This window comes from Monodon monoceros, unplaced genomic scaffold (genome assembly GCF_005190385.1).
Source record: "Monodon monoceros isolate NGI ecotype Baffin Bay Population unplaced genomic scaffold, NGI_Narwhal_1 Super_Scaffold_3, whole genome shotgun sequence".
Taxonomy (NCBI): Eukaryota; Metazoa; Chordata; class Mammalia; order Artiodactyla; family Monodontidae; genus Monodon; species Monodon monoceros.
Window position 1 is genome coordinate 41,557,130 of NW_021703780.1, and position 144,179 is coordinate 41,701,308.

General features: G+C 37.1%; 1 protein-coding gene across 2 annotated transcripts; it reads left to right on the plus strand.

The window, feature by feature from the left end:
* The first annotated feature begins 24,914 nt into the window (after positions 1-24,914).
* Positions 24,915-119,282, plus strand: TINAG (tubulointerstitial nephritis antigen). 2 transcript variants are annotated; one of them, XM_029243051.1, is made up of 11 exons: positions 24,915-25,415; positions 33,538-33,601; positions 34,217-34,306; positions 40,048-40,162; positions 58,400-58,523; positions 62,284-62,434; positions 64,725-64,905; positions 66,416-66,461; positions 81,974-82,097; positions 103,802-103,847; positions 118,648-119,282. In XM_029243051.1, the coding sequence occupies exons 1-11, from the start codon at positions 25,061-25,063 to the stop codon at positions 118,780-118,782; spliced, it is 1,431 nt and encodes a 476-aa protein (XP_029098884.1). In that variant the 5' UTR covers positions 24,915-25,060; the 3' UTR covers positions 118,783-119,282. The 2 variants fall into 2 exon arrangements, with proteins under 2 accessions (XP_029098884.1, XP_029098885.1); XM_029243052.1 differs by lacking the exons at positions 81,974-82,097; positions 103,802-103,847; positions 118,648-119,282 and adding an exon at positions 68,290-68,585 and having other exon boundaries at positions 25,000-25,415.
* Positions 119,283-144,179: the final 24,897 nt, after the last annotated feature.

Genomic DNA, 144,179 nt, shown 5'->3' on the forward strand with positions numbered 1-144,179 from the left:
TATATATATATATTACATTTTGGGGACTTTCCACATATTCCTGTGGTATGTCATAAAATTATAATTCCCTCATACTGTAGAACATATTATTCTCAATATATTTGACTAGAAATCCTTTTTCTTTATTTTATACTTTAATGAACACACTTTATTTTTGTAAAGGTTTTCTAATGGATTTATTTGGAATTGTTCAATATCACTTAGGCACCTGAGTCTAGACTTTCCTTAACTGAAAACTCTGGGAATAAATATTAAAAAAATGAAACTATACAACAGGTAAAGGAAGCTTAGTAAATAATGTAAATAAAAGACAAAATTTTTCCAGGGGGCTACAGATGGTGACTCAGATACTGAACAGAATCTCTAAAATGAAAACAGTGACAGATTCAACCCAATGGACAAAAGAAATCCCTGTGCAATATTTAGCTGAAAGCATGCTTCATGGCAGTACCAATAGAGAGGCAAAATTGTGGATAATAATGGGGATGAGACTGAAAAACATTCCTCTGTCAAGTTCTCCCTCATCGCCAGGCCCCCTTCAGATTAGCAACCTGAATTTGAAACTCATCCTAGGCTCTGACCTGACGCTTGCCTGAGGGGCTGATCCCTTAACTCTAGGGACCTCTATGCTAGAAAATTTGCCATATTCAGGTCTCTGGTGCAGCTGTGATCTCAAGCCCCAGGGCTAACCTACACAGCAAAGGGGATGGGGGAGACTTGACCTTAGACTTGAACCGTTTGGGAGTCTCAATTTGTGGTTATGAATTGAATGATAAGCTATGGTGAAGGGGATCTGTGCTTTTCACTCTGTCTCAGAGTATGGGGAGAAACAGTGCAAAGTGCTTTGGGATGAAGTGAGAGAGTGGCATGGACATATATACACTACCAAATGTAAAATAGATAGCTAATGGGAAGCAGCCGCACAGCACAGGGAGATCAGCTCGGTGCTTTGTGTCCACCTAGAGGGGTGGGATAGGGAGGGTGTGAGGGAGATGCAAGAAGGAGGAGATATGGGGATATATGTATATGTATAGCTGATTCACTTTGTTATACAGCAGAAACTAACACATCATTGTAAAGCAATGATATGTCAATAAAGATGTTAAAAATAATGCACTTGACTATCTGGAAAAAACTTTTTTGTTTCTATTGACTGGCTACGTGAGAGGTGTGCTTCCTTTAGAAGATCTAAATGGAGCAGAATATACAAAGCTGAGGTTGCCTGTCAGTTGTGAAACCCAAAGTCACGTTTGTTTTATAAGATACATTTTTAGGCTTATTACCAGTATTTCATGTCAGGCCCTCTCCTGAGTAGTAAGTGATTTATCTCTACAATTAATAGGAAATATAAATGGAAACCTGCAGCTGACTGAATAGTACTTTCACTTGCATCATACTTCCATATATGCCTGGAGACAGAATTTAACTAAGAAAATATGCTTTGTACGCCTGATAAGGTTATGCTTTGTTGAATTGCCCTGGGGAGTGAGTTTCAAATATTTCCTGCGAAGAGTGTCCTTGGCTGTCAGGGCCAGTCCATACACAACCTCAGTGAAGGTTTTCCTTGCAGACACTTCCCAGGCAGCTCTCAGGGCAGGAAAGCTGTTCAAGCCGACATCTCACGGCCTGGGCATTGGCAGTGTCACAGCCTGTTAGCACTATCACCAGATTTGGGGATGGGAGTAGGGTAGATAGGGAACAAAAGCAGATGGGGTGTCAAATCAATCTTTCATTTTTAATTCAATCACAATTCTCCAGTTTCTGAGTGCTTCTCAACTTACAAACTTACATCACAACACACACACACACACACACACACGCACATGCACACTCTCACACACACACATTCTCTCCCTCACATACCTATACACACACACTAATAGATACACTGTACTTCATCACTGGCAGCTGAGTTATAAGTATTCTTTTTTTTCCATTCTGATGGCTCTAGAATAATCTAAACTTCCTCCTGAACATTTCAATACAAACCAGTGAGCACCAATATGATGGTTTATGTAAGCTTTTATAGAGATCCAAGGTGTAAGGGGTTGAGACAACTCTTCTCAGCCAGAGTGGAAAACATCTGACATCAGTTTCCCCAACCCCCATCCAGTACTCATGAAGAATCCTTTCCTAATCATGGTCTTGAGCTACGGGGTCTAGGTTTGGGTTCAGAATCTCCCACACAGAGGTCCAGGCAGCCATAATCCAATGGCTGTAGTTCACGTTCAAGAGGAAACCTGTTATGACTCCTGCCCTGATGTATTGCAAGTTAGCTCTTGGACAACACTTTCCTCTGTGCTCTTATTCCTCCTCCCAAGGACTGTTCCCTCTGATTGTCTAAATCAACCCAGATCCCCTGTACTCCCCTTATCCCTGGGCAACTGGGGCTGATGCTCTGGAATCTCCAGTTTAGGGGTGGCTGAGCTTTGAACTGCTTTCTTCAAAAATGTCTGGACCCCTCTTTAGTTGCTGGAATGAGTACAGGTCAACAACACCACCCAAATGGGGCATCCTGAGTTTGGGTAGGAAACATCATAGGCTCTAGCTAGACCCTGTATCTCCCTTTCAGGGTATCTCAATCATCTACATCATGCTTGGGGCAGCTAGGTCCTCTAAGATGCATAGAGATTTATGCCTAGACTGTTGTCCCATGGTTCTGCAGCCAGGCCCCAGTTTTAGGAAACTGGTCTGGTGAATGGATCATTCTGGCTGCCCTATGTGTTATTTCTTCCCCAGAATCATGCAAGATTGGACCTCTACAGGGTGCTGACAGGCTGATTTCTGCTGACTCAAATTGCTTATATAGGTACAGGCTTCACAAAACATAGTCTTCCTGAAATGTTGACACCTTTTGTGTTCTACTGCATCTTTCCTTCCTCCCAATTTCTAAAATCCACTATTTTTTTTTTCTGCAGAAAAGTTCTCCCAATATTTTGCTTCTAAAATTAAAACCTACTTGTCCTAGCTCCTAGTGCCATTGGAACCCACTGTTATTGATGGTGTAAGAAGAGACTTAATTCTGGTCCATGAAATTTAAGAGGAAATCTGCTCAGGGTCTTCTAGTAAGAATTACTTAGCTCTTAGAAAGAGACACAATGGAGTGGGGGGGAGGGGGGAAGTCAGCAAGATGGCAGAGTGGTGATGCCAAAACCCAGCCTCTGTGCACCTACGCCAAATTGAATCTCGGAGACAGAGTTTTGGGCGAATTAGAAAAGAATAGCTTTATTGCAGGCGCCAAGCAGAGTCCAGGCAGCTAGCGCTTAAAAGACCCAAACTCTCTGAAGGCTTTCAGAGAAAGATTTATAAAGACAGGATGAGCCAGGGGGTTTGTGAGGTGTGTGATAAGCTCCTGGACATTCTTCTCATTGGCTGGTGGTGAAGTAATTGGGAGTCAGAATCATCAGCCTTCTGCCTCCAACCGGTCTGGGGTCTATGAGCTTGTGAGCAGCGCACAGTTAACTTCTTCCACCTGGTGAGGGTTTCAGTATCTGCAAAACTACTCAAGAGACATGGCTCAGAATATTATCTATAGTCCTTGAGGAGGAACTGAAGGTCCTTGACTTTGTTTAATGGCTAAAGTGTTATTATTTTCTCTTGCTTGACTGTTTTCCTTTCTTTCTGCCTTTTCTCACTTCTCTGATTAAATATATTCTTTGACTAAAGTTTTTCTACAGACAAAACGCAGGCGGAGGGCATGGGGGTCTATTTTGGAAGGCCTCATATGGTCTCTCTCCATTACAGTAGGAGGCCCTACTTCCTCCTTCCTGCCATGGAGACACCGATTCAATAACAATACAGGGACCAGTTCTCTTTGTGAGAGATCCAGAAGCCAGTTAAGAGGCTCCCACCCTCCGGACAAGCACAAAACCGGGTGCATCAAAGCCAGTAGGAAAATTCATGGCTCTTAACAATCCCTACCCTGGAGGTAGTGCCACGTTGAGAGGAAAACTCTCAACTCCTGGCTTCTCCCTGGAGATGGAAAGAGAATACTGGACTTACAGCCAACATTCTGACTTTTGTGGGGCTACTCAAAGGACTGATTTCTGTTTCAAATCTCTTGGAGAATGTATGGGAACTGGAATAATCGAGATGTCTGGGGCCTGTTGAGAATGAAAAAAGAGCTGGTTGGTGTGCTACTGTTTCACAATCCATAATCCACCCACCCTAAGTATATCACCCATATAATCATCCATCGATATACTACTATGCTCACAATAGACTGGTTCAAATTAAACGAGTTCTTATTATATGCCAAGAATTACTGTAACTTCTTTATTTGTATTATGTCATCATTTGCTATTGTTATTTTCATTATATAGATGAGAAAACTGAGGCACAAAGATGTTAAGTAACATGACTGAACTCACATCATTACTAGACCTCCTTGGGGTCAAATATTCTTCACCTAAGGAAAGATTTCTGGCTAACTCAGGTAGCAAAAGCAGCTTTCAAGGAGGATGGGTTTGGGGTTTATTAATTAATTGATTCATTCCATTATTTTACAATTTTTTGTTGTTGTTGTCGAATATCTGCTCTGTGCCAAGCAGTGTGCTGAGCTGGGCTGCAGTTACCTCCAGACTCTCCGGTTGCTTGCAGACTCACAGAAAGACAGAAGTTACCACGGAGTGCTTAGCAGTGGAATGGGGTGTGGTTTCATTGAGGAATGGAGGTGAGGCTGAGACTGAAGGATGAAGTACGGTCGGCCAAGGCCAAGGAGGATGGACAGATTAGCAGAGAGGGCACTGCAGGTGTAAAGGCATTGGGGGCACAGATGACAAGGGTGCATTCTAGGAACCATGGAAAGAGTTTCTGAGTCTTCCTGGTATTTAAGCTTCAGCCCTTTCTTTGCAGAACCTATTTAAGGACGAGTGACATTAGAAAAGCAAAACCAAACCAAAGCTAAAACCAAACATTTGCATCCAAAGTGAACCTGGAATGAACTGAACTTGCAACAAATGACAATCTCTCATTCTGCCTCTCTGTCTCTTATTATAACTGAATTACATACCGAGTCAAAAAATTTGGGAGAATGAGCTGAAGGCTATGAATCAAGCTGAATTGAAACTAAACTAAGTTCTGGCTTACTCAGTGTGGAACTGGAGGGCTGAGTTAGTGCCAGTGCAAGGGCATTCATGGTTTCATGTATCATTGTATTATTAAAAGTTTCAAAGCAGCACTATTCACAATAGCCAAGACATGGAAGCAACCTAAGTGTCCATTGACAGATGAATGGATAAAGAAGATGTGGTACATACACACAGTGGAATACTACTCAGCCATAAAAAGAATGAAATAATGCCATTTGCAGCAACAAGGATGGACTTAGAAATTATCATACTAAGTGAAGTAAGCCAGACAAAGATCATATGATATCACTTATATGTGATATGTGTATCAAAAAAATGATACAGATGAACTTATGTACAAAACAGAAAGAGACTCACAGGCATAGAAAACAAACTTATGGTTACCAAAGGGGAAAGGTGTGGTGGGGGGAGAGATAAATTAGGGGATTGAGATTAACGGATACACTCTACTATATATAAAATAGATAGTCAACAAGGTCCTATTGTAAAGCACAGGGAGCTACATTCAATATCTTGTAGTAACCTATAATGGAAAATAAACTGAAAAAAATGTATACTTTGCTGTACATCTGAAACATTGTAAATCAAGTATACTTCAATTAAAAAAAAAGGTTAAGCATTTTAATTAAAAATGTTTCAGAAAAGAGAGGTAAAAAGGCTCCATCAAAGGAGGCGATTGAAAGACTAGATCACCATATGGCCACAGTCCCTGTGTTGGGGAGGAGATCAGCCTTGGTGAACTGAAATCTTCTGTCCAATTGTTTTTCCTAAAATAAGAACATTAGACTATTCTCAGAACTGAACAACAGTTGAACATGACTATTTCATTAAGGGTGAGGACCTCTGGAGGCTCTGAGCTGTGTTTTGATAACTGGCTTTATACTTGAAGTGGCTGGTTTGAGGACCGTGCCCTCTGACCTCAGATTCAGGGCCCTTCCACTGCCAGCATGGACTCGTCCTCTATTTGGGGACACACTGGCCCTGCCTTCGGCTCAGCCTTTTCCCTTCTTGGTGTGCTGGTAGGAGGTAGGACAATGGCTCTACCCCTGAGGCTTGGTGTGAGTGTGGCTGAGTCAGTGTTTCTGTTTGTGCCTCAGTTTCTTCATCTGTGAAGTGAGGATTCTACCCCTTCCCTCACTGAGTGATAGCTCAGAATCTTCCTGGAATTTATACTCAGAGATTCTCTGATTAATATGTACCAGATAATGTTTCACTAAGCAAAAATGATTGAATGAGGTTGTTAACCCTGGCAACTAGGCCGAGGGAACTGTGGTCAGAGCTTCAGAGTTCACTAGCAGACTATTCATTAACCAGGCTGGCTGTCCAAGTCCTGACTTATATGACATGATTTTCCTAGGCAATGGTCAGTGGAAATCCTGAACTAGTTACCAAGCATGTCTTACAGATTCCATCACTACACGGTCAGTCTTGCCTTTATACTCCCAGATCCTGAGCTTTTTCATTAGCTAAGGCTTTTCTCCTTTCCTTCTTTCCCTGATGTTTTCTCCATCTATATGATTTACTATATTATTTGTATTTTATATTTTGCTGCCCAAATTCTTCAGAGCTTGAATTTTTGTTTCCCTTCTTATTCTAAAATGCATTTCTGTGTGCATTTCTCTGAGCCTGTGCTCTAGAGCCCGTGAGCCACAACTACTGAGCCCGTGAATCACAACTACTGAAGCCTGCATGCTCAGAGCCAGTGCTCCACACAAGAGAAGCCACCACAGTGAGAAGCCCACGCACTGCAATGAAGAGTAGCCCCCGCTTGCCGCTACTAGTGAAAGCCGGCGCACAGCAATGAAGACCCAACACAGCCAAAAATAAATAAATAAAAAATTGATAATAAAAAAAAATTGATTTTAAGAAAGTTATTACCTCTTTTAGGTAATTTCACATCTGCTAAATGGAGAAACTATAGACCACTTTATACATAAAAATATTGCTGTGAGGATTAAATGAGATAATAAGTGAAAAGAGCTGATATTGTACCCTACACAATAAAGATTAGTTTTCTTGTGCCTTCCTTTGGATTACCAAGAACAAGTCCCATTAAGTGTCTTTGTCCTTTATTTTTCCTTTAGCGTCACTCATACTCAGCCAATCTCTGCATCAGATACAGGAAGGTGTACACCATGTATACGCTCATTCATGGGTGTTTGAGGTTGTGATTCTTTTATTCTTCAAAGTCTATGACATACACAAACAAGTTTGAGAATTATAGCTATGCTTTCCACCTTTCTTGTTTGAGGTGAACATCTATTAATTTACCCAACACATACTCTTTTTTTCTAGGAACTCCCAGCCTTCTACCTACACAGTTCTTGCAGGGGCATTGGTGCACATACAACTGTGATGATGCCCCCAGCTCCCAGTTCAATTGTAGAGAAACAAAATCCGAGCTCAAGAATATATCTCAATCCACATCTAGTTGGTCATAATGAGCACATGTTTCAGGCTGGACTAATACATTTCTTCCCCATAAATTTGGATTTTGACCTGAGAGAATTAATTTCACCTCCTATGTAGGTGGCTGGATGTTGAATTGTCTCAGAAGCTTTCAGGGTCCTTTTCCACACTGGATACAGATAAACACAGAAATGTGATTTGAAATGAGAGTCAAAAGAAGGAAAGGCATGGAGGGAAATATGATGAGAGGGACTCATCTGAATTCCCTCTGGCTTTGCAGCCACTGGTCCCACTGACTCTTAAGGGGCACCTGCCTCCCTGCTTACATTAGCTCTCCATGTGCCCTTCCAATGATGTTCTTATTTTTACCTTCATTAGTTCAACTTGCATTCTGTTACATGTAACCAAAAGAAGTTTAACCTGACTGATAGTGATATTAAAACTCACAGCTGCGGCTTCTTGGGTGGCCGCAGCAGCGCTTAGAGACAAAAGATCTCTTTTCAAAGATTTCCTTGTACATATGTTTCCTGCAGCAGCCTTTACTCCTAATAAGTATGTCCATGTTCTAATTATATTCAGATATAGGTTTTCCAGGTTACTTTTAGCTTAGCTTAGACTTATTAAGGAGGGTGGTTGGTTAGAATAAATTGGAACATTTTGGGGGAACTTTCATTAAAACACACCCTAAGAAGAGATAGCCTGGGTTTAAAGCAGAGGACTCAAACTGGGGTTCAAGCACCATACTCTTAGAGTCCATTTAAATCACCTCACTGCATAACAACCCTTTCATCACATTAGAAAACTAGTATGTAGAGTAGAAGGTGTGTTTCATAGAAATAACAGAAAGATTCCTCAGATATGCAGAAAGTAGCCAGTGTTGTACTGTAATATTTAAAATCATGGATTATAGACTAAAATGTCTTAATCTGAATTATGATTTTGACACTTAGCAACTGTGTGACTTTGAACAAGTTATTTAAACTCACCTGTAAAATAGTAACATTTCCAGTAGTAATGTTCTAAGATGCTGTGAAGTAGTACATGTAAAATTATTAATACATGGTCTGGTTTAGAGTAATAGTTCAAAAAATGTTATCTATTATTTTGATTGTTACAGCTATGTAGCCTTAGCCAGGTTTAGAAATTCATTTGTGCCTCAACCCCTAATTGGAATCAATATCTTGAAGTTATTCACGATTCTAAAGTCTAACTCCTTTACTTATATATTTCTGTGTGCTGGTTAACATTATTTTTATTGTATGCAGAAAAAATTTATACCAGTCAAAGACAAGTGACATAAAAACTAATTTTCTGTCTTTGGAGATTAGAGTCTGGGCAGTAGTTAAAGAAGATTAAAAAGTAAATTATTAATAAACAAAAATAAATACATTGAATGTATACCACAAGTGCAAATATTTACTATATGTACAAGGATCTAGCCTGTTTTTCTTATTAATCCAAATGTGTGGATTACTGGTGAAAATGGAGGAGACCAGTATCTCAGAGTATACATTTTAACTGAAGTTAAAAGAGAAGAGGCAATATTTGCAGCAATATGGATGGACCTGGAGATTATTATACTAAAGGAAGGTAAGTCAGACAAAGACAAATATTGCTTATATGCAGAATCTAAAAAAAATTATAAAAATTAACTTATTTACTAAACAAAAAGAGTCTCATAGACTTAGAGAATGAACTTATGGCTATAGGGGGGAAAAATGGGGGGGAGGGATAGACTGGGAGTTTGGGATTGACATATACACACTGCTACATTTAAAATAGATAACCAACAAGGACCTAATGTATAGCACAGGGAATGGGAAAAGAATTTGAAAAAGCATAGATACAAGTGTATGTATAGCTGAATCATTTTGCTGTACACCTTAAACTAACACAACATTGTTAATCAACTATACGCCAATACAAAATAAAATTATAAGCAGTTCCTAACTTTGAAGAAAAAAATAAATAAAAGAGAAGAAGCAAGAGTTTAAAGAGATAGAAGATGGAGCTCTTCAGAACAGGAGAAATATTGTAATAGACCTGAAGTCAGAGGTGGAGATATTCTGAATGTATTTCAACAAATAATGTTTGCACACCTGCCATGTACTATGCACTTTATTAGTCACTAAATTTTCAAGGACAAATAAAAATACTTACTGCTGACAGGACACTTATACTCTGGAGCAGCAGACACATGAATAGATGTGACGTGGGACATTTTTTTTGCAAATATGAAACCCACACATTTTCATATCCTTCCTGAACGTGTTTCCTTGCAGCTCTTCTGCAGCTCAAGCTGAGCCTCCAGGCTTCTTGTTTCAAGGAAGAAGGGAAGAAATTGCTTAAAAAAGAGGCCACTGATTGGTCTTAAATTTTAAAGCTGGCTTTCTTGACCTTTGTAGGTAGTCAGTAGCTCTGCAACAGAGAGAGAAAATGATTTTCTAAATGACTTTATTTTCATTTGTTACCAAACCAAACTTGGGTCCATTCACCCATGCACAGTAAAGCCAATCTACTGACAGTGGGTCAATATGAAGGAAGGTGCAGTGTTTACTGCAGGTACCAAGCAAGGAGTCCAGGGCAGCTAAGTGCTCAAAACATATGAACTCCCTGATGGGTTTCAGCAAGAATTTTTAAAGGCCTGGTGAGGGAAGGGCATCCCATGGTAAGTGGTCAGCTAGTGCACAGTTCTCTGATTGGTTCATGGTGAGGTAACAAGGGTTAGCATTATCAATCCTCAGGCTCCAGTAAGTCTAGTGGCTACGTGCTCATGATCATCAAGTAGTTAATTGCTGGGGTTTTGGCATCTGTAAAACAACTCAGGAAATGTGCATCAGATACTATTATCTAGGTACCTCAGAGAGGAGCTAAAGCAGAGGATATAGGGGAGGGGTCTGCCCCGGAAGACTCCCTAGGTCCTGCTCTATGCCCTTAGCATATCCAAAGATAAGTGGAAGACTTCACTGAAGAAGTAGAGAAAATCTCAGGGTATTGGGGGAAGATGGAGAAGGCCAGCTGCTACCCCTGAGGTTGGTGAGAGAAGAGAAAGGAAAGATGTAACATGGGAGAGGCTGAAGATGTCTGGATGAATCCTAGCCTTCAGCTTGCTGCCACATCCACATGCCCTATAAGTGATGGGGTGGAGGTGCAATAGGAGGAATCCAGGGAGATCTCTGTCTCCCCAAGGCCTCCATGCAAAGTTCTGAGGATTCAGAGGTTCCCAGGTCAGAAGAAGGTGCTAAGGGCCCAGGGTGCTAGCAAGGGCTATGTTCAGAATTTTAAAAAAAACAATGTATTTGAGCTTCAAGCCCAGAGCCAATAGCTGGGATCACAGATTTTATGGTAGGTCCATCCTGTCACTCCAAATGGTTTTCACTGTATATTTGAGAGTACACAGGACCCCACTTCACAGGGGACTATAATGCAATTTGATAAGATTGCATTGCTCAGAGTCTGGGTAAGTTCATTTTTTAAAAAAATAATTTTATTGGAGTATAGTTGATTTGCAATGTTGTGTTAGTTTCAGATGTACAGCATAGTGGTTCAGTTATACATATGCGTATATTCATTCTTTTTCAGATTGTTTTCCCACATACGTTATTGCAGAATATTGAGTAAAGTTCCCTGTGCTATACAGTAGGTAGGGTTTTGAGGGCAGAGGGAAATATATATATCCCCTAACTCAGTATGGACTTGATGAGAGGGCTTCTTTAGATTGTGATGTTCTTTGTTGACTTGATGTGATCTTCACGTCCTTAAGGATGAGTAGATCAGGCAAAATCAAGGAGGTGGGATTGGTGTTCCAGGCCTCAGGCATCACGTGAGCAAAGGTCTAGAAGGACTTTTCTAGGTGCTGTGAGTATTTCAAGTGGCTGCAGCACAGAGTTTGAGGCACGTTTTAGGTTCCCCCAGAAATGGAGTCAAAGACAGAGATGTCAGTGTAGGAAGTTATTGGAAAGTGTGTTCAGTTGACAGCACCTGTCATGGGGGGAGGGAGGCAGGACTGGGCAGTGGGAGAAGTTGGGATGTGATGAAGTTACAACAGGGATCTCAGGCTCCCACATAGTGTGTTCTAGAACCAGGATGGCTCTTTAAATGTATCACAGATTGAAGCAAGTAGAGGGCCTTTGTATCTTCCACTAACCCTGGATAATGTTGCCCGGGGAGTGGGGTGGCAGTGAAGGAGTAAACTAGGGTGAGGCAGCTTCCTTTGGTAGAAGGCAATTCTGGAAAAGGGTTTCAGCCACGAGCCGTTAGCTGGCCACCTTCTAGTGACTCGAGAGAAGGGCCTGGGACTTGAAGGGGCTCTGAGCAGCGCAGCACCGCACCCACTACAAGGCGTGAATTTGTAAAAGGTGCAGTTAGAGAGGTAAGCACATACCAAGTAATACAGGGTCTTATAAATCATATTTGCAGGTTTGGGCATTTTGTTTTAAAGCAACGGGGAGCTACTGAAGGATTTTAAGCTGGAGGTTAAGTCAACATGATCATGTTGGTATTTTTAAAGGATCACCATGGTTGCTGTGTAGATAATTGAATGGAGAGAATACTGTGGGCAGGGAGCCCTGTGAGAAAGTGGCTGTGGTCATCAAAGACAGAGGTGATATGAGTTTGAATTTACTAAGTGGGGGAATAAAGAAAAGTGGACTGATATAGAGAAAGCAAAATTAATGGTATCCACTTATGCATGGATGGAGTGTGGGGGTGATGGAGAGAAAGGGATGAAGTCATAGGTTCTGGCCTGGGAATCTGAAATTGGACATTTACTTAAAGATGATGCTGTGTGATTTTTATTTCCTGTTCCTTCTTTCTGCCACGTGGACAACTAGACTTGGCAACACCCTTGCAGTGAGGAGAGACCGTGTAACCATTGCCAGCTAATGAGACGTGAGTGGAGGTGATGACTGCTACTTCTGGGATGAAGCCATAGAAAGTTTGGTGCCATCCTCTCCTCTCTTTCTTCCTCTTTGGCAAGAAGCAGGGAGGCCATATGTGGAGATGGTAGAGCCACAGAATCAAAGCAGCTGAGAACCCTGAGTCACGCCGTGGAGGGCAGCTGCTCTGGATTGTTGCCCAGTCAAGAGAGGACTTTGTGTGAGCTGGAAATAAACTTCATATGTTATGCTTTGAGATTTGGGGGCTGTTTGTTCATACAGAATAAGGCTAGCCTATTCTGACAAATATTGGAACATAGAAAGAGTGTGTGTGTGTGTGTGTGTGTGTGTGTGTGTGTGTATGTGTGTGTGTGTTGTGGGTGGGAATGGAGGCAAAAAGAGAGGGGAATGGAAAAGGCAGAAGGTAAATTTAGTTTTACAAATGTTGAGTTTAAGATCACTGAGAGATGTTTAAGTGGACATATCCAGTATACAGTTAAAATGTGGATGAGGAACTTGAAGCAAAATCTAGATGGAGATATAGATTTCAAAAGACATCATAGCCAATAAATGAAGCTAATGTGAGGAATGAGATTCCTAAATAATCTGATCTAAAATCATCTGAGCATATCATTTTCCTGGGAATGGTCTCTGTTTGTTGGTAGGTCCTTTAGAGAAAGCAATAGAATTCCAGAAAACTTTACCTTTTACTTTTAAAATTGCATAAGTCAATCTCAATATTGTCATACAGTATAAAGCAATTTTCTCTTTTTCCCTTCTTCATGATACTGTAGGCATCTGGGTGCCTGAATGTAAGTGTAAGAACCAACTTCCACCTCACAGAAGGGCAGGCAAGCCAAAAAATTACTGTTAAAAATCTGCAACTAGTTTTTATCTAAGTGATGTCTCAAACTAAGAGTTGTTTTGAAAAATTATCTAAAAGGAACCTTTTAACATAAGTACCAAAATATTATTGTGGACAGCTATAAAATAAGCTGAATGTCATTATTTTAGACACAGAAGCTAGGAAAGCCATTTGGTGGTTTAAGTTTTACACGACTGAACTAGACTTTATAATGCTGAAGATTTTGTTGCCTTGGGGGTATAAAAATATAAGACAGAATCTGACACTAATTCATTAGATGTGATACCGAGCAGGACCCTGTTCGGCTCCTGAGCACAAAAGCCATTTTGTGTCCCCTGTTTCTTGATTACAGGAAATAGGCTTCATTCAGCCTCCATGACCTTCCCTGAGTTCCAATGGGCAGGTTCAAGCATTTATTAATCAGGGAAGGGAGAGGATGTGGAGACAAGGGAGGAGCAGTCAAGAAACAATAGTGCAGCCTTGGGGCAGGGTCCAGGTTCCCCCTCAAGGGATACACATAACGATATCTTTGGGCTGTTTTGCAGATACTGAAACCCCCACCAGGTGGGAGAAGTTAACTGTATGCTGCCCACAAGCACGTAGACCCCAGACTGGTTGGAACCAGAAGGTTGATGATTCTGACTCCCACTTACCTCACCATCAACCAATCAGAAAAATGTCCAGGAGTGGATCATGCCATCTTTGAACCATTACTATGAGACTCCTCACTGTCCCCTCCAGGTTGGGACGCACAGTTTTGAGGACATTAGTCCACTGTGGCCCTCTTTGCCTGGCAAAGCAATAAAGTTATTCTTTTCTACTTCACCCGAAACTCTGTCTCCAAGATTTAATTCAGTATTGGAATACAGAGGCTGATACAGCTTCAGATGGTCATTAGATGCCTAGACTGACTCTGAGTCCAGCAGCAAAAATGTATGGGCGTGAGATTTGCACCATGTTGGAGGAGGGGCAGAAACATGGAAGAAGGTTCAGCTTGGCTCATGGTCTTTACTGTTGATGTCCTTCACAGAGAACAGCCTGCATGGGAGAAAAATATGCTGAACTGGTCTATTTATTGTCATTTCACTTAGAAACTGATTCACAGAAGTATTAAGTGACGTCTAAAAAAAATACACCAAAATTTGAGGGCTAAAGTCGAAACCCAAGTTTGGTCCTCTTTAATTCCAAACACAACACTTTCTTTTCTTGAACACACTGCTTTGAACGAGATCATTTCAAGTGTGTTATTTATATCCCTCTGTATTGTGGAAGAGATGTGTTCCTGTTTCTTTCTTTCTTTTTTTTCCTTTTTTTTTTTTTGTTCTTGGAGCTTTGAAATATTTTAGTCCTTCATCTCCAATCTCCCTTTTGTTTGTGATAATGGAAACACTTCCCTTTCTCTCTCCTGGTTTTCACTAGAGCAACTGCTCAAAATGACTCAGGTTTTCCAATCAGCTGTGGTTCCTGCCTCACGCTGGGGAGGGAAGGACCCACAACATACGATGCCTGTAAAACACACAAAAAGGTGCCTATTTATGGGGAGAAACAGGGAGCCCTATCCTTGTCTGGAACCGTCATCCTTCCCTCAACTCACATACAACCATCTCATACAGTGTTTTATCTCATTTGCCTCATTCTGGTCTGATTGAACATCATCATTTTCTAATGGGTTGTTACCACTGTCTCTGTGAGTAATTGGGAAGTGAATGCCCTCAGGACCCCCACTTATGAATACAAATTCCCTTCTATTCTAAAAAATGAAGAAATAGGTTGCCGAATATTAATAGCCCACAAGAGTTTAGAATTTAAGGTTAGACAATTTAAGGTCTGCTTAATGCATATTTTTATCGAAAGGTGAATGATAGGAAAGGGAGGGGTGGAGCAAGGGCATAATCTAGAGAAGAAACTAATATATATTGAGTGACTATTATATATCTGGTACAGAAGCTTTTCTTTTTTTTTAAGTTGAAGTCTAGTTGATTTACAGTGTTGTGTTAATTTCTGCTGCACAGCAAAGTGATTCAGTTATACATATATATACATTCATTTTTTATATTCTTTTCCATTATAGTTATCACAGGATATTGAATATAGTTCCCAGTGCTATACAGTAGGAACTTGTTGTTTATTCATTCTATATCTAAAAGCTTACATCTGCTAACCCTAGCCTCCCACTCCATCCCTCCCCCAACCCCCTTGGCAATGACAAATCTGTTCTCTATGTCTGAGTCTGTTTCTGTTTCATAGATAGGTTCATTTGTGTCATATTTTAGATTCCACATATAAGTGATATATATAGTATTCTTCTTTCTCTTTCTGACTTACTTTAGTTAGTATGATCATCTCTAGTTATATCCATGTTGCTGAAAATGGCATTATTTCACAGAAACGTTTCCACTTATAAATTTTCAATTCATGGACTCTCACTCTGTGAATGAAATTACGCTGCAATTAAAAGCACCCATCACCAATAGATGGGGTTAGTAGTAATGTTAGGTCATTTTTGGTCATTGTGTTTCTTGAGTCATAGACAGGAAATCTGCCACTCACGTGTTAGTTTTGAGATAATTTATCATCATGATAAACCCCATTCTGGTAGATAAGTGCAAAATAAGTGCCAAAATGAAAAAGACATGATGGGATGGAAAGTAGAAATAATTTTTTTTTTTTTTGGCTGTACACGGGCCTCTCACTGTTGTGGCCTCTCCCATTGCAGAGCACAGGCTCCGGACGCGCAGGCTCAGTGGCCATGGCTCACGGGCCCAGCCGCTCCGCGGCATGTGGGATCTTCCCAGACCGGGGCACGAACCTGCGTCTCCTGCATTGGCAGGCGGACTCTCAACCACTGCACCACCAGGGAAGCCCAGAGATAATTTTTTTAAATTAAAAGTGATAAAGAAAATGATGAGTATTGCACAAGTATATGGAATGACTCATTTTTCAATGAATCCAGAGGACATATCACAAATCATGAAATACTTGAAGGAAGGCCCTGGGTCTGTAACATTGAAATTAATAGACAAGAGATGAAAAAAAGTGATTGAAAAAATGAAACAGCTTTTGAGTGTGTGGTTCCAGCAGCTGTTTTTGAGTTTTACCATATTTCATACTGTACCAATGAGATCATCATTTCTTGGGATAAGACCTGGAGACTGGTTTACTTTTATTTTTCATAATTTTTACTTCCTCGGTGATTCTATTCTACAGCCGGTGTGCAAACCACTGGGTTAGGAGTTCAGAGGGAGGTGATGGGTTTGTAATTGAAAGGGCTTTTAAACATTAGGTGTACTGGAATTGTACATTTAGGATGATTGCCTCAAGCTAGTTAGTGGAGATTCCACAGGCTCAAAGCTTTTTCACATTTTGCAAATTAAAAGTAGTGATGAGGCAGTAAATGCTATTGCCATATTCTAGGAATGCCCCTATCACTTGTGCAGAGATCATTGAAAAAGTGGCTGGCCTTATTCACACATTTTCATATAGATGAAACAATTAGGTTTTGAAAAAGATTTCTAAATAAATACAAATCAACAAAGAAGATAACATTAGGTTTAATTTTAAGTCATTTTAGAATGAATTAAGACCACAAGCTGAAACAGTGGAGTCCCTTTGGATTTTAAATACATTGGCTTAAGATCAGCATTTTGTGAACTAATCCTTTGCAAGGAAAGGAGCTTCTGCATGTTTCCAGTACTTTCTCATAGATTATTTTATTTAATCCTCAAAACAACTTTATAAGATTGGTATTATGCTTCCTATTTTGATACGTGAGTTAACCAAGAAGATAAAATAACTTGACTCATGTCACATGGCTGGTAAGGAATTTCAATCTACTTTTGACTTGAATCCAAAGCTAAGAATCATTCTGATATATCATGATGTCTCTCATAAAACAAATATCTGAGGAATATTTGGAATTTTCATATAGTTTATGAAAAAATTTATAAAAAAATCTTTCAGTATAGCCCATGAGATTCTAAAATAAAATTCCTTGCAAACACATTTACAAACACATTTAGACTATTCAAATAGCTTCCTTCCAGAGTCCTGCCTTAGCCCTGGCTGACCATGGGCACTGCCATTCATGTTCATGGCTCTTACTATATGTTGATGACTTGCAAATCTACACTCTAGCAAAGATGGAAGTCAATTTCTCATTAGACATCCCCATCTGGAGAAGCCGCCAGAAAATCAAAATAGATTCCAAACTGAGCTAACTTTTACCCCAAACTTCTTCTTCTGTAGCTACTGCTACTATCTAGTCATAAGTGCAAGAACCCTGGAACTCACCCTGGGTGACCCCTATTCCTTTATCTCCACATTCAGTGAAACATTTTACAAGTATTACCTGCTTCATATCTCTCTTATTTTACTCTATTTCAGAGCCACTTTTCAAGGCCAAGTTCTCATCATCCTTGCTGAGACTCCTGCAATAGTTTCCCAGTCTCCAGTCTCACCCTTATCTGATCCATCCTCTGTTTTGCTAGCATGATGATCTATCAAAAAATGCCATCCTGACCATATCCTTGTCTTGTTATGAATTTGGAATAACTTCCTGTCCCAAGGATTCATTAGTTAAAAATGACAGATACTGACTATGGTTAATTGAAGGTCTCCCCAAAAGAATTTTTTGAAGGATATTGGTATTCACAGAAATTAAAGAAAAGATGACTGACCGAGGATCTTGGTCAGTACCTCCTGGCCAGTTGTGGGGGTGTCAGTATCTGAATACCTCAAACCAGTCACTCCACTCAAGATTCAGTTCTCAGGAGAGAGTGACGGGCTCAGTTTATGTCACATGAGATCTCCAGAAGTGGTGAGATGAAGACCTATGATGGTCACCTTCACCAAGACTCCATGGCTTGGAGGAAGAGTAGATCCCTAAAGGAAAATGTATGCTGTTACTTAAAAATTTTGGGGGTGAGGGAAAACAACTGACTAATATTCCTTCTTATTTTTAAAGTGAAGTCTGTACTTGGTGTGTCCTTGTCATCCAAGATCCAAAAGTATCTGGCCTCTACTAATTTTTCAAATGTGTCCTGTGTTATGTTCTGTTTCTCAGTCTAGAATTATATCTACTTTACATGACAAATATCCTACTTACTTACTTTAAGCCTCAAATGAAATGTCATTTCCTTAGTATCATCCTTCCTAATTCCACCAGGAAGGGTTGGCCACTGCATCCTTTGTGCTCTTATTAAACCCTCTGACGGTCTCTGTAATAACAATTATCAAGCCTCCTTGCAAAGATGTTTTTACAAGCTGGCTTCCCTGGTTATACTGGGTTGCTCTGTAAGGATTAGGATTAGGTTTTATTAATCTGTGCATCCCCCAAATATAGTAGTGCCTGGATTACATTTGAAGTTTTATATATATATATATATATTTTATTGAATAAAATAATGAGTGACTAAAACTGCCTTTTCTCAAAGTGTTGTTCTGCTAAAAGCATGCTAAGAGAATTAGATGGCAGGCTTATTTCCTATTTTCAACTGCCTCATGTGAAATAAAGCATTAATTTAAAAAATTTTTATTAGCTCTAGAGGATAACTGTTTGCATCCCCTATTGTTTCCTGTTTAAGTATATTGAAATTAGAATTTTGATGTGAAAGAAAATTTTGTTCTCACTCATATGCACACCTTTTCCTCTAATAACTTTTTTTCTGTTAGCTTTTTCTCTGTTGTAGTCTTTTATGATCTCCTTTCCCTTCCTGAATTTTCTTTCATTTTCTTTGATTTTTTTTTCTTTCTTTTTGGGTCTTATCATTATGAGATTTCATAGGCTCCTCCCCTATTTACATCAAGGCAAAGAATGGGCAGCATACGGGCTTCCCTGATGGCGCAGTGGTTGAGAGTCTGCCTGCCGATGCAGGGAACACGGGTTCGTGCCCCAGTCCGGGAAGATCCCACATGCCACAGAGCGACTGGGCCCGTGAGCCATGGCCGCTGAGCCTGCACGTCCGGAGCCTGTGCTCCGCAACGGGAGAGGCCACAACAGTGAGAGGCCCGCGTACCGCAAAACAAAAACAAAAACAAAACAAAACAAAAAAAAGAATGGGCATCATAATCTCTGTAGGAGGTCTTTGAACCAGAGTCGAGACCAGGTGGGAGGTAAAATGTGGCCTTGGTCAGGGTCTCTTTTCCTTCCAGGCCCAAACTGGATGCATTCTCTTGACCCATTAGAGGTTTGCTTTGGTGCCTATTGGTCTAAATCAAATATTCCCACTAGGCTCTCTTAATCTGCAAATGCATGCTACATAAATAGCTGTACGTGCAATTCTATGTTGGAAAAAAAAAATTTAATGGAAAAAGATGTTGACATTGCTATTTCAAAAAAAGTAAAAGACAAGGGGAAAGTAGACCCAAAGTATCTGTTTAATTACTGTGAGAGGTGAGAAGATTTTGAGACAGATTGCTACATGCCTAGACCTGGGCCCAGCATCCTGAACTATTACTTGTTAGGGAGCTATTGTAAGATTCTCTTTTCCATTTCATGGATCTACTAATTTATTTTTTTTCAATTTTCTCAGTAATGTATAATTAGAGACCAAGTCTGCATTAACTGATAAACTTCCACAGAGGATTAGGGTTTCACTTGAGTGTTTTTACAATGTAGAACCAGTCAGTGAAAAACCCCATGATCCTTTGCTAGATCTCTACCCCTCTCATATTCTCTCCACCTCAGGACTCACTGGGTTGGAAAGAATCTGGATAGATTATCCATGTCATGGGCTAAGGGCAGGGTTTAGTCAAGATGACCAGGTGAATACTTAAACAGAAAGGCTGGATGGGGCAGGAATGTGTGCCCTGATCTTGGGGTCAACAGCTTCATCATTGGCTGTGTACTTGCATAGTCACTTGAGTCTTAGTTCTTCATTTGTAAAAATGAAAATAGGGATAATAATTATAAATTCTACCATCATGGACTACTGCAAGATGCAAAGAGATTATGTGCACTCTCTAACACACAACGTGTATTGTGTATTAAATAGACATATATATGTACATATACAGACATATATTGTAATTACAATGTGGAAAATCTTCCAGTCCCTCTTAGCAACCTAATCCAAAGACAACTACACCTTGTAGGCAAAAGTTTTCTTTATGTCTCATTGAAACTCTTTACTCTAAAATTTGAGTTTTCTCTCTTTCTCTCCCTCTCTCCCCATTTTTGCCTATTTAAATATATCTAAAAACTTCCAATTATGGTACTACCCTCTTAACCACAGGGCATACATTCTAAAAGCCCCAGTGAATGCCTGAAACCTTGGATAGTACCCACCTGTATGTATAATACTATGTTTTTTCCTATACATACGTACCTATGGTAAAGTTCAATTTATAAATTAGGCACAGTAAGAGAATATCTGAATTGCCAGTATCACTACTCTTGTGCTTTGGGGCCATTATAAGTAAGATAAGGGTTCCTGGAACACAAGAACTGGGATATCCCAACAGTCGATCTGATAACAGAGATGGCCACTATGGGATGAATAGGTGGGTAGCACATACAACCTGGGCACACCAGAAGGAGTGATGATTCATATACCGGGTGGGATGGAGCTAGTCGGTGTAAGATTTCATTACGCTACTCAGAACAGTGCACAATTTAAAACTTATGAATTGTTTATTTCTGGAATTTTCCATTTAATTTTGTCAGACCATGATTGACTGTGGGGAACTGAAACCACGGAAAGGGAAACTGTGGATAAGAGGGGACAATTGGACAAATGTGACTAAAATCTCCAGTGTCCAGTCCTTTTTCGTAGCATCTAGCTAAGATCTAGTGTTAAGACAACTTATTTGATTGCCTTCATTCTTTCCTAGGAAACATCCAAAGGTGCTGATTTCCTCCATTGTTCCTGTGTAATGAAGGTAGTAAAAATCACAAAAAGAGGAAATGCAGCACTTTCTTCTCATTGGAAATGAAGCTCATCCAAGGAGAATGGTCATGTTGAAAGAGAGTGTGGCATGGTGGACTCTAACCTTTCTAGTTATGCATATGTTACACCTCCAGTTTTTGAAAATCCACCCACTGTATTACAGTTATTGATTATTATGTTGAAGAATCATTTATTGGAGATTCATCTGATCAACCTTCATGTAAATCCAAATTGCAAGTAAATACGAGCATTTTATGTTTTTCTGATTTCTTGTTAGTTGTTTTAAAATGTTTGTAATGTGTCAATCAGCGTTAGTTGCCAGTGTCATTATGGACAATTTTGGCCAGATAATTCTCTGTTGTGTGTTCTGTCCTGTGCATTCTAGGAAGCTCTGCAGCTTCCCTAGCCTCCATCCACCAGATGCTTGTGGTCCAGACAATCAAAGCAGTCTCCAGACATTGTTAAACTTCTCTTGGGAGGCAAAGTCATCCCCTATTAAAAACTACTAGTCTAAAGGAATATATTAGTAGTAGAACTTGTGTCAAATATGTCACTTTCAATGTGAAGTTTCTTTGCAGGGATATTTGAAAGCTTTCGTAAATTTTGAGACAGTGAAATGATTGAAGTGAGATAGTATAATCAGTAGATACACTTAAACTGTAATATTCAACCATGTGCTATAAACAAATAAGTTAGGGCACCACTGTCAATCCCTTCTGACTGTGGGGCTCCCAACCTTACCTCAGGGTGAGAGTTATGTGTATGTGGGTATCAGACATAACCCATCAAAGAATAAGGAGAGTGGGGTACTTATACATCAACCCTTCCATGCATTATTTAAAGGGCTTCTTCTGGGTTACAGGGAGGGTGTTAATTCTTAGCACTTCTGGATTGTTATGCAGTGGGGCTGGGGAAGGAGGGAGCTCTGGTCACTAACTCATAGGGATGCAATTTCAGCCAGCTTTTCCTAAAATGGTACAGATGATGGGAATATGGACAGAGTGTCAACAGTATCTGCTGAATCCTACCCAGGGGCTGAAGTCATTGGATGAGAAAAGGGTTGAAGATGTATATGAACCAAGTGATAAGTGAAGGACTAAGAGAAATGGTGGAAGACTAAAAATCATAGATGGAAGAATTCCCCGGGAACAGGATGACACCTCATCTTCTGAGTCTGGAAGGAAGATGGGGAGGATGGCTGCAAATGTAGATTGGTTTATGAGTTTGATGACAGGAAGGCATGGGATTAACATTTGCTGTCTTTGTTTTCTTGGTAACCTCTGAGAGAATGTCTTCCCTAAAAGTGACATTCTCTAGGACGTTAGGAAATCAAGGTTTGTAATGGCTCCAAAGGGAACAAGTTAAAGAAATATGAGAAGCACTTAAGAGCTTAGCTGAGACCAAAGTCAAAAAATTTGTTGTGGTAGCAATTCTACAAGCTGGTGGATCATCTCCAACAGTAGACATAGTACAGGGGTAGAAAATGCAAATTGTAGGATTCATATATTTATTGAATAAATGCTTTTTGAGTGCCTAATATGTGTCAGGAACTAAGTGATGAAGATAAAATGGTCAACAGACAAATTATACACAGACACAATTCTATGATTTTGTAGAGCTTTCTGGAGAGGAAATACAGAAAATAAATAAGATTGATGAATATAATGTTAATATATCAGTAATAGGCACAGAGAATGGGGATAGAGTGAGCTGGGACTGGAGATGTGGTGTCATTTTAGGTAGGAAATGTAGGCAAGGTCTCTCTGAGAAGGTGTCACTTGAAAAAGGGCTCGAAAGAGATGAGAGATTGAGCCATGTGTATATCAGGGAAGCATGGTTCAGGTGGAAGGAACAGCAAGTGCAAGGGTCCTAAGATAGGAGTGTGCCTGGCATGGTGAGGAAGGGCAAGGTTATTGTGATGACCAGACCAATAAGATTGAGGGGTAAAATGGTTTAAATTGAGGCCAGAGAGATACCAGGTTTGGAGGTCCACCTCATACAGAGTCTTGTAACCTATGGCTTTTAGGTTGATTCAATGCTGGGTGTTTTGAGGAAAGATGATATGTGAGGACCAGGGAGGGAAAGGATTGAGGATATTGATGAGAACACTTTAAATGACCACAGAGAAGAGAAGGAAGTGAGTCCAAGAGTAAGCAGATAAATCGGGAGCTTTATGAGAAATGTGACGTGAAGCAGGAGAGCATGAAAGCATCGGATTTAAAGGAGGAAAGAGTTTTTAGTTGGAGAGTGTACTTTTGGATGATAACTGACATCTATTGAGCATGGATGATGTGCTAAGTACTTTATGTATTATCTCATCTAAGCTTCCCACCTACCTGATGCGATAATAAATATTGTTAGCTACATGTTTCAGATGATGAAATTGAAGTATAAAGAGACTAAGCCACTTTCTCAAAGACGTGCTGCTGGCCAGTGTTGGAACTAGGATTTGAACTTCATTAGTCTAACTCTTTGGCTCCTGTTCTTGACTAGTTCACTACACAGGGTTAAATGCTGCAAAGGGTTCAGGTGTGATCAAGATGGACACGGGTCAATGGGAATCGATGGTAGCGATGGTCGGTGGGACTGGAGACAGTATTTTGCAGTAGTTTAGTGACTCAGCTGGTGGCAAGGAAGTGGAGCCAGCAGTTTGGGGATTGGAGAGACAGTGGGATTATGGAAATTGACACCATGATGATGTAAAAGTAAAACGACAAAAGATAAAGAGACCTGCACTGGTTTATAGCCTGAGAGGAAGGTGCCAGAAGAAAGGGAAACAATGAAACTAGAAGTGTGAGTCAAATAATTTACAGAGCAAAGTCGGGGAACAAGTTCGAATGGTTGGCAATATGGATTAACCTTGGAGAGGAAGGCACTCATTTTATAGGAAAATAACTGAGGACCAGAGAAGAAAATTGTGAGCCCAAGATCATAAAGCCAATTCAGCAGTAAGCTCAGGGACAAGAGTCCAGGTTTTCTGATCATCAAGAGAAGTCCTTTCCTCTAGGCAACCTGGCCACTCTTGCTGAATCATCGTCTGCTGGTTATTTATCCACAACCCAAAGGGAGTTATTATAGTTAATGAATAAATACGGTATAGCAAACTGCACAGCTTTACAGAAACACGAAAGACATCTTGACATTTGAGTTTCCTTCACAACTGCCCCCTACCCGCACCCCCCGCCCAAGCTCTTTAGCACACAGGATTGACTTTTCTTGACTATAAGCTGCTTTTCAGATACTGCAGATTCCTGCATTGATGTCAAGTAGAGATTCAGGTAGAGAAAACTAAAGTCACCATCAGGGAATTTCTAGCTGAATTAGGCTCCACTAAGCCTTGAAATCAAAATGCTTCTGGTAGGTGACTGGGGTACACATGGAAAAATCAAGCCAGTGTGTGACTGGGCATGTGTTATTGTTATGACAGATCCTAGCAGACAACCTCAGGAGAGACTGGATTTTAGTTGCAGTGCAAGTAGGTGATGAAAAATTGTTTTTGACTTTTGAATTCCCTACACTTTGCCAGTAGTTATTACAGCCATAATTTGGGCCATGTGTATTCCAGAGAGGTTTTTGATTTAAGAATCTAGATTATTTTGGAAGCAAGCAATATTCAATATATCATCTATACCTAAGAGTTTTAGGTATTTATTTTCATGGCGATGGACATTTTTTCTCATTATATTAAATATAAAATTTAAACGTTGGAGGAATGACAATGGTCTATTTCTAACACTTACCTTATCTTGAGCAAACATTGAAATTCTTGATTAATGTTTAACTACAAGAAATACACTCAGTTCAAGTAAAGGATCAGTTTCAGGATTCAGGCTGAGTTGTCTTGATGATTAGAATTCAGGCTCTAAGGAGAAGCCCCAAGGCCAAGGGTATTGAATATAATAGCAAGTGGGAGCCACACCTGACCTCTGGAGAATGTGGACTGGATATAAGATTTTAATCCTTTCTTATCTCACCACAGAAATTTGGATGGAGAGACAGTATTTATCTCAAAGAGAAGTGGACCGAGGAGCTAATTTCACTAGGAATCACACCATTTTGGAAGGTACTCGATTCAAAAGAGCCATTTTCAAAGGGCAATACTGTAGAAGTTTTGGTTGTTGTGAAGACAGAGATGATGCCTGTGTGACTCAGTTCTATGAGACAAATGCACTGTGTTACTGTGATAAATTCTGTGAAAGGGAGAATTCTGATTGCTGTCCTGATTACAAGTCATTTTGCCGTGAAAAGAAGGAATGGCCTCCTCACACAAAGCCTTGGTATCCAGAAGGTAGGCTTTGGGAATGTGTTCAAGCATTATTCTGGTTCATAACAAGATCTGTCCAACTTTCTTTTTCTTTCTCTTTCTCTTTCTTCCCTCCCTCCCTCCCTCCCTCCCTTCCTTCCTCCCTTCCTTTTTTAAGTTGAAATGAAAAATGAATATTTCGATCACCAGAATAAATTTCTCAGGATTGCTAACGTGCTTTGGTTTAGATGCTGGGTACACACATCAGACTAGAGCCTTCAGGAAAGTTCTGCTGTGACAGCCACGAAGGCTGGTCTAGATTCTGTTCTGAATACTCACTCAACTTATATGAAAGTTACTTAAAATTCTTTATTTCTTTTTTTTGCAAAATGTATTGACAAGAAAAATATCGCTCACGCTTTTTTGAGTGTAACCTCTTAGATTCACAAGCCTGATCCTCTGCAGATTTATGTAACAGTTTACTTACTATTTCATGAGACTATTGGACCTCTTAGCATTAGAACCTATGTTATAGCAATGTCATTTAAACCAGCGCAAAGGCAAAATAAAGTTGGCCAACCTCTCTGCCTAAGTAATACCAAATACAGTCACGATGTGTGTTTTTGTTTTGTTTCATTTTGCCAATCTGGGGTTTTAAACTATTAAAAACAAAAGAGTGCTCCATATAAGGTAGTTTTAAAAGTCTAAGACTGAGCAAATAAATACTAATAATTCATAAGGAGAATGGTGGTATTTCCTGTATTGGTCTAATTATTGTAAAATGGCTATAGAATCTGAGCAATCGATATATCCAAAATTTGCCAAAAGCACAAAATAAAATTCTATTGCTCCACTTATACAGGCAGAAGTGCAGGTTTCCTCGGAGCTATGTCACATGACTTTAAATGGGTGATGGTGAGTGGGGATTACAATTAGAAGACAATGTAGGATAAGCTAGGATTTGGTATCCTTCCAGCAAGATCCAGATGCTGACTGTTGCCTTCATTCTCAGTAATGTCATCTTGTTTGTAAAATTGAGGAAGTACTCCTTAAAATGCACACGTATTATAAGCTTTTAGGTATAGGATGGATAAACAAGGTCCTACTGTATAGTACAGGGAATTATATTCAATGTTCTGTGATAAACCATATGGAAAAGAATATGAAGAAGAATATATATATGTATAACTGAATCACTTTGCTGTACAGCAGAAATTAACACAACATTGTAAATCAACTAATTTCAATAAAAAAAAATAATGCCAGGCCTTTGTCTTTACCAGTAAACAGTTCAGCAAACATTTATTTCACCCTAAAAAGTGGCAGAAAGTCTCTTAGAAATGGCAGACCTAGCCATTCATCAAAAAAATATTCATTGACTACCTCCACCAGGCCAGTCATTGTGCTTTTGCTGGGGGCAACCATGGGGAAGAAAAAAGACAAGACATTAACCTCATGGAAGTGACAGTCAAGTTACATGTGGGGGTTATAAGATATTTAACAAATTCACTGTACAATCGCAAATTGTGTTAAATTCTCCGAAGGAAACGCTTAGGGTGCGGTGAGAAAGTATGCCAGAATATAACATTAACATGTAAAATAATGCATAACTTTAGCTTGGGTGGGAGACTTGAGGAGTGAGGAGTGAGGTGACCTGAAGAAGGGCCAACAGAAAGGGATCTGGGAGCCAGGAGCTTGGTGTTGCCTAGGAATTGGATGGAGGCCACCACTTCCGGAGAGTCATGATCAGTGGAGGGTTGGGGGTGACATAAGATGAGGTTTGAGAGGCGAGTAGAGGTCAGATTTTGCCAGGATTTATAGGCCACATCAAGAGTTTAGGATTTTATCCTGTTATGAGAACTCATTGAGAGATGTTAAGTACGAATAGGGTCAGCTTCCTGGAAGTTGAGGATAAGTATTATGGATCAGCTGTGGTGCTTTTGATGTGATAAAACGTATTTGAGCTTTTCTTATTTGAATCATGTAACCCATTTGGAAAAGAAATTGCTGCTTCTTCAATGTCCATTTTTGCTTGAAACCTAGGATTTTGCTAAGACTTTAATTTAGGGTCATGTTTTAGGTAGAACTTATGTTCCCAGCATAGTTTTTATTCCATTCATGATGGAGGGAAGCAATTCATCAGTTTATTTAGTAGCAAATGTTCACAGTAAACTATATTTGCACTCATGAAGGTGATTTTTTTCTTTTGTTTTACCTTCCTTATGAAAGTAGCTGGTTAAAAGAAAATAGCACTACACAATATTTAAAAATTGTACAAAATTAACTAAAATAAATAGAAAATGATATACTATTTATACTATTTTTTTTGCCATATAAAGAGACTTTCCTCTGAGATGCTAGTAAAGCATCACTGACTTGTTAAATATTTTTCAGTTATTCACTGATTTATTAAATATTTTTCAGTTATCTACTTACATGGTATTGTCTAGTTCATTCACTAATTTATTAAATATTTTTCAAGTATCTAGTTACATGTTATTGTCTAGTCTCTTATACTGCATTTCTTTTTCAACCTGGGACTTAAAACTATGTATATTATCTTAAGGTTTAAAAATATGTCAAAAAATAAATAAATAGATATGTACCTTTTGTGTAAATTGGTTTGGACACGTGAGTAAACATCTTCCTTCTGGGTTTTGTCCCATCTCTGCTGGTTACTTCCAGTCATTGGAGGATTTCAAATGTCAGATACAGAAAACAAGTGATAGAGTTTGAGACAGAACCAGAGTGGTTTTTCCAGACAGAATCTCTTGGTGTGGCAGATCTTAAGAAAAGAGTCTAGTGGACCATGTGCTGTGAACAGACCTAAGCTAATTTGATTACACACAACTCTTATGTTCACATTGGTAAAAAATGGATGTAAACCACTGACACATTTGAATTGAATGAGGATTATTTATCCCTTCATGACCTCCTTAACCACATTACAATGAAGATAAATCACAGTCCAAATTCTGCCGTGCATACTGTTGCAAACATATATACTGGTAAGGAGATATACACTAATCCATAAACCTCTGTAAGCTCCATGAAGTCTCAGGTCCCCATCCTGTTAGATGTTCCCACATCTACCTTGCTTGAAAAATTTACTGGAGTTTTCCCATGTGATAATATTACAGAGGGTGTCAGGTTGTGATAAATCCTCCTACCCAGTGGCTGGACACAGGACCTTGTAAAGATCAATCCTAGGGCACCAGGTCTAAGAGTGAAGGCTTTTGACCTTAAGAGATACATAAAAACTGTGGAGTATGAGAGTGGGATGTGATTTTTAAGTGTTTTAGCTAATCTAATCTACATCAACTTATTGCTGTTAATTTAACCGATAAGAGCTGATTACTTATACCCATTATGCTGATTAATAAGCCACTAATTTTGCCAGTGAAAGCCCCTTTCTGATACTCATTATACTGCTACTCTAGTGTCCATTAAAAGATGGATAATGGAACCCCTTGTAGCAGCTTACCTGGAGTCTGGCCTTTCAGGATCAGTGCTACCGACCGCCCCTGGGATGCTGACTCCTGATTAGAGCAGGCAACTCCCTTCCCTGAAGTGACGTTGAGATCAGCACATTTATTAGAACACTTTATGATGAAGTTATTTTAAAATAAGTTACATCATATTGTCATCTTTTCTCAAATCAAGAGATGGATTTCACTTTCCAAATACCTGATTTGCCTCATTTTTGTATTAATGGCTGTTAAAGGTGCAAAACTCCTTTAATTTCAACAACCATTACTATCATCTATCTATCACCTATCTATCTATCTATCTATCTATCGATCTATCTATCTATCTATCGATCTATCATGTCAAGGTGTAATCGGTTTGATTAACTCACTCTGAAGTGCTTTATACATTTTTCCTTGAGGAAATAAAGCCACCAGGAATTTTCTCATCTCTCCATCATCATAATTTTCAAAGTACCCCCATATTGGTTACTGTTTCCACGGAGTAGATTCCTCCTCTTGAGCTCTAAATCCCACTGTCTCTTTTGTGTGTGTGTGTGTGTGTGTGTGTGTGTGTGTGTGTGTGTGAATATATCATTTATTCAAATGATGTATGGGCACTGTATTAGTTTCCTATTGCTATGACAAATTATCACAACACAAAATAATTATTTTACAGTTCTGGAAGCCGGGAGTTTGAAATGGGTCTCACTGGAAGAAAGTCAAGCTGTCAGCAGGGCTGCATTCCTTCTGGAGGGTCTAGGGGAGAATCCCTCTTCTTGCCTTTTCCAGTTTCTGAATTTCTTGGCTCATGTCTCCTTCCTCACTCTTTTTTTTTTTTAACATCTTTATTGGAGTATAATTGCTTTACAATGGTGTATTAGTTTCTGCTTTATAACAAAGTGAATCAGTTATACATATACATATGTTCTCATATCTCTTCCCTCTTGCGTCTCCCTCCTTCCCACCCTCCCTATCCCACCCCTCCAGGTGGTCACAAAGCATCGAGCTGATCTCCCTGTGCTATGCAGCTGCTTCCCACTAGCTATCTATTTTATGTTTGGTAGTGTATATATGTCCTTGCCACTCTCTCACTTTGTCACAGCTTACCCTTCCCCCTCCCCATATCCTCAAGTCCATTCTCTAGTAGGTCTGTGTCTTTGTTCCCACTGTCTCTTATCTTTTCAAAATCTCCACCCTTACAATTGTCCCTCCCTCCCTCCCTCCCTCTCTCTCCTCTTCTCTCCTCTCTCCTCTCCCTCTTTCTCTCCTAAAGCATCGTTTTTCCCTTTGTCTCCTGGATCAATCAATTTACAAAACTATTGATTTACAAAAATGTTTTTTTTTAACTCCCCCAATTTTTCTGCTACCTTTAAATGCCAATCATGTTCTCAAATTAGCATTTTAAAAGAAATACTTTTCATTCAAAACTAGTAGAATCCAAAAGAGGATTCAGGCATTGCTTGGGAGATGGTGCTAGACAGCATCAAAGGTTAATTTCTAACCCTGACTCTGTTTCCATGATGAGGTGGTACCTAACATGGGAACCAAAGTTACAGTCTATGCATTAAGGTGACACAGAATAACTCATTCATTCAACTGCTGGTGAATATAAATTGGTAAAATCATTCTGAAAAGAAAAAAAAAATGACGATATGAATTAAATGCCTTAAAGATGTCCAAACATCAATTTGGACCCAGAATTTCCACTTCTAGGGACTTTCCTCAAGGAAATAACTAAGAAAGTGAGCAAACATCATTTACAAGATATTCTCTTGCAGGAGGTTAGTAGGTAGTTGTAACTCCCAACTTTGAAAAAGCCCTCCCTCAACTCCATGTCCTTAACCAACTATTATCCCATTTCCTTCTTTCCTTTAATGGCAAAAATATCTGAAGGAAACATTTCACTTCCTGATTCCAAGCCTCTCATCAGCTCATTCTTACAAGATCTTGTTTCCTGCTACTTTACTGAGCTCTGTCTTGGCAGGGTTATTGAAGACTTCCATGTTTCCAAATGCAATATTAAGATGTCTGTTCTTTTCTTGATCCCTCAGTGGTACTCTGTGTAGGTGACCACTTTTGCTTGTTTGGAATACTTTCTTCTCTTACTTTTCAAGACTCTACCCTCAACTGAATTCCCTTCTTCCTCATAGGTCACTCCTTCCCTGTTTCTTCTTCTGAATGTCTGTTAGCTACAGAGTTTGAGCTCAGTCCTGGACGTCTTTCTCTTACCTACAAACCCTCTCTCAAGCAGCCTCTTATGTAGTCTCAAGGCTTTAAAGATATGTATGTTGCTGGCTCTCAAATTCATGCTCCAATCATGACTTAACTCTGAATTTCCAGTGCTACTCTACTTGATATTCTCCATTAGGATGGCTAACCTAGACTTAATCTAAATCTAAAATATGCAAAACAGAACTCTTGATTTCTTGCCATAAGCCTGTTCCTTATTTCAATATTAGCTTCATTGCCTCTCTGTGGTTCAGGCCAAAATCCTACTGAGACATCCTTGATTCCTCTTTTTCCTCATTCTCCAAACTCAATCCAAGAGCTAGTCCCATTTGCTTTGCCTCCAAATTATGTTCATCCACTTCTCTCCATCCTCATCAGTATCATGGAAAGCCTTTAGCCAGCAGAACAGGAGTGATGAGGACAAAGATTATGGAAGAGAGATTTTGGATAAGGTCTTATAGGTCATTGTAAGAAGTTTGGTTTTATTTTAAATTTGATGGGGAATAACTTGAGGATTTTAAGCAAGGAGTGACACAATGTAGACTTTAAAAGATCTCTCTAAATGCTGTTCAGGGGATGAGGGATACACTGGAGTGGGGAAGAGTGGAGGAAGGGAGTGGACTGCGTTTCTGTATTGTGTAGAAATTGATGCTTCACTTTGTTAGCACCTTGGCCAAACTCAGATGAACAGATTATGGTGTTTGTTCAAGAGGCCAACTCTCAAATGAGATTACAGCAAACGTTGTTTCTTATAGTCAACTCTGACTTGATATTAAGGAGGGAAGACCAAGAAATGGAACTTTTGCTAACACTAGACATAGTACTAATGATCTTGGGTGGGAACAGTGATAACATTCTCTTTAGTTCAAAATTAATAGCTGGGGGACAGGTTAGAGAAGGGACATCCTTTTTTTCATTAGGACCTTTGTGATTTCTCGTCCCTTTATCTATATAACTGGTATGCTGGACAAGCAACATTCATCGGTTTTGATTAAAAACCAGGTTTGATAACATATATATGTATAACTGAATCACTTTGCTGTACAGCAGAAATTAACCCAACATTGTAAATCAACTATACTTCAGTATAAATTTTTAAAAATCAGCTTTGATTTTGCCCCTCATCTCCTTTAGAACTAGTCAAGGAAGTACTTCCCTTGACTTTGAATAAAACTTGAATTGTTGCATGAATTTTCTGTTGCTTTCCTAGGTAGTAAAAATTCCGGGGTCTATGTAAGTTACAGACATAGAAATTCATTTACAAAAAGTGTTTAATCCTGGGTAGTAATTGAAACTCTGAACTTGATTTAAAGTTAAATCTTTCCCCTCCCCTGTGGTCCAGGAGAGAGGTGGTTTCCTTCTCTCTTCTTGTGAGAGTGGAATGTCAAAAATCCATGGAAAAGAGGTGGATAGATGCAAATACAAGGAGATTTTTAGATTCATTAAGCAAAAGATTGAACTGTGAGAACACAGTGCATGCTGAAGAGGGGCATTTGTAAAATATTTCCTGTGAAACAATTTTTGGAAAAATCGGAGGATAGCTAATTTGTAAGTGTCTTTTGTGACATTGTGGCTGGTGGTTAAGCCAGGTCCCTCGGAATGCTTTCTAAACATGTAGATTTCCTCCTATGATTGTATGAATAAAAAGTTAGAATTCATTTTATTTAACTGGGGGCCATTGTGATCTATCAGTGACATGTCTCCGTCAAAAAAGTTTTCACAAGACAAAGGAGCGAATTTTGCTACTTTTGCTAATTCAGCATGAATTTAAATTTGTGTAAGTTATATTTTCAAAAGGGATTTAATTTGTAGCCAGGGTATTATTTTCACCGTATCTTACTGATTGGTTTCATATAATGATAATTCACCATTCATCTCTTTGGAGTAGTTTATAGAGTCTGGTAGAATAGCAACGAGTTTTGGTTAATGGCTGAGAAACATTTGGACTTGGAACACAAAGGACTACAACCGTATAAACTTTTCTCCTGATCTAAATTTTGAAGAAAAAGTAGAGTTTATCTTTGTAAGGTGAATTCACTGAAATAGCTTTATATTTTGGTCCAACACTTTGAGCTCCTTCCTCTAAGCATATGTAATTAATCATATTTACATATGAGAGTTGATTAGATTTTTAAGATAAGAAATGCCATAAATTAATTCAAATACTGTTTTACTGCTTACTTACTCGAATACATTATTTTTTTGAGTGCGTTTAGTGATCAATACCTCAGTAATCTAGTTTTCATGCTTTACAAATCCTCTCAGTTGGAACAAATACACAATGTAAAGATAGAAGCTTATGGAACAAGCCCATAAGAATTCGATATACAAACCTTGACACAAACCCTATGTGGATTTCCTTCAGATGGGCACCAAATTTTTTTGCATATTTGAAAAAACTAAATACAATTTTAATTTACTTATTACTCAATTTAGAATTTTGATTTGTTTACATGGTATGTTGACAGGTTGCTACAGAGATGGTCAACGTTATGAAGAAGGATCAGTAATTAAAGAGAACTGCAATTCCTGGTAATGAATTTAAGTGGCACAGAACTGTCTGTGTATGTTTTCTTCAAAGGAACATTTGTGAAACAAAGCATATATTTAAATACAGATAGAATCATAAGTCATAAGATATCACATACCCATAGTTTTTATAAGCTTATTTAATTTTAATAAATGTTTAAAAGCTAATCATGAATATTTCTTTTAACATTTGAGTTTGGTGTTTGTGACAGTGGCCTGCTTTCACAAACCTCTTAATTTTAAACATTCTGATATACTACAGGAAAATCACGTGTTCTTGAACACAGTAACTATATATAAAACAAAGCTGCCTTGAAATTGATTATCCTGCAAAAAATTTACAATTACAAATGTGTCGAATCTACTGTCTCCATTGTCTTATGTTTTCAAACTCCAATGACTGGGTGATCATTTCATTTATTAATTGCCTGAAGTGGAAGATACTGAGTGGTAGCTAATGCACGTGTTGTGATTTATTTTTGCCAAGAATTAAAGTCATATGGTTAACATTAGTCAAAAATATCTTTTATGCCTTAACAAGGTGCAACTCTTGTTACTAATTTTATAAGTATACTCCCTAAAGACCAGGCCACTTTCATAACTTTTGTATCTTTACAGCACATGCTCAGGACAGCAATGGAAATGTTCCCAGCATGTATGCCTTGTTCAACCAGGATTAATTGAACATGTCAATAAAGGAGACTATGGGTGAGAGAAATCTTGCTTTCTAGGCTTTTTGGCGCCTCCCTCCCTCATTGCCCCTCAGGTTTCAAACAATGTATTTCCTATCATTTCCTTCTAAAAATGATCATTCTTTCAAAAACAAAAAAAAGAGTGGGTGAGAAATGGGGAGGGTGGTAGAACGGCATGTGAAATTGGAATGAACAGAGGTGAACATTAAATGATTAAAAATTAAAAGGCACAAAGAGGAAATATAGAGCATGGTCTTAAATTGTTTAGGAAGGAGCAGTGTCAAGGTGTGAGTGAGGCTAGTAGGGGGAGCTTTAGTTTAAATAAGTATTCAGGCAAAATCAGGAAGTAGGCAAACAGGTTCATTCATGTTCATCATCTTTCCTTCCGGTGCTGCCCTGACCCAGCCAATCATATGCTCATCTAACCTGGGTAGACTCCGACCTTCAGAAAGTAGTATTTTATCTCGATGATCCCCCAAACGACCAGTCCATCTAGACAGCGTCATCGACATGACTGATATCTAGCCAATTTCACTCATGGTTGAGTAAAAAGACTGGTTGAGCCATTTTACTTTGCTAATAAACAAAGCTTGAACTGATTGACAAAGGAAGTAACTGTTTGATGCTCTCTGATAGATTAATAAATTAAGTCACTTTTCCACTTACATAGAGGGAATTAGGTGTAGGTGCTGACACTGGCTTTCTTTACTGAACTGAAGGGAGAAGGGATGGGCCAGCTGTTTTCTGCTTCAGGATTTCTCCACTGTCACTGATCAAATTTCTATACACCCTCGAAAACATTTTCTACCTTCAGGAAAAGATTTCACGTGAGAAGACCTACTGTTAAGCAACTATAAAAGTGAAGTCATCCTGAAATGCATTTTTAAAACATAGAAATATCACTTCTTGCTACACCTAAGACATATGTTTCCCAGGACAGTGGGGACACTAATTTTCGATGTACCCAGAGTATTTTCTTGGAAGACACAAAAGACACTTGGAAGTCACATTTGTTGATATTAATATTCTTAAACCATTCTCAACTCCTCTGTGTGTGTGTATGTGTTTTGACAATATTTTAGGTGATAATATGATGACATTTTAAGTATTTCTAGGGAAAAACAATTATTTTCTATGGCTAAGTGATATTTAAATCATTAAAAGGACATGAGAGTATGTGTCATCATGAGAGATTATCTGAATCAGGTTCCTAAAAGGATTCAAATGCTTGAGCTAACAAGCACACACTTCCAAGAAGCCAAGATAAGCAGCCAAGCTTTCCACTGTCACAGAACCCAGGAGAAACCACAGTCTAAAGCAATGTGGCAAGAAAGTCATATAAGAGTACAGATCTGTTGGGAATGCTGACTTCCTTGGAAGGAAGAATTTTCTTTCCATCATTTGTTTATTCTGAGAGTACTCTAGGTCAATTTAAGAGGCACAGGATTTGCCTTTTAGTAGCAAACATAGATGACTTAAAAAAAAAAAGGTGAAGTAAAATTGCAGCAAAAGAAAATATACTCAGATCAAAGAAAAAAGTTACGTAAAAGAGACAAAGTATGAAGAAAAGGAGTAAAACTAAAATTATTTACCAGGGAACAACAGGAGGGAGTGTAGAAAGTCCTTGAATTTAAAAGAAAGTTCTAGGGCTATCCTGGTGGCGCAGTGGTTGAGAGTCTGCCTGCCGATGCAGAGGACACGAGTTCGTGCCCCGGTCCGGGAGGATCCCACATGCCGCTGAGCGGCTGGGCCCATGAGCCATGGCCACTGAGCCTGTGCGTCCGGAGCCTGTGCTCCGCAACGGGGAGAGGCCACACAGTGAGAGGCCCGCGTAACGCAAAAAAAAAAAAAAAAAGAAAGTTCTAATTCTCAGATATTTACTGTTCCTGATGTTTAAGTTGTTTTCATGTATGAAAACAGAGTCATATTATAGCATTCATTGTCTGTTTTAAGCGCTTTTTAAAATAGCCTATGTACAAATATACACAGCCTTTGCTTTAAAACATTTATTTCTGGCATCTTGGTAGTATTTAGATCCAAATCTTTATTCATTCTGCATAGCCCACTTCAGTGCTTATTTATTCCCTGTATTATGTTGTAATGCAATTAATATTAACAAAACATGTGTTTCCCTTTTGGCACTACTGAGGATACAAATAAATAATTTCTTAGAGGAATTTACAATCTAGCTGAGGAATCCACATATCATAACTTTGTAAAAGGATTTCTAGTGATAGGGCAGTTATAAGTGGCAAATTAGTAGCACAAATAATAATCAGCAAGTTAGTGGAACAAAGGGAGAGAGAGAACAGTCTCAGTCTATCTGATGCTGTGAAACAAACCACTTCAGAATTTAGCGCCCTGAAAGCACGAGCTTTTTTTTTGTTCATACCGGCAATTTGGGATGGACTTAGCTGAGGCTTTTTTCCTGGTCTCTCCTGGGGTTACTCATGTGTCCACAGACATCTAGGGCCTCAGCTGGGGCTGCATTGTCCAGGTGGCCCCCTGCCCATGTCTGGTGGTTGGTGCTGGTTGTTGGGGGCCCCATGTGTCTCCAGCAGGACAGCCTTGGTTTCTTCACATAATGACAGTGTTCAAGCAGGACATGAGGGGAGGATGGAAATGGCTCACGAGGCCAAAGCTTGAAATTTGCACATTGTCAATTTCACTGCATTCTACTGGACAAAGCAAGTTACCAGGCCAGCTCACATTCAACGGTTGGAAAAATGGACTCCATCTCTTGATGGAAAGAGCTACAAAGAATTTGTACCCATTTTTAATCCATCCTATCTCTAACCCTGATTTTTCTTATGAACTCAAAGTCTATAGACTATCTATTGAATAAGTTGACTCTGATTTCTTACTGATTTCTCAAAGTCAAAAATACCCCAAACCAAAAGGACTAACCTTTTGACTTGTCCTTGGTTACTGGCATCACCCGCTACCATGTCAACTAAGCCAGAAAATCTGAAGTTAGTTTGAGGCTTCTTTCCTCTTCACTCTCAGTCACTAGACTCTTGTAATCCCCACAAAGTTTACTTTAGAAATTTATTTCCTTTATTCTTATGCTATATTCTAGTGCATTTCTTTATCAAGCCTAGTTTGAAATGACCTGACTTTACTCTCTGTTCCCAGTCTGACCAAATTCCAACCAATCCTTTATACTTTCATGGTTATCCTTCTGAAACAAAGCTTTGATTCTGCCACTCAGGTTCTTAAAAAGTCTTCAATGACACTCCATTGCTTTAGAATATAATTTTACTCCTCAGCATAAATAACAATCTGTCCCAAATGCTTTACTGCCTCATCTTTTACACTCTTTCCAGCCCCTGTCTCTCTGCTCGCTCTCAGAGTTTAAGTGCTCTACTTATCTGCTATTCCCTAAATGTTATTCCAAATTTCAAACCTGCTTTGCTCCAGAGTTGCCTTTATTTAGAATAAATTATCTCTTTCCTCACATCTGGCTGTCTAATTCATTCTCATCCTTCCAGGCTGAGCACTAAAAAGTCGCTTTCTGTAAAAACTTCTTCTAACTCCTTCAGGAAGAGTTATGTTTCAGTCCTCTACTCTGATCAGATTTTGACCTATCGCTAATAAATTATGCATACTGAAGTCATTTCTCTTTTGTAGGCTTTTTTAGAGTATGAGCTTTCTGAAGGTAGAGAAATTTATTTCTATGTCCCCAGTGTTTACTGAAGAATGTGATAGATAAATTAAGAATGTTCAGTAAATGCTAACTTGGGTTAAAAGGAAAGTGATGACAGACATAGAGGACAGACTGGTTGTTGCCAAGGGATAGGTGGGGTAGGAGAAGGATGGATTGGGAGTTTGGGACTAGCAGATGCAAACTAGTATATATAGGATGGATAAACAGCAAGGTCCTACTGTATAGCACAGGGAACTATATTCAATATCCTGGGATAAAGCATAATGGAAAAGAATATGAAAGAGAATATATATATATATATGTATATATAACTGAATCACCTTGCTGTACAGCAGAAATTAACACGACATTGTAAATCAAATATACTTCAATTAAAAAAACAAAGTGATGAGCCTAGGTCAAAAAGGATGATGCAGAGCAGTGGTGCTATTCATGCTTTTCTGAGCATAAATTATAGTAATCATACATGTAACTTTATGACCTAGTACACACACACACACACACACACACACATGCACTTGTACATACACTTAAATGTATATAAATATTACTTACCCTCACTCTGTCCTATAAACTCTAATATTTCCTATTGTTTCTCTTATATTCTATTTTATCTTTTAAAATACTGATCCCTATTCACTAAATTGAATGATTAATTAAATGGCCCCAAAATGTCTCAATGTTTGAAAACTACTAGTGTAGGGCACCAAAAACATATTTTACTGTTGCGTGATTTCCTAAGGCTGATCCTGGTGGTCTCTTAAATAAACCTGCAATGTCTAATATATTCAAAAGTTTCTTTATTGAAATTCCCTGGAATGATGGAGATTACATTTAAAAATTGTGGCTCAAAGTTGCTTCAAGTTTTATGAACTAACAGATCTTGTAAAAGAAAAGAATTAACTTGCCAGGCATATTATTTTATTTTATTTTATTTTTTTGCGGTACGCGGGCCTCTCACTGTTGTGGCCTCTCCCGCTGCGGAGCACAGGCTCCGGACGCGCAGGCTCAGCAGACATGGCTCATGGGCCTAGCTGCTCCGCAGCATGTGAGATCTTCGCGCACCGGGGCACGAACCCATGTCCCTTGCATTGCCAGGCGGACTCTCAACCACTGCGCCACCAGGGAAGCCCACCAGGCATGTTATTGAAAATTGAGTCATATCTTCAATCATTCATAGGAGCCTTTCACACTGTAAACAATTTTGGTGATAAACACAACATGATAGAGTTTAGATTTGCCTTAAGTACTGAAAATATATTGTCCTTAAGTTGTAGCTAATTCAAATAAACAATGATTAAATTACTTTCATTTTTCTCATTTTTCATCTCCTATCATCTCTTAAGGAATTGTTATCTTGAAATCTCATCATTAGGTTTTGAAAATAAAGCTTACTTTTTTATGTAAGGGCACAAAATATGTCTCTAAAAAAAGGTACTTTTTGTTATCTAATTTTACATCAGTTGAATTTATATTATATTAATAATGACTAATATTATGGAGCATTTACCACAAATTAACTCATTTAATATATAATAGAATATTTCAATAAAATATTTCAATAAAATTAATTAGTGTTGCTGTAATCTTTTTAAGTATAACTATTTTATCCTCAATTTTTCATGGATACTTGTTTTTACATGGTCAGCTTCTTTTCAAATCTAAATTATAAATAAAACAGATTTCCCAATTTAACCTGTAAGTACATTTCTGAACATTCAAGCTTCTTTCTAAAATATATTTAATGACATTTAGAAGAAACTGCATATATTGGCCTTATTATCACTAAAATCCCTTTACTGTATGTGGAGATTCAATATTCTTAAATTTAGTCTATATTAATACAGCCTTAGGTTCCTCATTTGAGACACTAAAATAATTGATATAGACCTACTTTAAGAAGAGTGATATGCTTCCCTATTAGAGTAATCAATAATGCATCATTAATATAATGAATATCTAGCTTTCAGTAACAGTTCCAATTTTGTCAGATTTGCTTCTATATAATTTCAGAAATATAAATGAACATGTAATGATAAAAGTGACATCATGTAACCTGTACCTATTTTTCTCTTTCATTTGTAAGGCAGATGGACAGCCAAGAACTACAGCCAATTCTGGGGAATGACTTTGGAGGAGGGTTTCAAATATCGCCTTGGAACCCTGCCACCCAGCCCCTTGCTTCTGAGTATGAATGAAGTGGCAGTAGGTATCCTCTCTGTTTGACTCATGTATGTGTGTGTTTGTATAAGTGTGTTCATAGGTGCATATAAAGCAATTTTAAATAACTAAAATAGTGAGTTTAGTGCTTTCCGAGATAATTTTGTCATATAAATTAAAAAAACCTTTCCCCAAAATGGTTGTTACATACCCCCCAAATTTTCATGTGGACTTTGAAATTTCACTAATATTAATTAGATATAGTTTCCTCTCTTCAGGAATGATTGTGTTCATTTACATTGCTAATCATTGCAGAGAAATTCATGTTTCTGATGATTGGCTTGTCGGTGACCCAATGCTTAAGCAAGTCATTAGTTGTCCTTATTTTTCTTTTTCTAAGTAAACTTAGTTATTTTGTGAATTCATCAAAACAGAGTTTTGACAGCTCGTGGGTACTCCATTATGAAATGAAGATAAAATAAATGCCAGTAACTGCAGACATGTATGCTATGATGACTAGCAGAAGTTTATCCTCAAAAGTCCTCACATTTTCCATTTAAAGAACACCTTCAAATTTCCCTGATGAGCTGGCAAACTCCTTCATGAAATTGCCATGTTTCGTAACACCCTCATGTTTCTAATACTATTGTATTGGTTTTCCCTTTCATTTTCAAGTGGTGTTATCTTCTGATAATATGTACCTTGCATAAAGAATCTTCCACCTGTCTAGTTATCACAGATGTCTAACTTAGAGCTGCAGTTTTACCATCCCATTTGTGGTGTCTCTCAGTTGAGATTTTGATTGTATTCAAGGCCTGCTACAAATGCCCAAGGCATTTGTATCATTTTTTTTTTTTAGATTCCACATATAAGTGTTATCATATGATATTTGTCTTTCTCTGTCTGACTTACTTCAAAAACAAACTTTTGGTTACCAAAGGGGAAGGGTGGGAGGGAGGAATAAATTAGGAGTTTGGGATTAACATATGCACACTACTATATACAAAATAGATTGTCAACAAAGACCTACTCTATAGCACAGGGAACTATACTCAGTATTCTGTAATAACCTATATGGGAAAGAATCTGAAAAAGAATGGGTATGTGTATATGGATAAATGAATCACTTTGCTGTATACCTGAAACTAACACAGCACTGTAAATTAACTATACTCCAATATAAACTAAAAATTAAATTTAAAAAAATGTCCAGGGCAGAGAGGGGTTCCCTGGCTGCTGGAGAACTGGCTCTTCCCTCTGCAATGAAGGTGTCAGGTCCTGGCTGCCCGGAAGCTCTCAGCATCTCAGAGCAAGCAGGGCTGTTATTTATGCTGTTGGATGAGTTGTAAATCCACAAGTTCCTCATTAAATGTTCAATGCGCTTTGCTTTCAAAAGATGTAATCCCCTGACTTATTATTCCAGTTCAAATTCCAGTAGCAGGACCCGCTAAATTATGACTAGTATCAGAAAAGATCATAACAGCTGCCATGTATTGAGTAGTTGTGCGCCAATCACTCTTATCAGCACTTTCATACATTATCTCATCTAATTCCCAGCTTGATGTAGTGGGTACTGTAATTCTCCACATTTTAAAGACAAGAACATTGACACAGAGAGAGGCCAAGTCACACGGAGATGGAGAGGAGAGAAAAGCCACCATAGAATTACTTAAATGGCAGAGTCAGGACTTTAAAAGATCTGCCCCCAAATGGTTCCTAGGCTTCTGGTATAATCAGTTAGCTTTGGCCAGTTCAGTTTCAAAATAGCAAAAAGTCTTTTAATCTTGGAGCCAGAACTAACTTTATGAAATGATCAGCTTAGATATATTTTTGGATTTTTTCCACAATCATTGAGACATAACATCTTTAGAGGTGTGGCTCATATTCATAGCTTTTATTGACTTACTTATAAGATCAATTGGAAAAGAGTTATTTTTTCTGGCTGTTTACTTTTTCAATTTTGTCCTTATCTATCTGGAAAAAAAGAGACAGAAGTGTTTAGGAAAATAATAAGTTCACCCTCTTTATAAGGATTACTCTTTCTCTTGCTTTTAGTGAGGGTCCCAGTTAGCCAAATACACATTTGGGTGTCAATATACATTTTTTCTTGATTCTTTCTAACATTTCCTTTTGAAGCTTTATTTTTTTGCAATTTAGAGTATTTTATATTATAGAGAAAATGAGGTATGTTTCTTTCCCAGGTTGCCACTCACTGTAGCATAGAAAAAGGCAATCTAATTCTAAATCATTTATTGGCTCCTAGGGATTTGTTTGCATAAAAGTGACTATGGTGATATTTAAATGAAAAATCTTAATGACTAGTACTCTGGGAGAATTTAAATTACCTAGTGCTATGAATTAATGTAATAAAGTAGCTAAGTAATTCCAGGAAAGCAATAAGGAAAATTTGGCTGATCTGTAAGACTTCTGCTACACACAAGGACATAGATTCCCATTTCTAAGGCATAGTAGCTTGAGGGCTGAGGTCCTTTCAAAAAGTTTCTGAGTGTTTCCCTGGTGGCGCAGTGGTTGAGAGTCCGCCTGCCGATGCAGGGGACGCGGGTTCGTGCCCCAGTCCGGGAAGATCCCGCATGCCGCGAAGCGGCTGGGGCCGTGAGCCATGGCTGCTAAGCCTGCACGTCCGGAGCCTGTGCTCCGCAGCGGGAGAGGCCACAACAGTGAGAGGCACGCGTACGGCAAAAAAAAAAAAGTTTCTGAGTGTTGGAGTTGTCCTAATACCTGGTCAGAAGATATCAGAAAATCAGAAATACAACAAGAACTTCAATGAAGAATGTGGGGTCTATATGAACTAAGTTAAACTGGTAGCCACAGGAAGAGCTTAAAAAATAGATTAATTCTTTGCCTGGTGACTACATAGAAAATACCCTCAATACATCAAATTGCCTCTGAAGAGTGAAAATGAATTCTTTTGTGTGGGTATGCTTCTGGATAACTCCCTCCCCCCCAACTTTTCCCCAATTTTTTAAAATACCATTTTCAACATAGGATGGTATATATATATATACACTTAGGGTAGGCAGTTGCCAACAGTGGGAATGATTTTTCTGAGAAAATTCACTGCATCCCCAGCCTAAAACATCTCCCTTTCCTTGAGCCCATTACCTGGATGAGAACAGAGATTCACCAAATTCTTTATCTGGGTAGGAAAGATGAGCCATAAGTCATTCCCAGTTCCTGGGAAAGCTCTCCTTTAGCTGGTTCCCTAGCTACCTTGCTTGACTTCAGTCACTAGTCCCATAATGTGTCTGCTGAACGTACATTAGAAGAATATCAACAGGTCTTATACAAAGAGTTCCATGATTATATAAATATGAAAAAATCTGTTTAATCTGGATGAATTAGTTAAATTCAAATGATTTTTTGTGGAGTGTGATTCATAATAATGAGGAATAGAAATATGTTGATCATGGGAGGTTAGAAAAAACTAACTTAAGGATTTTGGGAGCCTTTCCTGGATGGCAGTCCTATGTGAGGGAAGACAAAAGGAAACAAAAACTTACTGTTTTCTCTGGGTACAAGCAGACTGGATGAGAGGAAGTGAGAAAAAGGGAAAGAAAGAAGGCCAAGAGGCTCCTGCCTAGACCATGCAGCTTATTGTTTTGTATGAAGATTCGCTTCACCCACTTTAAAATTATGCCTAGTGTCAGGTCAAAAATGCCAGCTGATCAATCTTTGCCTAACTTTTTCCTAAAAGCGTTTTCTTGAGATTGTTCAAAGCAATGCCTTGATTGGACAGCTCTGTTCCAAATTGTTGTACACTAAATATGTTAAGAATGATTAGACGATTCTCTGTCAGTCCATTGAGACTGTGTATTTGCTTGCATAGATTCACAACGGGACTGATGTAGCTCCCTACAGGAACTTTAAATTCTGCCACTTGAGCCTTTTGTCTCCTTATGGTACAAAACAGGTGATTACACGGTTAAAATCTTATTTCAATATTTCTCAACATTTGTGCCATGGGCCACCAATCCTGCAAGATTTGGAATAAAGGTGTCCTATCTGTGGTCAAATACACTTGTGAAATGGTGTATTGTATCTTTCTTCCGAAGAGGCACACTATTCATTAGTATATTGAGGACACTAAGAACTCTTCCTCCAATGACCTTTTTTCCACCCAGTGTTTCCTAAACTCATGACATCAGAGAACCTTTTCTTCTTTGTTTGTTTATAATGACTGTTAATACTTCCCAAGATTTAGATTCCACAGAACACACTTTAGGAGCTGCTAACATAAGGTAAAATATTGAAAGAAAAGTGCTGGAGAGAGCAGAAGTATATTCAGGGCTAAAACAGAACTTAATGTCTCAGAAAGAAAACAATTATTATGACTGTATGCAAAATTGGCATGGGCTGAGGTCCTTTGGAGCCAGCAGAAGCATCACAGTTGAAGTCTGTTAATAGGCACATGTAGGCAGTGCGTTTAGTCACATGGCCCCATTTCACATACCGAGATGGACATGAGCTCTGCATCCTGTGTGCTTGGCTCTTAGTCTGGCTGAAATGATGGTAGCAGTGGTACCCAGTTCACAGGGCTGTAAGAAGTCCATGAAATGATGAATAAGGAGTGTTTTAGCACACAGACTGTATAGTAGAGCACTAATGAAATGTTATTATATAATATACAAAGTGGTTCTTTCTCCCTTGGATTAAGCTTGGGAAACTAGCAAGTTTCTGAAACAGGTAAATTTTGTAAGAGCTAAATTACCCAGAACTTAATCATTTGGAGGATTTTCTTTCATAAAGAAAGGTGTAGCTCTGGGTTTATTGGCCTTGACAGAGATTATATATTTTTGATAACCTGAAAGTTCTTCTACTATGCTCCTAAATCAAATCAAATCAAATCATGTCAAATCAAATCTAATCAAAGCAACCGTTCTGTACCTGATTATTTTTCCAGGAATTTAAATTTGGGAGATAACTTCAAGAGGCTTCCCTGTGTTATATTATATTATAAATATTGCAAACGTTTTGAATAAAACATACTATTTTCAAACAGAGATAGGGAAATTCAGAGTTCATTTTTCTACTTGGCTTAGTTAAAAAATATGTTTTTAATAGTTTTGTTGTTCATTTCCCAGGGAGAACAATAAAGTTAACAAAGCTATCACAGATAAATATCACATCTTAGGTGGAGCTATCAATATTTAGAAATTATTAAAACATTAATAAGGCTGGTATAGCATTTAAAACCTATAGCTTTACTATATTATACAGTATCAGATTGATGTATGTAAAAATGTTCTAAATTTTTTTTTGTCAGCCTCATAGTTTACTAGTACATCTTTTCCCAGTCACCCAATACAGAAGATTTTAGTGTGTCTAAGTTGGCATTACCAACAAAGAAAAAATAACATCTTTTTCTATTGTTTTTTGGAAGTTAAAGTAAAATTGTATTTTATGTGTTATGTAATAACTTTTAAAACCAATGATCATTGAGACGAGAAAGGGAAATTTATTTCATTGTCTGGATACTTTATCATTATTTAGATAAGACATGGTATTTGATTGACTGGATCTATTTCTCTAGGAAGAATTTGTTTTTTCCTCTCTGAAATATATTTTAGTGATAGTAAGTACTGAGGGATGAAAGGTACCTTTGGAAAAAATCAGAGTGACTACTATCAGTTTTTGTTTTTACCTCTCATAGGTTATTGAAATTTTTTATTTGATTAGTTTTAATTTAATTATTTAATTAAAATTTAATTTAATTAACTAACCTACCTGAACAAACATCTACTTAATATCAATAATGTGTGTCACCCGTGTAAAGCATCTTGTAGAAACCAAAACACTGATTAGAAAAGTGAAAAACACAGTTCTATAGTTATATTCTTAATATATTATTGAACAAAAATGACTATTCTTTTCCATAAAATTGATGTTTAGCTCCACACATATGAACATGAGGCAAATGGCGTCAGGCTTTTATAATAATTGTATAGCATAGAGTAGGCGCCACTGATGCTGCAAAAGAGCATCACAGCCAGATGTTATGGTGGATTCTGTTTAAGTACATACTTCACTCAGCTCATTTCAGAATCTCCTCTGCTCAGTGGGTAAAGAACCAGGGACAGAATGATTTGTCTCTGAATTAAGAGTCTTAAAATTCAAATAGCATTGAAGCATTTCCTCATGTCTCCTCCAGGCTCTCTCCTTTCTTTCTCTCCTTCTCCAAATAGAACCTCAAACCCTTCAGCAAAGTTTAGGAAATACGCACTGTCCTCACTCCTTATCCGGCTGAACTTGTGGCAGAATGAATGTCTCATCTGTCAAATCAGTTTCCGAGTTGTCAGTTTATTTTCTTTACTAAGGTCTGATGCATAGCACTGTGATGTAATTGAGCATGACTTGACCAATGCCATGGGGCTGAATTGATCACTGCAGGACATATCTTCAAAAAGAAATGTGAAAAATCATTTTTTCCCTTCTCTGGGAACAAAAATTTGGGGCTGTTAAAAGGTAGATTCCTGAGGTGATTTGGTGTGTTGATATAAGGAGCCTGTGTGTTGATATCTGTTCACCAGTGCCGAATAGAAATGCAGAGACAGAGTTTTGGGTGAAGTAGAAAAGAATAGCTTCATTGCTTTGCCAGGCAAAGGGGGCCACAGCGGGCTAATGCCCTCAAAACCGTGTGTCCCGCCCTGGAGGGGGTAGTGAGGAGTCTTACAGTGTTCAAGGAGCAGGGCGTGGTCAGTTTGTAGACATTCTTCTCATTGGTTGGTGGTGAGGTAATTGGGAGTCAGCATTATCAACCTTCCAGCTCCAACCGGTCTGCAGTCTAAGTGCTTGTGGGCAGCATACAGTTAACTTCTTCCACCTGGTAAGGGTTTCAGTATCTGCAAAACAGCTCAAAGGACATGGCTCAGAATATTATCTCTAGTCCTTGAGAAAGAACTAAAGGTCCTTGACTTAGTTTAATGGTTAAAGTATTCTTATTTTGTCTTACTTGACTGTTTCCCTTTCTTTCTGCATTTTCACACCTCTCTGATTAAATTTATTCTTTGACTAAAGTTTTTCTAGAGACGAAAGGCAGGCAGAGGACATGGGTGTGGGTCTATTTTGGAAGGCCTCATATTGTCTGGCTTGGTTACATGGACTCCCCAAATTTGGGTCTGTCTAGTTCATACTGTGGTTCTTGCCAAAGTGCGTTCCATGAAACACTAGTCCTCTGATCTGCTTCACAATAAAACTGATGTGAAATCAAAGGAAAGTAAGTAAAATACTTTGCATTGGGTCATGCACATTAAAAATCACAAACATTATTTTCATTTCTTAGAGACTCTCAGCAGCACTTAGGTAGTTTATAAAAACTACTGCATTGAGGACAAAAATCTATTTAATTGTTAAAACCAGTTTCTCAGAACTGTTTGATTAATCAGCTCCTCCTTTTGTAGTTATCTATTACAATTTCTCAGAACTAGGGTTCTAATGAAGTCGTTTTAGGAAATATCAGTTCATCAATCTCCAGAGGCATATTTTCTTCACTTTTTTACAACTCTAAAATTGGGAGGCTTCTTACATTTGATGATGTCCTGGGTTCAATGAAATATGGTATTGCCCTACCATAGCATCTTTTTTTTTTTTTCTTTTGGGAATTATTTCTTTTTTATTTCTTTTTTATTTTTAACATCTTTATTGGAATATAATTGCTTTACAATGGTGTGTTAGTTTCTGCTTAATAACAAAGTGAATCAGTTATACATATATGTATGTTCCCATACTCTTCCCTCTTGTGTCTCCCTCCCTCCCACCCTCCCTATCCAACCCCTCTAGGTGGTCACAAAGCACCGAGCTGATCTCCCTGTGCTATGTGGCTGCTTCCCACTACCTATCTATTTTACGTTTGGTAGTGTACATATGTCCATGCCACTCTCTCACTTTGTAACAGCTTACCCTTCCCCCTCCCCATATCCTCAAGTCCATTCTCTAGTAGGTCTGTGTCTTTATTCCTGTCTTACCCCTAGGCTCTTCATGACATTTTTTTTTTAATTCCATATGTATGTGTTAGCATACGGTATTTGTCTTTCTCCTTCTGACTTACATCACTCTGTATGACAGAATCTAGGTCCATCCACCTCATTACAAATAGCTCAATTTCATTTCTTTTCATGGCTGAGTAGTATTCCATTGTATATATGTGGCACATCTTCTTTATCCATTCATCCGATGATGGACACTTAGGTTGTTTTCATCTCCTGGCTATTGTAGATAGAACTGCAATGAACATTTTGGTACATGACTCTTTTTGAATTATGGTTTTCTCAGGGTATATGCCCAGTAGTGGGATTGCTGGGTCATATGGTAGTTCTATTTGCAGTTTTTTAAGGAATCTCCCTACTGTTCTCCATAGTGGCTGTACCAATTCACATTCTCACCAGCAGTGCAAGAGTGTTCCCTTTTCTCCACACCCTCTCCAGCATTTATGGTTTCTAGATTTTATGATGATGCCACTCTGACTGGTGTGAGATGATATCACATTGCAGTTTTGATATGCATTGCCCTAATGATTAATGATGTTGAGCATTCTTTCATGTGTTTGTTGGCAGTCTGTATATCTTCTTTGGAGAAATGTCTATTTAGGTCTTCTGCCCATTTTTGGATTGGGTTGTTTGTTTTTTTGTTATTGAGCTGCATGAGCTGCTTGTAAATTTTGGAAATTAATCCTTTGTCAGTTGCTTCATTTGCAAATATTTTTTCCCATTCTGAGGGTTGTCTTTTGGATTTGTTTATGGTTTCCTGTGCTGTGCAAAAGCTTTGTAGTTTCATTAGGTCCCATTTGTTTATTTTTGTTTTTATTTCCGTTTCTCTAGGCGGTGGGTCAAAAAGGATCTTGCTGTGATTTGTGTCATAGAGTGTCCTGCCTATGTTTTTCTCTAAGGGTTTGATAGTTTCTGGCCTTACATTTAGGTCTTTAATCCATTTTGAGCTTATTTTTGTGTATGGTGATAGGGAGGGATCTAATCTCATATTTTTTCATGTACCTGTCCAGTTTTCCCAGCACCACTTATTGAAGAGGCTGTCCTTTCTCTACTGTACATTCCTGCCTCCTTTATCAAAGACAAGGTGACCATATGTGCGTGGGTCCATCTCTGGGCTTTCTATCCTGTTCCATTGATCTATATTTCTGTTTTTGTAACAGTACCATACTGTCTTGATTACTGTAGCTTTGCAGTATAGTCTGAAGTCAGGGAGCCTGATTCTTCCAGCTACTTTTTCCTTCTCAAGATTACTTTGGCTATTCGGGGTCTTTTGTGTTTCCATACAAATTATGAAATTTTTTGTTCTAGTTCTGTGAAAAATGCCAGTGATAGTTTGATAGGGATTACACTGAATCTGTAGATTGCTTTGGGTAGTAGAGTCATTTTCACAATGTTGATTTTTCCAATCCAAGAACATGGTATATCTCTCCATCTATTTGTATCACCTTTAATTTCTTTCATCAGTGTCTTATAATTTTCTGCATACAGGTCTTTTGTCTCCTTAGGTAGGTTTATTCCTAGATATTTTATTCTTTTTGTTGCAGTGGTAAATGGGAGTGTTTCCTTAATTTCTCCTTCAGATTTTTCATCATTAGTGTATAGGAATGCCAGAGATTTCTGTGCATTAATTTTGTATCCTGCTACTTTACCAAATTCATTGATTAGCTCTAGTAGTTTTCTGGTAGCATCTTTAGGATTCTCTATGTATAGTATCATGTCATCTGCAAACAGTGACAGCTTTACTTCTTATTTTCCGATTTGGATTCATTTATTTTCTTTTCTTCTCTGATTGCTGTCGCTAAAACTTCCAAAACTATGTTGAATAAGAGTGGTGAGAATGGGCAACCTTATCTTCTTCCTGATCTTAGTGGAAATGCTTTCAGTTTTTCACCATTGAGGATGATGTTGGCTGTGGGTTTGTCATATATGGCCTTTAATATGTTGAGGAAAGTTCCCTCTATGCCTACTCTCTGCAGGGTTTTCATCATAAATGGGCATTGAATTTTGTCAAAAGCTTTCTTTGCATCTATTGAGATGACCATATGGTTTTTCTCCCTCAATTAGTTAATACGGTGTATTACATTGATTGATTTGTGTATATTGAAGAATCCTTCCATTCCTGGGATAAACCCCACTTGATCATAGTGTATGATTCTTTTAATGTGCTGTTGGATTCTGTTTGCTAGTATTTTGTTGAGGATTTTTGCAACTATGTTCATCAGTGATATTGGCCTGTAGTTTTCTTTCTTTGTGACATCTTTGTCTGGTTTTGATATCAGAGTGATGGTGGCCTCGTAGAATGAGTTTGGGTGTGTTCCTCCCTCTGCTATATTTTGGAAGAGTTTGAGAAGGATAGGTGTTAGCTCTTCTCTAAATGTTTGATAGAATTTGCCTGTGAAGCCATCTGGTCCTGGACTTTTGTTTGTTGGAAGATTTTTAATCACAGTTTCAATTTCGGTGCGTGTGATTGGTCTGTTCATATTTTCTATTTCTTCCTGATTCAGTCTTGGCATGTTGTGCATTTCTAAGAATTTGTCCATTTCTTCCAGGTTGTCCATTTTATTGGCATATAGTTGCTTGTAGTAATCTCTCATGATCCTTTGTATTTCTGCAGTGTCAGTTGTTACTTCTCCGTTTTCATTTATAATTCTATTGATTTGAGTCTTCTCCCTTTTGTTCTTGATGAGTCTAGCTAATGGTTTATCAATTTTGTTTATCTTCTCAAACAACCAGCTTTTAGTTTTATTGATCTTTGTTATCGTTTCCTTCATTTCTTTTTCATTTATTTCTGATCTGACCTTTATGATTTCTTTCCTTCTGTTAACTTTGGGGTTTTTTTTGGTTCTTCTTTCTCTAATTCCTTTAGGTGCAAGGTTAGGTTGTTTATTCGAGATGTTTCCTGTTTCTTAAGGTAGGATTGTATTGCTATAAACTTCGCTCTTAGAACTGCTTTTGCTGCATCCCATAGGTTTTGGGTTGTCTTGTCTCCATTGTCATTTGTTTCTAGGTATTTCTTGATTTCCTCTTTGATTTCTTCAGTGATCACTATGGCTTAGCCTCCATGTGTTTGTATTTTTTACAGATCTTTTCCTGTAATTGATATCTAGTCTCATAGTGTTGTGGTCAGAAAAGATACTTGATACAATTTCAATTTTCTTAAATTTACCAAGGCTTGATTTGTGACCCAAGATATGATCTATCCTGGAGAATGTTCCATGAGTACTTGAGAATAAAGTGTATTCTGCTGTTTTTGGATGGAATGTCCTATAAATATCAATTAAGTCCATCTTGTTTAATGTATCATTTAAAGCTTCTGTTTCCTTATTTATTTTCATTTTGGAAGATCTTTCCATGGGTGAAAGTGGGGTTTTAAAGTCCCCTACTATGAATGTGTTACTGTCGATTTTCCCTTTTAGGGCTGTTAGTATTTGCCTTATGTATTGAGGTGCTCCTATGTTGGGTGCATAAATATTTACAATTGTTATATATTCTTCTTGGATCGATCCCTTGATCATTATGTGGTGATAATCTCTTCTAATAGCCTTTATTTTAAAGTCTATTTTTTCTGATATGAGAATTGCTACTCCAGCTTTCTTTTGGTTTCCATTTGCATGGAATATCTTTTTCCATCCCCTCACTTTCAGTCTGTATGTGTCTCTAGGTCTGAAGTGGGTCTCTTGTAGACAGCCTATATATGGGTCTTTTTTTTGTATCCATTCAGCCAATCTGTGTCTTTTGGTGGGAGCATTTAATCCATTTACATTTAAGGTAATTATTGATATGTATGTTCCTATTCCCATTTTCTTAATTGTTTTGTGTTTGTTATTGTAGGTCTTTTCCTTCTCTTGTGTTTCTTGCCTAGAGAAGATCCTTTAGCATTTTTTGTAAAGGTGGTTTTGTGGTGCTGAACTCTCTTAGCTCTTGCTTGTCTGTAAAGGTTTTAATTTCTCCATCAAATCTGAAAGAGATCCTTGCTGGGTAGAGTAAACTTGGTTGTAGGTTTTTCTCCTTCATTACTTTAAATATGTCCTGCCAGTCCCTCTGGTTTGCAGAGTTTCTGCTGAAAGGTCAGCTGTTAACCTTATGGGGATCCCCTTGTGTGTTATTTGTTGTTTTCCCCTTGCTGCTTTTAATATGTTTTCTTTGAAGTTAATTTTTGACAGTTTGATTAATATGTGTCTTGGCATGTTTCTCCTTGGATTCATCCTGTATGGGACTCTGTGCTTCCTGGACTTGATTAACTATTTCCTTTCCCATATTAGGGAAGTTTTCAACTATAATCTCTTCAAATATTTTCTCAGTCCCTTTCTTTTCTCTTCTTCTTCTGGAACCCCTATAATTCGAATGTTGGTGCGTTTAATATTGTCTCAGAGGTCTCTGAGACTGTCCTCAGTTCTTTTCATTCTTTTTTCTTTATTCTGCTCTGCAGTGGTTATTTCCACTATTCTATCTTCCAGGTCACTTATCCGTTCTTCTGCCTCAGTTATTCTGCTATTGATCTCTTCTAGAGTATTTTTAATTTCATTTATTGTGTTTTTCATCATTGCTTCTTTCATCTTTAGTTCTTCTAGGTCCTTGTTAAACGTTTTTCGCATTTTCTCTATTCTGTATCCAAGATATTGGATCATCTTTACTATCATTATTCTGAATTATTTTTCAGGTAGACTGCCTATTTCCTCTTCATTTATTAGGTCTGGTGGGTTTTTATCTTGCTCCTTCATCTGCTGTGTGTTTTTCTGTCTTCTCATTTTGCTTATCATATTGTGTTTGGGGTCTCCTTTTTGCAGGCTGCAGGTTCGTAGTTCCCATTGTTTTTGGTGTCTGTCCCCAGTGGCTAAAGTTGGTTCAGTGGGTTGTGTAGGCTTCCTGGTGGAGGGGGCTAGTGCCTGTGTTCTGGTGGATGAGGCTGGATCTTGTCTTTCTGGTAGGCAGGTCCATGTCTGGTGGTGTGTTTTGAGGTGTCTGTGGACTTATTTTGATTTTAGGCAGTCTCTCTGCTAATGGGTGGGTTTGTGTTCCTGTCTTGCTAGTTGTTTGGCATAGGGTGTCCAGCACTGTAGCTTGCTGGTCGTTGAGTGAAGCTGGGTGTTGGTGTTGAGATGGAGATCTCTGGGTGATTTTCGCCATTTGATATTATGTGGAGCTGGGAGGTGTCTTGTGGACCAGTGTCCTGAAGTTGGCTCTCCCACCTCAGAGGCACAACACTGACTCCTGGCTGGAGCACCAAGAGCCTTTCATCCACATGGCTCAGAATAAAAGGGAGAAAAAGTATAAAGAAAGAAAGAAAGAAAGAGGATAAAAAAAAAATAAAATAAAGTAAGGTAAAATAAAATAAAGTTATTAAAATGAAAAAATAATTACTCAGAAAGAAATTTTTTTAAAAAGTAGAAGACAAAACAAAACAAAACAAAACAAAAAACGGACAGATAGAGCCCTAGGACAAATGGTGAAAGAAAAGCTATACAGACAAAATCTCACCCAGAAGCATACACATACACACTCACAAAAAGAGGAAAAGGGAAAAAATCATAAATCTTGCTCTCAAAGTCCACCTCCTCAATTTGGGATGATTCGTTGTCTATTCAGGTATTCTACAGATGCAGGGTATTTCAAGTTGATTGTGGAGATTTAATCCGCTGCTCCAGAGACTGCTGGGAGAGATTTCCCTTTCTCTTCTTTGTTCGGACAGCTCCTGGGGTTCAGCTTTTGATTTGGCCCCGCCTCTGCGTGTAGGTCACTGGAGGGTGTCTGTTCTTCTCAGACAGGATGGGGTTAAAGGAGCCACTGATTTGGGGCTCCGGCTCACTCAGGCCAGGGGGAGGGAGGGGTACGGAATGCAGGGCGAGCCTGCAGCGGAAAAGGCCTGGCAACCTCTCCACTTTGCCTTCCGCACCCCTGTGGCTGCGCTCTCCTCCACGGCTCTGAAGCTTCCCCCCTCTGCTATCCGCAGTCTCCACCCGCGAAGGGGTTTCTAGTGTGTGGAAACCTTTCCTCCTTCACGGCTCCCTCCCACTGGTGCAGGTCCTGTCCCTATTCTTTTGTCTCTGTTTGTCTTTTTTCTTTTGCCCTACCCAGGTACGTGGGGAGTTTCTTGCCTTTTGGGAGGTCTGAGGTCTTCTGCCAGTGTTCAGTAGGTGTTCTGTAGGAATTGTTCCATGTGTAGACGTATTTCTGATGTATTTGTGGGGAGGAAGGTGATCTCTACGTCTTACTCTTCCACCATCTTCCCCCTCTCTCCTACCATAGCATCTTTAATGTCAGTTCTGCATGCTGTTTTAGCTTTGATTGGGCTCATCAGAGAGTGACAAAAGTCCAAAATGATAGTGACTTAAATAGAAATTGATTTCTTACCAACAAAACTGGAGGTGGATGGTAGAATTGCACTCCTTGGTGTTGGATACCCAGGCTTCTTCCTCCTTGTTCTATTTTCCAGAGCCTTTATATCCGAGGTCATATAATGGTTCAAGAAGCTGCTGCATGTCCATCTATACCCAAATTCCTGCCAACAGGAAAATTTTTAAAAAGATCAATAAAAAGGAGTAAAATCAAGTGCCAAACGTCTCTTAAGGAAGAGTTCTCAGAAGCTGCCAGTGACACTTGTGCTTACACTCCACGGGTCAGAATTTAGTAATGTGGCCACACCTGGGATCCAAGGCAGACCAGGAAATATAGTCATTTTTCTGAGCTTGCAGGTACTGAGCTAAAATTATCACTACGAATAAAAGGAAAGCCTATTCAAACCAGGAGCCCTGGAGAACTGGCACCACCAGCCATAGTGTGGTCACTGATTATTGATATGTACAAGAAATTAGATTGTTAAAAAAAACAGTAACTAGCAAATTATCAAAGCATAACTCTTTCAGAGTTAAGACATCAAGGCAAATATTATTGAAGATGAAAAATTCATTTTGCTGTTAACAACGAAAAAGTTAGCCTTTTCCCCACCAATATCAAGTACCTTAGAAGACATTTCTTAGTATGCATGGCCACTGACCTTGGATTGTGAAGGTCAGAAGAGAATGATGTTCTCTGTTGCCTTCTTCTGATTCTCAGGTCACTCATTATCCAAGTTTAAGTGGGAGTAAATGCAACTAGGGATGAAGGGAGTGATTCACTGAGTAGATATTGTGTAGATATGGGCTTTTTTTTTTTTTTTTTTGTGGTACGCGGGCCTCTCACTGTTGTGGCCTCTCCCATTGCAGAGCACAGGCTCCGGACATGCAGGCTCAGTGGCCATGACTCACGGGCCTAGCCGCTCCTTGGCATGTGGGATCTTCCCGGACCCGGGCACAAACCCATGTTCTCTGCATCGGCAGGCGGACTCTCAACCACTGTGCCACCAGGGAAGCCCCTATATGGGCTTTTAATAAGAATGTCCTGAATGTCCAGAATTTGATTGGTTTGTTCTCAAGCTGTTCTGTGGCTAAGTTTCCATTACTTTTAGAGATTTTGATTTGATTAAAATGCACGAATTATTGTAAAAAATTCTCCAGTGTTCACCATTGAATTTAATTCTTACATTTGTTCACAGTATCTTTAATATCTAAATTGAAATATTAAAGCAGGGAGACTATTCAAGTTTGACTAATATTAATTTTTAAATAGAATTAGATTATGACTGAAATTTTTCAACATTATAATGGAAATAATTAAAAATGCCCATATGTAATAGTGTAAAACTTTTTAAAATTAAATTTCTATCTTAAGCCACTATCATTTTGGAATTTTTGTCTCTGTCAGCTGACTCGCTTGACTTTTTTGCTTTATGAAGCTATCCTTTGACCAAAAAAAAAAAAAAAAAAAAATCATTTATTGAAGCCAGACTTCTATTACCAGTTCCTAAAAGCTGTTATTCTGTGGTGTTTACTTTTATTTATAAGCCCTTAAAAACACTCTTACTTTATAGGGGAATGAAATAATTATGGAGTAATGAGCTGTAAAATTTGCCCTGAGCTTATTATATCAGATCACCTGGTATCATAAGGTAAATAAAATTGCAAGGTAATATGTGCTTACTGGGCCTCAAATCCTATGGGTTTATTTTTAGGAAACACAATATTAATTAATTGGTAAAAATCATGACAGAGCCAACAGGTGAGCTTCATGAATTGACCTGGTTTAGTGGGTTGGTAAATATGTTTTCAATGAATATGGCACTTTTCCTGTTGTTTTTCTATTGCCTTATCTTATGGAGAAGGATTATCCATTCATAGATTTTTATTTTTAAACAATAAATCATAAGAAAACAAGTGCATGCTGTCATTATAATTTAATTTAATGTGCCTTTGGGAGGAAAATGATATTTTAAAGTGATGAAATCTACCAGCTAGATATGTATCTCCTCATTATTATCAGATATTTATGGAATACCTCCATGTGCAAAGTTCTCTGGTCAACTTTGTAATGGGGACATCAGATTCTGAATAGCTTAATCCTGATGAGATCTGTCTGAAGTCATAGTTATCTCTTTACTGCTTCCACAGAGCAGAACGGAAATATCCTAGTTCTGCTATTAAATTAGAATTATAAAGTAATAAATTAAAATAACAGTGACACTCTAGCTATTTTTCTGGAACATGAGGCAACTTAATACTATAAATTCCTAAAAGCACACTGATTAGCCAATAATAATACAATTGGAAAATATGAGTAATGTATAGGGTACGTGTATCTCTGTCCCAGGTAGAAAGGCTCCTTTGGAGAATTAGTCTATGTTTCTGAAACTATCTACTCAGAGCAGTAAATTTATTCTGCTCCAATTCTATGGCCAATCTGATGGCACAGGAATCTAAAATCACCTGAATTTCTAGGATGATACTGTTCTTTAAGTTCTCATGTAGATACCCTACCATGATCTGCTTAAAGATCTGGCACTTTTCTTCTATCACCTAAATAGCAGTGTTTTTAGTAATGAAACTCAGGATTTAATCACTTTCTTATCATATGATAATAGTTTTTTGAGTCAAAACTGAACTCTTTCATTGAAATTCGAATTTATAAATATTTTGGATGGATATCTTTTCAAGCAGAAGTGTACATTTAAAATTTTCCTTTATTCTCTTAAGTTGCTTTATACTTGTCAGAAGTAATTTTGCAGGGCAAGATATTGGATCAGTAGCCTGACTTGTTCAATGAACAATCATAAAAATTTTCAGTAGACATTTTACTTCTGTTGCAAAGTATCCATTTATTTCTGATAAAGTGGCTAAATGATGAATGAAACACAGTGTTAAGAAATCTAATATCTGGGTCTGGTCTCAGGGGTATTTCTTATTTAAGTGAGAGGACTTAGTATGTCATTTAACTTTTAGAGGTTTGTTTCCTCATTCGTAAAATAGAGTAAATAATATTTTCCCTGATTATATCACATAACGCTATTGAGAAAATAAAACACTTTAAAAATGTTAAAGCACTCTCAAAAATTATGTGTGTGTGAATGTATGTGTATGCATAAGTGATAAAAAATTAAGAAACACATCCTTATTTTGTTGGAATACTGATTATTTATGGAAGTAAAACTTATTAGTCTTTAGGAGTTTGAAAGAAAAAAACCAGGTTATAGGGCTTTAGACTTTCTTTGAGTGACATGAACAGAGCAAGGTCCATAGGTTTAATTTGCCTTCTTGGAAAGAGAACAGCTGAAACTGTCAGGACCTAACATAGACTCTGAAGACATCTTGGCATTCATTGTATGTTTGACATTACATGATTTCTGAAGTTCTTTTTATTCTTCAAGGATTTTATAGCTATCCATCAATTTATCCCAGTTTTGTTTCCCAATAGCTGGTACAAAATTGGTGTTTCTTGGGGCTCCAAGTGAGTTAATGCATATTTGTCACAAATGCATTGTTTCCAAATTAATTTCACATCCGAAGTGCACACACTCTCCAATGTAGGAGGGATATAAAAGTAAACATTGTTTATGAGGCCAAATTTAAATAACATCATGTGGTCTTCCACAGGGATGACCAAAACTCTGATTCAAGATGACAGAAACAATGGCCGAAATTATTGCACCATATGGTACCACATTCTATGTTTGTTCTTACGATTTTGTACTATATATATTATGATTCCCCACATTGAATTGCCATTTTTAAACATAGAGTGAAATAGATATCTTACACAAATAACTCTTTTCAGGGATGCCATTCAGAAAATTGAATGTACAAAATAAAAAACAGTGACAAACATTTTAAAAGGGCATGGTGTTTTCTCATAATGGTTTTTGGAATATATTTGAAAAACGCTGACACCTCTGCCTCTACTTCTTCTTTAGGCTTCTTTACCTGAAACAACTGATCTTCCGGAATTCTTTATTGCTTCTTACAAATGGCCTGGATGGACCCATGGCCCATTGGATCAAAAAAATTGTGCTGCATCCTGGGCTTTTTCTACTGCAAGTAATAAAATCATTTTAATTACTTCCTTATAAATCTCCCTTTGACTCTAGATCTTGACATAGTAATTAAAAGGGTTTTTAAGTTAGAACAGTTAAATATTAACATTTGGTCAATTTAAAATCTTACTCTGAGGGCTTCCCTTCCCTGGTGGCGCAGTGGTTGAGAGTCCGCCTGCCGATGCAGGGGACACAGGTTCGTGCCCCGGTCTGGGAAGATCCCACATGCCGCAGAGCGGCTGGGCCCGTGAGCCATGGCCGCTGAGCCTGCGTGTCCGGAGCCTGTGCTCCGCAACGGGAGAGGCCACAACAGTGAGAGGCCCGCGTACCGCAAAAAAAAAAAAAAAAAAAAAAAAAAAAAATCTTACTCTGGCCAGAGAAAGCAGCCTGAAAATGATATAAAAATATGTTTTTACTCTGAAAATTGGTGTTTATTTTTAGCATCTAATTTTAAATAGAGAGTAGATCAAAAGAGCAGCAAAGAAGTTACCAAAATTTATTTGTTCTTTGAGAGTTAAGGCCAGATAATAAGAGTATAAAGTTCCTCTTTGCCTATAGTACCATCTGTAATCCTAATATGCATATCACACAGACATATAATTCTTATGTTCTTTTTACTTGATAAGATCTGCAAGAATATATTTAATTATTAAACTAGTAGATTTGATGTAAAGTAAGAATTCAGAACTAGTAATAATGGATTAAATGGGTTTTATCTCATTTTAGATAAAAGCAACTATGTAGATTCTGACTCTAAAGTGATATAGTTGATCTTCTAATAAGAGTAGTTTCCAAATTAGGGTTGCTGTTGCTTCCACTGTGTGAGGAATACATACCTCTGCTGCAGCAACTTTCATATATTTTCACAAGTCCAGTAAATCGATATTCAGGTTAATCCCAAGATTTGGTCTCCAAATTATCCTCAAAAGCGTGTTGGTTGTATTACAGCAATTAAGCCTAATATGACATTGATTGTCTACTATCAAAGATCAGTTTCATAAAACTGTGGTCTAGGCTTAAAAATAATTCCAAAAGAGTGCTCAAAAGACTAAGTACTGAAAGCATCATGAAATAAGTTCATAAGCTCTGAAGGGTTACACTCCTTGGCACAGAGGAGTGCTGATCCTTTGTCTAAATATCATCACTTCATAGTATGAGCTAGTTCGTTCTAGAAAAGATACATTTGGCTGAACTCACCTCTGGAGCATCTCCATCTGTTACCTCTACACTAATGCCTACTCCCCAAGTATAAACGTTCTCTTGACCTCTTTGAGCCCTATTCTAGTTGGGTGGGGACAGATTTAATCATATAAATCATTTGTCATTTTATGTTCATGTGCTTAATGTATTACACCTCTTAAGGGTTATATAAGAATTTTACTTTAAGTTAGACCAGTATTTCTGAACATGTCTTAGGAAAGACATTGGTGGTAAAATACTGAAAGTAATTTACTAGGCTGATTTGGCCTGTGTACTCTGGTATCCCCAGGTCACAGCCCCATAGATGGCCTCAGCACAAGGCTAAGTCTGGATTTGTCCCTCTACCTAACAGATGACACAGTTTTGTATCCTGTGTATTCAATACATCAAATCAGGCTGATGCTATTTTTTTTTTAATGCGTTAAGTAAAGAAGAGAATATTCTAGGGTCTCTTAAAGACCTAGAAAATTGTCAGGAAGTTGTAGTTAAAATAAGAAAAGTCTTTCAAAGAAGCTAAAAACTATAAAATGGGATAAATACAATTTAAAAATATACACACATATAAAAATATTGTTATGCAGCCAAATACAATTCAAGCAAGATGTCAGAAGTTAATAGGTGAAGGAGTTTGAAATGGTGAGGGCAATACATACTGCAGAGCAAACTTGGAGACAGAATAAAATAAGCAGGGAAAATAATAGTGTGAGTCTCAGAGGTAAAGCCCAATGAAAGTTTTCATAGAGAGAGTGGAAAGCAATTTGCTGAACTGAGTCATTCTTAAATCTTCTGACCTTTTCCAAGCATTTCAAGTGAATTTGGATTAAACCTTCACTGAGATTCAGAAATGTCTGTAAAAAAGCAATGTATTGAAGATCATCACAATTTAAACCCTCATCCTTTAGTTGAAATCTACAGATTCATGGGTCTGGAGGGGATGTTAGAGGTCCCCTTTTTCAAGACTTTGGTTTTGTAAAAGAGGCACAAAGAGGGGAAGGGACCTGACCAAAGTGAAAGGCGAGAAGTCTCGGAAGTGATCCCAGAAGCCAGGCTTCTGACTCCTTCGGTATTATTTGTGAAAGTCTTTTCTGAACCAGGAATAGTTACACTAACATTTAAAAAATATACTTGATTCTGAACGCTTGTACTGAAAGTTGAAGCATCAAAGAATTTCTATTTTCTTTTATGAAACAGGGAATTATTTTCTTGAGACTAAGAGAGATGGTGGTATAATGGCATTTGCTCTTATGAAATGTACCTAGCACAAAATAGGTGGGAATTGAGAAGGAAGTAGGAGGATATAGATTCAACACACACTGAGTGTCTAAAATGTGCCAGCAATTACACTACAGAATTGTACATATGCTGTAGTTACATAAAAAACATGTTATGCAGAAATACATATGTAAAGGAATTATTTTAAAATGAATTATTTTAGAATAATTCTAAACTAGCATCTTGAGGGGCTTCAGTACACAGATAATTTTGATGAATGAAAACAATAACTTCTGAGAAAAGTGCATAGATAGAAGGAAGGTTATGACTTTGTTGCCTTTCATCAAAAGTAAGAGATTAAGAACAAGACTATATCAGGTCTCCAACAACAACAAAAAATCTGTACGAGAATATCACTGACTCCAATTTTCTTGTGATCTCAACACACATATTATCATGGTAGCATGATCAAAATGCTCACATAGTAGTTTTCTGCCACTGGTTGATTAATTTCCCTAGTCTATTATTCTATGAGGACAGTATGATGACTCTTTTGGTTTTTGTTCATTGTTGCAATTTCTACTGCTTAGTCCTGTGCCTGTCACCTAGTAGGTGGTCAACAAATGTGTGTTGGGGAAAGGAACAAACTGATTAACAACAACCATGATAGGGAATTATTTAAACAAATAGAGGGTTCAATCACAAAAGGTATATATATATAAAACAAGGTGAATTCCACGTCTACTAAGATAAGATTAGGATCATAATGTTCAAGAAAATTGTAAGCATAAAAATGTGCTATGTAGCTTTTTGATAGTTTATAATGTAGATTCATGTTAGTCTCAATTAGTTTAAAAACCAAAGATTTAATTTATTCCAATACATCAGATTAACATGGATGAATTTCCAATTAATATTTCTATGATCAGTTTTTCTGATTTCCTGAGTTTAGTTACATTCACTTCAAAAATATATTTTAAGCCATGATTATATGTTTTAGGTACAGGAGATATAAATATAAGATATAGCTCTTTCCCTCAAGGAGTTTCACTTGGCAAATTTCTTAATGAAAAATTCAGAAGTATATAGAACATGAAAGGAACAAGGAACTAGAGAAGTCTGTGAAGTTGGTAAGACAATGAAGCAATGCCAAAACTGGACAAAAACTGTAACTGAAATGATGACACAGTTGAATTTGTTGGAATACACAGACATATTCATCACATTTAGCCTTGATTTTTAGTTACATTAAGTTTCCAAGACTAGCTTAAGATTCAAACAAAAAGCGCTATGTAAATTCTTGGCAATACCACGTGTCACTTGACTATTAATCAATATTCTCTTTGAAACAGGTGTAGCAGCTGACCGCATAGCGATTCAGTCCAAAGGTCGATACACAGCCAACCTATCCCCTCAGAATTTGATCTCTTGCTGTGGCAAGAACCACTATGGATGCAACAGTGGAAGCATCGATAGGGCTTGGTGGTACCTGAGAAAACGTGGGTAAATAGCTGCCCAACACATGTCTCTAGGATTCTTAAGAGTGTGGCTTAGGTTAGAATAAGAAAACATATATATTAAGAGTTTTCCAAAAAATTTACAAATATATATGCTGCATCTACATAAACACATGGATTATATTTAAATATATACTATATTTGGTATCTATTGAGATTATAAGCTATTGGAAACAATTGTTTGAAGAATGTATATATTTCTAGCTAAATTAATGAAGAGTCAAGTAAGCATTGTATTCTTGTGGCTCTGACCCAAATGGCTCTACTGAGTCGCCACGGAGGGAGGGAGTAGTTGATATTGCTGATACCTCTCTTGAGAACTTTAGTTCCCCAAGTAGATGAATAGATAATCCCAGGTAAGAATTAGGTTAAGAATCAGAGGAATAACATAAAAACATCCTGTATAGTTGCCACAACTCATGAACATCATTGTCACTATCCATCCCATCTGATGAGAAGAGGCAGGTTGCATTTCTTTATGCTCATGTAGTCTGATGCTCACACAGCATCCTCCTGTCACCTATAAGAACTAATCTACTTAAAAGCTGAGATATCTCTCTAAGGAAACTGCAGCTGATAACTAGTAGTAGACGTATGTGCTGCCCCTGTGTTCTTTCCTCCTCCACTGAGTGATCTTTGTCTGCTACAGAGAAGTTAGGTGCTATGAGAGAGTGGGTGTTAGGAATTTTATATAAAGTCCTTTAAAATGTTTTTCTTATGTTTTGCCTAATAAGATGGTGCTTAGAATGGACAACTTGGGCTAATACCTTCCTGGTGTAGTAGTGCTTGGTTGGCCTCTGTTTTGTACTATAATAAAAATTAAAGCCTTTTAGGAGCTTAAAAATATAACAACATGAGAGTCAGTGAAATCTTATTGTATTAGTCTGGTCAGGTTAACATAACAAAATGTCATAGACTGTGTGGCCTGAACAACAGGCACTTGTTTCCCACAGTTCTGGAGACTGAGAAGCCCAAGACTGGGGTGTTAGTCAGTTCAGTTCCTGGTGAGAACCCTCCTCCTGGCTTGTCTTCTCATCATGTCCTCATCTGGCAGAGAGAGAGCTCTAGTGTCTTTTCCTGTTATAAGGGCACTGATCCCAGCATGAGGGCCCCACCCTTATGACTTCATTTAAAGCTAATTTTCTCCCGAAGACCCCCATCTCCTCATACCATCACATGGCAGTTAGGGCTTCAACACATGAATTTGGGCTGACACACTTCAATCCATAGTCCTCATTATCCCCAAGTTGAGACCTTTTTTGGAAATGGCTTTGTTTTCATCGTGCTCCTTTGCTCAGATTCTCTTACTTTGTTGAACACTATTGAATTTTCTTGAGGCAATTCTACCAGATAATTCCATGGCCAGCTCAACATTGACTATCCATAAAATCAATTCCATTGTTTTATTTTCCTTACTACCTGCTTCTATATTCAATGAATTATGTTAGATTTGGATCCAAATAATTTGTACTTTTCAATGTTCAATTTCAAAATAAGAAATCAAAATTATTTTATTGTTTGTATAATGTATATATCTGATAACTTTCTACCTTATTAACTTTAATACTATATTAGTATATACAATTCCTTCTAAAGTATCATGAACTACAGACACATAATAATTGAAGTCTTATGAGAAGGTATCTATAACTTAATAAAAATGTAAAAAAAAACCCTTAATTCTAAAACTTACATAATTTATCAGAATATTACATCTGAGTATGATAAAGTTCATTCTCTTTCACATTAAATTTGGCTCTTCTACATTATCGTTATAGATGCAGACTTAAGGAGTCCTTCCCCTATTAATATTACCACAGATTTAATTGATGAACAATTTTCATCTTTGGAAAATTCTATTCAGTAGATAAATTTATTTATTATAATGGATTTGAGCAAGATTTTAAAATATTAAAAAAATTATATAAATGAACTTATTTATAAAACAGAAACAGGCTCACAGATTTAGAGAAGGAATTTATGGTTACCGGGGGAAATGGGTACAGGGGAGGGATATATTGGGAGTTTGGGATTGACATGTACACACTGCTATATTTAAAATAAAATGCCTTTCCATGAAAAAAAATTATAATGAAGAAATAGGAATGGGGTGGGGAATAATTAATATGATTGAACGACTATGTTCAATGTCATTAAACTTGCATGTACGTAGCCAGAATAATTTACAAATGTTTTATTCAGTAAAATTGCATATAGATAGGTAATTATGGCATTTTCCTAAGTATTATTTTGACATCTTTGCTTATTCCTCATAGACTGGTATCCCATACATGCTATCCACTTTTCAAGGATCAAAATGCTACCAATAATGGCTGCGCCATGACAAGTAGGTCTGATCGACGGGGAAAGCGACATGCCACCAAGCCCTGTCCCAACAGCATCGAGAAATCCAATAGGATCTACCAGTGTTCTCCTCCATACAGGGTCTCTTCCAATGTAAGTCTGAATCGCAAGAATTAGAAAGGGTTAACTTTCTCAAAAATATATACTACTGTTATTAAAACTATTTAAAAACTAGTATATTCTAAAATAATGCTATGCTTTCAGGTATAATTTTTGATATTCTTAAGATGTCTATTAATGACCTCCAATTTGGGTATAATTTTTGATCTTTGTAGTATTAGCAGTCCAAATGATTGCCTTAAATTCAAAAATGCCCATGGAAATAAAGTTTTATAATTTTATGTATATATATGTATATATATATATATATGTATATATATAAATACTTGACAGATAAAGGCTACAGCAAAACCTTTTTCACTGACTTTTTGTGATAGTAGCTCATTTTATCAATCCTTTGCCTTACTCCACAGAATAATTGAAATGGACACAGTCATAATGGAAAAAAGATTCTCTTGGATTCCAGTTTATCATGTTAAAAGCCTAGGAAAATTGTACTCCATTGTATCAGTGTCACCAAGACATTCTCATTTTCAGAATATTTGAAACTTCAATGGCTTCCAGATACCTATAGAATACAGTTTGACATTCTTACCATGACATACAGGGCTTCATGATTTGGTTCTGACCTACTGCTTTCACAGATTCATTTCCCACCAGGTTCTAACCCACCCCCCCACCTGCCCATAATGCTCCTGGTAAGTTGACCTGCTGTCTGCTCCCCAGATGCACCATGACCTTCATGCTTCTCTACTTAGCCAGGTGATGATTCCTCTCACCCAAATGATTATCCCACCTACTTCCATGTCAAGGAAGTAGGTCAAAACTTCATCTTCTTTGAGAAGTTCTTCCTTGACTCCTAGGCAGAACCAATGTCCCTTTCTTGTTTGCATCCATGGCACTTTGTGCTTGTCTCTGTAATAAAACTTAGTATCTCATAATGCAATTAGTTTTGTTAGTGCCTGTCTATTCCACCAAAATGCAAATATCTTCAGGATAGAGGCAAGGTCAATATTTTTTTCTGTCCTAGTTTCTTGTCTTTACATTTACATATAAATGTGCTCACATTTATATGAATACATGAATGAATGACCTGCCTCTTTCCTAAGGGTTGCATTACACAGGGGACAACAACAGAGAAATATTTGTATGCTAAAACTGAGGAACCTCACTATCTTCTGGGATAGCTTTTGTGATCCTAAGAATGGAGATGACACTAACCTTTACTGATAAACAGAGTTTTAACTGAATTATTTTTCCTTTGTGACCATAAACATCTTTGTATTTTTCTTCATTCCAAAATTATTGTCAGTGGTAAGAGTCATTGAAACGTGTGTGTGTCTTGTCTTTAGCAACTTCATCAATGTGGCAATTCACATGTGAGTATTTCAAAAGATGATTAAGAGTAAATTGCAAGTGGTCAAGGCACACTGGGTTGCATAATTCCTAAACTGATTGTACAGTACCTAACATTACACACCAAACAATAGGTTTAGTGTGCTCTGATAACAGAAATTGTGCTCACTGATTTTTTTCCTTCCAGGAAACTGAGATAATGAAAGAAATCATGCAAAATGGACCAGTTCAAGGTAAGCTTGGATGAAATATGGTTGTGTCTCATTTATTCCTTTAATAAACAACATTATTACATTTTATCTCCTGTATAAAGAGCTTAATAAATGATAGAAATTTTTTACTTTTAGATTACTCTTAAGGATTCAGTGGTTGTAAGACCAAAGTAATTATAGGAGATACACTCACCTAATAACCTAATTAGCTGACCTTTTATTTGAAGAAGATAAACCATTCATACATTGAATTCTTAAACGAATGTTAATGACACATTGGATGAAAGTCTGCTAAGTGTATCCAAAGTGATCATGGATCCAAAAGACATTCGAACAGGAAATACTAACTGATAGAGTTCATTTAATTGTTTACTTATATTTAGGACTCATACATAATGTTAGAAATTTCCTCACTTCGGTTTAAATGGATTAGGTAATGGATTGGAAAAAAAATCAAGGTTTAGCAGTAGAAACAAAGTGGACACTTTAATTTTTCTATAAACTCAAAAGAAATCGAATAAGCCAGTATAATTTTTGTGTTTTATAACATGCATTCCAGTTTGATCAATTTTGTAAATGTGTTATGTATGGTAAACTAACAGTAAGTAAGGAAATAATATACTGACTTTCTGTCCATTGATTTTGATATGAAGATATTATTTCTGATACATAGTTCCTCTGCTTACCTATTTGATTTGATTTTGCACCAATGGCATGAATAAAAATAGGTTCACAGTGTATATTTTCTATGCTAAATATTGCCTTGAAATTCTTGGAAAAACAAAACCAGTGAGGCCTAAAATAGAAATTCAGGGTGTGAATACTGAAAGGCCCATAATATAGTATCAATGCAGTGGAATTGATAAATAAATAAATTAAAGAATTTGGTTAAACATAACAAAATTAAATTGAAAACATCTGATATATACCCAAGGAGCTATTGGCCAAAATGTATTTTTGTTTTTCTGAATGCTGGCCTAATTAGTATTGGTTCAACATTTGCAGGAACCACAGATTTTAAAACTGTGATGGAAGGATTTTTATTGATCTTTATCATCACTTAACATTTATTGGAAAACCAAAACTTACTCTAATCATGTCCTGAATTTAACTTTTAAAATCCTGGAACAATACACAAAAACTGAAACAAATAAAGAGAATTTTTTTCCTCCTTACAGTTGTGTAATTTTCGAAGGCTGGTAAAATAACAGGGGAATTCATGTGTAATTTAAATATATGCTTCGTTAAGTGGAGTTTTTGTGACAAATTTGAAGGAACACAGGCATTTGAAGTCAAGGTTGAATTTGAAATTCCAGTTTTGACATTTTCAACTTAAATGACTTTGGTCAAGTTATTTAAACCTCTCTGAATTTACAATTGTTATATTACTGTTTCAAGTTTCTTTCTCTCTCTTTCTTTTAATCAGTCAAAAGAAACTTGCATCACAATGATTTAAAATTGAGAACACCTTAGGTTTATTTTATGGTCAAATATATAAGTGTTCATGAATTTTACATAATGAATCAAAAATAAAGAAATAAAATTTGTAAATAATAATGTTGAAATTCAGATTATTCAACATCTATGTAACAAATGTTTGCTAAGAACCTCCCTCCTGCCAACCTGAGCCAGGATCATGAGATACAGCTCACCATCCTACCCTCAGGTGTGTCATAATTCTGTGTAATAAGTTTGCTGCTATTCTCCAGAAGTATAATTGCACTACAGTAGTTTATGTACTTATATGTTGATGGGTTCATCAAGTCTATTTTGGTGTCAGAAACTCAAGGAAGGATCTGTCTTCAAGTTAATTGTCATGGTGTCTCACTCATGTTTCTTTTGTTTACAGTGGTATTTTTCCACATTGAAGAGTATATTTTATTCACAGTGCTTAGAATTGAGAAAAGCTAATGGAGTCAATGATTCTATGGAAGAGAAAACCAATAGCAATATTTCACACTTTTATAAATGCTGGTTGCCTCATCTTGCTGTCAATGCAACATGGTTGTCTACATATTTTGCCTGGGCTAATGTACAGGACTTTCTCCTGCTTGGTACAAAAGAATGTAAAAGGCAATAGAATTCTGAATAAATAATACCATGTGCACTCTTCTGAAATCTATAGAATTAAACATAAGTTTATGTACTGGAAAGAGAACAAAAGAAAAGATCTGCATAGCGTACAGTTATATAAATTCTTGAAATCCTATGGAAAGGTGTTTTAAAGTAAATAAAGAAGATTTAACCTCTTTTGAGAATATTTAGACAGCAACAGAAAAAGCATGAAACATTAATAAATGAAATAAAAAATGGAATCAAAAGTAATATTTGACTTTGGAAGAGAAGCTTCATTTTAGTATCTATCAAAAATTTTCTTTTTTTATTTAAAATGTACATCAAACTAAGACAAGCATTGTGCACAGTTGTCAAGGTATACTTAACTAGCCCAACTAAAAATATTTTCAATTCAAGTCTTTGAAAGGAGAAGTTTAAAGTGTTCACCCTGAATTGCCCAAGCCATTCAATAAAACAGCACACAATACAGAAAAGAAATAATCTAGGTGAGGGAAGGAAGGAGAGTTTTATAAAGTATAAGCTCTTTCTTTCTAAACAATACACTATTGGCTTAGTTCTTCAGAGCTGGAAGGATGCAATCTTGTCAGAGTATTCTTTTGCCAAGGGTTTGCTTTTTATTCAAACTCACCAAGGAAAGTTTTGTATTGACTTCCAAGGATGAAGGACAATTATTTTACACCCTGGTTGCTAGGTTCACCCTTTGCTGCTACTTAATTGGAATTTAAAGAGACTTGTGGAGAAGCCCAAGAAGCCCAAGAAATAGTGATCATCAGTCAAGGGTAGTGGGCTTCTTGCAAGGTCTCAGTTCCTGGTAATTGTGCTTCTGTCAATTAAAAATAGATGGCGGGTGGTTCAAGATGACAGAGTAGAAGGACATGCTCTTACTCCCTCTTGCGAGAACACCAGAATCACAACTAACTGCTGAACAATCATCAACAGGAAGACACTGGAATTCACCAAAAAAGATACCCCACATCCAAAGACAAAGAAGAAGACACAATGAGATGGTAGGAGGGGCACAATCACAATAAAAGCAAATCCCATAACTGCTGGGTGTGTGACTCACAAAGTGGGGAACACTTATACTACAGAAGTGCACACACTGGAGTGAAAGTTCTGAGCCCCACGTCAAGCTTCCCAACCTGGGGTTCCAAAAATGAGAGGAGGAATTCCTAGAGAATCAGACTTTGAAGGCTAGTGGGATTTGATTACAGGACTTTGACAGGACCTGGGGGAAACAGAGACTCTACTCTTGGAGGACACACATAAAGTAGTGTGTGCATCAGGACCCAGGGAAAGAAGTGACCCCAGGGGAGACTGAACCAGAACTACCTGCTAATGTTGGAGGGTCTCCTGCAGAGGTGGGGGTGGCTCTGTCTCACCATGAGGGCAAGGACAATGGCAGCAGAAGTTCTGGAAGTACTCCTTGGCATGAGCCCTCACAGAGTCTGCCATTAGCCCCAAAAAAGAGCCCGGGTAGGCTCCAGTATTGGGTTGCCTCGAGCCAAACAAACAACAGAGAGGGAAACCAGCCCCACCCATGAGCAGTCAAGTGGATTAAGGTTTTACTAAGCTCTGACCAACAGAGAAACAGCCAGCTCTACCCACCACCAGTCCTTCCTATCAGGAAACATGCACAAGACTCTTAGATAGCCTCATCCAACAGAGAGCAGACAGCAGAAGCAAGAAGAACTACAATCCTGTAGCCTGTGGAGTAAAAACCACATTCAAAGGAAGATAGACAAGATGTAAAGGCAGAGGGCTATGTACCAGATGAAGGAACAAGATAAAACCCCATAAAAACAACTATATGAAGTGGAGATAAGCAATATTCCAGAAAAAGAATTCAGAATAATGATAGTGAAGAAGATCCAGGACCTTGGAAAAAGAATGGAGGCAAAGATGGAGAAGATGCAAGAAATGTTAAACAAAGATCTAGAAGAATAAAGAACAAACAGAAATGAACAATACAATAACTGAAATGAAAAATACACTAGAAAGAATCAATAGCAGAATAACTGAGGCAGAAGAATGGATAAGTGACCTGAAAGACAGAATGGTGGAATTCACTGCTGTGGCACCAAATAAAGAAAAAAGAATGAAAAGAAATGAAGACAGCCTAAGAGACCTCTGGGACAACATTAAACGCAACAACATTAGCATTATAAGGTTCCCAGAAAGAGAATAGAGAGAGAAAGCTCCCAAGAAAATATTTGAAGAGCTTATAGTTTAAAATTTCCCTAACATGGGAAAGAAAAGAGCCATCCAAGTCTGGGAAGTGCAGAGAGTCCCATGCAAGATAAACTCAAGGAGAAACACGCTGAGACACATAATAATCAAATTGGCAAAACTTAAAGGCAAAGAAAAATTATTGAAAGCAGCAAGGGAAAAACGACAAATAACATACAAGGGAATTCCCATACGGTTAGCAGCTGATTTCTCAGCAGAAACTCTTCAAGTCAGAAGGGAGTGGCATGACATACGTAAAGTGATGAAAGGGAAGAACTTACAAACACGATTACTCTATCTGGCAAGCATCTCATTCAGATTCAATGGAGAAATCAAAAGCTTTACAGACAAGCAAAAGCGAAGACAATTCAGCACCATCAAACCAGCTCTACAACAAATGCTAAAGGAACTTCTCTAAGTGGGAAACACAACAGAAGAAAAGGACCTACAAAAACAAACCCAAAACAATTAAGAAAACGGTAATAGGAACATACATATTGATAATTACCTTAAACGTGAAAGGGTTAAATGCTCCATCCAAAAGACACAAGCTTGCTGAATGGATACAAAAACAAGACCCATATATATGTTATCTACAAGAGACCCACTTCAGACCTAGGGACACACACAGACTGAAAGTGAGGGGATGGAAAAACATATTCCCTGCAAATGGAAGTCAAAAGAAAGCTGTAGTAGCAATACTCAGATAAAATAGACTTTAAAATAAAGAATATTACAAGGGACAAGGAAGGACACTACATAATGATCAAGGGATCAATCCAAGAAGAAGATATAAAAATTATAAATATATATGCACGCAACATAGGAGCACCTCAATAAATAAGGCAACTGCTAACAGATATAAAAGAGGAAATTGACAGTAGCACAATAATAGTGGGGGACTTTAACACCTCACTTACACCAATGGACAGATCATCCAAATGGAAAATTAATAAGGAAACACAAGCTTTAAATGACACAATAGACCAGATGGATTTAATTCATATTTATAGGACATTCCATCCAAAAAGAGCAGGTTACACTTTCTTCTCAAGTGCGTACGGAACATTCTCCAGGATAGACCACATCTTGGGTCATAAATCAAGCCTCAGTAAATTTAAGAAAATTGAAATCATATCAAGCATCTTTTATGACCACAATGCTATGAGATTAGAAATCAATGACAGGGAAAAAAATGTAAAAAACACAAACACATGGAGGCTAAACAATACGTTACTAAATAACCAAAAGATCACTGAAGAAATCAAAGAGGAAATTGAAAAATACCTAGAGACAAATGACAATGGAAACACGATGATCCAAAACTTTAGGGATGTAGCAAAAGCAGTTCTAAAAGGGAAGTTATACCTATACAATCTTACCTCAAGAAACAAGAAAAATCTCAAATAAACAACCTAACATTACACCTAAAGGAACTAGAGAAAGAAGAATAAACAAAGCGCAAAGTTAGCAGAAGGAAAGGAATCATAAAGATCAGAGCAGAAGTAAATGAAATAGAAACAAAGAAAACAAAAGCAAAGATCAATAAAACTAAAAGCTCATTCTTTGAGAAGATAAACAAAATTGATAAACCTTTAGCCAGACTCACCAAGAAAAAGAGGGAGAGGATTCAAATCAATAAAACTGGAAATGAAAAAGGAGAAGTTACAACAGACACTGCAGAAATACAGAGCATTCTAAGAGACTACTACAAGCAACTCTATGCCAATAAAATGGACAATCAGGAAGAAATGGACAAATTCTAGAAAGGTATAACCTTCCAAGACTGAACCAGGAAGAAATAGAAAATATGAACAGATCAATCACAAGTAATGAAATTGAAACTATGATTAAAAATCTTCCAACAAACAAAAGTCCAGGACCAGATGGCTGCAAAGGTGAATTCTATCAAACATTTAGAGGAGAGCTAACACCCATCCTCCTCAAACTCTTCCAAAAAATTCCAGAGGAAGGAACACTCCCAAACTTATTCTATGAGGCCACCATCACCCTGATACCAAAACCAGACAAAGATACTATAAAAAAAGAAAATTACAGACCAATGTCACTTATGAATATAGATGCATAAATCCTCAACAAAATACTTGCAAACAGAATCCAACCACATATTAAAAGGATTATACACCATGGTCAAGTGGGATTTATCCCAGGGATGCGATTCTTCAATATACGCAAATCAATCAATGTGATATGCATATTAACAAATTGAAGAATAAAAACCATATTATCATCTCAGTAGATGCAGAAAAAGCTTTTGACAAAGTTCAGCAACATTTATGATAAAAACTCTCTAGAAAGTGGGCATAGAGGAAACCTACCTCAACATAATAAAGGCCATATATGGCAAACCCACAGCGAGCATCATACTCAATGGTGAAAAATTGAAAGCATTTCCTCTAAGATTAGGAACAAGACAAGGATGTCCACTCTCACCACTATTATTCAACATAGTTTTGGAAGTCCTAGCCATGACAATCAGAGAAGAAAAAGAAATGAAAGGAATACAAATTGGAAAAGAAGAAGTAAAGTGTCACTGTTTGCAGATGACATGGTAGTATACATAGAAAATCCTAAAGATGCCACAGAAAACTACTAGAGCTAATCAATGAATTTGGTAGTTGCAGGATACAAAATTAATGCACAGAAATCACTTGCATTCCTATATACTAATGATGAAAAATGTGAAAGAGAAATTAAGGAAACACTCCCATTTACCATTGCAACAAAAGAATAAAATACATAGGAGTAAACCACCTAGGGAGACAAAATACCTGTATGCAGAAAACTATAAGACACTGCCTAAAGAATTTAAAGTTGATACCAGCAGATGGAGAGGTATACGATATTCGTGGTTTGGAAGAATGAATATTGTGAAAATGACTATACTACCCAAAGCAATCTACAGATTCAATGCAATCCCTATCAAATTACCAAAGGCATTTTTTTACAGAACTTGAACAGAAAATTTAAAATTTGTATGGAGAAACAAAAGACCCCAAATAGCCAATGCAGTCTTGAGGGAAAAAAAGCAGAGCTAGAGGAATCAGACTCCCTGACTTCAGACTATAGTACAAAGCTACATTAATCAAGACAATATGGTACTGGCACAAAAACAGAATATAGATCAATGGAACAGGATTGAAAGCCCAGAGATAAACCCATGCACCAAGGTCAACTAATCTATTACAAAGTAGGCAAGGATATACAATGGAGAAAAGACAGTCTCTTCACTAAGTGGTGTTGGGAAAACTGGACATCTACATGTAAAAGAATGAAGTTAGAACACTCCTTAACACCATATACAAAAATAAACTCAAAATGGATTCAAGACCTAAATGTAAGATGAGACACTATAAAACTCTTAGAGGAAAACATAGGAAGAACACTCTTTGACATAAATCACAGCAAGATATTTTTTGATCCACCTCCCAGAGTAATGGAAATAAAACCAAAAATAAACAAATGAGACCTAATGAAACTTAAAAGCTTTTGCACAGCGAAGGAAACCATAAACAAGACCAAAAGACAACCCTCAGAATGGGAGATAATATTTGCAAACGAATCAATGGACAAAGGATTAATATCCAAAATATATAAACAGCACATGCAGCTCAATATTAAAAAAAAACAACCTAATCCAAAAATGGGCAGAAGACCTAAATAGACATTTTCTCCAAAGAAGACATACAGATGGCCAAGAAGCACATGAAAATTTGCTCAACATCACTAATTATTAGAGAAATGCAAATCAAAATTACAATTAGGTATCACCTCACACTGGTTAGAAAAGGCATCATCGGAAAACCTACAAACAACAAATGCTGGAGAGGGTGTGGAGAAAAGGGAACCCTCTTGCACTGTTGGTGGGAATGTAAATTGATACAGCCGCTATGGAGAACCGTATGAAAGTTCCTTAAAAAACTAAAATAGAATTACCATATTACCCAGCACCCAGAGAAAACCATAGTTCAAAAAGACACATACACCCCAGTGTTCATTGCAGCACTATTTACAATAGCCAGGTCATGAAAGTAACCTAAATGCCCATTGACAGATGAATGGATAAAGAAGATGTTGTAAATATATAGAATGGAATATTACTCAGCCATAAAAAGGAACGAAATTTGGTCATTTGTTGAGACGTGGATGGAGCTAGAGACTGTCATACAGAGTGAAGTAAGTTAGAAAGAGAAAAACAAATATCATATATTAACGCATATATGTGGAACTTAGAAAAATTGTACAGATGAACTGGTTTGCAGGGCAGAAATTGAGACGCAGATGTAGAGAACAAATGTATGGACACCAAGGCAGAAAGCGGTGGAGGGTGGGGTGTGTGTGATGAATTGGGTGATTGGGATTGAGATGTATACACTGATGTGTATAAAATTGATGACTAATAAGAACCTGCTATATAAAAAAATAAATAAAAGAAAATTAAAAATAAAATAAAATGTGTGCAAGAGGAAAAAAAAATGATGGTGGGGTGAGGAGTCAAGGTGGTGGTGTGGGAAGATGCAGAGTTAGTGTCTCCTCACAACTAGTGTCTCGTCACAACTAGTCTGCCGGTCACTGGTCAGGGATTCTGACCCGCAGGGAGATGGGAGGACTTCCAAAATGAACCGGTAGGACGTAGGGGGACCGTAGGTGGAGGAGATATAGAGGCCAGACAAGATCAGCCTGCCTGAGGCCAGAGAGATCAGGAGAAGCAGGTGGGATGGACTCTCTGGGAAGAGCGGGAGAGGAGCTGAGGGCAATCACCTGGTCCATTTGGGTAGTGAAGCTGCTGAGTTCTGAATCTGCTTCCCCCGCCCCCATCCAAAGCCCCATCCAGGCCTCTTGGGTCCTGGGGGCTTAGGAGGGAGGCTGGGGAGATCAGGAGAGTCAGGTGAGAAAGGCCCTGCAGGAGAAGAAGAGGGCAATTGCCTGGCCCACTCGGGCATGGGGAGCCTGCTGAGCTCCCTGCCCAGTCCCTTGCCCTCGAAACTCCCCTTCCCTCACCCTCCCCCACCAGCTGCATTGGTCCTGGGGGCATAGGAGGGAAGCTGGGGAGATCAGGAGAGACAGGCAGGAGGGGCCCTCTCAGACCCCAGATCAGAGGAGCAGGAGAGGAGAGGAGAGCATTTGTCCTGCCCTCTCGAGCCCAGGAAGCCTGCTAGCCCCCCAGGTCAGGTTCCCTCCCCCTGAGACTGTACTGGGTAGCATGCCTGGGCCCCTTTTGTTCCTTGAACATAAGCCCCACCCCCCACATCTCCCAGGGCCTTTTCCAGCCCTGTAGGTCTTGAGCATTGGCCCCGCCCAATACCCAAACCCCACCCTTGCTTAGGCCACACTCTCCACAGCCAAGGCCTTTCTCCGCCCACCAGTTTTTGTTTTTCCATTCCCTCCTCCTCTTTTTTTTATTGTGGTACTGATGTAACTTCCAATTATTGATTCATCTATATTTTTATTTTAAAGTTTTTCAAACATACCTATTGTTTCTGATTGTAATTTTATTTTTTACTTTGTTATTTCTCTTGCTCTCTTTTTTTTTTTTTGCCACACCACACAACTTGCAGGATCTTGTTTTATGACCCTGTGGTTGGGGAGAAGCTCCTGTGGTGGGAGCTCCGAGTCTGAACCACTGGACTAACAGAGAACCTCTGACCCCAGGGAATATTCATTGGAGAGAGTTCTCACAGAGTACCTCATCTCAGCACCAAGACCCAGCTCTACCCAACAGCCTAGAAACTCCAGTGCTGGAAGCTTCAGACCAAATAGGCAGTAAGACAGAAACACAATCACACTCATTAAAAAAAATAATAATAAAAAAATTAGATGGCAAAAAAATATGTCACAGATGAAGGAGCAAGGTAAAAATCTATAAGACCAAGTAAATGAAGAGAAATAGGCAATCTACCTGAAAAATAATTCAAAGTAATGATAATAAAGACGATCCAGAATCTCAGAAATAGAATGGAAGCATGGATTGAGAAAATACAAGAAATGCTTAACAAAGATCTAGAAGAACTAAAGAACAAACAAACAGATGTGAACAACACAATAACTGAAATGAAAAATACACCAGAAGGAATCAATAACAGAATAATGGAGGCAGAAGAACAAATAAGTGAGCTGGAAGACAAAACAGTGGAAATAACTGCCAAGGAGCAGAATAAAGTAAAAAGAATGAAGACAAGCTCAGAGACCTCTGGGACAACACTAAATGCACTGACATTTGAATTATAGGGGTCCCAGAAGAAGAGAAAAAGAAAGGGTCTGAGAAAATATTTGAAGAGATTATACTGGAAAACTTCCTTAACATGGGAAAGGAAATAGTCACCCAAGTCCAGGAAGCACACAGAGTTACATAAAGGATAAACCCTAGGAAAAACACAGCAAGACACACATTAATCAAACTAGCAAAAATTAAATTCCAAGAAAAAATTTTAAAAGTGGCAAGGGAAAAACAAAAATTAACATACAAAGGAATCCCCATAAGGATAACAGCTGATTTTTCAGTGGAAACTCTGCAGGCCAGAAGGGAGTGGCAAGATATACTTAAAGTGATGAAAGAGAAAAATCTACAACCAAGATTACTCTATCCAGCAAGGGTCTCCTTCAGATTTGATAGAGAAGTCAAAAGCTTTTCAGACAAACAAAAGCTAAGAGAATTCAGCACCATCAAACCAGCTTTACAACAAATGATAAAGAAACTTCTCTAAGCAGAAAACACAAGAGAAGGAAAATACCCACAAAAACAAACCCCAAACAATGAAGAAAATTGTAATAGTAACATACATACCGATAATAACCTTGAATGTAAATGGATTAAATGCCCCAACCAAAAGACACAGACTGGCTGAAGGGATACAAAACCAAAACCCATATATATGCTGTCTACAAGAGACCCACTGCAGACCTAGGAACACATACAGACTGAAAGCGAAGGGATGGAAGAAGATATTCCATGCAAATGGAAATCAAAAGAAAGCTGGAATAGCAACACTCATATCAGATAAAATAGAGTTTAAAATAAAGACTGTTACAAGAGATAAGGAGGGAAACTACATAATGATCAAAGGATCAATCCAAGAAGATATAACAATTATAAATATTTATGCACCCAACATAGGAGCACCCCAATACATAAGGCAAATGCTAACAACCATGAAAGAAGAAATCGACAGTAACACAATAATAGTAGGGGACATTAACACCCCACTTACACCAATGGACAGATCATCCAAACAGAAAATAAATAAGGAAACACAAGCTTTAAATGACACAATAGACCAGATAGAACTAATAGATATTTATAGAACATTCCACCCAAAAGTGTCAGAATACACTTTCTTCTCAAGTGCACATGGAACATTCTCCAAGATGGATCATATCTTGGGTCAAAACTCAAGCCTCAGAAAATTTAAGAAAATTGAAATCATATCAAGCATCTTTTCTGACTACAACTTTATGAGATTGGAAATCAATTGCAGGAAAAAACTAAGAAAAACAAATACCTGGAGGCTAAATAGTGCACTACCAAATAACCAAGAGATCGCTGAAGAAATCAAAGAAGAAATTTAAAAAATACATAGAAACAAATGACAATGAAAACATGATGACCCAAAACCTATGGGACACAGCAAAAGCAGCTCTATGAAGGAAGTTTATAGCAATTCAATCTCACCTCAAGAAACAAGAAAAATCACAAATAAACAATGTAACCCTACACTTAAAACAACTAGGGAAAGAAGAACAAAGAAAATCCAAAGTCAACAGAAGGGAAGAACAGAGATCAGAGCAAAAATAAATGAAATAGAAACAAAGAAAACAATAGCAAAGATCAATAAAACTAAAAGCTCGTTCTTTGAGAAGATAAACAAAATTGATAGACCCTTAGCCAGACTCATTAAGAAAAAAAGGGAAAGGATGCAAATCAATAAAATTAGAAATGAAAAAGGGGAAATCACTACTGACACTGTAGAAATCAAAGGATTATAAGAGACTACTATAAAGAACTATATGCCAATAAAATGGACAACCATGGAGAAATGGACAAGTTCTTGGAAAGGTACAATTTTCCAAGACTAAACCAGGAAGAATTAGAAAATATAAACAGACCAATAACAAGTAATGAAATTGAAACCATAATTAAAAATCTTCCAACAAACAAAAGTCCAAGACCAGATGGCTTCACAGGCAAATTCTATCAAATATTTAGGGATGAGCTAACAGTGACACTTCTCAAACTCTTCCAAAAAATTGCACAGGGAGAACCACTCCCAACTCCATTCAATGAAGCCACCATCACCCTGACACCAAAACCAGAAGAAGATATCACAAAAAAGAAAACTACTGGCCAGTATCACGGATGAACATAGATGCAAAAATCCTCAACAAAATACTAGCAAACAGAATCCAACAGCACATTAAAAGGATCATACACCATGATCAAGTGGAATTTATCCCAGGGATGCAAGGATTCTTCAATAGACACAAGTCAATCAATGTGATACACCACATTAACAAATTAAGGAATAAAAACCATATGATCATCTCAATAGATGCAGAAAAAGCTTTTGACAAAATTCAATACCACTTATGATAAAAACTCTCTAGAAAGTGAGCATAGAGGGAACCTACCTCAACATAATAAAGGCCATATATGGCAAACCCACAGCGAGCATCATACTCAATGGTGAAAAACTGAAAGTATTTCCACTAGGATCAGGAAAAAGCCAAGGATGTCCACTCTCACCACTATTATTCAACATAGTTTTGGAAGTCCCAGCCATGGCAATCAGAGAAGAAAAAGAAATAAAAGGAATACAAATTGGAAAAGAGGAAGTAAAACTGTCACTATTTGCTGATGACATGATACTATACAGAGAAAATCCTAAAGATACCCCCAGAAAACTACTAGAACTAATCAATGAATTTGGTAAGGTTGCAGGATACAAAATTAATGCACAGAAATCTCTGCCATTCCTACACACCAACAATGAAAAATCAGAAAGAGAAATTAGGGAAACACTCCCATTTACCATTGCAACAGAAAGAATAAAATACCTAGGAATAAACCTGCCTAAGGAGGCAAAAGACTTGTACTCAGAAAACTATAGAACATTGATGAAAGAAATCAAAGATGACATAAACAGATGGAGAAATATACTATGTTCTTGGATTGGAGGAATCAATATTGTGAAAATGACTATACTACCCAAAGCAATCTACAGATTCAATGCAATCCCTATCAAACTACCAATGGCATTCTTCACAGAATTAGAATAAAAAATCTTACAATTCGTATGGAAACAGAAAAGATCTCAAATTGCCAAAGCAATCTTGACAAAGAAAAACGGAGCTGGAGGAATCAGGCTCTGTAACTTCAAACTATACCACAAAGCTACAGTAATCAAGGCAATATGGTACTGGCCCAAAAACATAAATATAGATCAATGGTACAGGATAGACTGCCCAGAGATAAACCCACACACATATGGACACCTAATTTATGACAAAGGAGGCAAGAACATACAATGGAGAAAAGACAGCCTCTTCAATAAATGGTGCTGGGAAAACTGGACAGCTACATGTAAAAGAATGAAATTAGAACACTACCTAACACCATACACAAAAATAAATTCCAAATGGATTAAAGACTTAAATGTAAGACTGGACACTATAAAACTTTTAGAGGAAAACAGGAAAAACCCTCTTTGACATAAACCACAGCAAGATCTTTTTTGACCCACCTCCTAGAGCAATGGAAATAAAAACAAAAATAAACAAATGGAACTTCATTAAACTTAAAAGCTTTTGCACAGCAAAGGAAACCATAAACAAGACAAAAAGACAAACGTCAGAATGGGAGAAAATATTTGCAATTGAGGCAACTGGCAAAGGATTAATCTCCAAAATATACAAACAGCTCATGGAGCTCAATATCAAAAAACCAAACAATCCAGTTAAAAAGTGGGCAGAAGACTTACATAGACATTTCACCAAGGAAGACATACAGATATCCATGAGGCACATGAAAAGATGCTAATCACTAATTATTAGAGAAATGCAAATCAAAACTACAATGAGGTATCATCTCACACCAATCAGAATGGCCATTATCAAAAAAGCTAGAAAGAATAAGTGCTGGAATGAGTGTGGTGAAAAGGGAACACTCCTACACTGTTGGTGGGAATGTAAATTGATACAACCACTATGGTAAACAGTATGGGGGTTCCTTAAAAAAGTAAAAATAATAAAAAAATAAAAAAATAAAAGTAAAAATAGAACTACCATATGACCAGCAATCTCACTGCTGGGTATATACCCTGAGTAAACCATAATTCAAAAGGAGACATGCACCACAATGTTCATTGCAGCACTATTTACAATGACTAAGACATGGAGCCAACATAGATGTCCATCAACAGATGAATGGATGAAGAAGATGTGGCACATATATACAAAGGAATATTATTCAGCCATAAAAAGAAATGAAATTGAGTTATTTGTAGTGAGGTGGATGGACCTAGAGTCTGTCATACAAAGTGAAGTAAGTCAGAAAGAGAAAAACAAATACTATATGGTAATGCATATATATGGAATCTAAAAAAAAAAAAAAATGGTACTGATGAACTTAGTTGTAGGACAGGGACAAAGAGGTAGACATAGAGAATGGACTTGATGACATGGGGTGGGAGGGCAAAGCTGGGGTGAAGTGAGAGTAGCATCGACATATATACACTACCGAATATAAAATAGTTGGCTGGTGGGAAGTAGCAGCGTAGCACAGGGAGATCAGCTCAGTGCTTTGCCATGACTTAGAGGGGTGGGATAGGGAGGATGGAAGGGAGGGTCAAGAGGGAGGGCATATGGAGACATGTGTATGTATATGGCTGATACACATTTTTGTTCAACAGAAACTAACATGGTATTGTGAAGCAATTATACTCCAACAAAGATCTATTGAAAAAATAGATGGCATTCTAAAAGTATAATGTGACCTTAAGTAATATTCTAAGTAGCTAAAAGTTATTTTTATAAGAGAACAAGAAAATATTGCAGCCAATTAAGTAGGAAAGAAAATTAGGCTGAATTGCAAAATTCCTTCTTAGATTCTACCCCTGGCAATTTTCTCATTGACTGTTCTGTGAGAATTTCTGGAAGTGTTTAAAGATAATGGTTTAAAACTGTGTCATTTATCCTGTTGTGTTGTATTTTAGCCATAATGCAAGTCCATGAGGATTTCTTCAATTATAAGAAAGGGATATATAGACATGTTACCGGCACAAATGAAGAATCAGAAAAATATCAAAAGCTTCATACACATGCAGTCAAACTGACTGGGTAAGTCACTTTCTTAAAAATCTTCATTGAATGCTTTTGGAAAATAAAACTGAAAATAAGAGTATGTAGTGTGCATTTAGGTTCTGGAGTTCCTCTTGGTATGAGAGATTCTCATACAAATTAAAAATTATAAAAGGATTGACATTAGTTTAGTCAGTATTTTAAAGTCTGGTGGAAAAGTAACTCAATATTTTGGGAAAGGTAATTCTGTCTCTCACTTACTTGGGAATCCATCCTAAGAATCTGTTCTATGGGTAAGGGACATTGATTACTGGAATAGATTCTGCATATGGAATAATCGAGGAAAGGGTACAAAACCACGGTGTATCAGGGTTTGGGGAGAAGGTTTTGGATGGAATAACAAATGGTAGAGATTAAGCAAGAAGAGAGGGTAGGGTCACCTTTCATTCAATGTAAGATTACTTTTTATATTTATGTGAGAATTGTAGAAATGAAATTTATCAAATTTGTAGGTCAAATACATTCAGCTCTGCAAGAGCAAGAAAGAGGTTCAAAATTTGGTTGCATTTCAAGAGTAAGTCATCTCACAAATAGACCTTACTCAGAGAGTGTGGTCCTTGGGGACCACTTTTTCAATCTCATTCTGACTCTGCCCAGTCTCCAAGCTTTCTCATGTCTCATTCCACTTCAGATGAAATGCTTACTGTCCCACTCTTCAGGTGATGATCTCAAAAATTTTCCTTTTATCTTGAATCACCAATAATGTGACCTTGTGCTCTTACCTTGCATTGTATTTCACCAAAGAAATTCAAACAATCAGGAAACAGCTCCCAGCATCACACGCTCTTCCCATAAGTACTCCTCCCTTTCTTCCCACTTTTCACAGAGTTGAACCTTCTCTGATCCTATCTAAACCCCTCTTGCTATAGTGTAGACCTCAACCTCTCTCCATATTCAAGAATATTCAGAGGCAATTTTCCCGTTTTCTTCTCTGTAACCAATTTTATTTTTCCCACCATACAAATGTGCCATTATTTCTCAGATATTACGAAAAACAAACAAAACAACAAAAAATTTTTCTCTCATCTTCACTTCCTCTACATTCCTTTTATGTTCTTTCCATACAGTAAATTCTTAGCGAGACTCGTCTGTACTCACTTTCTTCACTTCTTCTCTGCCCATTTTTTCTTAAACCTCTCCAGTCACTTTTTTTTACTTCCTTCCTCCTCTTCACAACAGTACCTGGGTCAAGGTTCTCAGCGACGTCCCCATTGTTATATTCATCTGTCAGAATACACACCTACCTGTCCCCTCCTTCTGGGTTTTCCTCACTGCTGTGACTTTTCAAGGTTCTTTGCTCTTCTTTTTCCTTTTTCTGTACTTCCATACTGCATGTTTGAGAGCCCCAGACTGAGGTCTTAGTCCCTTCTCTCCTCACTTATTTCCTGGTGAAGTCATCGGTCTCTGAGCTCATCCTGGCTTTGAGTTCCATCGAACCCTGACACTGGTTGAATTTATATCTCCAGCCCAGACCTGATCCTGACCTCCAAACTCATCCATTCCAAGGTCTCCTGGACACCTCCACCTGGGTACCTAGTGGATGGCTCACATTCAGTGCTTCCAGAATGGAACCCCTGATCTCCCCCTTTACACTTACTACACAGCATCTACCGTCTCCTTCTTAGCTGATGACCATACCATTCTTCCATGTGCTCTCACTGGAAACCTTAGAATCATCCTTTATTCTCCTTGCCACTCACTCTTAAGATGTTGGAAACTCCACTGGTTCTTTTAACTTATATCCAGAATCCAACCACTTTTCACAATCTAAATTATCTCCACCCTTGCCTGAACCACCATTACCCATCATTTTGTACATGGGTTACTGGAGAAGCTTCTAACAGCTCCTTTTGCATTTAAGTTTGCCCTGGACAGTCTATTCTCAACAGAGAAATCAGTGTGTTCTTTTAGAGCATTAATCAGATTTCATCACTCCTTTGATCAGAACCCTACAATAGAAAGTAAGAAAGTGATCTGATCTCAATTTCTGTTCACCTGTACCTTGTTCTTCCTGATCTCCTGCTCCATTATGTTTCAGACACCCACACACAGAGTCTTTCCCTGTGCCTACACTGATCCTTTATCAGACATCTGATTCCTTAGTGTCTGTGTCTCCATCTAGTCTTTGCACAGATCTCATCTTCTCAGTGTGGCATCCCTGACTGTCCTATTTAATACTGCCACCTGACTTCTGCTTCAGCACCTCTGATCCCCCTCACCTGATCTATTTAAAATTGTTTCCATAACAATGACCACTTTCTAACATACTAATTTAATTAGCTTTTGATGATTGTGTATTGTCTGTCTCCCTTACTAGAATGAAGCTCCTTGAAAGCAGGTGTCTATCTTATTGGCTGAAGTAGCCAAAGCATACAATTCTGGTCCTTCATACACCTCATGCTTTTTCTATTCAAATAATGAATTTTTTTTTTTTAGCATACTCTATACTAGTTCTAGCCCGATACTCATCTTTCAATGAGGCAGCTGCTCAGCTTTAATTGATTTGTAATTCTTGGACCCACACTCATCTGATCAACTCTGCCCCTATTTCTCAGCCCAGAGAGCTTTGTGGGACTCACAGTAAATGCCCTCCAGTGGCTTTGCTGCCATGTGCTACCCTTTGCCTTTCCTTTTTGCTTCACCTTCATCTTTCAACCATTGCCCCTGGTGGCTTGGCCAGGACTTGGGCAGCCCAGTGGGCTCCCAGTGTGACTTCTTCTTCAGCTGATCTCCCCAGGGTAGGATGGGGAGGGACTGACAGTCTGTTCACCTAGCCTTGCTCATGGCTCTTGCTATAAACAGCTTGAGGGAGTAGTTCTGGATTGTCCCACATACTTTTAAAGGGAAAAAATTCCTATTCAGGTCTAGAGGGGGAGGGAGAGGGTTGCAGTGAGTCTTGTTCTCAGAATCTACTTTTCCTTTGATACAGAACAAAATGTGTTTTTTTCCATTATTCCTCAAAGTTGTTTATTGTTTTTGGGGGGGGTCGATTGTGGCTGTTTGCCTGGTTTACTAAAGATAGAAGGAAGGTACTACTGAGGTTTTAAAACTTGTTTTGTTTTATTTTGTTTTCCCCTTCTTAGCTGTTCAGTGACTTTTCAGGAAGGCAAATGGAATAAGAATGCCTTTATACTGCCACTGGAACTGGGAATTCAGTGCCACCTGAGTTCTGTTTTCCTTCAGTTTGAAAGTCATATTTCTTCTAAACCCCTCCTTCCTATGTATGTTTCGTTATCAATTTTTGTTTTCTCTAGTAATATCCATGATTTGGAAAAAATTTTTCCCACACACTTGGTAATTGAAATAATTTTTCCTATCATTCAGAGAACTCTGGAAATGGCAACATTGATGTGGTGCCTTCCTTGATTTATCAGAACTGATCCTTTATCATCTCTATCATGTATTTAAACACGCTGGTCATGTTTTCTTCATTCTACTTCTAAATTTATTCATGTTGAGGTTGAACAAATTATGAATGTGTTTCTATTTAATCACTCTGCACCGTTTGTATATTTTCCATGTACAGTGTGTCAGTTGCAGTAATGTGTTCACTTGTATAAACTCCTAGAAGATTGAGACATTTATAAATTTACCTCACATGTGTGACAATTAACAAGGTTAATTCTGCTAGTAGGCAAGCAACTTCTGGAGAATTTGTTTATTTTTCAGAAATATTTTAGGTCCCCTAGGCATTGTTAAATGCCCTGGAGCAGTAGATTTTAATTCATTTCTCTATTAGTAATTCCTGATTTGGTAATTACTGTATTTAGAAAATGAATGCATCAGTGAATTAGAGAGGAATCAAATAGCCCAAGTAAGTTAATGTTCCTTATCAGAGAGCTTAATGTACTTCATAGAAGTACTTTACAAATTTATCTCAACAAATTCTATTTGCTGTCCACTCTGTTAAAGGCAAAGTTATTAGATTTAACTTACTTGAACAAATAAATTTAAACTTCTATTGAATGCTCATCACTGGGGAATGCAAGGAGGATTAATACATAGTCCTGCTCTTAAGGAGTTTAGGGAATAACGTAGAGACATTCACAACTGCTTCTGGCATATATTTCCATACATATAGGGTTTTACATATATAAAACACAGAATAGTGATAGGTAGATATACATTTGTAATGCCTTTCTTTGTTCCTCATAATTTTAGTTCACTCCTCTCTCTTCTCTTTCCATAACCTCTGTCTACCCCCGTTATGGATACTGAAGTCATAAAAGCATTTAATTGAATTAAAAATGCCAGATGTTTTGAAACATGGCATTTTATATACCAATAATAAGAATAAAATATTACCAATTATACTAAACAACTCCATTGATTGTTAGATTGATTTCAATTTTTGTGATGCTAAAATGTGGGGAAAAAAGAGTGTCATATAATAAAAAAATATGATATATAAGATTTTCATCATGGCCAATGTTCTTTATGTTATGGTTCTATTCCATATCTCTTTATACATTGCAGTTCATCTTGTGTCCCTGTCCACCAAAGGTTCTGAGCTTTCTTGAAACCCTCACTCGGAACTTTATAAGGCAATGCATTAAAGCCATTTACTTTTGTATATGATTCCAGGAATTACCACTACGACAAATGAAAAAAAAAATACTAGCAGTCAGACATTTTAGAAAATTAAGGGAAATAATGGGGATAAATCACTGTCAATCCTGCTTGTATGATAGAATTTTATTGAGGATTGAGTCTATCTTTACAGAAGAGAACAATAAAATCATTTTAGGACATATTTTTGCCATCATTCAATAATGTTTTATGTGAAAGTTTACTTATTCAGCAAACATTTATTGAGTACCTCTATCTTCCAGATGTGGTTTTAGAAGTAGGGATACATCAGGAAATAAAATAGACACAGATCCTGGTCTTCATCAAATTTATATTCTACAAATTGATATATAGCTGTTAGGCAAATACAATAGTATTTTATAAAAGGCCAGAGTTTTGGTGCTAAAGTTTGGGTGTGTGTGTCTGGTGTCAAAAATATCAAATTTTTAATGCATAAGTATTGAGTAGTGACTCAGAGAGACAGAAGACAAACAACTGGGAAATGGAGGCCAAAAGGAAAGTAAACATTAAAACAGTCTGAGAAGAACAGAGGAAAGAATAACAAAAATGTTTTCAAGTAGATTGTGAATGAGAATTGCAGTTTTTTAAATTAAACCAAACACCCCAAAATAAATTTAAAATGTTGCAAAGTGATAGAAACTGGGCATGTTTCCAATAAATGACTGTGAAGACATTTATTTGGTTTGAGTAAATCATTAAGGATTCAAGTCAGAGATTTCTGTAAACTGTGATGCAAACCCATAATGTGACTTAAAATTGGGCACAGATAGAATGAATTATATATTTCTCTTTTCTATATATTCAACAAAAATTAAAAGAAAACCCATGTTGTTCCTGGTGCTGTGCTGAGTAGTAGGCATGATGAGAAAAAAAAAAAAAGTCCTTGCCGTCACAGTGCAACTAGATATTAACCCAAAACACACAAAAATGTAAAGTTATGCCACATTTCAAAAAGGCAGGGTAGAAAGTGGTAAGAGGATGTTTAATACTTGATCTAGGGACTTCCCGGGTGGCGCAGTGGGTAAGACTCTGTGCTCCCAATGCAGGGGGCCCAGGTTTGATCCCTGGTCAGGGAACTAGATCCCACATGCATGCTGCAACTGAGTTCACATACCACAACCAAGGAGCCCACATGTCACAACTAAGGAGCCTGCCTAACACAACTAAGACGTGGTGCAACCAAATAAATATAAATAAATAAATAAAAGAAAAAAAGTACTTGATCTAGACTTGAGGATCCACCAAACGTCCTTGAGGAAGAAAAGTATGAGCTGAGATTTATAGGTTGCTTAGCAGCAGGCAACGGGAGCAGCTTGTGTAGAGGCCCAGTGGCCAGAAAGATACAAAACACTATATGAATGCAAAGAATGCTGTGTTTGCTGAATCTTGGAAGGCAAGGACTTGTAGACCAGTTTACAGAATTTAGTCAAGGATGTTAAGTATTTCACTAAGGATCTTAAGAGCAAAGGGAAGCCACTGAAGAGATTTAAATAGGAAAGTGGCACGATCTTTCTTTGTATTTTTTAAAAGATTGCTTTAACTATAAAGAATGTGATATAAAAGGCAAATGGTGGTAATTCTAGTAGAAGACAACAGCCTAGACCTGGTAAGATAGTGAAAGAGTTAGGGAGATATGGGTGGATCAAGAAATATTTAAAGAGAAAAGCTGGAAGAAGGGATATGGATTTGGAACCAAGGTGGACAACAAAGTGGGGAAGGCATTCACTACTGGGTCTGGTAATTTCAAGATGTCTTTGAGACATAAAAATGCCGATAGATGTCAGAGAAGACAGGTAGATATACTGATCTCAAGGTCATAGTAGAGACAAGGGTTGAAGATGGATGGTACTGAACAGAATAAGAAAAAAAGAAAGACTGATTGAGGTTAAGCCATGGGAAAATCCAGCATTTCATGACTGGCTAGAAAATGATGAGTCTACAAAAAGAAGGAGAGACCAGTGAGGTTTTTTTTAAATTTTAATTTACTTATTTTTAAATTTTATTTATTTATTTATACAGCAGGTTCTTATTAGTTATCTATTTTATACATATTAGTGTATATATGTCAATCCCAATCTCCCAATTCATCCCAAAAGTGGCTAGTGTAAGATTTCGAGAAAACTGGGAAACTGTAAGGTTGGGATCCAGGGTCTGTGAAGACATTGGTCTTAGAGAAAGACTGAGTTACAAGTCTATTTTATCAGGAGAGAAGGAAGAGAGGAGGTTAAATAAAACTTTTAGCATTTAACGTAGTGGTAGGTTGAGGAAAATTCCTATCAGATTTCTTCTTTTTTATAATCTCCAGGAAGCAGGAGGTAAGGTTATCTGTAGAGGGAAGAGGTGGTGGGAGGATACATGATCAGAAATTTGAGAATAGAGGTGGTTTGCAATTGTCCTCTGGATGTTTACGTGAGGGAGTTGCCCCAGGAACCTACCTACAGGAATTGCCTCGTGCTGATAATGGCACCATTCTGCCCTCTTGTATGTGCTTTCTGCAGTTGTAGTCAGCCACTTGGGTGGATGCAAAGAGAAGTGGGTAGTTGAGTTCAATACAAGACGGACAGTTTTCCAGATGGGTGCAATGAGGAGTCAGAAAAACAAGGGGTTTAGGGTATGAGTATTGACCTAAGTGTTGCTGAGATGGTGAAAGCTTAATAAACCTGATGAAAAGAGAGGGTTGATGGATTCAAAGAAAATAGAAAAATCATTGGACTAGAGACCATGGTGATTCTAATCGCTGGGATTTTTATGATTGTCTAACTTATTTTTCTTACCTTTTAGATCTTTAATCTTTTTATTGTTTATGAGAGAAAAGTAATCATGTAATAATGAGGTAATATTTTACAGATTATGAATACAGTGGTAGAGAGTGACTAAGTCATAATTTTATATGCTAGTGCCTAATTATCTTGTAGTATTCATTGTCTGCTTTTAGATCCTAAATGTTTGATACCAGTCTATCTATCATCTATGTATCTATGTATCTATGTATCTATCATCTATCTATCTATCCATTTATAGATAGTTGCCCCCAGAGACTATAAAAATAATGCTTTGTCTTGTAATAACCTATGATGGAAGAGAATTAAAAAAGAATATATATAAGTGGCCATCAACAGAGGAATGGATAAAGATGATGTGGTACATATATACAAAGGAATATTAGCCATAAAAAAGAACAAAATAATGCCATCTGCAGCAACAAATGAACCTAGAGATTGCCATACTGAGTGAAGTAAGTCAGACACAGACAAATATCATATGATATCGCTTATATGTGGAATCTAAAAAAAGGGTACAAATGAATTTATTTACAAAATAGAAGTAGAGTTATGAATGCAGAAAACAAACTTATGGTTACCAGGGGATGGGAGGGACGGATAAACTGGGAGATTGGGACTGACATATAAACACTACCATATATAAAATAGATAGATAATAAGAACCTGCTGTATATGTACAGCATTCTCTGTAATGGCCTATGTGGGAAAAGAATCTAAGAAAAAAAAGAAGAGTGGATATATGTATATGTATAACTGATTCGCTTTGCTGTACACCTGAAACTAACACCATAAGGTAAATCAATATGCCAATAAAAATTTTTTAAAATATTTTAGGCTTGGCAAGGCATAAATTCCTGCTGCAAATAAACTCTGTCATTAGAACTCCAGAGAAGCCACAGAAAATAAGTAAATGAATTAGATGTGGCCAAGTCCCAATAAAACTTTATTTACAAAAATAAGTGCCACTCTAGGCTCATAGTTTGTCAAAAACTGATACAAAATCAATCATAGCTCTTCTTAGTTACTAATAAGTAGCATAAAATCAGGAAAATGACTTACAACTGTGAATATTGTACTTTTTTTCATAAATATTCTCTGATTTTGTTTGCTTGTAGGTTTTTGATTTCTCTTGTTTGCCTTTGTTCTTCATGTATTGTAGTGAAGGAATGCTAAACAAAAAAGAATAAGTTTCACATTACGGTTTTTCTACTTATTAAATTTGGTTTGAATAACGTAAAAAAAGAATTTATATATTTATATATATGTGTGTGTAACTGAATCACTTTACTGTACTAACACAACATTGCAAATCAACTATATTTCAATATCAATTTAAAAAATAATGCTTCAGAGTTAAATTTCTCATATATTTTCCCCATATTGTCTAAACATATAAACAGCAAGGACTCCAGGAGCATAAATCATTATTTAGTGAGATTATAAATTATTTAACATAGCTTTATTGGGGCCACCCCTTGTTTTCCCCCATTCATCTTTTTTTCCTTCTTCTTTTCTGAATAACCACTAATGGTAAGCCTGAAATTTCATGCTATGTTATGTTTAACCCTTGGCAAATTGATAAGTTCTAAGCAGAAGTTTTAATTAGAGGTTTTTAATGCATGGTGAAGTCCAAGAGAGTAGAAGGAACCTTTCAACTACACTTATTTAGAAAATGAAAATAAATATGTGATAATTAGTATAGACAATGCAAAAACATTTAATTTGGGTCTTGGGGTGCACTGGCTTGAATAACACTAGCTGCTACAATAAATAAACTCAAAATATTTAATAATTCAAATATCTTAAAGTTTATTTCTTATTCATATACTAGTTCAAGACGGGAGATCCTAGATTTGGGGTCGCTTTCTTCCATATGGTTTCAGGGACTCCAAGCTCTTTCTACCTTGTTGCTCTGCCATCTCTTAGGGTCACATGTTTTGATTTTATTCTGCCTCTGGAAAATGAAGAAGAGCATGAGCAGGGCTTCTTAAATTCACTTCTTTTAAAGCCTTGGCTCAGAAATGGCACTTACAAGTCCATTCACATTCATTTGGCTAAAACTCATTCACATGCCTCTACCCAGCTGCAAATGAGGCTGGGAAGTATAAAAGATTTGGCAGTGACATTATAACATGAGAACAAATAGAGCTATAGTTTGGAGCAGAATTCCAAATTTGCACAAATTTTAAAGAAAAAAAAAAACAAACAGGGACACAGATTTGAGTTTGTGGAGAGCTGACTTGATCTACATTTCCCAAACCCTCTGTGATTGTGTTCAGTTTTTAGAGAATCTTCATTGGGAAATTCTAAGAATTACTGCTTTACAAGATTGAATCAATTAATAAATGCATTTGGTACCAACTATATCCATAATCACTGAAGTAGTACTGTCACACAATCCTCCTGTTCAAAAAACCTTATAAGATGGGAATTAGTATTCCATTTTACTAGAAATAAGGGACAGAGTGTTTTAGAAAACTTTTAAAGTTCTTCTGACTTCAAAATAACTCTTTTAACCATACTACATTTCTATATAAATATTATATATATAGATACACACACACACACACACACACACACACACACACACACACACACACACACATATATAGGAACAAGGAAGGTCCAGTGTCAAGATTCACTCAATGTTTATTTATCACCTAGGTTTTCTCAAGAAACTGCTATATTTTTTCTTTTAGTAAAAGTGTCCTTAGGGTAAAAATAAATATATCCTTTTTTTCCTATTTAAAAATTCTATTCTCACTTGCTTTGACCACACATCTTTAATCTGCACATAAAGACCTTTGCCTAATTTTTCAATTAGAAACTTATTTTTCAGTATGTAATATGTGTCAATCATGTAGTGTGCTAGACATTAAGAATACCAATAGCAAAAATATCCTGCTCCTGTTTTCAAGCAAGTGGGAGAGAGAGATAGAAAGGGAGAGAGAGAGAGAGAGAGAGAGAGAGGGAGAGAGAGAGAGAGGAGGCAGAGAAGGAGACAGAGAGGGACAGAGAGGAACAAGCAGTGCTGAGGCACAATGTCTTAAGCATGGAGATGGAAATAGGATAGGAATTTAAATTGAGTAGTGAGGGTGTGAGTCGTATAGAAAGGCACATAACTCCAATTCTGGGGCCAGAGAAGACTTGTGGGAAGAGGTAGCACCTGCTGTGGAGGTGAGTAAAGCAGGTAGGAATTATTAAAGGCACATGGCAAGAGAAGAGCATGTCCCAGGAAAAGTGAGCAGCAAATGGACAGTCTCACAGTGAGAGAGAATATTACCTACTTAAGGAATTGGAAAGGGTAAATAGGTTGAGTGTAGAGTGAGGAGGAATCTAGTGAAAACTGAGACTAAGAGGTAGCCCAGTCTCTGGGTATTCTGCTATTAATGATAATTTACTAACCTGTCCTGGGGCCTCACCTGGTCTGACTGCTTCAGCATCTCTGGGTTTGCCCTCGCCCCCTGTCCTCCATCATCTCTGTATGAATTTATATGCCTTCACAACGACATTGTTTGGCTTACAGTGAAAGGTCCAAGTGTCCAGGTGGCATTTCTCTACCTCCTATTCTGTGATGTTCAGTTCAGTTCAGTCTCCTAGTTCTGGGTCATTCTACTTTGAGATGTGGGTAAATTTGAGAGCAGAAACTGTCACCAAAGAATAGAAATGGGATCTCAATAGACTAGATCCACTGTACAGTTTCTGCTATAAAGAAAGTAGCACAAACTGAATAACATTCAAAAAGGAAAAGTAATCTTTCTTCCCCTGACACATCGTGGCAGACCTGAACTCTGGGAAACCATGTTCATACACTGGCCTGGCCTGGAAGTGTTTTTGATCTAGTAGTGAGAACAGCCCTGTAAACATACAATGTGAGAGGAGGTGAGCTCAGGGTCTCTCTCCTCTGCCATCTTGACTGATCTACAAGAATTAAAACAAACAAACAAACAAGAAACCCATATAATGTAAGTGCATTGGTTTTGCACAGATGGAATCGAAGTGTTAGAGAGCATAGAGGAGGGGAACCTCACCTAAGAGCATGCAGGTGCATTAGAGAATGTACAAGTCAGGACTAGAGTAGGAAATGACCCTGGAGTAAAGGTTACTAGGATGTTAATTAAGCCTTTGCATTTCCTCTACTGTGAACTTATTATTCTTGCTCTTTATTTGCTTTTCTAACAGAGTCTTCGTTTTTAAGACTAAACCCCAGTTTATTGTTGGCTTCATAAATTTATTTTTAATGATTTTGACCTGGGCAATACTTTAACTTTTATTCTAAATTTTTAAAGTTCTATTTCTAAAGTAATTAAGTCAAAGATCTACCTGGAAGATATTTGGGTGATGATGTGCGGTGATGATCTAATTTTTTCCTCCAGACTCTGAGCTAAAAGCATCAAGACCACATAATGAATAATCCATTCCTTCCTTACTCTTTGAAATGCATTTTTTATAGCTTATTAAATTCTTACATAAATTTATTAAGGTTTGATTCTGAGGTGCCCTGTTCAAAATACACACTGTCTATCATTCAATTTCTACCACTTTATTTTAATATTACATGGTATTCACATTGCTGCATTGCTCTCATTTTTTCAATGTTTATCTAATTATTTTCCTAATGAGATTAAAACAAACAAACTCAGAGCAACTTAATTGGAACTTGAATGTTTTATTTATAAAGAAGATAACATAAACTTTCTTACTTTTTAAAGACTATTATTAAGTATACTGCACTTATTTTTCTTTAGAGAAATGCTATTTTTCAAGGATTTCATTTTTATAAAACTTTTTTTCTCTTCCCTATATCCTAAGATTTCTATATCTTTATTAAATGCAACTTTTAAATATGAAGCTATTTGACTGCTAAACTGTTATTTTATTTCACTTTCATTACCAGGTTGAGGTATTTTAGTAGTAAATACTATTAAAAATAAAAGAAGTATTAAAAGGATAATTTAATTAAATTGATTAAAGAATATACTACTTTTCAAACTTAAAATATCTTATCCATCTAAGATCTGTAAAGGACCCGGATTTTATCTACCCAATAACCTAATGTAAAAGAAGAGGGTATAGTGATAGAGATTTTCCAGAGATTCCCATGCTGTCTAGTTGCAGAATCGATGCTAAGCTCAAGCCGCTTCAGTACTAATCTTGTTTAGTAGACCCCTGGGACACAACACAGTGTTACGAGTATGTGTGTTGAAGTCAGACAATCTATATCAAAAATCTCTTGCTGCCATTTACTGAGATGTGTTTAGCTTTTTGTAACCTGGGGATAAAATGATGCTTGTGCGGAATAAATGGGATCATGCATACACAGTACTTGTATGCTTGATGTATGGAAGCATTCAATAAATATTTACTGTTATTAATAATAATATAAAAATTATGGCTTTCAGTTATTGGGAAAGTATACTTTACTTTCTTGCTAAGATGAGTTTTAATGTATGTGGATACTTAAGATTTGGGGGGCCTGTGTGATGGAGCGTTATTAGTCCCTGGTACAGGGTTATCTTCGAAATTCAGCTTAATACATTACTTTTGGTGATTCTGTTTTAAAAACGAATACCTTCTGTGGTAGGTGTTGTCCTTAAAATTTCAAATATGATAGAATTCACAATGGAGGTTAGGTAAAGTATATGCTTGTGAATTTCCTGACGTGTGGTGGTGTTGGGGGGATATCGGGAATAGGAAGTAGAGTGGCTTCTGACTTCTTTTGTCAGGAGGAAGTGTGGATTGGTTGTCCCTTGAAAGAGAGAGTACTTTCAGGATAATCACAGCACATTTTTAGAAAGTATATAATACAAGCTTACCATGTTGGAATCTAGGATCAGGATTTTATCTTACGCTCCAGAAAACATAATCTACAGGACAGTTCTGATGAGTGAATGAACTGGGAGATTTTCTTAAAAGGCGTGTGTTGCTATGGTGATTTATAATGTCTCCTCTGAACAGAAGCATGTAGGATATGACGGACTCCTTCAATATGACCAAAGAGAAGGTAGGGCCAAGTCTATGTTACCCTAAAAGGGGAAAGGTTGCAGAAAAAATGAATTTCACAGATGAATGAGGACTATTTGTGATGCTAAGTGACAAATTTGATTTACTTTGATCCTCAAAATAAATGTAACAAATATTATTCTTTTCCATCCTCATGATTCTAATCATTAGGGTCATTACATTTTTGGATATAAATGAGTTGGTTGGATGTGATGAATGCAACCCTGATTGGAATATTGTTATCATGACCAAGCTGTTCTGCCTGCCCCACACTTTTTCATTTTAGTCCATCTTGTTCACCATCACCAGCTTTATCTTTCTATGGTTGCCTACAATCCTTCCCCTTCCAAACCTTTCATGACTCCTGTATGAAGACACAAAAGGTAAACCCTGGCATTATCTCTTTCTCTTCTCTCAGGTGTGCCCCTTTCTTCTTGGTATCTTCTGCAAATTAGTCAAGGCTGATCATGCCCTTCCTCTTCACAGCTGGAAATGACTCCATCCATTTCTATCTTCTCCTGGTCCTACTTTTTGTCGCTAATGTTATAGGTTGCTCCTTAGATACTAGTGACAATTTAGTCACTTACCATATAATTTTGAACTGTTACTTAAAGTCTTGGGGCTTTAGTTGTCTTATCTATGAAGCAAAGAAATTGGATTAGAGTCAGATTAATTTGGGGAACTGTATGGTCTTGACTATTCAACACTGTCAGTTGTAGATATAGATAATTTATAGAAGAATGAGCTTGACTGTTCCATAACTGAGTCACTTTGCTGTACATCTGAAACTAACACAGCATTGTAAATCAATTATACTTCAATTTAAAAAAATAACTAAAAAACAAACAAACAGGCTGTGGGCCAGATTTAGCCTGTGAGTCATATACTCCAACCCCTGAAGTCTCCTTTCAGTGCTAAGATTTTATAAGAAATAGAAAGCCATTTCTATTCCTAACATCAAAGGGCTGAAGTTTTCCCTCATGGTGTGTCATCATTAGATATTACCCTAGTTCTTTGTCATTGACGATGATGGACAGTTTTGGTTCTGCAATCTCTCCCCAGTATATTTCACATGGTGTGGACATCTTAACACATATTCTGGGATACTTCTCCCAGTTTCACAGCAGATCATTCTGACCAGAGCATAAACTGGGTACAACCTTGTCATCAATTTCCACCATAATCCTTTTTATAGGTCAAATTAAATGTGACAGTATACTCAGCAATCTTTTTGCTTCCTGAAATATTAAGAGAGGGTAGTGTAAGCAATATGTCAGCAGTTCAATAAACAGTGTTGTTTGGATGATTAATAAGTGAGGAGCGCACAGTACACACAATCTTCTCTGACATTTTCATACAAAATAATTATCTTTCAGAAATCTCCATCTACTTCTTCAATCAATGATAAAGTTTGTAGCTCCTTGGCAGAATGCATCAATAAAAGTACCCAGTCTTAGATTCAGTGCACCCTGGCTTAATGTACATTTCGTTTCAGTAGGAAGTGAAGGGGAATGGGTAAGACCCTCATTTTATTTTGCTTTCCCATGCTGTCTATTTTCATTCATCTCTGATCTAGCATTAATTAGCACTTTGTGATGGCTTTTGTCATATTCAACACTGCCACGCTCACCAAGCCTGAGTATTTTTTTGAATAAAGTTACTAAGTGTCTCTGCTAGAACATTCATAAGACAAAAAAAGCCTGTGTATCTCTGCTTCATTATTACTGCAGTTATCTTTCAAATCTTTGTGTTAAAGGGACCTAATCATCTATCTGCTGTCTCACCTTTAGAAGTAAAGTCCTATATCCAGAGTAGTCATATCACTGTTATTGACTTGAAACTCATCTGGTGGTTTCTTTATACTTGTATCCTATCTGACTTTCATTTCCTTAATAAGAAGGGTTGGAGTTTCATATCAGTCTCTCTTACGTATCTGTTCCCTGTTTTCCTCCAAAATTTCCTGTTCTAGTTGTCTGTACTGCATCAAGTTTCTTTACATGTCCACTGTTTAGAAACTTTGCTTTTTATCTGTCTGGATCTATATTCACTAATACGGAATTGGTCTGCCCAGAAAACATGAGTTTGAATTCCTCTTGTCAGTCTATTGGGTACATGCTGTGACCCCAGAAGTAACAGATCACCAGAAGCATTGCAACATTTTGATCTAGATGATTGGGCTACAGTGTAATATGCCTACCATCAATATAAAGTAATTTTTTTTCTTCTTGTAACTCCGAATTCTTAGCTGGAGGTGAGACCTGCTTTAAAGAAGTTGATTCCTAAGCAAATATGATCCTGACATGTGAGTTAGAAATAATTGTTCTTGTCACAGAAGAATTCCTCACTCTGCAGAAAGTCTCTTTCACAATTATTTCTAATTATCAGCTTTCCTTGGTTCCTTCAGTGGTTTACCTGTCAGAAACCCTGAAAATCCATGAATTTAAAGGTTTATATGCAGAACCACTCAAAAGAAGATGAAGCAACTCTGTAATTAGTCTTGGCGATGATCAATCAACCTGGTCATCAGGAACACATCTCTCTATAGTGTGAAGTGTACCCCGAGATTTGCCGCATTTGATGTACCTCCCTACTCATTCAACCTTGAAATCCTGCAGTTAACCTTGACTCCTTCTTCTTCCTTTCAGTCAAAATAAATTAGCCAATAAATTCCTCCCTTTTATCTCCAAAATAGCTCTCAAATCTGTGCCCTCCTTTTCATTCCCACTGCCAGTGTACTTGCTCAAAAAATATCTATGGAGGGTTTCCTGTGTGATAGTCACTATCCCAGATGTTGGAGACACAGCTGTTAAAAGAATCAACATTTGCTTGAGAGAACTTACATTCTTATTCAGCATTTCATTATGTCTTGCTTTAATGAAAATATTCATCTTAAGCTTTCAATCTCCTCCCCCTTGGAATCTATCCCCATGCTAACACCAGAGTTGTCTCTGTGAAAAACTATCTGGATCATGTCACATCCCATATGTGGATGACTCTTTACCATCACTTTATAAATGACAAGCTTGGTAGCCTTGAGTGCTCTTTACGGGCTGAGCCAAATCTCCTTTTCTAACTTTATTTCCAGCCACTCCCACCTCTGTTCTCCAGTCACACTGAACCAAGTGCTGCTCTAAGAATAGGCTGAGATGAGATTTTCATGGCTCTCTTGTGACTTTGCACTTACTGTACCTACAATTCTACACTCCCATTTCCACCTGAAGAATTTCTACTCCACTCTGTGAAGGCAGTTGTCTTTGCCCTCCACAGTTAATTTCCGCACCTGTAACTCATAGAAAAATTGTGAAACATGCTTTTATAAAGGTAGCAATTATAGAATTCAAATTATTTTTATACTTGTTTGTGTTTTTACTTCCCAACGTCATTCCCATTAGATTATCAGCTTCTTGAAGGTAGAAGATACATTTTCTTTGCACTAAAGAGTAGTTTGCTGAATAAAGGCAGAAATAAATGGGTGAAGTACACAAGGGATGCTGTACTTTCATTATTAAAAGGGATACTTATAGGAATATCAATATTACTTTAAGAAAATTGTATATTCACTTTTCTCTTATTTACCATGTCTAATACGACCACATTGTATAAATTGACCTCAATGGCAAAATCAAACAAAACCAAGGAAGAGAAAAAAAAAAATCATTTAAAGTCTTATACAAAGTACTTATTCAGTTCCAATTGTTTTACTATCTAGGCAGAGCTTAAAATAGGGTTTTAAGAGGTCTAATATTGTTTAGCACCGTTGTCTGAAAAGAACAACATCCTTTTCAAAGGACCTTAGCCATACAAAATCTTACATCATTCTTTAAAGTTTACTTTGCAGAATTTATGGTATCTCCAAGAAAAACATTTAATATTATGCAAAAGAGTAGTGTTTCCAGAACTACCTAAAAATGAACATATAAGAATAATCCAGAAGGAAGAGGTTAGGTGATCATGTGCTTGAAGTGAGAGATGTAGCAATAGACTCAGTGTAGGAACCATCGCTCCTCAGGCATCATCAGGTAATATGGCAATGAGCTGCGAGCTGCCTGGAGTTTTCCAATACCAGCATTTCCCCAGGAGTCACTAAATTGTAAGGAAAAGGAGCATTAATGTGTCTTAACAAATAGTGGAAATGATTTAATTTAATGAGGTAGAAAACATGAAAAGAATAGTATAAGTTCATAGGCAATTGAATCCCTCAAGGCAAGAACAGCTGCTCTTAAGGTCTCTCCAGCTGGTGAACCTGTAGTACAGTAGTTTTATTTTTTTTAATTAATTAATTTATTTATTTATTTATTTTTGGCTGTGTTGGGTCTTCGTTGCTGTGCGTGGGCTTTCTCTAGTGGCAAGCAGGGTCTACTCTTCGTTGCGGTGGCTTCTCTTTTGCAGAGCACAGGTTCTAGAGCACAGGCTCAGTAGTTGTGACACATGGGCTTAGTTGCTCTGCAGCATGTGGGATCTTCCTGGAACCAGGGATCAAACCCGTGTCCCCTGCATTGGCCGACAGATTCTTAACCACTGCGCCACCAGGGAGTCCCTGTACAGTTGTTTTAGATGAACAAGTTTAAGGAAACAATCTCAGCAGAAGATGGCTAAGGTTCTGGTTCGTCTAAACAAATGTTTTTGAATAGTCCTAAATGAAGAGGTGTAATGGAAGGAAAGAAGTGTGTACATAGGCTTAGAGCAAGTATGACTGTAATGAAAATCCTCATGTCCTCAAAGACACCCACTGCCTGACAAGAAGATATTTGTGAAAATATATACATATTTCTAAAATTTTCAACCTATTGGTACAATCAATACCACAATTCAGGAAAGTATATATATGGGAAAAATGCCCTTCTTAGGTCAAAAATAAAGGGACTCTCTCTGTAAATGAATAATAGTAGTCTTCTTGTTTTGTACTAGTTAACATTTATCTTTGTTTGGATAAAGGTTTTAATTGCATGAATTCACTCTTAAACCAATGAAAAATTACCTGTGGTCAAGTGATTTTTCCCAGTTGTTCAGAACCTGGGGTATTTAGAAAATAACCCACTCACCTATTTTTCTACAACACTCCTTTGCGACTTTATGGGATATTTGACTACCATCTGAGGAACAGTCTACTGAAGATAGAGGAAACAAAAGATAGCTGGAGGTTGCAGTGCAAACATTAGACCCTCTGATGGATGAAACTTGCTTGTCATTTGACACAGAGGTTGTAACATAGGGGAACCGAACATTAGCTTCTGTGATGAGCTGTGGTATTTTCTTTCCAGCTGAATTTTGCATAAAGGTCCACATCCTTTGTTTATAATTTTTTTCACAAGCATCCAAGCCCCTGAAACTATCAGCTTCAGCAGACTTATTTTCCTTTTCCTCCCTCACCTTTATTTGAAGCCTTGAATAACTTTTTCTGTCCATTTTGAGAATGTTTATAATAATTTTAATGCTTGCATTCTCCCTGGGTTAAAAATGGTGCTCAAAATAAGGCATCTTAAGGTTATAATAAACAGCAGTACTTCCTGAAAAGAAATTTATAGCAACTCCAAAGAGTTGATAGATTTGTAAGATAATAATGCTATTATATCATTAAAAATATTATTTAGATAATCATAACAAAATATATAGGAACATATGAAAAATATGGCCGTTTGAACAAAAGTGATAGTTCGTGTTTCCTAGATATCTCCAAAATAAAGTAGTTTAGTCCACTTTTAACTTATTTGATAATACTACAATAAGAAAAATTATACAACTACATTCTGAAGTGCCTCTCCTCATTTGTGAGGAAATGTTTCCTTAGAATTACAATTGACCCTTGAACAATGCTGGGGTTAGGGCCACTGACCCACACATTTGGAATCCTGCATGTAACTTTTTTAACTCCATAGTCCTCATCCACGGATTCAACCAACTGCAGACCCTATAGTACTGTAATATGTATTTAGTTAAAGAAACCCCTGTATAAGTGGACCTGCACAGTTCAAACCCATATTGTTCAAGGGTCCACTGTAGTTACTCTTTGATCTGCTGTTAATGGAATTATGTGTAGTCATCATTTTGGTAAATCTTAACCCTATATGCAGTTGTGGATCTTCATGTCCCAAAGCAATGTCTCAATATTTCTGAGAGTGCCTAGTGGTATCTAAAATGGACTTAATAATAAATGCAATACTTACTTCATAGTGTATTTTGCCTGTATGTCTTCCAATTCCCTCTGTTATACTACTTTGTCTTCCCATGCACCATTCTCAATGCAGTAGAGCCCAGGAAGTTAGAAATATCTTACAAAGTGGGAAAGAAACCTTTATCCAATTTTGGTATTATCCTCTATTTGATTATCATTAAAGTGTTTTATGGAATATACAGTTTTTAGTGAAATAGCTCTTTCAGATTTTAATAACAAGTCTGACTTGCTTCTCCCCCAACTCCAAACTTAGCTGAGTTCAGTGTGGAGCTAAATTTGGATGTATCTGAGTGGCTGGGAACAAATCATACTCTCAATGGCTCTTCCTCGCTTTTGATGAGGGCTTAATTACTGGATTGAGCTTGTCGTGTCTGAATACCTCTTTCTTGATTGGGAGTTCTTTCTTATGAGGCTCCTTAGTGCCTCAAGCAAGACGGATCTCAACTTCTCACCATGTCTGGTGGGATCTCAGATATGGGCATCCTCTCCTGCCTGTATTGTTTTGGAGTCATATGATTCCTTAAATTTTTCTGATTTAGTCTTATATTGATATTTTGTATTTCATGTAAATAGCTAAAGTAACTAGTGTTCAGACTGCCTGAAAGGAAGTTTGCTTGAGTGGTACAGGCTTCCTGAAATTGTCATAAAAACCATGAGTAAAAAATAAGCAACTCAAGGTTTCAGATATGGTCACTGCTTGAAGTACATAATGACCTTAGAAGATTTGGGGGCACATAGTATGACTGGTAAATTTTTTCAATGGTGATAGCATTTTTAGAAAAGTTACAAGGAGGTAGGTACAATTACAAAACTGAAAAATGATTTTGAAAACTGAACCAGTTTGAACTTACATGTTAAAGCGGCTAGAATATTTGAAACCCTAAAGTGTTTCAGTCCACTGCTCTGTGCATAGATAACTAAAAAAGACATGGCAATCAGTGCAATTACCAGTCCTAGTCTCCATCAGGAACAAACTAAAGAAAAATTGTTCTTTAGTGTTTTCCTATTTCCCAAATCACTTTTTTCTTCCCTCACTCTCATACCAAAGGATCCAAATGCATTATTGCATATTCTCTTGAATGCCCCAAGATCCTTACAATAAACCTGTCATCTTTAAGCAATACTTCTATGCTGTGGTGCCATCATTCTATTTTATACCCTATGAAAAACAGCTTTCTGGCAAATGAATATGTTGAAAATATTTGAACAACAAATTTGTACCTCTTCCAGAATGTTCTTTTATACAATGGCATACCACTCTGACGTTGAGATTTGGGGTATTAGGAATGAATTGAAGTGGGAAGGATTATTTTCTCATAATCCACCAAAGTGCATGAAAATGGTGGTCAATATACTTTCTCCACATAAAACTAATGTCATTCAGGACACACTGTAGTTGGGGACTGTATCTTTACAAGAGAGGCAATATGGCATGTTAAGAACATGAAATTTGGAATGCTGGCTCAACAACATTCTGTGATCCTGGACAGGTCTTGATATTTCGTTAGTAAATAGAACATGTTAGTAACATCTATGTCACTGGGTTTAGTCAAGAGAAAAGAAATGAGGTATTTTAGGCCTGTATATTTTATGAACTGTTACCTGCTACATTGAGAATGGCTCAGTACTGAGAATATAGTATTTGATTTCCATATGTACATGTATATATAGAAATGCCACATTAGGCATACAGCCATTTTCTAGAATAATATATGCATATGAATATTTTTACATAAATGCTCTTTTCTACAACAGTTATCTTAATTTACATTATGTTTTTTATCAGTAGTCTTGGAGATTTTTAGCAGAGTTTCAGAAGGTGAGATATGAAGAGGGGAGGCACCTTTAAGTACTTTAAAACCCCTGCATCCCTGCTGCCCTAAGACTTATATCCTTTGGTCAAAGAGTTTGATTTCAAGCCATTTGGACATAGATGAGTATATTCTGAAGAAGTCAATGAAGTTTTGGTTAAAACGAAAATGATACATGCACATTTCTGTAGGCAATGATGACAGTTCCATAATAAAACACAGTGAGGCAAAGAGAAAAGAAAAGATATAATTCTGATAATAATTTGAATTTTATCAAGATGCAACTCAAACATTTTAAACCATGTTTTTTATTGTTATTTTTAGATGGGGCACACTGAGAGGAGCAAAGGGGCGGAAAGAAAAATTTTGGGTATGTACTGCTTTTCAATTAAATTTCTACTGTGAAGTGAGTATTTTAGAATCATCTGTATTCCCAGCTTTGTATTATTTAGTCATATCCTAAGTCACTGTAATATAATTTGTAATACTGGTATTTTCTCCAACAGAAAATCCATTATAATCACCTATATTATAGTAACATTTTACAACTCCTTTTATCTCAAATTGTAACAGATGAATCAGTATTATTTTTCAAAATGAGAATCAACAGAATAACTTTTGTTCTATTATCACCTATATTAAAATTAAAGGAATGATTAGAGTTCTCACATATGTGTCAATCAACTTTGTATTCTTACATTATTTTTGCTATGGGTGATGCTTTTGTAATGTTAGTATCAAATATATATATATATATATATATATATATATAGTTTTGTTTTTGCCATCTATGACATACACATGATTCTTTACTGAGAAAAAACTAATATCTAGTCTAAAAAAATAATAGAAGTTATATGTAAGAAAGTTTGAAGAAGATTGGAATATATTATCTCAAATATTCAGTTGATTACAATAAAGATATCCCAGGTCCTTATACTATATACCTTTTATCCCCCAGAAATAAAGTTTAGGTAATGATATTCATGATAGAATTTGAACTTGAATGTATGCATTACAGGGCATATTATAACTTATAAAACACTAAATATTAGGGCATGTGCTCACTCAAGTGACTCTTGTTAATTAGATTTCTCCACAAGGCACTCACAAAAATCAATCACCCAAGTATGTGGTCACCACTCGTATTTGTCTTGTTGACATGTGGAGGTGTTATGCTTTTGAGTAGAATGATGTTTCTTTGTATTTGAACTGAGCTTTCTTAAATATCATTTTCCTTATTAAAATAGCTTGAGATAGTCAATAAAATTAGTGTTCAATAGTTAACATTTATGATATGTGAAAGAGAATATATTATTTGAGCCTCCTGGAATATTTCTGAATGCAGAATAATGTGAGTAGTTAAGGGTGGGGGGACGGCAGAGTGAAATCATCTACAGCATTGCCAAACCCGGGGTAGGGGAAGCCTGAAAAGAGCCTGAAACACACACATGGTAGGTACAGCCCTGAAATATTTGAAACCAGGTGCAATTAAGTTTAACCAAAACTTTTCTCTAGCCCTGATCCTACTCAGCTCTTTACTAAATTGAGAAGATTAGTCCCTTACCATATCTCTCTAGGAGAAGAAAAGGCTAACCTTCTTTGGAAAATAATCTCAGTGTCAATCTCTATGTAGTCCCCCCTCCATATCTGAGGGTTCTGCATCCACAGATTCAACCAACTGTGGATCAAAAATATTTTTAAAATTCCAGAAATTTCCAAAAGGCAAAACTTGTGTTTGCTGTACACGGGCAACTATTTACATATCACTTACATTGCATTGCAACTATTTACATAACGTTTACATTGCATTAGGTATTATAAGTAACCCGGAGATGGTTTAAAGCATACGAGAGGATGTGTGTAGGTTACATGCAAATATTATGCCATTTTAAATAAGGGACTTGTCAACTAAAAAAATTGCACAATGTGAGGGTTGTGAGTTAAGTTTTATTTGGGGCAAAATAGGGACTATAGCTCAGGAGACAGCATCTCAGATAGCTCTGAAGAACTGCTCAGAAGAGATAGGGAAGAGGTCTGTATATATATATGATTTTAGTGACAGGGGAATACATGTAATCAAGCATACATTTTTGCAGAAGGTTGCTGCTAGTTTCATGAAGGTTACTGCTAGTCACAAGAAGCAGATGTCTCCGTTCAGGATTTTAGTGCTTTTCTATATATGAGAAGATGCAAGAATTTGGACTCATAAAATCTTCTTCTGAAAATATCTAATTATCTAAAGGCCTGTTCTGCCAGTTTTTCCCAGACCACAGTGTGCCTCATTCCTGATCTCCACCCTGAGCTCCTTTCAGGTGTGTTGAAGCTCAGAGACTGAAGTGGCTAATGACTTTATCCTTGTAGAGGCAGATGTCAGGTGTCAGTTTTTAGTTGGCAGACTTGAGCATCTGTGGATTTTGGTGCAGTGAGAGAGGGGTCCCCTGGAACCAATCCCCCACCGATACCAAGGGACAACTGTAATTATCATGGCAAAGTATCCAGCATGAATTTAAACATTTTGAGACGTGTAGCAGAAAAATGTGACCAATAACCAAGGGAAAAAACTATCAATAGAAGCAATAGATGTAATAACCATTGTAAAAGTTTTTTTTAAAATATGAATGAAAAGATAGAGAATTTCAACAAATGATTTCAATACACAAAAAGAAAAGAATTATTGTAGGTGTGAGTGCAATGTCTGAAATTAAGAACTCACGATATGGGTTAAATAGCAGGCAGAATTAGATATCTTAAATAAATGCAATAAAATATATCCAACTTGCAGTACACAGAGGAAAATATAATGAAAAATCCAGAACACTGGGAAGAGACGGGTGGGACACAATCAAATGTTTTAACATACATGTAACTGTATTCTCAGAAGGATGAGAGAGAGAATGAAGCAGAACCAATATTTGAAGAACTGATGACCAAAAGTTTTCCAAAATAGAAAGACACCAACCTAAATTCGGAAGCTCAATAAACTCTAAGTAAGAGAAACTAGAATTTTATATCCAGTGGCAACTTTCTTCAGAGAAGGTAAATCAGAAACATTTTCATTCAAATAAAAGCTAAGATAACACAGCATCAAAAATATAAAGCAAAAGTTACAGAAGAAAAGAGAAAGACAAATCCACAATTTTGTTGTATATTTCAACACATCCTACTTATTATTTCATAGAGTAAGCAGCTAAAATATAGGTAAAGATATAGAAGATTAAAAAAAACTTATTAGCTAGCTTTATGTAATTAAAATTCATAGAATACTAGATACAACTATTAATGAATATACATTCTTTTTGTGCATATGGATTAGTTGCCAAAGTTGACCATATGCTGGGTCATAAGGTAAGTTCAACAAACTGAAAGGATTGAAATTTTACAGAGTGTGCTATGTCAAAACTTGTGTTACTTAGCTAAAGCAGTACTTAATGTAATAGAAGATGCATGTATTTGAAAAAAAGAAAGGTTAAAATCAATGCATATATTAAAAAAGGAAAAGTTGAAAATAGTAATCCAGTAAGCTAGATAAAGAACTCAGACCTCCAAAAAATAGAATGAAGGGAATGAAAAGGAGAAGGGCAGAAATCAATGGGAAAAAAATGGACATACAATAGAGAATATCAAGAGGGCAAAGATATGATTCTTTGAAAAGATTAAATTCCTAGGAAGAATCATAAAGAAACCAAGAGAGAAAAAAATTTAACATAGAAATGAAAAAAGAGGATTTTCTTCAGTTTCAATAGATATTAAATAGGTAATATAAGATGCTATGCAAGCATTATGCCAATATATTTGAAAATATAGATGAAATGAATAAACTCCTTGGAAAGCAAAGCATCAAAACTCACACAAGGTGAAAATAGAAAAGTCTAGTTATAATACTATTTGAAAAGCTGATTCTGTATTAAAAAGAAACTCTTACAGAAAACACCAGTCTCTAATTGCTTCACTGGTCAATTCTTCCAAACATTTAAAGAACAAATGAAATCAATTTTATGTCAATATCTTTTAGGAAATAGAGAAAAAAACAGTTCCCAACACACTTCATGAACCAACATAACACCAATACCAAAACTTGATAGGGACAACACAAGAAAGGAAAACTACTGGGCAATATCTCTTATGAACACAAAATTCTACACAAAATATTACATCTGTAAAATATATTAAAAGGACAATATACTATGATCAAGTGAGGTTTATTGCAGGAGTGCAAAGTTGGTTTTACATGTAAAAGCAATGAATATAGTTCCTCTACATGCCAGACTAAAGATGGAAAAATAAACATGATTATCTTAATTTGTACAGAAGATGCAATAATAACAGTTTTTTTGCCACCTGCCCCCCATAGGTACTCTCATAAATCCTTTCCAAACACGGTAACTTCAAGATCATTAGGAGAAAACAATTTCTGATTTCTAGACTCTCTTCTACAGGGCTCACGTGATTAGCTTAGGCAGAATAATCTCCCTTTTAATTAACTTACAGTCAGTTGATTGGGAATTTGAATCACATCTTCAAAATCTGTTCAACTTTGTGAGATAACATAACCTAATCACAGAAGTGATATCCCATTATATTCTCAGGTCCTTCCCACACTCAAATGGAAAGGATTATATGGGGAAAATACACCAGAGAGGAGGAATTTGGGGGTCATTTTAGAATTCTGCTGACCAAAGAAGTCATTTATGATCTAAAACCTCCGAAAATTGGGAGTAGAACCTGCCTTCCTTCACCTTATAAACTTTATCCACAAAAACCCTATAGCTAACATCATAATTAATGGTAAAATACTGAATGCTTTTCCCTTATTACTGAAAAATAAAACATTCATTGTCAACATTTTTATCAAAATTTTACTGAAGGTTCCACCTAGTGCAGTAAAACAAACAAACAAAAAATAAAGGGGGGTGTGGAAAGAAATATAACTGATGTTATTTGCAGATGACATGATTATGAATATGGAAAATCAAAAAAATATATATATATAAATAAACTATTAGAAACAGTAAGCATATTTAACAAGCTTTCTTGATATTAGAAAAATATAAGAAACAAATTATAGTTCTATATAGTAACAAGAAACAATGGGAAATTAAAAATAAACATGACCTAAACTGATGTAACCAGACCAGTCCCTCCCATCAGGAAACTTCAACAAGCCTCTTAGATAGCCTCATCCACCAGACGGCAGACAACAGAAGCAAGAAGAATATAATCCTGCAGACTGTGGAACAAAAACCACATTCACAAAAAGACAGAAAAGATGTAGAGGCAGAGGGCTATGTGCCAGATGAAGGAACAAGATAAAACCCCATAAAAACAACTAATTGAAATGGATATAGGAAATGTTTCAGAAAAATAATTCAGAATAATGGTAGTGAAGATGATCCAGGACCTCGGGAAAAGAATAGAGACAAAGATCAAGAAGATGCAAGAACTGTTTAACAAGGACCTAGAAGAATTAAAGAACAAACAAACAGAGATGAACAATACAATAACTGAAATGAAAAATACACTAGAAGGAATCAATTGCAGAATAACTGAGGCAGAAGAATGGATAAGTGACCTGGAAGACAGAATGTTGGAATTCACTGCTGTGGAACAGAGTAAAGAAAAAGAATGAAAAGAAATAAAGACAGCCTAAGGACCTCTGGGACAACATTAAACATAACAACATTTGCATTACAGGGGTCCCAGAAGGAGAAGAGAGAGAGAAAGGACCTGAGAAAATATTTGAAGAGATTATAGTTGAAAACTTCCCTAACATGGGAAAGGAAATAGCCACCCAAGTCCAGGAAGCACAGCACGTCCCATACAGGATAAACCCAAGGAGAAACATGCTGAGACACATAGTAATCAAATTGACAAAAATTAAAGGCAAAGAAAAATTATTGAAAGCAGCAAGGGAAAAACGACAAATAACATACAAGGGAACTCCCATAAGGTTAACAGCTGATTTCTCAGCAGAAACTCTACAAGCCAGAAGGGAGTGGCATGACATATTTAAAGTGATGAAAGGGAAGAACCTACAACCAGGATTACTCTACCCGGCAACATCTCATTCAGATTTGATGGAGAAATCAAAAGCTTTACAGACAAGCAAAAGCTAAGAGAATTCAGCACCACCAAACCAGCTCTACAGCAAATGATAAAGGAACTTCTCTAAGTGGGAAACACAAGAGAAGAAAAAAACCTACAAAAACAAACCCAAAACAATTAAGAAAATGGGAATAGGAACATACATATGGAAAATTACCTTAAATGTAAATGGATTAAATTCTCCAACCAAAAGACACAGACTCGCTGAATGGATACAAAAACAAGACCCATATATATGCTGTCTACAAGAAGCCCACTTCAGACCTAAGGACACACAGAGACTGAAGGTATGGGGATGGAAAAAGATATTCCATGCAAATGGAAATCAAAAGAAAGCTAGAGTAGAAATACTCATATCAGATAAAATAGACTTTAAAATAAAGAATTGTACAAGAGACAAGAAAGGACACTACATAATGATCAAGAGATCAATCCAAGAAGAAGATATAAAAATTATAAATATATATGCACCCAACATAGGAGAACCTCAATACATAAGGCAACTGCTAACAGCTCTAAAAGAGGAAATCAACAAAACACAAGAAGAGTGGGGGACTTTAACACCTAACTTACACCAATGGACAGATCATCCAGACAATTAATAAGGAAACACAAGCTTTAAATGACACAATAGACCAGATGGATTTAATTGATATTTATAGGACATTCCATCCAAAAATAGCAGGTTACCTTTTCTTCTCAAGTGCACACAGAACATTCTCCAGGATAGATCACATCTTGTGTCACAAGTCAAGCCTCAATAAATTGAAGAAAATTGAAATCATATCAAGCATCTTTTCTGACAACAATGCTATGAGATTAGAAATCAATTACAGGGAAAAAAAACGTAAAAAACTCAAACACATGGAGGCTAAAGAATACGTTACTAAAGAGCCAAGAAATCACTGAAGAAATCAAAGAGGAAATCAAAAAATACCTAGAGGCAAATGACAATGAAAACACAGCAATCCAAAACCTATGGGATGCAGCAAAAGCAGTTCTAAGAGGGAAGCTTACAGCTAGACAAGCCTGCCTCAAGAAACAAGAAAAATCTCAAATAAACAATCTAACATTACACCTAAAGGATCTAGAGAAAGATGAACAAACAGAATCCAAAGTTAGCAGAAGGAAAGAAATCATAAAGATCAGAGCAGAAACAAATGAAATAGAAACAAAGAAAACAACAGCAAAGATCAATAAAACTAAAAGCTGGTTCTTTAAGAAGATAAACAAAATTGATAAACCATTATTAGGCAGACTCATCAAGAAAAAGAGGGAGAGGACAAAAATCAATAAAATTAGAAATGAAAAAGAGAAGTTACAACAGACACGACAGATATACAAAGCATCCTAAGAGACTACTACAAGCAACTCTATGCCAATAAAATGGACAACCTGGAAGAAACTGACAAATTCTTAGAAAGGTATAACTTTCCAAGACTGAACCAGGAAGAAATAGAAAATATGAACAGATCAATCACAAGTAATGAAACTGAAACTGTGATTAAAAATCTTCCAACAAATAAAAGTCTAGGACCAGATGGCTTCACAGGTGAATTATATTAAACATTCAGAGAAGAGCTAACACCCATCTTTCTCAAACCCTTCCAAAAAATTGCAGAAGAAGGAAAACTCCCAAACTCATTCTATGAGGCCACCATCACCCTGATACCGAAACCAGACAAAGATACTATAAAAAAAGATAATTACAGACCAATGTCACTGATGAATATAGATGCAAAAATCCTCAAAAAAATACTAGCAAACAGACTCCAACAACACATTAAATGGATCATACACCATGATCAAGTGAGATTTATCCCAGAGATGCAAGAATTCTTCAATATATTCAAATCAATCAGTGTGATACACCATATGAACAAATTAAAGAATAAAAACCATATGATCATCTCAAGAGATGCAGAAAAAGCTTTTGACAAAGTTCAACACCGATTTATGATAAAAACGCTCCAGAAAGTGGGCATAGAGGGAAACTACTTCAACATAATAAAGGCCATATATGACAAACCCACAGCAAACATCATTCTCAATGGTGAAAAACTGAAAGCATTTCATCTAAGATCAGGAACAAGGCAAGAATGTCCAGTCTCACTGCTGTTATTCAACACAGTTTTGGAAGTCCTAGCCACAGCAATCAGAGAAGAAAAAGAAATAAAAAGAATACAAATTGGAAAAGAAGAATTAAATCTGTCAGTATTTGCAGATGACATGATACTATACATAGAGGATCCTAAAGATACCACCAGAAAACTACTAGAGCTAATCAATGAATTTGGTAAGGTTGCAGGATACAAAATTAATGCACAGAAATCTCTTGCAATCCTATACACTAATGATGAAAACTCTGAAAGGGAAATTAAGGAAACATTCCCATTTACCATTGCAACAGAAAGAATAAAATACCTAGGAATAAACCTACCTAGGGAGACAAAAGACCTGTATGCAGAAAACTATAAGACACTGATGAAAGAAATTAAAGATGATACAAACAGATGGAGAGATATACCATGTTCTTGCGTTAGAAGAATCAATATCGTGAAAATGACTATACTACCCAAAGCAATCTACAGATTCAATACAATCCCTATCAAATTACCAGTGGAATTTTTTACAGAACTAGAACAAAAAATCTTAAAATTTGTATGGAGACACAAAAGACCCCAAATAGCCAAAGCAGCCTTTAGGGAAAAAAATGGAGTTGGAGGAATCAGACTCCCTGACTTCAGACTATACTACAAAGCTATAGTAATCAAGACAGTATGGTACTGGCACAAAAACAGAAATATAGATCAATGGAACAGGATAGAAAATCCAGAGATAAACCCACGCACCTATGGTCAACTAATCTATTACAAAAGAGGCAAGGATATACAATGGAGAAAAGACAGTCTCTTCAATAAGTGGTGCTGGGAAAACTGGACAGCTACATGTGAAAGAATGAAATTAGAACACTCCCTAACACAATACACAAAAATAAACTGAAAATGGACTAGAGACCTAGATGTAAAACTGGGCACTGTAAAACTCTTAGCAGAAAACATAAGAAGAATGTTCTTTGACATAAATCACAGCAAGATATTTTTTGATCCACCTCCTAGAGTAATGGAAGTAAAAACAAAAATAAACAAATGGGACCTAATAAAACTTCAAAGATTTTGCACAGTAAAGGAAACCATAAACAAGACCAAAAGACAACCCTCAGAATGGGAGAAAATATTTGCAAACGAATCAATGGACAAAGGATTAATACCCAAAATATATAAACAGCACATGCAGCTCAATATTAAAAAAAACAAACAACCCAATCCAAAAATGGGCAGAAGAGCTAAATAGACATTTATCCAAAGAAGACATTCAGATGGCCAAGAAGCACATGAAAAGCTGCTCAACATCACTAATTATCAGAGAAATGCAAATCAAAATTACAATGAGGTATCACCTCACACCAGTTAGAATGGGCATCATCAGAAAATCTACAAACAACAAATGCTGGAGAGGGTGTGGAGAAAAGGGAACCCTCTTGCACTGTTGGTGGGAATGTAAATTGATACAGCCACTATGGAGAACAGTATGGAGATTCCTTAAAAAACTAAAAATAGAATTACCACATGACCCAGCACCCAAAGAAAACCATAGTTCAAAAAGACACATGCACCCCAATGTTCATTGTAGCACTATTTACAATAACCAGGTCATGGAAGCAACCTAGATGCTCATTGACAGATGAATGGATAAAGAAGATGTGATACATATATACAATGGAATATTACTCTGCCTTAAAAAGGAACAAAATTGGGTCATTTGTAGAGACGTGGATGCATCTAGAGACTGTCATACAGAGTGAAGTAAATCAGAAAGAGAAAAATAAATATCTTATATTAACACATATATGTGGAATGTAGAATTGTGTGAAATTCTTTGGATGGGATATGTCATTTTACTAAGGGTCATAATTACTGTAATTCATAATGAACTTATTGCCTTTTCTTACATGTATTGCATCTAGTTCATAATTATTTCTACTTATATCTATAGCAGTGAGAGAAACACCTTGCTGTCTTTACTTACAGAAATTAAAATTCCAGGAGAGAGAGATATTACTCTTCAGGAAATTTCTGATCTGAAAGTAGACCTGACATTACCAAAATAATTCTGATTATATTGCTGTAATATCTGTAGTGTTAAATTTTGTGTAAGAATTGGGGCTTTTTGTGTTCCAATTCTGAGGATTCACAGTATTGATGACTACTATAAAGGTCTCAGTTATTATAGTTGAATATACCATCTTTCCTTCCTTTACTTTTGGACCTTTCTATTAAATAGGTGATTGTCCTTCTCGTATTATCCTCTATGTCTCTCAAACTCTCTTTCATATTACCTCTCCCCCTTGCCTTCTGGGACTTTGATTAGCTCTTTTGGTTCCCAGATTTTTTTTTTTGGCTACACTGTGCAGCACATGGGATCTTAGTTGCCCAACCAGGGATCGAACCCCTGCCCCCTGCAGTGGAAGTGCAGAGTCTTAACCACTGGACTGCCAGGGAAGTCCCTCAACAATATATTTTTTATTTTTGAAAAACTGAGAACAAATTACAGAACTATTTATGAAAGGAAAGTGAAGTGCTGTCTCTATTAAATGAAGGTTTAATTTAATAGAGAGGAGGAGATAAGCTGGGAGGAGATAAGCTGAACAGAGTCTCTAGGTCATGGTCTGGCTTTTTAAAGAGTTATACTGAGTTATTCTTTTTAAAGAATATTACTGGGATATTTAGTAGGCAACATCAAAAATGAACCCTAGGGAATACAGAAGTGTATCAGTTTGCTAGGGCTGCTGTAGCACAGTACCAAAAATTGGATGGCTTAGACAAAGTATAGGAAATATCTAGTTAGGGGCATAAGCTATGACTGTCCTCTGTCCAGTTTCTGCTATACTGCACTCCTGCTTACATCTTTGAGGAAATATTTAGCAAGTTTCCAGGGAAAACATAGCTTTACTTTGAAGTATTAGAATTTTCTGTGTATGATAGTCTTTCCAGTTTTATAAATATTTTGAAGAGAAAGTAATTATTTTTGGTCTATATTTGTTTCTTGGTTTTTTGAAAATATAAGTGACTTAGGTTTAATGACTAATTTCAGCTTAAAGCCTTTTATTAATGTAACAGTTGTGAAGAAATTAACCTTTTTGCCCAATTAAAGTCCTAATACAAAAAAAAAAAAATGATGTAACTAGTTAAAAACCTAGGAAGTACTTCCCTGGTGGTGCAGTGCTTGAGAATTCACCTGCCAATGCAGGGGACATGGGTTCGAGCCCTGGTCTGGGAAGATTCCACATGCCGTGGAGCAACTAAGCCCATGCACCACAACTACTAAGCCTGCACTCTAGAGCCCACGAGCCACAACTACTGAGCCCTCATGCCACAACTACTGAAGCCTGTGTGCCTAGAGCCCATGCTCCACAACAAGAGAAGCCACCACAATAAGAAGCCCGTGCACCACAACGAAGAGTAGCCCCCACATGATGCAACTAGAGAAAAGCCCGTGCGCAGCAACGAAGACCCAATGCAGCCAAAAATAAATAAATAAATAAATAAAAACCTAGGGAATATGTCAATGAAAAATGTGCAAGATTTTTAGTGTTACAAGAAATTAAAGAAGACCTAGCTAAAAGGAGAATTATACCATATTGATGACCTGGAAGTCTCTAGATTAACTTTCCCAAATAGATCTATTAATTTAGTAACATCCTAATCTATGTCCCAGCAGACATTTTTTTTTTTTTTGGAGGGGGAGAGAGGATTATACTGAAAAGATGATTCTAAACTTTAAATGGAAATGCACAAGACCTAGAGTACCCAAGATAGTCACAGTAAAGAAGAACAAAGTTGGAGGATGTACACTACCAGGTTTCAAGACTATATAAATCTACAGTAATTAAGACAGCATTTTAGGGCTTCCCTGGTGGCGCAGTGGTTGAGAGTCTGCCTGCCAATGCAGCGGACGTGGGTTCGTGCCCCAGTCCGGGAAGATCCCACATGCCATGGAGCGGCTGGGCCCGTGAGCCATGGCCACTGAGCCTGCCCGTCTGGAGCCTGTGCTCCGCAACGGGAGAGGCCCCAACAGTGAGAGGCCCGCATACCAAAAAAAAAAAAAAAAAGACAGCATTTTATTGCCAGCAAATTTGATTTAGCAGCACATTAAAAGAATCATTCACCATGATCACATGTGATTTATACCTGGTATGCAAGGATGGTTCAACACACATGAACCAATTAATGTGAAACATCACATTAATAGAATGAAAGAAAAAATTATATAGTAATTTTAATAGATTCAGAAAAAACATCTGACAAAATTCTACATTTGTTAATGATAAAAAACTCTTAACAAGTATAGAAGGAATGTACCTCATAGATAACATTATACTTAATGGTGAAAAGTTGAAAGCTTTTCCTCTAAGATGAGAAACAAGAAAATGGTGCCCATTCTCACCACTCCTATTCAACATAGTACTGGAAGTCCTTTCCAGAGCCCTCTGGCAAGAAAAAGAAATAAAAACCATCAGAATTGGAAAAGAAGAAGTAAAACTGTCTCTATTTGCAGTTTATATAGGCATACCATGTTTCATTGCACTTCACTTTATTGCACTTTACAAATATTGTTTTTTTTGTTTTGTTTTGTTGTAGAAATTGAAGATCTGTGGCAATAGGCCATATTGAGTAGTCTATTGGCACCATTTTTCCAAAAGCATTTGCTCACTTTGTGTCTCTGTGTCACATTTTGGTAATTCTTGCAATATTTTAAGCCTTCTACCAGCAAAAATATTTCAACTTGCTAAATAATCAGATGATGGTAGGCATTTTTTAACCATAAAGTATTCTTAATTAAAGTATGCACATTTTTTTAGATGTAATGCTATTGTACACTTAAAAGACTACAGTATAGTGTAAACATAACTTTTATATGCACTGGGAAACCAAAAAATTTATGTGACTCACTTTATTGCGCTATTCATTTTATTACAGTATTCTGGAACTGAACCTGCAAAATCTCCAAGGTATACCTGTTTGGAAAATCCTAAAGACTTCACCCAAAAGTTGTTAGATCAAATCAATTAATTCAGTAAAATTACAGGATAACAAAACTAACATACAAAAATCAGTAGCCTTTTTAGACACTAGTAACAGATTATCTGAAAAAGAAATAAAGAAAACAAACAATCCCATGTACAATAGCATCAAAAAAAAAAAAGAAAAAACTTTGGAATAAACTTAACCAAGGAGGTGAAAGATCTCTACTCTGAAAACTATAAGACATTGATGAAAGATATCAAAAATGTCACAAATAAATGAAAAGGTATCCTGTGTTCATGAAGGGGGAGAATTAATATTGTTAAAATTTCAATACTACCGAAAACATCTATATCTTCAATGCAATCCCTATCAAGATTCCAATGGCATTTTTTACAGAAATTGAAAAAAAGAATCCTAAAATTTATATGGAAACAAAAAAGACCCCAAGTAGCCAAAGCAGTCCTTTGAAAGAAAAACAAAGCAAGGAGTATCACATTTCCTGATTTCAAGTATATGAATGTATAGTGATCAAAACAGTATGATACTGGCATAAAAACAGACAAATAGATTAATGCAACAGAACTGAGAGTCCAGAAATAAAGGTGGAAGGGAAAATTGCTTTTAATCAGAAAGTCAGAAATCTGGGGAGAAGGCAGACTTGTATCCCCCAAAAACCAACTCCAAAGATTCTTCTTGGCCATGAAAGTTTTAAAGGGAAAAGGGGAAGTAATCTCAGTTAATCATTGGGATAGGGGGTCAGAGTTCTTGCCATCCCCTACTGCCTGCAGGCTTGTCCACTTTTGTGATCTTTCTTTAGTTTCTGTCTTGTTCACACAGTTTGTTCTGGAGATCACTGAAGGGGAAGCTAGGGAAGAGATCTGGTCATCTGTTATTTATTCTTCATTTCTACTTCTTTGATCTATGGGAAGAACCAACAGATTAGGCAAGGTAGTGTGTGACCAAAAGATTTGAAAACTGTGCTTGGGTCAGAGACGAGCAGAGCATGGAGTGGACTGTTTAAGTTTAGTTAAAATATAGCTTTGCTAAAGTGACAAGAAAAGGGGTTTCCTGCTGAGGACGGTTTCCTGCAAAGAGCTGTTTACATCCCTGTGGGTTCTTTTCCCTACCCTTTTAAATTCATCCATCTCAGTTCATACAGAATAATGTAATCAAAATATAAATTTGTCCACCTGCACTCCTGCTGGAAGTAACTCAACAACTTGTCATCATTTTCACCATTATTTTCTTAGTATGGATTTCCTCTCCTCCCCTTCTAGCATCATAAACTACCAACCTGCTTCTGTTTTATGATCTAATGATAACAATTTTGTTGCTTCATTTCTCTGCTTCATGCTGCTTTATGCTTTGATATTTATGTTTTTACTGTTTACCTGAATCTCCCTTCCTCAATTTTTTTAATCTGGTTAATTTACTCCTAGGCTTTAATATGTATCACATGTGGTACATGTATCACATGTACCACATGTGGTACTTCATGACAACTTCCCTGAACCATTCAGATAAGTGAGATGCCTCTCTATGTGCATATATCTACCTTAGTACTTGCCTTATGTTGACCATTCTTCATTAGACCATAAGCTCCCTGAACACAGGATATTTTTTATCATGGTTCCTCCCGTGCTTAGCACAGGGCCAGTCACATAATAGACACTCTGTAACTGCAGCGTGTGTCATTTTCTGATGTGGCATTTCAAAGTCTCATATGTTATTGTTGTACTCTGGGGGAATTCATCAATTCTGGTTATCATGAACATGAGTATATATGCATATTAATGTAATTAATGAATAATATAATTGTTTTGTTCTTCTTTTCAAAATGTGTAGGTTCTTAATAATCACAATCTATAATAAGTCAAAAGCATATAAAGCTACATAAGAGTTCCCTGTAACTTTACAGGTTGGATTAAAAAATATCCAAGTATTATTCAGTTTTTTTTTTTTTTTTTTTTTCTGCAGATTGCTGCCAATTCCTGGGGAAAGTCCTGGGGAGAGAATGGCTATTTCAGGATTCTTCGAGGAGTAAATGAGTCTGACATTGAAAAGTTGATTATCGCAGCTTGGGGCCAACTGACAAGTTCAGATGAACCATAACAAAGCACTAAATTTCCATAAGGCCAGGCATTCAAGTCACCCTTTAAGTTGAAATTAAGCAACGTGACGTTCTCTGTGACAGTGGAATCTCTGCCTCTTGGCCTTGTTAGTATAACGTGCTTGTTTTCTTGTTTCACCCTGGGCTCTAAGCTCCTGCTTCCTTTATATTACCGAGTATGTAAAAACACTAACAGAGCATGGAGAGTGGCTTCAAATACCTTTCAGTTCCCTGGCAGTCTTTATTTCCCTCTCCTGACAATGTTCTTTTTGACTTTTATCATTTAACAGTGTGATGGCACTTGTTCTAAACATTCACAGCATTTGTTTGTAGATGTGAGCTGGTTTCTCTCTCTTTGACCAATGAGAACTGACAAAAAGCACCGAAAACACCAATTTACCATTGTTACGATTTTTTTCAACCCAATAATGCCTTCTTAATTCAGACCTTGCTTATGTTTTGCCAGAAAGAGATGGAAATAGATTGTTTCCCTCAATAAGCTCACATTTTGCTTCTTTTCATTTGTCTAAGCTGAACTCGCAATCTGAACTCAAAAGGTGACTCACTCTCACAGGAAAGAGCTACTCTTTACCCTACTGTGTAATGGCTTGTGAGGTGGGGAAGATGATAGGTAATGAAAAGACTTAGGGGCTGATGCTGGATGCAAGTACCGTCCTGATATACACACATACTCCTGTTTTTGGAAGCCAGTGCCCTTTGTGTAAAGTCTATTAAAATGAGCTGCAAAACTGTATCTGGAAAGATCACACATTTACCTCCTCCAAACAGCAACCTGATGCCATGACTCAGAAAGAATAAACACACTTTTATCACAACCATTTCACAGTTCACTGCTTGAGTTGCTGAAAAGTAAGCTAAATTGGCACTAATTTGCAACTAATTTTAATTTTAGGTCTCTATAGTCAGAGAAACAAAAATACTATCATCATCCTGGTTGGGAAAGGATACAATCTTTTAATAATTCACTGGCATCTTAAATGGCAAACTAATAAATGAAGAAGCAAAGCTGATCTGTTAGTGAGCATGGTGGATTATAACGACACTGGTGAAATATCCATAGTCTTTGTTTCTGGGCCCTCTATTATCTGGATTTCCAGGGTAGGGCTTTTTTTAATGGGGTTGTGCCCAAAGGTACCCTGGTTAGATAAGCCAGATGTGCTGAAATTGTGAGAAAATAGAGCACAGAAAGGTAAAGTGTTTCCTTAATGATTGTTTTCTCCAGTAATCACTGCAGCTTTATCAGAAGAAGTATCTATTCACTTACTTCTCCCCTAGAAACTATACATGAGTCTAATTCACCTTGCTGTGGTTGGCTGATGTGTCCCCAGAGGATTGAGACATAATTTGGGTTTGTCTGTTTGGATTCCCTGAGACAAGGTTTTGAGTGTAAATACTAGTTGGTTTTGGCGGTGAAAGGAACACTGAGAAGGGAGTAGGGCAGTGATTCAGGGCAGCAAAGGCAGACAATGAAAGGCACATTACCAAGCAAAGCATCAGGCAACTAGTTCTTATGTACTAGGGACTCTCCATATCATCCCTCAGATAAATGCCACCAAAGAAGGAAGCTTATTGGTTGAGGGCTGCTCCTGGGGCCATGAATTTCCTGGCTGTCCTTACCTGGCACAAGGGTGTAAGAAACAGGTTCCAGTGTCAAGAAAAAATCCATAGACAAAGAAAAGCAGGTTCCAGTAGCTGGATGTGAGGTTGATGGCCACTGAAATGGCACAGGTGAGGCGATGTGGGGAGGGCACCAGCAGTGTCTTTGCTACAGGTATTAAGACACTTTTTTCTTTTCTTTTTTTTTTTTTTGCGATATGCTGGCCTCTTACCACTGTGGCCTCCCCCGTTGCGGAGCACAGGCTCCAGACACGCAGGCCCAGCAGCCATGGATTATGGGCCCAGGTGCTCCGTGGCATGTGGGATCTTCCCAGACTGGGGCACGAACCCGCGTCCCCTGCATTGGTAGGCAGACTCTCAACCACTGCGCCACCAGGGAAGCCCTACACTTTTAAAACATTCTTCAGATGCTGAAGACTGAAGAAGTAATAAATGCTAATGCATAAAAATGCCAGATGGCTAACATTGCTTTTAAAAATACTTAATGGGATTAAGTTGATTCAGTATGTAAATGGACGAAAATTGTTGGAATGAATTTTCACACTGTGGCTTGTGGGTCTAGGTTGTAGGCCCAGATTCTGCTGTTTTAAAATTTCCTACTTTTGCAGCCACTATGGAAAACAGTATGGAGGTTACTTAAAAACTAAAAACAGAGCTATCATATGATCCAGCAATCATATCCTAGGCATAGATCTGGAGAAAACTCTTAATTTGAAAAGATAAATGCATCCCAATGTTCATAGCGGCAGTATTCACAATAGCCAAGACATGGAAGCAACCTAAATGTCCACTGACAGATGAATGGATAAAGAAGATCCAGTGTGTGTATACACACACACACACACACGCACACACACACACACACACACTGGAATATTACTCAGCCCGAATAAAAGAAATAATGCCATTTTCAGCAACATGGATAGACCTAGAGATTATCATACTAAGTGAAGTAAATCAGACAGAGAAAGACAAATATCATATGTTATCACTCATATGTGGAGTCTGAAAAATGATACAAATAAACTTATTTAAAAAACAGAAACAGACTCACAGACATAGGAAACAAACTTATGGTTATCAAAGGGCAAAGGAGAGGAGGGATAAATTGGGAGTTTGGGCTTAACTGATACACACTACCATATATAAAATAGATAAACAACAAGGACTACTGTATAGTACAGGACCTACTATAGAGCATATGTATTCATTATCTTCTAATAAGATATAATAATCAGATTTTTCTCATTTTTACAACTTTAAAGAGCATGTTTGGTTCTATTTCTTATCTAAAGGCCCTGAGTTGACCTTCAAAAAATAGTAATTGGCGTCTTCCTTTGCCCACACTGGGGACTGAGTGGCTATTTGTAGAATGGATTTGACAGATGACTAGACAGTGTCCCCCTACACTGTGGCTTCTCTTGGCCTGCAGGTGTGCTCTACTCACCTTGGCCTGAACTGAGCAATGGGAAGGATGACACATTTGGTCCATATGTCTTTAGCATTCCAGTCTTCGCTTGCATATCTGAAGTCTTATTATTTTGTGTTTAGAGCACAGGAGGGAAGCACTGTCCTTGTGATCACGTAATTTAGCCAAGACAATATGTCTCAGATTGAGTGATACTGTGAGCACACAGACCTGGTTTTCTTCCTGTTCAATCCAAAGTATTTGCCATTTATGTGCTCTTCATGGGTTCTAATTGAAACTGGTTACTGTTGTCTAGTTTTTCCTGGAAAACTGGGGAAATAGTCCCAATGTAGCACATTGAACAATGCTTCTTTCTTCAGGTGTCATTAGGAAACATACATAAGAAAGAAGTAGGAAAGATCTTGAAGACAGGGCTCAGGCCCTTTCTTGCTTCACCATGTTTGAGTCCCATCTCATTGTATCCTAAACAATAAAAAGCCTTCTCCAGGTTTTTAAAATGCATGTTCAAAAATTCTCTTTAAACCCATAAAATGGAATTGTTTGTTAGTTGATATTCAACCAGAAAAAATGGGAACGTCTCTAAGTATTTGCAACAGGAGGAGTATAGTGAAAAGACTTGGTTACACAGGTGATGGAGGGGCAGAGAAAGCAATAAAGGATGCTGAGTCAGTCCAGGGATGAGCAAAAGTAGGAAGCTGCCATAAGCCCTAGACTGACAAGACAGAGTGAAGAAGTGGGTTACTGGGATCTGGGGACCGCCATTTTCCTGGTGGTAGCTGGGAGCATGACTGGACTGTCTGGTGGAAGCTGGAGTTATGAAAAGACATGTTGTGGCCAAATTTGCCACCTGAAGCAGAGAGGAAGGGAAAGAAACACTGAGGCTTCTCCCTTGCTCAAGCTTTCCGAACTCTCATCAGTGCCCCTCATTGGCTGATCCTGCAGAAAGACAACTGATACAGGAGGTGATGAAATTAGGCTGTCAAGGTCAGCTTCCACCCTTTACCAGATACAGAGGAGAATAGGATGAGGGCCAGGAATAAATAATAGGATGAACAGAAAATACATTTTTGGTTCATTCCATATAGATATTGGAAATTAAGATTGAATAAAGGAATAATTTCTCAATGATCAATTAGCTCATGCTCTCAATACCTTGTTTAATTATATCTTATGTACTATAATGCTTGCTATTATATGTCCTTTTTATTGGTTAAACTCTTTTGACTTATAGGGAATGTATTATAATCTATGTAGGGAAAGATTTTTTTCCCACTTCTTCACAGTAATTTATAGGGACTTTGTATGTTGTTTCACCATGATTGCTTATCAAAAGGATTATGATCTAGGACATTTATTTTTCTTTGGGTGGAGGTTGATTCCATATTCAAAAGGAAAAAAAGGAAAAAGAGAGTGGGTATCATCTCATAAACTACATTTTATGAAATGTTTCAAGATAGAGAAGCATCACTCCATCAGGTGCCATTGTATCAGAAAGGAAAGTCCTAAAGGACACACAGACATTCCCTCCCCAGAGTGGCCAATGAAGGAGGGAGAATCAGTCCAGCGCTGTCAGGAATGGGGTGGTTGAATGAAGGGAGGAAAACCTTCTCCACCTTCAGCTGTGAACACTATTGTACATCATTTTGTAAGATATCCAAAGGAAATGTTTAAAAAGTCATTGATGTGTAAACGCAATAAAGTGGGATTTCTCCTGAGAACTGGCAGAAAGAGCCTCATTAGTTAGAAGTAGAGTGGCTGGAAATAACTTTTCCCTCCATCATCTGTTCCCTGGTCCCCTGTCTGTAACATCCACCCCCTATAAAATGAGCTAAGTCTGTTTCTTCTGAGATTATAAGGAGAAAAAGTGTCAGTTATACAGAATTTAAGATATATCTTGTGTTACATCCACTATTTTAAAGACTCCCAGGTCACAGTTAGGCCACTGGGAAGTCCTAGAGTAATAGTAACACCTGGCAAAGCCCAGGCTGGCTCAGTCCTCACTCACCTGGCCACGTACTCATTGTGGGGATAAACATGTACAGTTGTACACAATGTACAGCTGTATACAATGTACAGTTGTATATAATGGTTCATTTTATACAACATACACAACATTGTATACAACTGTACATGTTGTATACAGTGGTTCCATGTGTGTCCACAGATCCTTTTCTCCTAAAAATCCTCATTAAATAGCACATTATCCATTCAATATTTATTACAGTTGTCCCTCAATATCCATGGGGGATTTGTTCCAGGGGCCCCCACAGATAATCAAATCCACAGATACTCAGATCCCTTTTATGTATAAAATAGCATAGTTCAATGATGAGAGTTGGCGCTCCTTACCCACGGGTTTCACATCTGCAGATTCAACTATATGTATTATCTCACAAATGACTGTTTTATGAAATAGTAAGTATAGTCATTTTGTTTTTTATATATACATATATTAAATATTATATAATTATATAAATTATATGAGATAAATATATATATAAAACACAAAGTGACTCAAGAAGAAATAAATAGTAAGACAGAGGAAGCATTAACCATGAAATAAATAGGTTTGGTAAATTTTGCTACATGAAATTTAGAACATTGCTCACCAAAAGACACAATTGACACAATAAGGAAAATGAACAGGTGAGGTACATGAGGAGAAAATATATGCAGCATATGTAAGCAATAAAAATATATATATATTTGCCCATTTCATATGTTTTCATATTATTAGAAGATACTGGTTTTTATTATTCATATTTTTACTAACATTCTTTTAATTTTTCTGGATCTGCATTTATTTCTCACTTTTCCTTCCTAATATTATTTATCCTTTAATATATGCATTCTCTCTTTTTCTTTCTTGAAAAAATTTATCAGAGATTTTTCTATTTCCTTTTCCTTTTCAAAGAAACAGATTTGGGTTTTTTGGTACTCTCTTCTGCGACTTTATTTTCTATAGAGTTAATGATCTCATCTTTGTTATCTTCTTTTTAATTTCTTTGTATTTATTCTGGAATTCTTTTCTAACTTCTTAAAGTAAACCCTTAACTCATTAATTTTGAGGTTTTCTGGTGTTCTAATTTAAGTATTTCTGTACTGTGCTCTCTAAATGATGCCTCTCAGTATAATCACAATTCCCTTTAGCTCTTTATAATTGTAATTACTTAAATGCTAAAAAAAAAAAAAAAAAACCCACACACTTTCTAATTAGTTAAACCTGGAGAAAAGTTGCATCAATTGTATGAGCAGTTATATTTTACTTCTCATGTACTCTCTTAGATCATCTCTATTCAGTATATTTACAAATACAATGTATAAATAATTTAATAGCATAATATATCAACTATGTGATTTGGTAACTCGTGGCACTGATGTACTTTGCATTGTAAGAAACATGTTTTAGTGTTTAGGTCTCTAATATACGTTTGACACTGGAAAATTCACAACAGGCTAGTTCACAGATGTATTTACTTATGAAAGCCATGTTTCCAGGGAGAGCCACTCTCTGTGCCCAGGCCATTAAGTGTTAGTTTTTTCATTTCAAGTGATAACATTCTCTTTTTAAAAACTGCTAGCCATAGATCTCTCCTTTCTTAGCCCACAAAATAAAGTAGCAGAAAAGTCAAGCAAGCTGTAAATGACTTTGGTATTTAAAAATCTGTTTCTGATTTTGTAGTATGTTGTATTTCTCTTTACAGTATTTACTGTTTGGCATGTTAAATTCACAGGTATGTTCCCAGTAAAGAGATATTTGTGCAAAGGAAGAAAGTTTTATTCTTACCGTTGCAGTTACTATTGATAATTGCCATTTGCAATCTCTTTAGCATTTAACCAACTCTGTCTAATTTATGCTTTTGATTCATGAATTAATACGGCATGAGATATCTTTCCTTGGAAATAAATATTAATTTAAAACGGAAACGTTTAGAGAAGAGCTAACACCTATCCTTCTCGAACTCTTCCAAAATATAGCAGAGGGAGGAACACTACCAAATTCCTTCTACGAGGCCACCATCACCTTGATACCAAAACCAGACAAGGATGTCACAAAGAAAGAAAACTACAGGCCAATATCACTGATGAACATAGATGCAAAAATCCTCAACAAAATACTAGCAAACAGAATCCAACAGCACATTAAAAGGATCATACACCATGATCAAGTGGGGTTTATTCCAGGAATGCAAGGATTCTTCAATATATGCAAATCCATCAATGTGATAAACCATATTAACAAATTGAAGGAGAAAAACCATATGGTCATCTCAATAGATGCAGAGAAAGCTTTCGACAAAATTCAACACCCATTTATGATAAAAAACCTGCAGAAAGTAGGCATAGAGGGAACTTTCCTCAACATAATAAAGGCCATATATGACAAGCCCACAGCAAACCTCATCCTCAATGGTGAAAAACTGAAAGCATTTCCACTAAGATCAGGAACAAGACAAGGTTGCCCACTCTCACCACTCTTATTCAACATAGTTTTGGAAGTTTTAGCTATAGCAATCAGAGAAGAAAAGGAAATAAAAGGAATCCAAATCGGAAAAGAAGAAGTAAAGCTGTCACTGTTTGCAGATGACATGATACTATACATAGAGAATCCTAAAGATGCTACCAGAAAACTACTAGAGCTAATCAATGAATTTGGTAAAGTAGCAGGATACAAAATTAATGCACAGAAATCTCTGGCATTCCTATATACTAATGATGAAAAATCTGAAAGTGAAATCAAGAAAACACTCCCATTTACCACTGCAACACAAAGAATAAAATATCTAGGAATAAACCTACCTAAGGAGACGAAAGACCTGTATGCAGAAAATTATAAGACACTGATGAAAGAAATTAAAGGTGATACAAATAGATGGAGATATATACCATGTTCTTGGATGGGAAGAATCAACATTGTGAAAATGACTCTACTACTCAAAGCAATCTACAGATTCAATGCAATCCCTATCAAACTACCACTGGCATTTTTCACAGAACTAGAACAAAAAATTTCGCAATTTGTATGGAAACACAAAAGACCCCAAATAGCCAAAGCAATCTTGAGAACGAAAAATGGAGCTGGAGGAATCAGGCTCCCTGACTTCAGACTATACTACAAAGCTACAGTAATCAAGACAGTATGGTACTGGCACAAAAACAGAAAGATAGATCAATGGAACAGGATAGAAAGCCCAGAGATAAACCCATGCACATATGGACAACTTATCTTTGATAAAGGTGGCAGGAATGTACAGTGGAGAAAGGACAGCCTCTTCAATAAATGGTGCTGGGAAAACTGGACAGGTACATGTAAAAGTATGAGATCAGATCACTCCCTAACACCATACACAAAAACAAGCTCAAAATGGATTAAAGACCTAAATGTAAGGCCAGAAACTATCAAACTCTTAGAGGAAAACATAGGCAGAACACTCTATGACATAAATCACAGCAAGATCCTTTCTGACCCACCTCCTAGAGTAATGGACATAAAAACAAAAATAAACAAATGGGACCTAATGAAACTTCAAAGCTTTTGCACAGCAAAGGAAACCATAATCAAGACCAAAAGACAACCCTCAGAATGGGAGAAAATATTTGCAAATGAAGCAACTGACAAAGGATTAATCTCCAAAATTTACAAGCAGCTCATGCAGCTCAATAACAAAAAACCAAACAACCCAATCCAAAAATGGGCAGAAGACCTAAATAGACATTTCTCCAAAGAAGATATACAGAATGCCAACAAACACATGAAAGAATGCTCAACATCATTAATCATTAGAGAAATGCAAATCAAAACTACAATGAGATATCATCTCACACCAGTCAGAATGGCCATCATCAAAAAAATCTAGAAACAATAAATGCTGGAGAGGGTGTGGAGAAAAGGGAACACTCTTGCACTGCTGGTGGGAATGTGAATTGGTTCAGCCACTATGGAGAACAGTATGGAGGTTCCTTAAAAAACTACAAATAGAATTACCATATGACCCAGCAATCCCACTACTGGGCATATACCCTGAGAAAACCAAAATTCAAAAAGAGTCATGTACCAAAATGTTCATTGCAGCTCTATTTACAATAGCCCGGAGATGGAAACAACCTAAGTGCCCATCATCGGATGAATGGATAAAGAAGATGTGGCACATATATACAATGGAATATTATTCAGCCTTAAAAAGAAATGAAATTGAGCTATTTGTAATGAGATGGATAGACCTAGAGTCTGTCATACGGAGTGAAGTAAGTCAGAAAGAAAAAGACAAGTACCGTACGCTAACACATATATATGGAATTTAAGGGAAAAAAAATGTCATGAAGAACCTAGGGGTAAGACAGGAATAAAGACGCAGACCTACTGGAGAACGGACTTGAGGATATGGGGAGGGGGAAGGGTGAGCTTTGACAGGGCGAGAGAGAGTCATGGACATATACACACTAACAAACGTAGTAAGGTAGATAGCTAGGGGGAAGCAGCTGCAAGGCAAAGGGATATTAGCTCGGTGCTTTGTGACAGCCTGAAGGGGTGGGATAGGGAGAGTGGGAGGGAGGGAGACGCAAGAGGGAAGACATATGGGAACATATGTATATGTATAACTGATTCACTTTGTTATAAAGCAGAAACTAACACACCATTGTAAAGTAATTATACCCCAATAAAGATGTTTAAAAATAAATAAATAAATAAATAAATAAAACGGAAGTAACTCCACTGTAGAGAAAGCCTCCTTTTGATCATTTGCCAGAATATTTTCCATATGCATATGATATGCATATGAACAGTGCTTAAAAGGATTATAGAATAATTAAGATGATGATATAGTTGAAGTAATAAAAATAACATTTTTTTTCTATTTTAATACAGTTTTGAAAGACACCTGTGAATTACACTTGATTCTTGAACAATGTAGTGGTTAGGGACTCTGAACTTCTGCAAAGTAAAAAATCCGTGTATAACTTTACAGTCAGCTTTCCACATCCACATCCACGGATGCAACCAACCATGGATCATGTAGTAATTATTGAAGAAAATCCCTGTATAAGTGGACCCATGCAGTTCAAACCCATGTTGTTCAAGGGGTAACTGTACAGTAAAAGTAAGACTCAATCTTCCTTATGAATATTAAATTATCAGGTAAAGCAGCTTTAAGACCTCTGAGAAGTTACTAAATATCTATTACTCTTTGGGGATCATGTTCAACTAAGTTAACACATTAATCAAACCATCATTCATTGAGCCTTTGCTATGTATTGAGTGATAATGACAAGTGCTGTATATAGTCTCCACTTAATTTAGTAGGTGGTACATGCAGTTCCAGAAGATATAATTTTAAAAGGGCACAGGGACTTTTTTTTTCTCCTTATCTTTTTTATTTTTATTTATTTATTTATTTATTTTAACATCTTTATTGGGGTATAATTGCTTTACAATGGTGTGTTAGTTTCTGCTTTATAACAAAGTGAATCAGTTATACATATACATATGTTCCCATACGTCTTCCCTCTTGCATCTCCCTCCCTCCCACTCTCCCTATCCCACCCCTCCAGGCTGTCACAAAGCACCGAGCTAATATCCCTGTGCCATGCGGCTGCTTCCCACTAGCTATCTACCTTACTCCGTTTGTTAGTGTGTATATGTCCATGACTCTCTCTCGCCCTGTCAAAGCTCACTCTTCCCCTCCCCATATCCTCAAGTCCGTTCTCCAGTAGGTCTGCGTCTTTATTCCTGTCTTACCCCTAGGTTCTTCATGACATTTTTTTTTCTTAAATTCCATATATATGTGTTAGCATACGGTACTTGTCTTTTTCTTTCTGACTTACTTCACTCTGTATGACAGACTCTAGGTCTAACCATCTCATTACAAATAGCTCAATTTCGTTTCTTTTTAAGGCTGAGTAATATTCCATTGTATATATGTGCCACATCTTCTTTATCCATTCATCCGATGATGGGCACTTAGGTTGTTTCCATCTCCGGGCTATTGTAAATAGAGCTGCAATGAACATTTTGGTACATGACTCTTTTTGAATTTTGGTTTTCTCAGGGTATATGCCCAGTAGTGGGATTGCTGGGTCATATGGTAATTCTATTTGTAGTTTTTTAAGGAACCTCCATACTGTTCTCCATAGTGGCTGAACCAATTCACATTCCCACCAGCAGTGCAAGAGTGTTCCCTTTTCTCCACACCCTCTCCAGCATTTATTGTTTCTAGATTTTTTGATGATGGCCATTCTGACTGGTGTGAGATGATATCTCATTGTAGTTTTGATTGGGCACAGGGCCTTTTAATGACAGAATACCTTTCTCCTCATCTTAAGGTGGTGTCAGGTGCAGTGAAGGCACAGTGGAGGGAATACAGATGGTCCAAACAATTCTTTGAAGCTTTTTTCCCACTCCTGACACCCAATGCTGCAGGTTGCTAAGGGTGGGCATCTTGCCCTCAGAGTAGTTCTGTGTAGGGCCATTGTCCATATTTTCTGACCCAACCATTAGGATGCCACATCAGATATTTACAAGTGTGCTTAGGGAGATAATGAGATCTTCTATTTGACATCATGACTGCTCTGGAAAATCTATGACCCAAGGATGCTGTGTGTGTGTAAAGGCTTCTAGAAAGACAGAATAGACTCTCCTCTAGTTTTCAAATTATCCTCCAAGGACTGCCTGAGGCAGCAGGAGAAAGGAGGGGATTCCCAATTTCCAGATAGAATCTGAAGGTAAACACACATTGTCTCATTTTAGGAGATGGAAATGGAAATCTGCATCTTCCAGGATTCTCTGGGCTTCTTGCAGTGGGAGAGTTTCAACATTCATTTGTTACCTATGGTTTTAATAATCTGATGTTGTCTATGGTGAGAATACAGACATGTGCAAACGTGTGCACACATGCAGACACAGACACATGTGGTCTTTTTGGAACTTTGGAGATAGGAGTCTCTTTCATGTCCAAGCTTGTTATTTAAATAGAAATTTGTCAAGGGTCTGCTCTATATTAGACTGTGCCAGGTACTGCTGATATTTGGGACAAGAAGTCAGACTTAGGCTCTCCTTTCAGAAATGTGTATTTTTAGTCTGAAGTGAAAAAATAGACATCCAATGTATAATTACAATAAATTATGAGGGATATTTTGACAGAAAATTCCATGTGACTAGAAACTGTAACAGGAGGAATTGGTCTAGTTCAGAGTATTGGCAGCAGAAGGGCTTTTCAGGAGGAATGTTTAGGTTGGTTACTGAAGGAAAAGTAGGAGTAGACTAGAGAAAGTCTGGCCTGGATGGCAGGTGATAATGTTCTAGGGAGGTCCGGAGGCAGGAGCAATCTCAGAGAAGTCAAGGAGAGGTTCTTTTGCAAATGAGTGAGAGGGATTGGCAAGGAGGATGTTAGGAAGGTGGGTGACAAGCAGATTGTAAAGGACTGTAGGAATGTTGTTAGGGATCTTTGCCTTTATCTCCAAAACAAAGGGAGGGGGAGGCTATTAAAAGATTAGAAAAGTCACTCTGGCTGCTGGCTGGAGATTGGATTTGAGGAAGGCAAGACCAGAGACAAGACTACTGCTCAGCTGTTGATTATGAAGCTTGGGACCAGAGATGGTGGTGATTTAGACCAGGAAGTGGAGAAGGGTAATGCCCAGTTTTTGCAAAATGTTTGGATTATAAAAGTATCAGGACTTGATTTAAGACCCATTGTGATGAGCTAGAGAGAGGGGATTCAAGAAGTACTCCAAAGGTTTGGGTTATTAAACAAAGTTAAAGCTCAGGGATTTTCAGGGTGAATTTCCAAGATACCTTTAAGTTGTCCTTGAAATACTGCTTTGAAAGAGAAAATTAACGTGCTGGATGTAACTTTTTTCTGTCCCAGCCCATTTAGTACCTAATTCAACAGATCCTTTTGAGTGCCTCCTCTATTGCTGAGTACTGAGAACAGTTACAGAAATATAGGGATAAAAAATGGACATAATTTTGCAGTTCAAACAGGCTGGAATGAGGGAGAGTAAAGGAGGTAAGGGAAAGGGGATCCATCTGAATAGCCTGAGCATGAAAGCCTTTTATGGGGAAGTTATGGGAAACATATTAAAAAATCAGCCAGGTGAATAAAGGAGGGAAGAGAATTTTAGGATAAGAAAATAATCTGTGCAAAAGGGAGTCATGAATATTCTTGATGTGAGAAAATAGCTGAAAGAAAAATAAACCGGGCAGAGTATAGTGGGGTGGGGTGTGATGTGATGAGGGGTAGACCAAGGTAATTTTGGAGAAGCAGCAAATCCATGTGGACTAAGATGGCCATGGTACAGAACTTAGGTTTTTTAATCTCAGTGCAGTGGGAAGGCATTGAGCAACCATTTTCACTTTAACTGCTGTATGGAAAATGGGTTGAAGAAAAATCAAGATGAAGAAAGAGAACCAGTAAGCAAGCTATTGCAGTAGAACAGATGAGAGGTAGTGGATGCTCAGATCAGGGCAGTAACTGAGGACTGGAAGATAACGAGAAGTAGGAAGAAAAAGACTTGCGCATGTGATTAAAGAAGACTTTTATCATTCTTTTAAATTGAAGTATAGTTGTTTTACAATGTTGTGTTAATTACTGCTGTACAGCAAAGTGATTCAGTTATACACACACACGTGTGTGCACACGTGCACACTCACACATATATTCTCTTTTTTATATTCTTTTCCATGGTGGTTTATCATAGGATGTTGAATATAGTTCTCTGCGCTATACAGTAGGACCTTGTTGTTTATCTGTTCTATGTATAAAAGCTTACATCTGCAAACCCCAACCTCCCACTCCATCCCTCCCCCAACCTCCTCTCCCTTGGCAACCACCGGTCTGTTCTTTATGTCCATGATTCTGTTTCTGTTTCATAGATAGGTTCATTTGTGTTGTATTTTAGATTCCACATATAAGTGATATCATATGATATTTGTCTTTCTCTTTCTGACCTACTTAGTATGATAATCTCTAGTTGCTTCCATGTTGCTGTAAATGGCATTATTTCATTCTTTTTTATGGCTGAGAATTATATATATGTATTGTACATATATACAATATATTCCATTGTATATATGTACCACGTCTTCGTTATCCATTCATCTGTCAATGGACTTTTAGGTTGTTTCCATGTCTTGGCTATTGTGAATAGTGCTGCTATGAACATAGGGGTGCATGTATCTTTTAGAATTATAGTTTTGTCTGGATATATGCCCAGGAGTGGGATTGCTGGATCATATGGTAATTCTATTTTTAGTTTTCTGAGGAACTTCCATGCTGTTTTCCACAGTGGTTGCACCAACTTACATTTAGGGAAGACTTTTAGATCTTTCCCTGAGAAGCTGGGTTGATGGTCATGTCATTCACTGAGATGTGGAAGAATCAGAAAAAGCAGTTTTGAGATAAAACCAAGAGTTCACGCTTGGACATACTAAATTGATATGACTCCAAATCTCCCACAGTCCTAAAGTGACGTAGAGAGAGCAAAAGTCTCCTAGGTACCAGACAGGGACAAAGAAATAGCAAGAGTGGCCTCTAAGTTTGGATGAATTGGACAAAATGAAATGGACTGGAGATTGACAGTGAGATGGACATCTCAGTGGTTGGAGGGATGGTCCTGCCCAAGACCAGACAGGAGAATGAGCATCACATCAGCACGTGCCAGTATAGACAGACACTGATGATGAGGTCCAAATACCCTTCTTCCCTCCTCTCACCACACAATGCTCCAAGGAAGGCTAAATAGGTCCTGGGAATTAGCTACCTCCCAGAAAGCAATCAGGGAAGAGATAAATCCTCAGTTAACTAATTTTGAAATAGAAATGACTATGTATACCAAGAATTGATTAATATGACATTATTTGCCCATAATATTGGATGGGCAATTAAAATAGAAGTTAAGCAATATTACAAAAATACTAAAACAGTTCTATATGTATATATGCATGTGTATGTATATGTGTGTGTATACATACAGAATGTGTGTGCGTCGGTGTGTATAATGTATACTCTCTTCATAGTTAATTAGAACTTTTTTGAGAGAGAAAGTTTTGTATCCTCAGTTGCGCTTTAATGTAATTGTTGTTCCAAACAGATGTTTGGTATATGCTTGCTGATGAATAGACAACATTTCAGAGTGCAGACAATTAAAAAAAGAACATGCAAAATTTTGTTGAATATCCCAGTGGCCACGTTTAGTATCTGCAATGTCCATAGAATGAGATAATTCTGATTAATCAAAATCCCAAGAAAACAAGAAACCAATAAAAATTGGGTTTTAATAAGTTGAGTTTCATATGATGCAAATACACAGAAAATTTTTACTAAAATTTAGATGGTTCTTTCCTTGGCTACATATACAAATGTTCTCTATTGAATGAAACTCTATGTATCTTCTTGAAATCTGGGCAAGAATAAAAAGTGTAAAACTGACCTCTTCTGCTATTTTTGGTCCAATAAATGCTAAGTCAACTCTAAAAATTTGATTTGAAAAGGAAAAGAATACAAAAAAAAACAAGCTTCTGAAACTCAATGTTTCTTCATTCATATAAAAACAAGTAAAATAGTAGAACAGTGTGAGTTCTGCCTTTTGACTTTGTAATGCTCTTTATGAAACCTAATTTAGAGTTGGGAAAAATTATATCATCACCAGAACTAGTTTTGTACTTAAAGCATTAATGAGAAATGAAGGACTTTTCAGTGATGTATAAAGAAAAGATCCTTAGAAATGGGGGTGAAATAAAAGATGAAAAGACTTTGACTTTGTCTCTGTGGGGGAATTGAGAGATCATGCAAGGAAGGCATTACTTATTGTGTTAATTACCTAGTAGGATCATCAAAATTCTTCTCCAGGATATTCCCAGCACCACTCTCTTCTGTTCTTCCACTTTTATTTTTGAAAATGTATTTAAACTTCTGAATAGGTTTTGTGGTTTGAGCCACTCAGGAATTAGTAAAGCAGATAGTGCAAACATACAAAATAATTGTGGGTATTTTACAAATATATGAAATATTATGCTGCCCCTATATTATTATAATTTGAACTCTGTTGATGAACTATTTTAAAACCCAACTGAGAATGATGAGCAGAGAAATTAAATATCATTTTTAATGGTAATTCAAATAATTATGTGTAGCTATTTCTTAAGGAAGCAATCACCAATGCACTGATCCTCTGTACTAATATATTCTAATGTATAACACATGAAAATGGGAAAACTGTTTTAAAAACTTTGGTACAAAATATTTACATCTTCCTCCTGCAGAATTAAACATGGCCACAGTACTGTACATTTGCGGGGGGTGGGGGCTGTTCTTAAATGAAACTTAGATCATTAAATAATGCCATCAAAATAAATTTTCCTTTATTGTTGGAAACTGACCACATGAAATTTTTGTTTTCAAAAAATAGAAGGCCATCTCAAATTAGAATCAGATGGATAGAACATTTATTGATTCATATAACTGGGGAAAAATAGAGATGGAACCAGTCAACGGGTCAACTGGATCCAGAGCCTAAATGGTGAGCTCACCATTCTTTATCTCATATCTTCATTGTTCTCTTCTTCTCTACCTCTTGGGCTTTGACCTTATCACATACCATTTTAAAAATGAGCAAACTTTATCTGCATAGCAAGGGAAGCAGTCACTGGTGGTTTTAGGCTGATATCATCTTAACTAAGTGACTCCAGAGAAGTGGTTCTCATAGTTGTTGATGTTGGACCAGCAGCATCAGCAACACCTAGGAACTTGTTAGAAATGCAAATGCCATGGTCACATCCCAGGCCTACTGACTCAGAAACTCTGGACCTGGGCTTTCCATCCTCAATCTGTGCCTTAACATACTGTCCAGTTAATACTGAAGTATGCTAAATTTTGAGAGAAGCATTGCCCTGAAGGAAAGAAAGACTGTTTCTTTCAGTGTACATGAGTCTCAGGGAGGGACTCATTGACTTAGTATCAATTATATCTCAAACTCTTAGATGCATGACTAGAGTCAATGATGTAGAAAACTGTAGTGAGCTTGACTGAAGTATATGTTTGCACCCTTGGCCAGGGAAGTGAGATTCTGTGTATGAAAGCCCTTCCAGAATCACACAGGAGAAGCACAGGAAGAGAATATCTCCCCAAACAGGAGAGTGCTGTTACCTAATAAAGAGGGAAAGGATGCAAAGGTGAAGGAAACACAGAAGATTGGTATCTTGTAATAACCTATAATGAAAAAGAATATATATATATATATATATATATATATATACATATCTGAATCACTTTGCTGGACACCAGAACATTGTAAATCAACTATATTTCAATAAAAAAAATTAGAAAGCAAGATATGGAAGATGGTTTTAAAATATAAGATTGGATCTTCTTCTCCAATTCAAAGATGACCACAGTTTAATATCTATCTCATACATTTCCTAGAAAAATCCTACAGAACAAGAACATATGCTATCAATTCCATCTTATCCATATTCTTGGGAAGAATGAGTCATGTATTATCTGTTTTACCTGTTGCCACTGTGGAAAAATACAACATATAAAATTTAAGTGATTTGTTCAATGTTATTCGTTGAATGATGGAGTCAAAACTAGACTACAGTGTATAAATGGGCAAGTCGGGAAAAATACTCTGCTTGTCAGATGTTGCAGATATACTAGCAAAATAAGATTTTGCTGATATAATCTCATGGTCACAATATCTGGATGATAACATTTTCCCATTTTTCTGGTTATTTACCTTTTTGTAGCTCAAACCCATCTGTAGGAAAGAGAGAAAAGATGAGATACATATTAGACTAATTAGCCAAAACAAAATAGTATATCTTTATTGTTGAAGGATGGCTTCTAAAACAAGCTACCTGGAAATAACGGCATTTGATAAAGTTTTATAAATAAAATATGAAAGCTCGGAAGCCTATATTAAAGGAAAGCAAATAAAGTTTAACATTGTGCCTTGAGTCTATGGAAAGTTCAGCTCTAAAAGTGTAGAAAGCAGCATGCTTCATTAACCATATCACTGTCAAACAGATTTTTTTCAACTAATCCCAGAGATACTTTGACTCTTTGAAGAACATAATTTTAGAAGTTTACTTTGATTTCATTTCCAAACAACTACAACTAAAACATGTGAACACTGTTAACTTTACATTTTTTAAATTAAACTTGCTTCAGAACTTCTTCCCAAGGAAATACCTGAGAACCAAAGAACTATGGGTGATCTGTATGAAAAAAAACTTAGTGGATGGTTAGTGTTTAATTTTTTTTCTTTTTGCTTTAGATATGTCTACAAATAAGAGTGATATTTTTGCAGAGGTGTGGTGACCATCTGTCATTCAGAGATGTCTAAAATCTTTTAAACATGTGTCCACATTTCCATAGCCCTATTGAATGCTGCCTCCCCAAGATAGAATGCATCCAGTTGTCTTCCCCAGCTTCCCTCCCACTAGGGTCAGACAGATGATCTACCTTCCTCCAGTGAAAAAAACCTCCCAAAATTCTGGTTTGGAGTTGAGCCAAGTGAAGAAACAGGCTCAACATGGAAAATGTACTTTGTTGGCTCTTGTTTCTGGTTGACAATAGGGACAGACTCCTAACCAAGCCAGTTCAGCATGGTGTTTCTGGGACTGGCAGTGGGTAATGTGACAGCATCTCAGCATGGTGTTTCTGGGACTGGCAGTGGGTAATGTGACAGCATCTCAAAATAAGAATCTGTACTGTGGCAGAGCTATTGTTCTGACATCATTAGTGTCTAAAGCTAACTTCTCAGGCCGGTTCTGGAGTCGGAGATGTTCTGACATTGGAGTTCAGAGCCTAATAATTCTTGGAGCTTCTAATGTGGATCCATAAATTCTCTTTTGCTTAAACTAGCTAAGATGGATTTTATTGGCAGAAACTAAGAATTCAGAAAAATATGAAGAAACAAGGCATTCTGGAAAATGATGGCATGTTTAACTGCATCTTAATCTGATTATTTATTTTCAGTTTTTCCAATACTCTGTAAATGTTCCAATTAGTTATGGTATTGATTTTATAAGCTGACTATCAAAAGAGATGCCAAGGTGATTCATATGTTTTCCAGTGTATCCTACTACAGGAAACTTAAGTCCCCTCTACCAAGGAGATGTTTATCTCTTTTGCCTCTTCTGTTGGACTAGTGTGATATGATATCCTTTATATGTTTATTATAGGCATGGATCAAAAAGAACCATGCCAGAAGGAAAAAAAAAACCCAGAACTGTAGCACTATAAGTTTAACATTGCTTTTAAGAGTTAAGAGAAAATAAGATTTTATAAAATACTTGTTTAGGAATTATAAATCTCTATACTATACTCCCTGATATCTACCTTCAAACAAGTCACTTAACCTCCTTGGAAGTTAGCGTGCTCTTCTATAAAATGAAGACAATAACTCATTTTTCCTTATTATTTTGGGATATTGTGATGAGAAGTAGCTTTCAAAGTATCAAAAAATAATGTAAATTTCCTTTCGTTTGAGCAATGCATCCTCCATAAAACAAAAGTCTACTTCTCAAAGGAAAAAAAAAGAGAAAATGGATTGTTACTATAGGAAACTGCAGGCAAATACCCCATATTGTGTTTTGAAATGTAAATATTTTTATGAAGGCAAGGGAACATTATCTATTTCAAACAGAAGAAAAGGAATTATTTTGAAATGTATTTAAATGTAAGAACTGATTAGAGCAAAATTAATTAGCCTATGAGAAAAAAACCTTTGGGAGTTCTTTAAATACTCCTATTTGATTTCAATTTTGAGGTCTTGAGCTAAAAGATAAAAACCGCCAATCAGCAATCTTCCATTTGTTGCTTTATTATTCTGCCATGAAGATAAAATTTTTTTCAGGATTATACTTGATTCCAGGTAACTTCTGTTTAGGGATAAAATTAATTTAAAAGAATGAGAATCCCCCAGATTAATTGTGGGCTTACATATCAAAAAACTTGGTTTCACTCAAAACGAAATTGAAATAACTTTAGTTAGAATTTATTGTGAGTCAGTCTTGGGAGTAAAGAGTGGATCAGAGAAAATGGGAATAGAGAAAAAGAGAGGAACTATAAAGCATTCATTCCTCTCTGTTTCTTAAAATACTTAAGATCAAAGAGAAAATTCTACTATACAAATAAAAAAAATTGAAAGTTAAATTTTATTAATTCTAAATTTAAAATTCAGGTTTATTAAGTCTCATAAAGAATGGAAACTCTAATGAAAAGGAGAAAAAAGAGATAAAAAGAAGTGACAAGAGATAAGGAAGAAATAAAAAGATACTCGAAAAGAGTAAGAAAGGAAAGGACCCAAAGTGAAGGAAAGGGAGTAAGTGAGGAAGGAAAAGAAACATGGTGAGTGGACAGGGAGATGTGTAGTCTCACATTGTCTGCTGCTCAGCCCCCCAAAAACCCCAGTAGCTTAACTATTTGACTATTCTTGCCTCCACCCCCTCCCACCTCCATTCATTTCTGTGTCTTTGACTCATCTGGCTGATTATATTTTGCCAACTCAAATTGTAAATCATGGTGTGACTACAGGATTAAATATCTGAAATTGAGTCTGTTTCAAACAAATCTGAATCTATCCCCCAAATGTATTCATTCTCCTTATTCCCTAACCTTAAGGACTTCATCTGAATATTTAAATACATCCTTTTTAGAGAGGCAGTATGGGAAAGGGGGTAGCTAGGAACTCTATCAGCAACCAATGGATATTTAACTTTAGCAAATATTGATGGTCTGGGTGAAATTGATTTGGGCCGTTCTTATTAAAAAAAGTTTACACCTATTGACAAACCATGATACTGTGATGCATTTCAGCATTATATGTTGTATAGTATCAAATATAATTCTGTTGTTTACTGAGATAACCTATGTTAATGCATAGGCTATATAGCTTCACCTATTCCCATTTGCCATCTCTTGTTTGTACCCATGGAAACATGAACACTTAATGGAAAAGCATGTAAAGGGATGTATAAACTCACACTGCTTCTCACTGCCTCATCTTATTTCTCATCTGTCCATGTGCCAAGATGGAAGACCCTTTTCTTCTTTTTTTAGCCATTGGGCAGATTTCTTCCCACATTCTCTGTGGTCCATCCCTCAAATCCAGTTCTGATCTCTCTACTCTCGAACTTCTTTCACCAAGTGCTTACTGGATGTTGAGAATTTTTTCATGTATGATCATCAAAGCTATTGGTCTGTATGCTTTGTCTGGCTTTAGTATCAGGCTGATACTGGCCTCATAAAATGTAAGGACATTTAGGGCTAGAAAAGAATCAAATTCAATGTTGCTCCTAAAGGAAAAGAAAAACAGCAGAAAGTCTCGTAGAAAAACTGAACAGGAAGCAGCTGGCCGCTTACAGAAGTTTTCACCTACCTTCCAAATACAGCTTCTTTCCTTTATTCCATCTCTTCTATAGTGTGATACAGAGATTTCCTGGGGATGGATACACTTAAGACTATATTTATTTAGGCATATAGGCTTTTTATGTTCCTGGTAGGAAAGAAATTGTATGTATTGGCGATGATAAGTTTTTCTTTTTCTGTGTTAAAAAATTGCCTTTCTAGCTTTGTAAAACCAGAAATAGTTTAATAAATGCCATTAACATTCATACAAAATATTCTCCATTTTATGTAATGGGGCAGACACCATGCATTAGAGAACATGACTACATGGACGTTGATTACGCATAAATGTGAGGAGACAAAACAGCATGGGGTCCAATTTGCACTTTGATGAAGCTCTGTTTCTCACAGGACTCAGGATTTATATGGAGCTAAAAGGGTCCGCATAGTTGTTGGTAAGACCTTTGCACAAAGGGATGAAGTGAAGGTAGTTAGCACCCTGAAGCCCAGGGAAACCTCAATCAGGCCCATAAATACTAATCACCACAGCTCTAGCAATCACAAACACTGGAAGAGAAAAAGATGGCTGATTCCCAGTGAAAAGCACACAGCAGTGTTGAAAGGCAGTGATGATTTGAACAGCCTGTTATCAAAGCACAGCCCACTCACCAAATTAAATCATTTTTCATAGAATAGTATGAGAAAGTTCCCACATTTTTCTGATATCATTTTGAGACAGAGGAATCACTGAAATAATTTGTCTAAACATGTTCCCAATGGTAGGCAAAAAAGCTCTAATGAACTGTACAATCAGCTCCCCTTCACAATTTAGAATAAAGCATGTGTAAGTGTGCCATGGACTGGATTACATTAGGGCTGATCTGACAACTCTGTTCACTAATAACATAATGGAATTTTTTTTTTCTTTTGATCTCATTGAACTACAGAGATCTCCTCTGGCTTGGTTTGTGCCTCCTGAACACAGCTGAAGATAGTTTTAACAAGGGACAATTACAACATTCCATTTGACTTCAAAGAGTGCCAGAAGGATTAACAAATTTTGTGAGCTGAAGCTAAAGAAAATCTTAGATTGGTACCCAGGACGTTCCTCAGCATCATGTGGTCTAGTTATTATTACTTCTTTTTAATAGTAATAGTCATGTCAATTATTATAAGTAGCTTATTATGTTTTCCTGATTAATAGAGCAAACATTATGTTAAGTGACCTAGGGGCTTTATATACACTATCTCTCTTTTAATTCTCCCCAAATCCTCCTCTTTAATGATACTTATTTTACTGGTGAAAAAAATGGGGCTAAGTAATTTGGCAAAGTTATATGCCTCCTATGTGACAGGTCAGGATTTGTACCTGGGTTTGCTTTACTCTAAATCCCATGAAATTGATCACTTTGTTATACTTCATGAGAAAGCAGGGAGCTCTATTTAGATCCTTTGTACTACAAGGGTTCAGTATGATTTTATATCTTGATTATTTTTCCTAATAGCTCTCCATACATACGTACCGCTTAAATAAAATATTAAGAGGTGATTCACTTAGGAGCTCATACAGACCACATTACTGGCTTATAAATCACTTGGACTCTGCTCATCCAAACTATTGCTCACATATACCACTAATGAAACATTTAAGTGCATACAGAGAATCTGCAATATCCTCTCTCGTCATCCATCCATTCATCCATTCGTTCATCCCTCTCCCACCCCCTCACAAGAAATCCTATGTGCAAAGCACCTTGCTATGCAGTGAGGAGCTTGTGTATTGTAAAGTTCCTAACTCTCTCCTCCAGGAGCTGGTACTACAGTGAGAGAGATAAATGCTACACCGAATAGCGGTCACGCCAGCGCCACGGAGCAATCCGTTATTTAAAATCGAAACTTACTCTACCTCTCACTACGTGTGTTCCAAGATGAGTGGCAAAATTTGCATCAGTGAAAGAAGAAATCTCCCTAGGGCTCTTTTTCCCACCCAGAGGCTGGTGAAGGAAGGGGAACAGAAATGTCTCTGCCGATTCTTCTTTGCTGTTAAAGGAAGAGATGGTCCCTTTGCTAGAGGAGACATGAAAGTCTTTGGATCTACAAAAATAAACTCTGCACACATTAGGTGGTAAAGAGCTAAATTACTCAGCCCAATAACAGGAAAGGGAAAGAGTTTTGTAGCAGAGCCCATGGTTGCTAAGGTCTAGGAAAGCAGAGCTGCCAGGAGAGGACTGAAAGTGGGAGGGGAGAGCAAAGTGCTGACGTCAGCCCTCCATTTCCCTAAAGCATCGTCGAGTCAGCTCACATAATGCCCTGTGGGCATTGTTGATATTCTCTTTTAGGAGGGTGGGTGAAAGAGGAGGATTGTGAAAAAGTGACCAGTTCTCCACTTTCAGTCTCTCCACTGAAAAGAGGGAGAGAGGATGAGATACACAAGGGGCTAGGAGGTCACCAGCAAGAGACACTGGGCAGAAGAAACTGTGAGAGAACATGCCCTGGGTAACTACGCAGAGCTCTTACACGTTCAGTTATTAGACTGAATGTGGGGCGACAAACAAACCAAATTTTACATTTTAAAGGACAAGTTGTCCTCTAAATACATACACAAGTCACAGAGAGAAGTAAGAGAGAGAAATAAGGTACCACATGAGGGGAGCACAAAAGAAGGTCATGTTCTTTAGACTCAGCTGAGATAGTTCTAGAAGCTGTGGTCTATGCCAGGTTACATGAGATTGGAGGAATCCTGGTAGACCTCTTGTCCGTGTCCAGGAGTTGTCTTCAACTGAAGGGGACAGGGCACAACCACAGGGTGACAAGTCCTTTACTCACTGGGTAATGGGACTTGGTAAATGGCATATCCTGGGTTGAAATCTGAGTCTCACTGATTGGTAAATGGCATATCCTGGGTTGAAATTTGAGTCTCACTGATTATAAAACTCATGTCTTCAGAAGACACTTTGCTGCTTCTCAACTGTCATAGTGCATAAGTGCCTCATTTTACACCTTTAAAGCAAGGGTTGACGTGGGGTGCAGAGAGAGGATTAGAGGAATCCAGGAACTGGGGTGGAAGAACAAAACTACATCTTCACTTTCACTAACATCTCACTCAAAGTTAGCAGTTTCATTAATTTTGAATATAGGCAACAAACCACAGTAGAATTAGCAATATCAGTGACTTTATCATCAGAAACAGTGTAGTATTTTTCTGCCATATTAAAGTTATTGCAGTACTTCAAAAATATCATTTACACTCATCATTTCTTTAAAAATATGGCATTATTAGACATCTCACCAGATACTGCTATTTAATAGGTTAATGAAGAAACATGCATTATTATATCACATTTTTATTTTAATAATAGGATTTCAATATAACTAGCTTCCTTGTAACACTCTGCATTTAAAAATATTATTCTGGGAAGGGGTTCATGGACTCCATCAGAATGCTAAAGGGGTCTATGACACAAAAGGTTGAACTTGAGGTCTAAGGCATTTTTAATTGGAATGAGTAACTCAGGAGAGAGAAGGCTATATAATAATCCTCATTATAATTTTCTTCTAGTAGAGAAAGGGAGAGAGGGTAGAATGAGGGAACGTTGAGTCTTTTTTTTTTTTTAACTTTTTATTTTATATGGGATTATAGTTGATTAACAATGCTATGTTAGTTTCAGGTGTACAGCAAAGTGATTCAGCCATACATATACATGGATCTAAAAAAATGTTGAGTCTTAGGTCAGAAGTTCAGATTCATAAATGTCATGATAAAGGAGGGGCCAGGGCAGGCGTGGATGGGACCCAGTGCTGCATTCTGCCACTGGTGGGGAAAAATGTCCATCAAAGTCAGGAGGTACCAAGGGATTGCACAGAGGTTTCAGACCTAAACTAGCTTATCTTCACTTATATGCCTAGTAATGGTCCCCAGTAATTTTGTATTTTCCTTTAATATCAAAATGTAATATGAGTATTTACCTTCACCATGAAAAAT

Excerpts from the sequence above, each read along its gene's own strand:
- TINAG (XM_029243051.1), top strand. The coding sequence starts at position 25,061 with ATGTGGACTGGATATAAGATTTTAATCCTTTCTTATCTCACCACAGAA. Across the intron at positions 66,462-81,973 it reads GCAAAATGGACCAGTTCAAG|CCATAATGCAAGTCCATGAG; the intron begins GTAAGCTTGGAT and ends GTTGTATTTTAG. Across the intron at positions 103,848-118,647 it reads GGCGGAAAGAAAAATTTTGG|ATTGCTGCCAATTCCTGGGG; the intron begins GTATGTACTGCT and ends TTTTTTCTGCAG.